The sequence below is a fragment of the Heterodontus francisci genome, chromosome 11 (genome assembly GCF_036365525.1).
Source record: "Heterodontus francisci isolate sHetFra1 chromosome 11, sHetFra1.hap1, whole genome shotgun sequence".
In the NCBI taxonomy this organism is placed as follows: domain Eukaryota; kingdom Metazoa; phylum Chordata; class Chondrichthyes; order Heterodontiformes; family Heterodontidae; genus Heterodontus; species Heterodontus francisci.
Window position 1 is genome coordinate 43,153,108 of NC_090381.1, and position 144,179 is coordinate 43,297,286.

A 144,179-nucleotide genomic window follows, 5' to 3' on the forward strand; every position below is an offset into this window, starting at 1 on the left:
TTGGCCAGGTATTCATTCTTGATTAAAAACAAGAAATGCTGGAATCACTCAGCAGGTGTGGCAGCATCTGTGAAAAGAGAAGCAGAGTTAACGTTTCGGGTCAGTGACCCTTCTTCGGAACTGACAAATATTAGAAAAGTCACAGGTTATAAGCAAGTGAGGTGGGGGTGGGGCAAGAGATAACAAAGGAGGTGTAGATTGGACCAGGCCACATAGCTGACCAAAAGGTCACGGAGCAAAGGCAAACAATATGTTAGTGGTGTGTTGAAAGACAAAGCATTAGTACAGATTAAGTGTTAATACACTGAATATTGAACAACAGCAAGTGCAAACCTGAAAAAAAACAGTGGGTAAGCAAACTGAACAAACTAAGATGAAATGAAATAAATGCAAAAAAAAAGATTGTAAAAAATGTAAAAAAGAATGCAAAAAAAAGAAGAAAAGATAACTAAAAATGAAAGTAAAATGGGGGGCTGTCATGCTCTGAAATTATTAAACTCAATGTTCAATCCGGCAGGCTGTAGTGTGCCTAATCGGTAGATGAGATGCTGTTCCTCGAGCTTGCGTTGATTTTATTTCAGATTTCCAGCATCCGCAGTATTTTGCTTTTATTCATTCTTGATTACTATCCATCAGTCAGTCTTTGCTGGAAGTGCATGGTTGGACTTCAGGTAGGCCCACACATAACCTGCCAGCACTCACAGACAAGCCTGACATATGGATTATAACCACTCTGGTTATTGTTGTCTGAGGAAGCACATCCCAGCAGGGAGACACCATTCAGGGGAAATGTGGTCATACTTCATGACTTATCCTTATAGAAAGGCTACCAAAACGGTTACTGATAGCTAGGCTGAATCAAGCAAAATATTTTTTGTGCCTCTATTATTATTTGAAGATGTGGCTGAACTCCTAGCTATCAAAGCCAGGACTTTAACTGTGTCCAAGAGAAGAGGGGAAAGAAATTACTGATGGCACAGAGCTAAATCAATCTCCAGCTGACCTTATCTCTCCCAATGTTTTACTGAGAAAGTTCACTGTGTATTGTGATACTGAGCCATGCAGGTAGGGAATACCCCAGATTAGATCCCTGGCATGGTGTGAGTCTGCTGATTTCAGCTGCCTGACCGTAGACATGCTAAAAATATCCTCAGCAACCTGGAGCTATGGATGGAAAATGTTCAGGTAAGTGTTCCGAGCCCTAAGTGTATTAACCAGTTTATTTTAATATTCAAGCAATCAATGTAAAGACATTAGTAGCTGATGGCAACTACCACTTTTCACAGTTTCACATTTTATCTTTGGAGTTTGTCTCGATTTATACTTGAGGGGGCAGGACTCCACATTCAGAACATTCACTATAAATTAAACCAAAAGATAGGATTTTTAACATTTCAACTGGATTAAATTCACAGTGTTTATAATCACAAACATGAGCTATATCATCCATTTATCATTTGATTTATTTGGCTCTCAGTAATAACTGTAACCATAGCATTTAAAGATTTATTATTTATGAATAAGAATGAAAGTTGAAAACTGCATGATTTCCAGACAAATTGAATTGGGACCATTTGCCAAGGGAAAAATGTAACTGAACCAGTTAGAAACATAATTTTCCTCTTGAGTAGAATATGAGCAAATGTATTGATCGTCAGTGTCTTAACAACGAAAATCATTGGTAGTTGAAGTGTATATGTAGTACTTATGGGCAACTATTTGTAAATGAAATAGACTTAATGTAACAAGTCTTAACATTGTTAACAAAGAGACAACAACAATTTACTGTGTACATTGCTTTACAGATCATATTTTGTCAGTGAAGCAGGTAACAAGGGACTCCTCAGTTGCCCCTTGTTGGAGTGATTTATTTTAGTTTTAAGAACTGTACAGGTTCTGCATTCAATATACAATAACAAGCCAGCAACCCAAAGGAAAACAAACCATTATCATCAATACAGACATGTCAAAAGAATTATTTTGTTGGCCCTTTTTATCTGTTGTTCTGTCTGTAATATTTTCAGGTACATTTAGGAAAGAATTAGAAACTTATCTCAAGGCAAGTGAATGCAAAGCAAAGTTTGCTTTCCCACATTACATAACCTGCTATTCTAACGAAAGTTTTAATCTATCAATTATTAATGGGTTAATGCCTCCATTAAATTAGCAAATGGAGGAATTTCACCCAGACATGCCATGCATTTATTTCAATATCACAGTGAAGTTTCAACCCTAGAGTTCACATAATAACCAGAGATTAACACTGATGTGAGAACCTTTAGCACTATTGTGGTCATTACTGCAGGCATTTGTTTTTGTGAAGTTGCATATACCCTATTACATAGAGATAATGGGTAAAGAGATGAAAATAGTCTGACAATTATGAAGTAGAGCCAGGAGAATAGAACTAAGAGACAAAAGAGACAGCCACGTACATAAGAAAGAGTGTAAAAACAAATAAAGTGGCATATTAAAAATGGACAATATTAACTGGGAAATAGTGAATGCATGAGAAAGAATGAGAAAAAGAATGAGACAATCTTGGAAAGAAAGTAAAATAAAGGAAAAATGGAACAGACATACAATAGAAAAGAAAGCAGATGAATGAATGAATAAGAGAATGCGTCAATTGAATAAAAGATAGGCAGGGACATATGGAGAGGGAGAAAGTGACAAGAATAATTGTACATTAAAGATCATTTGTAAGAAAGAGAGTGAGAGATAGAGAGACAGACACCCAGATGGAGATTCAACTGTTCCTTGGAAACAGGCCTCATTTTAGTATGAGATTAGTCAACAGCCCCAACAAACAAATTTCTCTGCAGCACCTGTGGAAGAGCCTGTTACTCCAGAATTGGCCTTTATAGCCACTCCAGGCGCTGCTTCACAAACCACTGACCACCTCCAGGCGCGTATCCATTGTCTCTCGAGATAAGGAGGCCCAAAAGAAAGAAGTCCAGGTTATTGTTTCATGGATGTTCGTGCATTCTTGCTGTTTTGAAATGTTTCAAATTTGATTTTTTACCATGTGACTTTTCTTCAAAGAGCTCCAATAAAATATGTATCCTGATGTTTTCTTCTATGCATTTGCTTTAATAAATCTGTAAATCTTTTTACAAATAGGTTGATGGATTCATTTAAACTAAGATACTGCAGAAAATATCAGGGTTCTTGACCAACTTTCATGAAAGTTGCATTATGGATACCATAGGAAGTGAAAGCACTGCAACACACAAAATACGGAGACCATTGTACAAACTAAGGATAGAGGTTCTATAGTCTACCTTTCTAATTTATCTAGCTTCTGTTCTTATAACTCACTCCATGGTGCCCATTATTTTATAGAGCACCAGGGAAATAAATTACATTTTGGTTCAGCAACTTTGAAACAAGAAAACTGAATCCATTTGTCATGCTAGACCCCCACGTGCCAAGAATGAGGCACATTAACTCTGTCATGAATATTGATTTTAAACTGTTACTGGAGTGAAGAAGACTTGTTAAACAGATCAGCCGTGGCTGGAAAAATACATTTGCATATTAACAGACAGTGTTTGAAAGGACAAAGCAGCCATTCCCTGACATTCAACCCACAATGGACTTTTGATCATTTGAAGGTGGGGAAGTTTGCATTCCAGGTTGACTGCTCAGATGGCCGAATACACTAATGGACATGGTCAAACCAGCTAGTCATATGATTAACCTGCTGGGCAACATAAGTTTTTTGAATTTGTGCAAACAGTTTGGGCAAAAAGCAGAATGTTCCTGGACTAAGAAGATCTCTCCTGGCTGGCTCGCCACAGCCTCTCCTGTCTGCTCCTATCTCTTTATCACAAGCCTCTGAATCCACTGAAGACACATGAACCCCAAGAGAGAAAAGTCTCCTACAGCGAACAAGAATACTGGGCCCCAACGAAAAGCAAGATCTATCTACAATCAAGGACTCTACAGTGAGCTCAAAGAACCGTAACAACAACTCTTCAGATAATACCTCAAACTTTTCCACTTTATTTTTCTTCTGCTCTTTTCTGTCTCTATTTGCATGTGTGTATCGCGTATGCATGCTAGTATGGGTGTGTTGTGTGTCCGTAGGCGTTAACCGAATTAGAGTTTAAGTTCAATAAATTTAAATTTTTCTTCTTTAAACCTGAGAAAGCCTGTTTGTACTGGTTTCTTTGCCTTATAATTGGAAAGCAGTGAACAAGAATTCACCAAGGGGAGCTAAAGAAAATGGTGTGTTTAAAATTAACCCCTGTTACAGTAAGACCAGGTGAAGGCTGAAAGGGAACCCTAGACACCTTTCTCACCTGGTTGTAACACCATTGTTTAACTCAGAATGGGAGAGCCAGACATGGCCTGGATCCTCAAATATCTAAAAGTTTCGTTGATCCATAAAGATATCCTGAAAAGGGTTTTTAACGCTCTGTATTCTTCAATCATTACTCTAAAAATCTAGATATTAATTTTCTATTTCATCCTGGTTGCTATTACTGTCAATTTAGCTTTCACCAGCTTGGAGATCACAATATTTCCCACAGGAACTTTGCTCCTTACAAAGCAGTGTTAATACACCATGGAGTTGCCATCAGAAGTTTCCATTTGGTCAGTCATTGTAGCGGACCACTAAAGATACCGGTGGTTTTGAATCTTCACATGAAAGGTCCTTGCCTGTGTCTTCTTCAATGCTATCAGATTGTTTTTGATTGATTGTTGTGCGTTGAGCTGTAGAGGCCTTTATGAAGCTGGTGTTGTGCTTCCTTTGACTGTTGCGACTATTCTTTATGGTCTTTGACAGACCTTTGGTGCTTAAATCAGCAGGTGAATTCCGACAGAGCAGAAGTGCTTTAAAACATCTGTAGAACTAGACAGATTAAAATGAATGATCAGAACATCAAAGTAAATCTTCAGTAGTTAGTGCTTTATTGGTGACAGAGACTATAAAAAAGAATCAAATTTCACAGTCATATAATGACCTGTGGTGCAAGCTAAAATGTTAGTAAACGCATATATCAAAACTTTAGCTCTTCCCATTATATCCTTGACATGAAAAACTGTGATTTCTAGGTTAATGTTAGTTTGATTTTTCATTCTTTTTGATTTATTTTTCTCCCCCATGGAGGTCTGCCCATAATTGAAAGTGTGGATGTGCAGTCTGCTCTCAGGCCAGTATAGCCTTTTGACCCAAGGCGACAAGGCCCGCAGTGCAGATAACTTTTGCCCAAACCACCATCCATTGTCTTGACTCTCAAATGGAGAAAGAGCGATAAAAACGTTACTGTGTCCTTTGAATAGAAATTGCACCAAACATCAAGTAAAGTAAATAGTCACCTAAATCTATGAATGTTAGCTTGACTAAGCAAAGAGTGTTCCTCATGCTGGAACAGATGCTACAGTAAAGATTCAATGTTCATGTAATTTGTGGAATGATAACATTCAGCAATAACATAAAATCCATGAAATTCAGTTCCATAGTGCCTCATTTTGTTTGGTGCTATGAGTTCCATTTGCCTCCAAAATGGCATCCGCAGCGTGTGTGCACTTTTCTGGTCGCACAGTATGCAACTTAGGTGAGGACATTAGCGTACACAAAGGGAGAGCTCGCTGGAAGTAGGCAGTGTAGCTAGATCATGACATCAATCAGCATCTAACGTTGATTTGGCACCAGCGTTGCCATTCTGCAGCTCAATGCTCCAGCTAACTCCATCTCATAAAAAAAGCACAGCTGAACATATGTTCAGCAGCAGGAAGGATTCCCCAACACCTCTGCCCATGCTATTTAAAAGGGTCATCAACTACTTTCCGGATTAGTTGCTGATTGATTTCTATGGCTGTTACTATGATCGTAGAAGTGTTTGGTGGTTTTTAGAGTTGTTTAAAGTTGCTGAAGTCTACAGAAGGTGGTGTGGCACATGCTGTAAGACTTTGTCCTAACTTCAAGGATTATGCACAAACCACTCCATACCAGATATGGCGCAATAGTTTGTATCCCCCTTGGACTACAGCATGACAGGGAGGGTGAGCATTGGCGACAAAGAGTAGGACAAGCTGTCAGAAGAGGCAGGAAGCGGAGGGGGGAGGCCATATCTAGCCGGGAGGCCATATCCACCCAGAGCGTTCAGGGAGCAATTCTTCTATCTGAACCTCAGTGAGGAACAGTCAAATATCTTCACCAGTAAGGATGTCCTCACTGAAATCAGCCACATGCTGCAGCCTAAACTGCAACCTCAGAGCAGGGCAAGGAAGGCATTATCGGCAGCTGTGAAGGTGACCTTGGCCATGAACTTTTACGCATCTGATTCCTTCCAGGCTGGGGCAGGCAATATTTGCAACATTTCCCAGTTCACCATCCAGTGTTGCATCAGGGATGTCATTGAAGCTCTGTAATCCAAGAGAGCTGAATACATTTCATTCTCTCATGCCAGAGGGAGGTAGACAAAGCAGCCATTCAGTTTCATAAAGATTACAGGTTTCCCCATGGTGCAGCGTGCCATTGACTGCCTGCACTTCGCTTTGCGGGTGTCGCATGCCAACTCTGAGAAGTGCCGCAACCAAAAGGGATTCCATTACCTTAATATCCAGCTGATGTGTGACCATATGCAATGTATCATATAGGTCAATGCCCGATATCCTGGCAGCATTCATGATGCCTTCATTCTGCAGCAATTTACTGTGCCATCTGCATTTGAGCTGCCACAACAAACCAGAGGATGGCAACTGCATGACAAGGGATATCTTTTGACAACGTGGCTTATGAATCTGGTGCACAACTCATGCACATTTGAATAGCCTGCATATAAGGAAAGCCATGCTGCCACACAAAATGTGATACAGCAGTCCACTGGGCACTTAATGCTCCCGCTGCCTGCACCAGTCTGGAGGAGCCTGCTGGACACAGCAGAGCGCATGCCAAGATTCACTGTGGTCAGCTGCATGCTGTATAACCTTGCCATCGTGAGGGTACAGCCCTTGCTACCAACTATAAGGCGACCAGCGGAGGAGGAGGAAGGAGAGGAGGAGGAGACGGGGGAAGGGAGGAAGCAACCAACACAGCCCCGTTTTGGATAGGCTCACCATGATCAGCTCATCATGGTACCAGTGAATGCAACCCCAATTCCCCATTCACCAACAGTCCCATACCCTACCTTCCCTCTGTCACTATCACAGCTTCCACTTGTCCATATTGCAAAAACAAAAGTAATATTGCATACAGACATCAACTAGTCACCCTCGTGCATTTCCTTAATCCCTGTCATCTATTTTCCTTTTTCTCTCCTAGTGCTCCGATGCAGTACAACCTCAGTGGCTTCAGCGTAGCTGGTGAAAGGCTGCTGACTTTCAGTAGGGGAGACCGCCCATGGACTCAAAGAACAACCTCAAGCAGCTCTGGCCCTAGAAGGCCTGGCTGTGGATTTCATCACCTTGGCATGGGCGGCAGTGTTTGGGCTGGCTGGCTGACAGAAAACAGCAAGGGCACTGGCACTGATAGGAGGACAAATGCTATCATCCTGAGAGAGGACAGCAGGCTACTGCTCCTTGATGCCACTGCCCCTCCCTCAGGATGGCACCTCAGCAATCCTAGCAATGTGTTGGAGGACAGATTGCTGGATTGTTGTGACAACCTGCAAGCCCCTTTGAACACTGGCATTGGCAACCATGATGGCAGCAGCCTGAGTTCGCTTGGCAACAAGCTGAGCTTCTACTGCAGCACCCAGACATTGGGTGGTTTCTGCTTGTGCTGCAATGGAAGCTGAGACATCGGTCATCACACACTGGATCAGGCTTGGGTCCACAAGTGTGCTAATGAAGTTGGCCACCAATTCCATGCTGGAAATGATGGGATCCAAGCTCTGTATAAAGACCTGTGCCATGTTGGAACTCGACTCCTCTATGCTCCTTGACATTGACTGCAGGCTTTCTGACAGATGTGCCTATGCACCAAGCATTTCGTTGTGCATATCCATCAACCATCTTCTATAGGCTACCCCATTGTAATCTTCACCTGAGTCCTCTGCAGCAGAAGTCATGCACAATCGCTCTTTCCGTCGAACTAGCACTTATGCTTCCCTTGTCCCTTGCCCTGGCTGTGGGCCAGTCAGGTTCAGTGTCTCAACACGTCCAGATCCTGCTTCTATGCTATCCTCTAAAGTACGCGCAGTGTCAGTATATGAGCTGGTGGCTGCACGTTTGAGAGTGAGTGATGGTGTTTCTTCTTCATCACTGTCTTCCTGCTCTTCCACCCCTTGCTGTTCCACCACTGCTTGAATAGATTGCAATTCTTGTGTATCTGAAAGGAGAAAGGCATAAGGGTAGGGTTGTGGTGAGACCAGGGAGAAAAAGCAAGAGGTGCATACTTACACCAGCTTCATCTTCTAATTCAGATGAGCTTGTTGGATAAGAGGGAAGTAGAATGTGAGAAAGAGGATTAGGTATGAGCATATCAACATCTTCGATGGTTTAAGTCCTGCCGCTGCCATGGCTTCAATCAAGGCTTCTCTAATGGTGGCACATCTCGTCCATCGGCCTGTTCCCCACCACTTAGGTGCTGTTGCCTGCAGTTCTGCGGCACTTTGTCCTGCATAAGAGAAGGAAGTGTGTTAGCGAGTGTGGTACAAACTGTTTGGGTGATGTGGCTGTCATGGTTGAATAGCTGGCAGTGAGTGCAAGCTGTGAGATGTGGATCTTTGGTTTGCAGCCATGCTAAGTGTGTGAGGGTCTGGTGCAACTGTGGATGTTAGGTGTGGGTCATGACTGAAGATGAATTCACTGACCTTGGCCAGTTGAGAGGCCATTGAACTTTATTGCGGCACTGCATCCAGGCCCCCAGGGCCAGACTCCTGGCACTGACCACCAGGGCTGTCTGCTCCTACTGCCTTCACAAAATTTGCCTGGAGACTTCCTGGTCTCCAGTAGATAGATGACATCACTCCTTCTCTTGACCTTGTGCACCAAGATCTCCAGTGCAGCAATGGAAAATCTTGCAGCCCACTCTCCTGCCATGTTGTGCCATTCTTTTGTCTTTCCCAGATCAAAATCACTTTTAGAATGACTTCCACCACCTCTTTTAAGAGGTGCAGGCTGGCTTTAAGTAATGCAGGCTAGCTTGAACTCGTGCCAGCTTCTGATGATCCTTGCCCCCTACTCAGGTGTACAACCACTCAACAGCATACTTAGCAGTGACTGCACACTGCAGTCATTTAAAATAGCAGGCAGCAGAAATTTGCATGCTGCCTGCAATGGTAGCAACAGGTGCAGGTTAATAGCTCATCGGTATCCCTGCACCCATTTTCAGAGACTGTTGAATTTCACAACCATTGCTTTTAATCTTTAAAGAAAAGATTAAAGTTCCCTGCAAGAATTTTTAATGACCAGGGGAAGCAGATCTGATGAAGAAAATTCACACTGGAAGAAGCCTAAAGTTAAATAATTTTTTTGAAGCCCTTATTCTGGGAGAATCGAAGGTCAGAGTTATGTGCTGCTCAATGCCGCTGTCAATAATGGAGATGTGTCTCTGAGTGACAGGAGATCCCAAGCTTGAGTGCTTGAGTGTTTTATTTGTTTACTTACTTACTGTCAAAACTCAAATCATTGAAGGGTGTTGAGTTGAAATGACAGTCAAGGCTGCCATTGAAATTAATGACCCACAAAAATTATTTGTCATCCACTCTAGAGATGAAGACTTGAAAAAAAATGCTGTTTTTGACATGATACTGTTGTTATGCTGATGCCAAAATATTAGTCAAGTATCGCATCAGGCTGAATTTTTCCAGCTCGCTGTTATCTCAGCGGCGCGGCACACGCTTGGGAAGTGCTCCATGGAGCTGCCGCGATCTTCAGCACGGCAGCCTGTTTACATGGCTGGGGTGGTCGGTACAGCCCCGTTGACTTAGAGGGGGCAGGCGCTCCATGCCGGCAATGGCGTCCGGTACCACTGCTTGGTCGCTGGCACCATTTTTAAAGGGCTGGAAGCCCTTCAGTGTAATTTGAATTTTTAAAGTTACAATAGTTTAAAAATTAAAGTGGGAAATTAATAAAAGTTTCAATCCCCTCTGCCAACCACCCCCCTATGAATAAACAATTTATTAATTGCCCTCTCCCCCCAAAAAAGCTAACTTTGTAATCCCAAAGTTTACCTTTACCTTCAACCCCTTCCCACCAACCGCAAAAGTTTTCTCTGCTTTCCCCCTGCCTGTCCTGAAAACGTACTGCTCCCCCCCTCCCAACCAGTGTTCCACCTCCGATCTCCGAATGTATTCCATTTAGCACAGTGGTGGTGCAACACAACATGTTGGAGGGTGTCCTTAGTGTGAATATGGGACTTTGGCTGGAATTTTACGACCCCCAGGAGCAGGCTTGAGGTGGGGGAGTCACAAAATTGAGTGGGAGGCAGGGTGTTGGGGGGGGTGGGGAGGTGGGGGTCGTTCCCATCACCTTCCACCCCCACTGCAATTTTACGAGGGGTGATGGCGATGAGAAACTGTCTGCCCACTCCAGGCCAATTAAGGCCCTTAAGTGGCCAATTAACTGACAGATAAGGGCCGTCGAGATGAGCTAAGTATTTATTCATTCATTTAAATAGATTAACATATTTTTATTATGTAGCCAGTGCTGAGTGATGGGCAGGCTGCCACGAGGCCTTGCTGCTGCTGGTTATATGGGGCGGGGCCCTCCCAGCATCGAGGCCCATGACGGGCCTCTCCCAAAGGTATTTTCTAGGCCTCCCGCCATGACCCCCGATGTCAGGGGCGCTGGTCGAATCCAGCCCATAAATCTTATTGAAGAGTTACTTATTCATCAGGCTTTAGACAAATGTCATCACTTAATAAAGGCTCAGTTGTGAGATAAAAATAATGTGAGGCTAACAGCACTCATTGCTATTAAAGAGTAAATCAGGTAGCAACTTCTGATGATTGCAGATGTACAGTTAAATCCGGAAATCGGTAAGTTGTTGTGCGAGCTGCTTTACTCCTCCAGAGGTTTTGCTGTAACGGTATTTTGCTGAGAGACTCAACATTGCGCAGATGCATCAGTCCATGACAGTATTGGTAGGAGTGACCACTGTACAGTCCTTGTGGAGACAAAAGCCAGAATTTTACATTGGGTGGGAGGCCCCGCCCATTGGCCAAAAATTTGGGGGCGAACCCGCCTCCACTGGGCATGGGAGTCATGCTATGGTCTGGGGCTAGGTCCCTAATTGACCTTGGGCGGGACTTCCGCCCCGCTGAGGCAGCAAGTCCCGCCTCCAACAGTTGTCAGCCGATCAGTGGGCCGGTAGCTCTCAGTCCCAGCAGCGCCACTGGGAGTGGTGGCCACTGCTAGGACTGCAGCCAGGGAGTGGAGCAAGAGGGATGCCAGCCCCGGAAAAAAGGTAAATTTGTGCGGCCTGGCCAGGGAAAATCAGCAGGGTCCCAGCAAGGCAAGGGGGGGTTGATTGGGAGGCGGGGGGGGGGGGGTGAATGTATTTCAGTGGGTGCAGTTGGGCCATGGGTGGGGGGGGGGGGGGAGGGCGGCGCCCTCCATAGGGCACAGGGTGTCCAATCAGGAAAGACCCATCAGCTCACAAGGAGGTGGCCAGGTTTTACTAGGCGGCCTCCTGGAGGGCCTGAGTCGCCCGCCCGTCACTGGCAATATACCAGCAGTGGTGAAAGGAGGCCCTTATCTGTCAGTTAATTGGCCACTTAAGGGCCTTAATTGGCCTGGGGCGGGCAGGCGGTTTCTCATCGCCACCACCCCTCGTATGATTGCACCAGGAGTGGAAGGTGACGGGAATCCCCATCCCCCCTCCCCCACACCCTGCCTCCCACTCAATTTTGTGACTCCCCCACCTCGAGCCCACTCTTGGGGGTCGTAAAACTCTGTCCAAAGTCCCATATTCACAGCGAGGACACCCTCCATCATGTTTTGTTGCACCACCACTGTGCTAAATGGAATACATTCAAACAGATCAATCAGCTCAAAATTAGAAATCCATGAGGCACTGTGGGCCATCAGCAGCAGCTTAATTGTATTCCACCACAATCTGTAACCTCATGGCTCAGCATATCCCTCACTCTACCATTATCATCAAACCAGCAGACCAATCTTGGATCAATGAGCTGTGTAAGAGCACATACTAGAAACAGCACCAGGCATATCTAAAAATGAGGTGCCAACATGGTGAAGCTACAACACAGGACTACAAGCATGCTAAGCAGTGGAAGCAAAATGCAAAAGACAGAGCAAAGTAATCAGACCAACAGGTTAGGCCAAGATTATGTAGTCCTGCCACATCCACAAATGGTGGTGGACAATTAAACAACTAACCGGAGGAGCAGGCTCCATGAACATCCCCATCCTTAATGGTGCCAGAGCCCAGCAAGTCAATGCAAAAGACAAAGCTGAAGAATTTGTAACTATCTTCAGCCAGAAATGTCAAGTGGATGATCCATCTCGGCCTCCTGCTGAGGTCTTCACCGACACAAATGCCAGTCTTCAATCAGTTTGATTCATTCCATGTGATATTGAAAAATGGCTGAGCGCACTGGATACAGCAAAGGCTGTTGACCTCAGTGAAATCCAGCTGTAGTGCTGAATGCTTGTGCTTCAGAATTAGCCCTATCTCCAGCCAAGATGGTCCAGTACAGCTATAACACTGGCATCTATGTGACAAAGTGGGAAATTATCAAGGTATGCCCCGTCCACAAAAAGCAGGTTAAATTCAATCTGACCAATTATCACACGATTAGTTTATTCTCAATCCAAATGAAGGGTATGTAGGTAGTTTGATCATAGAGTAGGTTAAAGGTTCGGCACAACATCGTGGGCCGAAGGGCCTGTACTGTGCTGTACTGTTCTATGTTCTATGTTCTATGTTCTAAACAAAGTGATGAAAGGTGTCACAATAGTGCTATCAAGCAGCACCTACACTGCAATAACCTGTTCACCAATGCTTAGTTTGGGTTTCGCCAAGACCACTCAGCTCTCGACCTCATTATAGCCTTAGTTCAAACATGGACAAAAGAGATGAATTCCAGAGGTGAGGTGAGAGTGACTGCCCTTGACATCAAGGCAGACTGAGTGTAGCATCAAGGAGTCCTAGAAAAATTGAAGTCAATGGAAATCGAGGAAAACTCTCCAATGGAGTCATATCTAACAGAAAGGAAGATGGCTCTAGCTTTTGGAGGCCACTCATCTCAGCCCCAGGAGATCACTGCAGGAGTTACTCAGGGCAGTGTCCTAGGGCCAAACATCTTTAACTGCTTCATTGATGACCTTCCCGCCAACATAAGGTCGGAAGCGGGGATGTTCGCTGATGATTGCACAATGTTAAGTGCCATACAAGTACCTAGCAATGATGATATCCAACAAGAGAGTGTCTAACCACCAACACCAAACCCCAACCCCCAACCCCCCCCACCCCTGGCCTTTGACATTCAATAACATTACCATCACTGAATCCCCCACAATTAACATTCTGGAGGTCACCATTAACAAGAAACTTAACTAGACCAGCCACATAAATACTGTGACTACATGAGCAGGGCAAAGGCTTGGTATTCTGCAGTGAGTAACCCACCTACTGATTCCCCAAAGCCTGTCCACCATATACAAGGCACAAATCAGGAGTGTGATGGGATGCTCTCCACTTGGACTAACTCCAACAGCACCCAAGAGGCTTAATACCATTCAGGACAAAGCAGTCCACTTGATCAACACCCCATCCAAAACACATTCACTCCCTCCACTCTACAGTATGCACTGTGGCAACTCATCAAGGCTTCTTTGACAGCACCTTGCAAATCTTCAACCTCTACATCATAGAAGAGCAAGGCAGCAGTTCCATGGGAACAGCACCACCTGCAAGTAACCCTCCAAGTCACACACCATTCTGACTTGGAAATATATTGCCATTCCTTCATCGTCGATGGGTCAAAATCCTGAACTCTCTCTCTAACAGCACTGTGGGATTAACTGCAAGCCACGGATTGCAGCAATTCAAGAAGGCGGCTCACCATCACCTTGTTAAGGGCAATTAGGGATGGGCAATAAATGCTGGCCTTGCCAGCTACGCCCACATCCTATGAAGGAATTAAAAAAAAGTTGTGGTACTTATATGTTACATACACACTAAACTCACCGGAAATTTTTAGGGTTTATCCATTCCCGTGTAAATAATTTTTTAATGGTGTGATAAGTCTTAATTACTTACCAAACAATCTCTATGGCACTGAAAATTAACTTTTACAAGTGTGGTGTCTCATTCCTTCAGATTTTAATGAACATTAGTGCTTTAATATTTAAAGAATTAAATCTTTTTAAATACTTTTTCTGACTTTTATTTTTCTCTTAATTCCATCTTTCTTTCCCTCCCTATATTTCAATTTCTGTACATGATTTGGCATCGAATTAACTATTCTAACTTATTCTGGTTCAGACTCTCACTGGCTCCTTAACAATTCTTCATTTTGATTAGTCAAGGAAATACACAATTGCTTTCCCTATTCACTCAGGTCCCAGTTCCACTGTACTGTACTGTGCTGTACTGAAATGGATATCTATTCAACACAAGTTCCAGTGCAAAATCCCTTAAAAAGTCTCTGGACAAATGTAAATATAATGGATGGTTGATGCTACTCATTCACTGCTGACTGCAAAATATGGCCCAATAAATAAACCTTATTTCCAAAAATTAATATTCCACTTAGATAGCTGCGGTGACAAATGAGACCTTCAAGATACACCTTACAGAATATCGAGTCTGATGAAGGCCTACCCTCTCTACCATTACAAAAAATGTTTACTAGTAATTATTTTATAACATATAGAAGACAAGATCTGTAAGATATGATTGCTTCGTACTCCAGCATGTTTGATAATACATTATGGTATTTCAGAATGAACATCTTCAGTGTGAGAGTTAGTCTTCCCTTTTTTATATTCAAGCTTCTGACAATGGCAAATTTGATATTTTATATTGGAGAGGAATTAGTTTAAAATTATAGATAGTACAGTCATTGGGTTCGGATTAATGCCTTAAGAAAGAAAGAACTTGGATATATGTAGCACCTTTCACAAATTCAGGATGTCCCTAACGGCTCAGGGCCAATGAAGTATTTTTGAATTATAGTCGCTGTTGTATTGTAGGAAATGAGGCACAGCAAGGTCTTACAAATAGAAATGAGAGAGATGACCTGAGAGGGCAGATGAAGCCTCAGTTTAATGTCCCATCTGAAGGACAGCACATCCAACAGTGCAGCTCTTCCTCTGTTTAGGATTTTCTTATGGTCAACACAAAGAATCCTTGGACTGGTGAAATTGACTTTTTTCATTTTTAGTGCCCAACATCAGCATCAAGTATTGCTGAATTGCAGAGTATTTCTTCCTGGCTGTGCTACAACAATGTACCTTAACTACACATTCAGAACAATACTCCTTACATGTCAATTGGGTTGAAAGTGCTCTATTACTTCAAGTGATAGTGAGTGAGAGTGGTATCATTCCCTCTAAGGAGCACAGATATACTCTGCCTTCATTAACATGACATCTTGTCACAGTATCAATAAAGTTACATTGTTTCTCTTATGGCAGGAACATGCAACCTTATAAATGTACATCCTCCTGCAGCCACATACATTGTTACTCAACCAGACACACCATCAATCATAGTCACATAATCACTCATTCACTGTGTAATTATCGCTCCTTTCCTGAAGGTAGTGACTCGTGTTACAGTATGATTCTTTCCATGCAGAGTTCTCGTACCTCTCTCAACTGACTATTCTTCATGCATGAATTGAAACAGTGTGTGTCAGCAGGCTATTTAATTGTGGGTTCCAAGATCCAGCCAAGCCTAATCCTGATCTTGTTCTGTATTCACAATACAACTGGAATCAATGGAAAGTGATTGGGAGAGGAAATCCAGCCTTCTGTAGTTAACTGCATATCTCATTTCTTTTCTTTACAGTCTCTCTTCCTGGTCCACTGAGTTCAAAAGAGTTTGTTAATGCCAAGGTGCTACATCCCTTCATGAATGACCATTCATGACGAATAAATTGTCTATTGTTGGGTCTCTTTCCATCACTTTCCAGCTCACATTTTAATTCTTATTTGACCCTGAGCTGAGCTTCCAGCCTTACATCCACTCCATTACTAAGACTGCCCAATTTTATCTCTGTGACATCACTTGTGTTCGCCCATGCCTCAGTTCATCTGCTGCTGAAACCCTCATCCTTGCCTTTGTTACCTCTAAACTTGATAATTTGCAATGCTTTCCCGGCCAACCTCTCATCTTGCACCCTCTGTTATTTTGAGCTCATCATGAGCTCTGTTGCCCATATCCTAAATCGTATCAAGTCCCATTCACCCTCACTCTTATGCTCAATAACCAACATTGGCTTCCAGTCTTGCAATGCTTCAATTTAAAAATCATCATCCTTGTTTTCAAATCCTTTCATGGCCATGCCCTCCCAATCTCTGTTACATCCTGTAACCCTACAACCCTCCAAGATCTCTGCGCTCCTCCAATTCTGTCCGCTTGCGCATCCCTGACTTTAATCGCTCCACCATTGTTGGCCTTCAGCTGTCAAGGCCCCGTACTCTGCAATTCCCTCCCTAAACCTCTCAACCTCTCCTCTTAAAACTTGCCTCTTTGACCAAGCTTTTAGTCACCTGTCCTAAGATCTCTTTATGTAGCTTGATGTCAAATTTTATTTGATAACACTCTTGTGATGCACCATGCCGCATTTTACGATGTTAATGGCACTGTATAAATCTGAGTTGTTGTTTCCAGCTGCATGGAATCACAACTCAGAGTGGAGATGCACCTAAAAGCTAACACTATTTTATTGAGAACTGGCTCACAATATTTTTAAGATTGCTTATGACCAAATCTTTACTGTGAGAAGTGGCTAAAGAATTCTAAAGCACAATATTCCGTAAATTTGCAAATTATGGTGTGAGACTGGACAGTAGCCAATATAACATCTTTGTTCACGAAGGGAGCAAAGGATAAACTAGTTAAGTATACATCAATTACTTTAATATAAGTTGCGGGAAAACTCATGAGAGCAAAGGTTCAACCTACAGTCAGAAGCAAAGCTTGGGGGCAACTAGATTGCTCACATCCAGGCCTCCAATCTCCACCCCCACCACCCAAGCCTGCAATTCACCTCCCAACCCCCACCTGTAATTCGCCCCCTACACCCGAGGTCTCCAGTGCCCCCCAAGGCGTCTGATATCCTCTCCACGGTCAACAGCCCACACATTGAACCGCTCCTTCCCCCACCAATTGACCCCTCTCCTCTCTCCATCAATCAAACGCCCCCACCGATTGCCCCCAGTTCCGGCCACCAATTGGCCTCCCACCTTCCTTCCCCAACTGAGCCCCTCCTCCGTCCATACTCTCCCTCTTGTCTCACCCTTGTCTCCTTCCCCTCCTTCCTCCCACCAATTGACCACCCTCTCCCTGACTGAACCTTGCTTGTTTGAACATCCCTCCTCTAATCGACCATTCCCCCCGCCACTTGACTGAACCCCCTCCTCCTGATTGACACCACCCTCTAGTCAGCCCCCACTCTTTCACTATCCAGGACTCTGATAAACCCCCCTCCTCCAACCGCCCCATCCCAGTGCGGACTTACCTGCTGCTGCATCCTTCACCAACCAGCTCCCCACTGACTGCGGCCCAGTCTATCCATCAGCCTGGCCTCTAGGCAGGGAACTGATCAGTGACATCAAAACTCCACAGCGAGCTGGGGAATCCTAAATTGTGGGTTCCCCACAACTATTCGACTGTCCCGTTCCCTGAGGCTTAGATAAGTTAAAATTACCCACTTAAACCCAGCTTTCTACCTCAGAGGTGAGAGTCTTTCTGAGCCAAACTTTTTTCCCAAAAATATACTTTATTCATAAAAATCTGTAAAAAAATACAGTGCAAAAACAATTCAAAACAGCACCAAGTTGATATTCCAAAAAGTGCAAAGGAAATCAGTTTTCTTCGATACAGGAGTGAGTTGCCTCACAACCCTTCCATTCCATTTTACATGCCATGTACATTTTACAGAAAACCCATATTTGGTGGATACTTCCCAAGGGGTTTCCCATGGGTCCAGCCCCTCAGTTCACTTTGGTCGGAGGACCTTACCCAGTGGTCTTTCCCCATTGAGCCTTTGCCGCGGCTGCCCCAAGCTTTAGTGCGTCCCTCAGCACGTAGTCCTGAACCTTGGAATGTGCCAGTCTGCAACCCTCAGTCGTGGACAATTCTTTGCGTTGGAAGACCAGCAAGTTTTGGGCAGACCAAAGAGCGTCTTTCACCGAATTGATGGTCCTCCAGCAGCAGTTGATGTTTGTCAGCGTCCCTGGGAACAGCCCGTACAGCACAGACTCCTGTGTTACAGAGCTGCTTGGGATGAACCTCAACAAAAACCACTGCATCTCTTTCCACACCTGCTTTGCAAAGACACATTCCAGAAGGAGGTGGGCAACTGTCTCTTCCCCACCACAGCCACCGCGAGGGCAGCATGTGGAAGGGGCGAGGCTCCGAGCGTGCAGGAAGGATCTGATGGAGAGGGCCCTTCTCACCACCAGCCAAGCTACGTCTTGGTGCTTGTTTGAAAGCTCTGGTGATGAAGCATTCTGCCAAATGACTTTGGCAGTCTGCTCAGGGAACCATCCGAACGGATCCACCATCTCCTTTTCCCGTAGGGCCTTGAGGACATTCCGTGCAGACCACTGCCTGATGGATTGGTGGTCAAAGGTGTTTTCCCGCAGAAACTTTCCCACGAAGGATCGTGGTACAGCATGGTCCAACTGGATGGAGCGTTACGCGGCATGTGACCAGACCCATTGTTCACAACACTGGGGACAGATAGAACCTCAGCACGTAGTGACACTTGGTGTTTGCGTACTGGGGATCTACGCACAGCTTGATGCAGCTGCACACGAAGGTGGTCATCAGGATGAGGGCGACGTTGGGTACATTTTTCCTGCCCTTATCCAGAAGTTTGAACATCGTGTCCCTCCGGACCCGGTCCATTTTTGATCTCCAGATAAAGCGAAAAATGGCTCGGGTGACCGCCACGGCACAGGAGTTGGGTATGGGCCAAACCTGCGCCACGTACAGCAACAGCGTGAGTGCCTCGCACCTGATGACCAGGTTCTTACCCACAATGGGGAGAGATCGTTGCTCCCACATGCTCAGTTTATGGTGTACCCTGGCTACTCGCTCCTTCCAGGTTTTGGCGCACGCCCAGCCCTTCCGAACCATATCCCTGGTGCCTTCAGGTAATCTGACCTGACGGTGAAGGGGACAAAGGGTCGGTTGGTCCAGTTCCCAAAGAACATGGCCTCACTCTTGCCATGGTTGTCTTTGGCTCCCGAGGCCAGTTCAAACTGGTCACAGATTCTCATCAGTCTGCGAACGGACAGCGGATCCGAGCAGAAGACGGCGACGTCATCCATGTACAGGGAGGTTTTAACCTGAGTGCCTCCACTGCCTAGGATTGTCACCCCTCCTATGCTCGCATCCTTCCTAATAGACTCAGCAAAGGGTTCAATACAGCAAACAAACAAGACAGGGGAGAGAGGACAGCCCTGTCTGACTCCAGATTGGATCGGGAAACTTTCTGATTCCCACCCATTGATTGAGACTGTGCTCCTGATGCTTGTGTAGAGCAGTTTGATCTAATTGCAGATTCCCACCTCAAACCCCATTTTGGAAAGCACGTCCATCATGTAGGTGTGCGATACCCTGTCAAAAGCCTTCTCCTGGTCCTGACTGATGAGGCAGGTGTCCACCCTCCTGTCACGTACATAGGCGATCGTATTCCTGAGTAGCGCGAGAGTATCAGAGATCTTCCTGGCGGGTACAGTACAGGTCCGGTCAGGGTGATTCACCAACTCCAGAGCAGACTTAACCCAACTGGCGATGACTTTGGACAGAATCTTGTAGTCAACATTAAGCAGTGAGATGGGCCGCCAATTTCTGATTTCTGCCCTCTTCCCCCTTCCATTTGTAGATGAGGGTGATGATGTCTTTCCTCATGGATTCTGACATGCTGCCGGCCAGAAGCATACTCTTGCATACTTCTAGCAGGTCTGGGCCGACCCAGTCCCACAGAGCCACATACAACTCAACCGGTAAGCCATCACTTCCAGGAGTTTTACTCGTCTCAAAGGACCTGACGGCGTTTGTCAGCTCATCCAGAGTTAGCAGTTGGTCCAGTCTCTCCCTCATGCTGTCATCTAAGACCTCTGTGATAGATGACAGGAAGGACTGGGAAGCTGTGCTGTCCATGGGCGTCAATTCGTACAGCCCAGCATAAAAGGATTTGCTGATCCTTAGTAGAGGCCTGCAACCCGACCTGAACCCAATGGGACCCGACGGCATGTGTCGGGTTCGGGTCGGTTCGGGCCCATCTTCAGGGACCGGCTTTTGGGCTTGGGTCAGAGCAGAATACCCAGGCTGGAGGAATGGGAATCATTTTTGTCAGATCAGATGGCCGTGAGACCACCATCGCAACCATTGCCTGTAGGTGCTGAGGTGTGGTATTCCATACTCCTGCAGAAACAGTAGTCGGTTTTCACCTTGGCGAAATAGTCCAAGGTTGAAACACATCGCGTAGTGGATTGAATGCTATGCATGTTAATTGAAGCAATCTTTCTACTCATTTTAAAATTAGTTGTTGCTTCCCCCACCAGTTGTATTTGCTAGTCCCAGTCCTTGGATATGTTCCTGCTTACCCAACATGTATGCAAGCTCTTACCACTGGTCTGGGTGGTGGTCTGTTCCTTTTTTGGAAGTTTTTTCTTTGTGGTTTTCCTTTGTACCACTTGTCACTGACCAGTCTGTCCATCTGCTGCCTCCTCCTCCATTGATTCTATCTGTAGAGGAGGGGTTTCCGGGCACAGGGTAGGTGTTGGGTCTCTGGTTGCAGCTGCCTCCTCTTTCTTCTCCTTCTCAGGTAGACCTTCCTCGCTGTGGAGAGGGTTGCTTGTCTCCTTCTCAGCACCAGACACATTCACCGTTCCTTCTCCCGGCCTTTCCTTGGACCTTGCCACTTGAGCATAACTGAGGCAGCATTTTGGGCAGGTTTTGTAGAGGTGGCCTGCCTCACCGCACAAGCTGCAACACTTACTCTGCTTACAGTCCTTGGTCTGATGGCCTTCCTTCTTGCAGTTCTTGCAGACAACTGTGCTGCAATTAGCTGCCATTTGACTAGATTTGCCACAGGTCCAACAAACTCTGGGCTGCCCTGCATAGACCAAGAAGCCTCGACTTCCCCCGATAGCAAAGCTGGAGGGAGGGTGGATGATGGCTCCATTGGCATCGACCTTCAAGGTCACCTTGACCTGCCGTTTGCTGGTCCAAATCCCAAATGGGTGCTTGACATCTGTGCTGCTGCCGGCCACCTTGACATACCTGGCGAGAAAGGTGAGTACATCCACCACAGGAACATGGGGGTTATAGAGGTGAATTTTCACCACCTGGTCACGTTGTGATGGCAGCGTGAAGAGCGGCTCCACTGTGAGGATGGGCAGCAGCACCTGGTTTCCCTTCTCCTTGAACACCTTTAGGAACTTGAAGCATCCCGCCACGTTTTTGAACGTCTCGTCGAAATATTCACTGCTGGGGAAGTCCTGCAGGCAGAAGATGTCTGCAGCTTGGAATCCACAGCAATCAATAAGGATTTGCTTAATGAAGAAGGTACGGTCAACCGCTGCACCTCCTTCCTTATCCTTCACTACCACTTGAACAGGGTTATTCATTCCCTGGCCTGAAGCTATAGAATTGGTTACCGCCATTTACTCAAGGGCGGCACAGTGGCTCAGTGGTTAGCACCGCAGCCTCACGGCTCCAGCGACCCGGGTTCAATTCTGGGTACTGCCTGTGTGGAGTTTGCAAGTTCTCCCTCTGTCTACGTGGGTTTCCTCTGGGTGCTCCGGTTTCCTCCCACATGCCAAAGACTTGCAGGTTGATAGGTAAATTGGCCATTAGCAATTGCCCCTAGTATAGGTAGGTGGTAGGGAAATATAGGGACAGGTGGGGATGTGGTAGGAATATGGAATTAGTGTAGGATTAGTATAAATGGGTGGTTGATGGTTGGCACAGACTCGGTGGGCCGAAGGGCCTGTTTCAGTGTTGTATCTTAAAAACTAATAATAAAAAAAAACTAAAAACTTCTTGGAACAGGATCAAAGGCCACTGATCATGGTTTCTTCCTCTGCCAGCTAAACAGCCAAACTGACTTGAAAGGCATAAATAGAATTCAGACTTATTTTATCTGATCATTTTTGCTTTCTTACTTGGTCACAATTGTTTCTATTTAGGTGCTGCTGGACACTGAGACAGAAAGGATTACTATGAAGCTTATCTTCTGTATGTATTCCAGTAAACAGAAATATATTTAATATATTCAGTTTATTTTCACAGAACAAAATAAACCTGTAACTTTAAGAATTAATAATGTAATTTTAATGTGGTAAAATATATGAATCATTTAGATTTGTTCAGAGCTCTATTTTAAATATCACTGTTTAACTTCCTTGCAATTTATATATTTATTCATATAAAATAAATGCTAAACAAGACAAGTGTATGAGATAGAGTTTTTTTTAGACAATAGCATTACTCACTGCTTCTGCTGAAACAAAAGGGGATAATTTATAAAGGCCCCTTTCCTCACATGGAGCCTCATTAGATGGGAGCAGAGGTCAGAGTTAGGGTTATAACTCTGCAGGACCAACTATATGACCCATGTCTAGCAGGAATTATAACAAAAATATCTACAGCACTTTTTTTTCAGGTATTTGGAGTCATGCCATGACTTTTGATAATTAATAACACACAGGTAAACAACACAATTATACAGGTCTTTCGCAGGCCACTGTACTTAATACAACTGCAAGAGAAACACCAGTAAAGAATAGACTTTTCTGTTTAAAACTGCTGATGTCTGATCATCTTATCTCCCTCGAGGTACATCACTCTTTTTTTGTTTATTACACAACGGAGTTTTATGTTGAACTAGGCAGATGATTTTCAGTTCGGGCACTTCACATGTAAACATACAAAAGTCAGAAGCAAAGCTTGGGGGCAACTGGATTGCACTCCAATATCTGAAAAGTAAGAAACTTTTCAATTTATAACTGTCAGGCAGTTTAACTACTTCTGGGTTCAATTATATCAGCACAATCTGGTCGCAGCAGTAGGGAACTGCTTTATGTGACATAAGAACTTATTCCGCAGGAATGAGAGGACAGAGAGGGCACTTTTAATTTGTTTAAGCTGGTGATAACGGAAGGCTAAAAGCCATTAAAAAAAAGTGGTCAGGAGCGCAACATTCTGATGGCATTTTGTAAGGGGCCTACCAATTTTAATATCAGGATATCGTCATCTTCCGTTGTTTCAACGATGGTCACTCCGATGATGGAGTCTCCCCTATAGGGGTAAGGACATGCAGCATATTAAAAATTTTTATTCGCTCATGGGATGTGGGCATCGTTGGCTAGGCCAGCATTTATTGCCCATCCCTAATTGCCCTTGAGAAGGTGGTGGTGAGCTGCCTTCTTGAACCACTGCAGTTCTTGGGGTATAGGTTAGGAAGGGAGTTCCAGGATTTTAACCCAGTGACAGTGCAGGAACAGTGATATTGTTCCAAGTCCGGATGGTGTGTGGCTTGGAGGGGAAATTGCAGGTATTGATGTTCCCGTGCATCTGCTGCCCTTGTCCTTCTAGGTGGTAGAGATCGCTGGTTTGGGAGGTGCTGTCGAAGGAGTCTTGGTGAGCTGCCACAGTGCATCTTGTAGATGGTACTGCTGCCACTGTGCGTCGGTGGTGAAGGGAGTGAATGTTGAAGGTTGTGGATGGGGTGCCAATCAAGTGGGCTGCTTTGTCCTGGATGGTGTTGAGCTTCTTGACTGCACTCATCCAGGCAAGTGTATTCCATCACACTCCTGACTTGTGCCTTATAGATGGTGAACAGGCTTTGGGGAGTCAGGAGGTGAGTTACTCACCGCAGAATTCCCAGTCTCTGACCTGCTCTTGTAGCCACAGTATTTATTGGCTGGTCCAGTTCAGTTTCTGGTCCATGGTAACCCTCCAGGATGCTAATAGTGGGGGATTCAGCGATGGTAATGCCATTGAACGTCAAGGGGAGATGGTTAGATTCTCTCTTGTTTGAGATGGTGTTATGAGCGACCACTCAAGACAAAGCCCCCAATCAAAATATATGATTCTAATTGTGGTGGGAGAAACACGCTGTTGATTCAGTCCCGCTCCTCCACAGATCACCTAACATATCACTTTAAACTTTCCAAAGTAAAGAAAATCAGTCAAATTGACCATCTATTAACCCCCGAATGAGGCGAACCAAACCATGTGTCTTTCGATCAACAAATTAACTGTTTAATTAGAAAAACTAAATTCATAAAAACTACTAAGATATAAATAACATTTAAAATTGAAAAATTAGTGGCCTTGCAGATTTACGCTCCTGCCGAAGTGGAATCTTCCAATGTGGAACAGTCCAAGGTTGCTTGAAGTCTTCACAGCCATCTGTTGGGGGAAAAGAAAATGTCCAACTTCCAAAACTGCAGCTCCTCTTTCGTCCAGTGACAACCTTAGCCGATCAACAACTCGCAAACACTTTGGCTTTGGAATTTTGAGGGGTGAAAAAGTGATCAGTCTAAAATTCACCTTCCTTCAGTTTAAATTATCAGAGAACTCTGTTAGGTTCATGCTGGTCCAGCATGTCTGTGTCTGTCAACTGTGCCTCAAAAGCCAGGTTTTCAGCTAGTTTCAAATGTCAATTGGCAACAATGTATATCTAACCTCAGTCTCTGAGTGGCTGTATCCTATGGCAACAAGAATGCATTCTTTGACATACAGTCCTTGGAGCTTGTTGCCTTAAAGCAGCACTGATCCTTTTCCAGCCTTAAAGGCACACTGCATACTTCCGGAAAAGAAAAAATCCAACAGGATCATAACATTACTGCCCCGGTGGAATGAAATGCCATTCCTGAAATGAGTTTCATTACAATGTGTAAAAATTACAAATTGAAAGAAAACGCTAACACATTTTCTCCCCCTCCATTTACAGGCATACGCTTTTCTTTAAAAATGGTAAAATTACAGCAATACGTTCCACCAGAACATTTTCGGCTTTAAAATTTTTGAAAGATTGCCTCAATTAACTCATTTTAAATTTCCAAGCACAGTCTTCCAGTTGTTTCATGTTTTCCTTCCAAGTGTCCCTATTCTCCATCACCTCAGCCAGGTGAACTGCACAGCTAGGAGTCTGACCACTACTGGGTTTACGATTCTCTGAGAGGTTTCTCGAGTACCCCTTAACCTATGTGGCATCACTTGATACTGGAAAATCCTGTTCGGTGTAACAGAAGCTGATTTGGTCTTACCCTGGGGTGTCAAAGAAATTTGACAGTATCCCTCCAACACATCTGTCTCTTTAAGACACATTGTTTTGCTCACTCTGTCCATACAGTCCTTTAAATAAGAATTTGGGTAGGAGTCTGCCTTCTTTACCACAGTGACTTTTCTAGAGTTCTATGCAAGTTTGAGCCATCCCACCAGGTTTAGACATCAAGACCATCTGCAAATTCCAGCTGTCCTGACTAGGTTCAACTAAGCTGACCTTCAGCATGCATTGTACCTCTGCTTCCACTTGGGCCTGTCTGTCTGGACCTAAGCAGCAAGGATGTTGTTTTAAAGAAATGGTCCCCCCATATCCTCATCATGTGTGGCTAAGGTTGTATATCCCGGCTTATCTCTACAAACTTTTTGAAACATTGTGAAAACCCTGGTTAGGACATCATGGTGTTTTGCCTCTAAATCAAAAATGGCAGCTGGAATACTGTTCTGTACAAACAGCAATGTTTCGTTGGATCACACAGGGCGGGCAATGGTTCAGCGCCATTAAAGTCCAAAAGGTATTGCAGCAGAAGGAGAGCATCCAACACCGCACTACTGGAAAACGAACACGCAAAAAAACAAGCAACAATTTCATCTCTTTTTAGGAAGTCGACAGACAATTCAGAAAATCATCAGTTACAATGGAACTTGTGGATGCTTTTGCCAGTGCCAGCATACCTTTGGAAAAACTTGATCATGCAAAGTTGCGGGTATTCATTCGATGTAGTGTGCAAAGTGGTGGTTGCTTGCCAAGTGCAAAGAAACTACGACAGGACTGCAAGATTTTTGCTGCTCAGTGTGAGGAGATGAAATCTCAGATTAAAGCAGAATCCCCCACCTTGCAATGCTAGCACGATGCTGTCTGACAATTCCAACAAACTCTGTGGACGCAGTGAGACCTGTGTTTAAACACAGACGGATGTCCACAGCACAGAGATGGGAAATGAAGAAAGCAACAGTTGCAAGTTGCTCCGTGCTCACATTCAACCACTGACTTCAGTGAGTAAAGAATGTGACCATTTATAGTCAGCTTTTTACGATAGTTTTTGAGTATACAATAAATGCCACATGAAACCAGAAGCCTCCTTTGTCTTTTTATTGTTTTAAATAGATCATTTTCATGGTTTGTTGTGACACCATGAAATTTAAGATTTAAATATGTGAAATTACGAAATTCACGATTCTTAAAATGCCCTAACCGTGAAATTTGTATTTTAGCTGTGAATTTGGTAAGGCCGTAAATATGGCATTTGAAGATGAATTCACTGACCTTGGCCATTCGTGTGAGGTCATTGAACTTCATATGGCACTGCATCTGGGTCTTCAAGCTAGATTCCTGACATTGACCGCCACAACTATCTATTCCTAGTGCCTCCACAAAGTTTGTTTGGAGGGCTTCTTGGCCCTCAGTGGACAGATCACATCTGCCCTCCTGTCCATCTCCTGCACAAAGTCATCCAATGCAGGTTTAGTGAACTTTGGATCATGCTCTCTGCCCTGTAGCACCATAATTTAGTTCCTCTTGCTTACACTCTCTTCTGCAAACAGTTCCAGCACCTGCTCAACCAGAATGCACCTCCTCTTTAAGAGGTTAGCATCGTGGAAACCTGGGCCCACTGCTGAAGAGTGAATCCACTCAACAGCATGTTTAGTGCTGGCTGCACGCAGCTATCATGAAAATCATCAGGCAATACCACGTTTGCATGCTGCCTGCTTCAGAAGGAATGGGCAGGTTTTAAATAGGCATTGCTATACCCATGCCTGTTTTCAGACCCTGTCCAATTTCATGGCCAACAGCTTAGAAAAACTCTGCTGATGCCAGAACACAACTCTACCTTGAACACTATTTGAGTGAGCTTTATCTTTGTCGCTCAGTGTAGATCACTGTTTTGCATACTGTATGTGACTCTGTTCTTGTTTCAAATAAATTATTCAACTGTTTCTAATTCTTTTGTGTCAGACTTTCCTAGATTTAGCTACAAGGAAGCATAAAAGTGTTCTGGGGTTATTTAAATACAGCAGTCTGCAATTACTGATTACAACAGACTCCTTGTTGTTAAAGTTCAAGCCACACCATTTACGGGGAACTTTACATGTTACTTTCAGATAGGTTTTGGACTTTAGTGAAAAGTGAAAAAGAAACAGCTTTTCCCTGTTCAGGCATTCCTAATACATCGGTGATGAAAAACCCATGGATAATTACTAGGGGGAGTGGAATAATTAAAAGTGTGTATTGAATTCCAGGTCAGGCCCAGAGTTAGTCAGCTAGAAGGAGCTTTCTGGTGTACAGTAAGTGTGCAACAGCCATGGCTGATATCTTTTAGTGAATCAGGAGTTAGAAAGTGGCCCAGGAACAAAAAAAAGAGCACAGGAAGTGGACAACTTTCAGAACAAACTCGTCCAAACAACAGATCTACCGCAACAGAGTTAGTTAAGTGGAGCAGTAAATGCGAAGGCTCCTGCTTAGCAGGGAGACTCTGACTGAAATGTGCACCTTGATCCAAAAAAACCTACAGCAACAATCAACCATCTGCACTGTGCTTTCAGTAGCAATGAAAGTAAACATATCGTTCATCTGTTATGCCACATTTTCATGAAGACCCCCACCTGTCAAGAATAAGGCATATTAATTTCGTCATATGAACATTAATTTTTAAACTGTGGCTGGAGTGAAGAGATGACTTGTTTAAAAAGATCACCAGCATTTGGCTGGAGAACATTTGCATTCTAGGAGACAGTGGGGCGGCACAGTGGTGCAGTGGTTAGCACCGCAGCCTCACAGCTCCAGCGACCTGGGTTCAATTCTGGGCACTGCCTGTGTGGAGTTTGCAAGTTCTCCCTGTGTCTGCGTGGGTTTCCTCCGGGTGCTCCGGTTTCCTCCCACAGCCAAAAGACTTGCAGGTTGATAGGTAAATTGGCCATTATAAATTGCCCCTAGTATAGGTAGGTGGTAGGGGAATATAGGGACAGGTGAGGATGTGGTAGGAATATGGGATTAGTGCAGGATTAGTATAAATGGGTGGTTAATGGTCGGCACAGACTCAGTGGGCCGAAGGGCCTGTTTCAGTGCTGTATCTCTAACTCTAAAAGTGCTTGGAGAGATAAAGCAACTGCTTTCTGGTTCAATTAACCTAAATGGAATTTGAACACAGACATTGAAGGTGTAAGAAAGCTCACATTCCAGTGTCTGCAAAGATGGAGAATCCACAAATTAACCACAGGAGTGGTTAAACCAGCTGGTCACATGACTAACCTGCTGGCCCAGGCTTTTTGAACTACACACAGGACAGTTTGAAAACAGACTGCAGATTACAGCTGAACCTGGAACAAGAAAGCCTCTCTCCTGGCTGGCTCTCCCTCGCTTTCTCACAAACCTCTGGACCTGGTGAAGTCGCTTAAACCTCAAGAGAGAAAAGACTCCTACATCGAAACAAGTTCAAGTGTGCACTGGGCCCCAATGAATGGCAAGACTTACCAGCAATCAAAGACTCCATGTCGAACTCAAAGGACTGTAATTACAACCCAGTTATTGCCTCAAACTTTTCCCCTTTATTCTTTCTACTTTTTCTGTCTCTATCTGCATGTGTGTTAATCGCATATACATGCTAGCGTGGTCGCGTCGCGTACTTGTAATCATTAACTGAATTAGAGTTTAAGGTTAATAAATTTCCACCTTTCTTGTTTAAATATAAGAAAACCTATTTGATTGATTTATTTGCCTTACAATTGGAAAGCAGTGAACAAGGATTCACTGAGGGGGAGCTAAAACACAGTGTTTTTAAAATTATACCCTGTTATGGTTAAACCAGGAAAAGACTGAAAGGGAACAGCTAGACCCCTTTCTTACCAGGTTGTAACAACATGGTCTTTCTAAGGAAATCAAGGGATAGTACAGAAATTGGCTGCTTTTCAATGTATCGTTCCATTAGGGATGAAACTGAAGTGATGTTTTGCTGCTGCACTTCATTGGTGAGTTTGTCCAAGCTACATGTGACTGTCTGCACATGGCTATTCATGCATTTACCTACAATCCTATGTCATACCTAAATGGGAAAGGCTATTCGTCCATGAATTTGTAAGTAGTATGCAACCCCAACCAGAACCTAATGCACAATTCCTAGAGAGCATACATGATGCTTTCATTTTGAGGCAGTCAAACAAGTGATTGTGTAAAGAGAAAGAAAGATGAGAAGCTGGGTCTCTTGGCCATAAGGGCTACATTGATAACTGTGAATTCCTTATATTTGAAAGCAGAACAGACACAGTAACAAATACAACACCACATGGACAAACTATGACCCTCACTCAACAGGCAATTGGAATGCTAAACTATAGCTTGGATGAACGAGAGGGGGAAAAGATGCTTGTGGCCTGCAACATGCCTTTAAGCAACACAATAACATAGAGTTACATATAGCATACAGAACCGAAACAGGCCATTTGGCCAAACCAGTTCATGGTGGTGTTTATGCTCCACTTAAGCCTCTTCCCATTCTTTCTCACAGTGGCGCAGTGGTTAGCACCGCAGCCTCACAGCTCCAGCGACCCGGGTTCAATTCTGGGTACTGTCTGTGTGGAGTTTGCAAGTTCTCCCTGTGTCTGCGTGGGTTTCCTTCGGGTGCTCTGGTTTCCTCCCACCGCCAAAGACTTGCAGGTGATAGGTAAATTGGCTGTTATAAATTGCCCCGAGTGTAGGTAGGTGGTAGGGCATATGGGATTACTGTGGGGTTAGTATAAATGGGTGGTTGTTGGTTGGCACAGACTCGGTGGGCCAAAGGGCCTGTTTCAGTGCTGTATCTCTAAATAAAAAATAAATAAAATAAAAAATAATTATCACCATAACTCTCTATTCCCTTCTCCCTCATATGGTTAGTTAACTTACTCTTAACTGCACCTGCACTATTTACCTCAACTATTTCCTCTGGTAGCAAGTTCCACATTCTCATTACTTTTTGGGTAAAGAAGTTTCTTCTGAATTGCCTATTGGATTTCTTGGTGACTCCCATACATTGGGGGGAACTGGGTAGCTCAGTTGGCTAGCATGTGGTTCCGAACAACAGTGTAAGTTCAATTCCCGTTCCAGCCTGAGGAAGGCAATGGGAAACTACCTTATACACCCTCTTCCCTAATCAGGCTCTTCCCGCCTGGTGGAGGGAAAAAAGAGCAGAAGACCTGCCCTTGAGCAGACCACCACCACAGCATGGCACCTTTTACTGATGGCCTCCAGTTTTGCTCTGTCCACAAAAGGAAACATTTTCTTTGTGTCTACTTTATCAAAACCTTTCATAATTTTAAAGACCTCTATTAGGTCACCAGTCAGCCTTTTCTTTCAAAGACATAAAAGGCCCAACCTAGAACGGCATTCATGCCAAATGCTTGCATTTTACAGGGACAGTCAGCATTTTGGGTCCAATGCCTACTTGTCTGGGTGGTTTTTTAGGTTAAAGTCACTGTGAATTCAAACTCTCTAATCTATTTAAAAGTTGTCCGATTAGTCAGTGGAGCTCCATTGTAATGTGCATACTCCACCAATGTTGCAGACTCCCATACATGGCAGAGCTGGAACCACTGGGTAAAGCTGAAAGAGTAAATTGTGACCAAATTCACCACAAGTTGAATTCAATCTATCAAACTGGAAAGTAATTTTAAAAAGTTGATGATTTTCAGAGTCAATGGATAAATGTTGTCTTTAAGGCTACTGCTGCAGTTTGCATCCAAATACAAAAAAAAAATAGTTTTTTGCTGGACTGTGGAAAAATGAATTGGAATGTGCACCTTAGAAGTAAAATGTTTAGAGACTTTCTAAGTATTATACACCAAATTTGACACGAGGTTAAAAAGCAAAATCTTAGGTCCTGAATTGTATCATGGGATACCAGTGTAGGTACACACATTTGTTTAGAAATTTCTTTCTTTTCTGCTAGTTCAGAGGAGGTCTGAAACAATACTATTTTAAACAGGTTAGTACCTTCTCAAAAATAGTAGTGAGGAATTTCAGACACACGTTTTGAGTTTTCGTACAGTGTAATTTCAGGGCCATGGTTCATAAGGATTATAATTGGACTGAGATGTACATTTATACTTTAACGTAATCACATTTCTCAAATATTTAGAATGCTTCATATACAATGACGATTTATGAAATAGAGTGACTGTTCTTATGCAGGGAAATGCAGCAGCCATTTTGCAAATAGCAAGTTCCCAACAATTTTTATGAATGGCTAGTTAATTTGTTTAATGGTATTGGTTGAGGGTGAAATGTTGGTCAGGAAAATAGTGTCATGAGATCTATGAAGTCTATCTAGAGCATTGAAACAGATCAATGAACATCTCATCAAAAGGATTACACCACTGAAAAATCTAGCACTCTTTTAGTACTGCACCAGATTGTTAGCCTGGTTATGGGCACAAATCCATTTAATTAGAATTCTGTAATTCCCAGGTTCATTTACACAAATGGGAAGGGATGAATTATATTGATGAAGAACCTAGCTGTAGTTCAGTGGGAATAGGATGACTAAAAGCTAAGAATGTGGAAACATTATAAATATGGATTATGTACCTTAACACCATCACTTGCTCATGGTATGTTTGAAGATGCAGGTTCTTGGTTACTTACCATATTATGAACAGTATTACCACAGAACCTGTCTCATTCCACCAATGAAAAAAGGGAGCTATACTCATACATGCCAACCATCAATATCTTGTGCAGACAGTGAATGTTTTGGACTAGTTGGCTGCTTATCAATGTTGTCTGCAAAGGATCAGTGCAGAATCAAGCTTCGATACTCCTTTGAAGTTGTGCATGAGCCACCATGGTTGACTCTTTCTTCCCTGCTCTCCCGAATCCTGCATACAGGCCATTGGCAGAAAGAGAGAAAGTGGGATGGGGGATTTGATTGGACTCTGACCATATTAGAAGCTTTTGTAAACTAAAATGATTCATTGCAACATGATTAAACCGATCAATGTGATATGATTAAAATGAAGAATTCACTCATGTGAATAAAATATTATCTGGAACAAATAGAAACTATTATATTGTTAGTAATAATTATGGCATGACTAAATTGATATTTCATAATTTTGAACTTTGGAGTGCGATAAAAAAAAAACAGGAATTCAAATGAAAGTCTACTTCATAAAAACTTCTGAGAGTCCAGCCAAAACCCTACCCAACCTTCCAGCTACAGACCTATATCTCTTCTTCCAGAATGTTAATTGTGTGATATGATAAGTCATGTATAGGGGGAAAAAAAATTCTCAGCACACCACAGGCCAATCTTGAAACATCAAGGGAAGTCTAAACCTGAGCTGATTTTTACTTGCAACTGTGTATGCAAAATGCAGCAAATTGCTATACATGGTTTGGGATATGCACTCAAGGTGCCGTAACCTACAGGGCTATGGACCAAGAGATGGAAAGTGGCAATAGACTGGATAGCTCTTTGTTGGCTAGCAATGGTCTCCTTCTGTGCCATAAATTTTCCATGCTTCTATGTTTCGAATTCCAATGGAAGGAGTTGGATGCTATAAAATTGTATTGAAGTTTATGCAGCTACTTTATTTTCATATTAAAATATTTGTAATTCTCCTTTCCACTTCATAGGCAGAATTGCAATAAGGTCCAAAATGCTACAAAAAGAAACAAAATGTCATGACCCTGGAACCCCTTATGAAAGAAATGGTATCTTTTTCTCTTCTACATTCCTGAATTAATTAAAATGAATGGACAAAAAAATGTGCTGGGTAGGGTGTGTACAATTTTCTGATTCGCGGGACTGCCAAAGTAGAACATTTTCTGTATTACTCATGCCTTCAATGCTTGGATCCACCCTCAGAAATTTGTCAGTCAACTGCTATTCCAAAACTTTCCTGTTTTTACCTCCAATACAAGTTACAGAATGATGGCTATACCTTTTAGTTTAAATCCATGTGATAGGAATTTGGAAACATAGAAGCAGGAATAGGCCATTCTGCCATTTAGTGAGATCATGGCTAATCTGTATCTTAAAACCATCCATCTGCCTTGACTCCATAACCTTATATACACTTATCTAGCAAAAATCGATCTATTTTAGAATAAAAATACAATTTGACTAACATCAATTGCTGCTTACAGAAGAGAGTTGCGAACTTTTACTACCCTTTGCATGAAGAATTGTTCCCTAACTTCGCTCCTGTATGGCCTGGCTCAGACTTTAAGTTTTTGTCCCCTTGTCCTAGACTCCCCCACCAGCGGAAAAAGTTTCTTGCTATCTACCCTATCATTTCCTTTCAAAATCCTGAAGACATCAATCAAATCATCCCTTAACCTCGCATATTCCAGGGCATACATGCCAAGTTTATGTAATCTCTTCTCATAATCTAACCCTTGGAGCACTGGTAACATTCCAGTGAATCTACATTCCACTCCTTCCAAGACCAATCTATCCTTTCCAAGGTGCAGTGGCCAGAATCGTACACAGTACTCTAGAATTGTTTTAACCAGAGCTTTGTGTGCTGTAGCAAAACTTCCTTTTAAATTCTAGCCCTCTAGTTGTAAAGGCTAACATTAGTCTTTTTGTTTTCTTTTGGTACTATTATATTTTAGTGTAATTACTTGCTTTTAAATGTCATAGGCTTACAATCAACACTGTTTTTGTGATTTTGGATTTTAAGCTGTCGGTCAGTTTTTGCTAGTTTTCCAAGCTAGCATATAAATATATATATGACCAGATGACCATACAAATTAAGAGCAGGAGTAGGCCATTCAGCCCATTGAGCCTGCTCCACCATTTAATAAGAGCATGGCTGATCTGTTTCTGTCTCGATTTCCACACTCCCATCTACCCCCGATAATCTTTGATTCCCTTACATGACAAGAATCTATCTACCTGCGCCTTAAAAATATTCAACAACCCTGGCTCCACCACCTTCTGAGGCAGAGAGTTCCAAAGTCACAAAACCCTCTGAGCGAAAAAATTTCTCCTCATCTCTGTCCTAAAAGGGCGACCCCTAATTTTCAAATAGTACCCCCTAGTTCTGGACTCACCCACAAGAGAAAATATTCCCTCCACATCCACCTTGTCAAGACCATTCAGAATCTTATATACTCCAATCAAAGTCTTCGCTCACTCTTCTAAATTCCAGTGAAAACAAGCCCAGTCTGTTCAACCTTTCCCCATAAGACAATGTGCCCAAATTTGGTGCACGTGGTAATTCAGTGCAGAGGGGGAAAGCAGGGCACCTTTTCTGATCATTTTCAACATCCAGCAGTTGATGAGTCTTCTTCCTCTGACTCCAAGGTAGGTGAGTGCAACTTTCTATTACTTCAGCTTCAATTATTAACTAGTTGACTCAAAAATGATTGTACAGAGATGGCAGTCTGTGGCATGTGGGCATCTGTGTTGCATAAATAGGTGGTTGTTGGTCAGCACAGACTCAGTGGGCTGAAGGGCCTGTTTCAGTGCTGTATCTCAAAATAAAATAAATTGCTGAGCTGGAGACTGAGTTGCAGACATTGTGGAGTATCAGGAAGGGGGAGAGTTATCTGGACACTTTGTTCCAGGAGGCAGTCACACCCTTAGAGTAGGGAGAACATTAGAGATGGCCAATGGTCAGGGACAGGACAGTGTGGCTGCAAGTGAGGCAAGTAGGGGGAATCAACATGTAGTGATGGAGGAGCCTCAGCCCCTGACTTTGTCCAACAGGTATGAGCTCCTTGCTACCTGTGTGGATGAAATGAAGGACTGCAAGGTGGATGAGCAGACTGACAATGGTGAAAGATGCCATTCCAGTGGGGGGAGTGAAGAGAAATGTGGTAGTGATCGGAGACAGTCAGGGGGATAGATACTGTTCTCTGTAACCATGATTGGACCTCCGACGGCTATGTTGCCTGCCTGGTGCCAGGGTTAAGGACATCTCCTTGTGGCAACAATGGAACCAAAATCAAGTGGCTCAATTGCCCATGAGAATCAAGAAACTTTTTCTGTAAGCAGCAATAAGACATCATTGCAGTACAAAAGTACAAAGGACAAATTAGTAAGGGGTAATTTTGACTTTTACGAAGTCTATAGAGGTCATTGAAAATTAAACGTAGGAGAGATATAAAATGGTCTGCTGATTCTCTCATAAAGCTTTGTCCTTCAATCTGATCTTTTATCGTCCTGCAGCATTATTTTAAGCAATCTTTGCATGATTGATGTGAGATTAACAGGTGCATGATAAACATAAAGCCAAATACCAAAGAAGCTGGAAATCTAAAATAAAAACAGACAATGACAGCAGGTCAGGGAAAACAAAGAAGTTTTGAGTGTGCAAACTCTTTTTCAGAACAGGAAGACGAAAAACATTTTAAAAAGGAACAGGACAATGGAACAGGAGAGGAAAAACACACATGCAGACAAATAATTCGAATGACCTGTAAACTGCTTGAATAGAAAATAGGAGGAGATGGTTAAATGGCAGAAGTGCTCTTCGCATGAGAAAATTGGAGGAATAATGAGAGAAATCAAAGAAATGAAATTATTAGATAAGACTTAGAGTGGGCCCAATTTTAATACTGTGCAAGTGAATGTGTCTTGAGTGAGGCAAAATCTCACCGCGTGTGTGAATCGCTAAGAGAATGGGAATAGGTGGATGAAGGGATTGCATAAAAACCTGGCAAACTGGGGCAATTTTCAGTGACCTAGGAGAAAAAAGCAGGCCAACACAAAGGGTGCAGCCTCCCCTCCAACAGTGTTCTGACTAGGGGTTCCTCCACTTCACCTCAAGCAGCAATCCGGTCCTTTTCCCATTCCATACCTGGAAATGTTGGGCACTCCCATTACACAGACTTGGCCCTGAACTCCTTTTTAAAAGACAAGAGTTATATTTGCTATTTCCAAATATTTTGGGATCTGGTCTAAGTTTGGTGAGCTGTGAAAATTTACGAAAATGTATTCGCAATCACTTCTTATAAACACCTGGGTGAAAATGATCAAGGTTGTGTGCCTTATTGACTTTCAGGGCTGGATTTTTCCAGCTCACTGCAGAGCAGCTGTGATATTCAGCACTGCGGTTCATTTACATGGCTGGAGCGGGTGCTACATCTCCAGCAACTGCGTCCAGTGCCACTGCACAGTCACTGCGCCATTTTTAAAGGACTTCAAGCCCTTACGTTGAATTTGACTTTTTAAAGTGAGAGGCATTATAAATTTAAAGTAAAAACTTTAATGAAAGTTTTAAGCCCCTCTCCCGCCCCTCCAATGACTAAACAATTTATTACTTGCCTTCTCACCCCGGAAAAATACTTACCTTGCAATCCTGACCTTCTCCCGCAAAGTTTATTAACTTTCACCCTCAACCCCTTCCCACCATCCCTTCCACCAATCGCGATACTCTCCCCTGCTCCCTCCCCACCCCCACCCACCGAACGGAGATGTGAAGGCGCGGGAGTCCCAGCAACCGACCGAAATATGGCAGCAGGATGGCTGACGGGAGCAGGTAGGTCATTAATTCATTAATTTACATTAATTTAAATATTTAAATCCTGCACATGTCACCGAGCAGCCGGGCAGCTGCCATGAGGCCTCGCCACTGCCAGTAATATGGGGTGGGGCCTTCCCGGCATCGAGGCCTGTGGCGGGCCTTTCCTGGAGCCATTTTCCGGGCCCCCCCCCGCTATGACCCCCGACGTCGTGAGGCCAGTAAAATTCGCTCCTCAGTGTGTGTAATCAACTTAATGCTTGCTATTTTATGACTACAAATTTAAGTCTGACTCAGACCACAAAGTTGTTCCCACCTCCAGCATTTCTCCCAAATGGCCAGTAACTAATGTTGTCCAGCGCAACCTCTCAATTTTACTGGTCCGAGTCTTTCCTTTCATCCCGTCTTTCATTCTAACATATCTGAAGAAGAGACTATTGTTCTACTTTTGATAATAGAGTCATAGAGTCATAGAGTCATAGAGTTATACGGCACAGAAACAGGCCCTTCAGCCCATCGTGTCTGTGCCAGCCATGAAGCACCTAACTATTCTAGTCCCATTTTCCAGCACTTGGCCCGTAGCCTTCTATGCTATGGCGTTTCAAATGCTCTAAATACTTCTTAAATGTTGTGAGGGTTCTTGCCTCTACCACCACTTCAGGCAGTGTATTCCAGATTCCAACTACCCTCTGGGTGAAATTTTTTTATCCTCAAATCCTCTCTAAACCTCCTGCACCTTACCTTAAATCTATGCCCCCTGGTTATTGCCCCCTCTGCTAAGGGAAAAAAATCTCTTCCTATCTAACCTATCAGTGCCCCTCATAATTTTGTAAACCTCAATCATATCCCCCCTCATCCTTCTCTGTTCCAAGGAAAACAACCCGAGCCTTTTCAGTCTCTCTTCATAGCTGAAATGCTCCAGCCCAGGCAACATCCTGGTGAATCTCCTCTGCACCCTCTCCAGTGCAATCACATCCTTCCTATAGTGTGGTGCCCAGAACTGTACACAGTACTCCAGTTGTGGCCTAACTAGCGTTTTATACAGCTCCATCATAACCTCCCTGCTCTTATATTCTATGCTTCGGCTAATAAAGGCAAGTATCCCATATGCTTTCCTAACCACCTTATCTACCTGTGCTGCTGCCTTCAGTGATCTATGGACAAGTACACCAAGGTCCCTCTGACCTTCTGTACTTCCTAGGGTCCTACCATCCATTGTATATTCCCTTGCCTTATTAGTCCTATTAAAATGCATCACCTCACACTTCTCAGGATTAAATTCCATTTGCCACAGCTCTGCCCATCTTATCAACCCACCTATATCATCCTGTAATCTAAGGCTTTCCTCCTCACTATTTACGACACCACCAATTTTCGTGTCACCTGCGAACTTACTTATCATGCCTCCTATATTCACGTCTAAATCATTAATGTACACTACAAACAGTAAGGGTCCCAGCACCGATCCCTGTGGTACACCACTGGTCACAGGCTTCCACTCACAAAAACAACCTTTGACCATTAACCTCTGTTTCCTGCCGCCAAGCCAATTTTGGATCCAATTTGCCAAATTGCCCTGGATCCCATGGGCTCTTACCTTCTTAACCAATCTCCCATGCGGGACCTTATCAAAAACCTTACTGAAGTCCATGTAGACTACATCTATTACCCTCATCTTCACATTTAGTCACCTCCTCGAAAACAAAGATAATGATGAACTAAATAACACCCCAACTAGCGAGTAGGAAGAAATGGTTTTTAAGAATGGAAGGAAGCGATGAAAGTAGAAAAAGGATTTTATTTTTAAGCTTCCTTCTTGCTCAGCTTTGCTTGAGCATTAATAACTCATCCAACAATAGTCAAAATCGAGGAGGGAACTGTGGGCCAGAAGAAAGCTTTCAGTGACAATATTATGTTGCTTTTGCTTTACACTGGGAGCTATCCAAGGAGAGGAGGAGATACAGTAAATAATATAAATGGGAGCAGAAAGTTACAAAGGGACATTGATCGATTAAATCAGTGGGCAAAACTGGCAGATGGATTTCAATGTGGGGAAGTCTGAGGTCATCCACCTTGGATCTAGGAAAGAAAAATCAGAGTATTTTCTAAATGGTGACAAGCTAGCAACTGTGGAGGAGCAGAGAGATTTAGATTTACAGAAATCACTGAAAGCTAGTGGACTGATATAAAGAAAAATTAAAAAGTCTAATGGAATTCTGGCCTTTATTTCAAGAGTGCTTGCATACAAAGTGGTGGCAGTTATGTTACAGTTATATAAAACTCTTGGTTAGACACCATTTAGAATACTGCATCCAGTTCTGGGAATCACACCTCAATAAGGTATATTGGCCTTGGAGGTGGGGAGTACAGATTGACCGGAATGATACCTGGGCTAAAAGGGTTAAATTATGAGGACAGGTTCTATAGACTAGGCTTGTAGTCCCTTGAGCATAGAAGATTAAAGAGTGATCTAATTCAGGTGCTTAAGATGATTATAAGAGTTGGGATAGAGAGAAACTAGTTACTCTGGTAGGAAAATCCAGAACAAGTAAGATTAAAGTTAAAACTAGGCTGTTCGGGGTGATGTCAGGAAACGTTTCTTCACACAAAGGGTAGTGCAAATTGGAACTCTCTCCCCAAAAAGTCTGTCGAGGCTAGGTCAATTCAAAATTTCAAAGTTGAGATTGATAGGTTTATACTAGGAAAGGTTATTAATGATTACCAAACCAAAGTGGGTCAATGGAGTTAAGATACAGATCAGCCAGATTCTAGTTGAATGGCAGTATAGGCTTGATGGGCTGAATGGTATACTTCTGTTCCTATATTCCTATTACCAGTATAGTTGACGTTACCGGCACTAAAAGTGTAAGTGATGGAGAGAGCACACAGGGCTCAGTATGTACTTTTTTCAACTTGGGCACTTTCCAATGAGCATCACTGCCAATTTCAGATCTCCATCTGCAATTCTCTTTGGAGACACTCTATAAATATGCCAGCAACTGACCTCAGAAGGCTGGCTCCTTGGTGTGAAATCAAGAATCCAAGTCCTTCCATATAGAAAATATTAATACTTTTATTTTTAACATTACATAAATTTACCCGAGGAATAACTTGATATGGTTGGTGCAGTACTGGGTTAATTGGCACTGCACTTTTTAATTGGCACTGTTTTGTTTTATCCATGGTGACAAAGATTTATATTTTATATTAAGCTGCCCTCTTGACTCTCTTGCATGCTTAAATCTCTGGAGTAAGAAAGTATCTTAATAGCTCCAAAGATCTTTAGCAGAGGAAAAGTTCAGCATCAAATATAAGTAAAGCACTGAAATTATCAGTTCCATTCTAAGCTGTAAATGCTTACAGTCATTAGCGCAGCACTGGTAATTAAAAGGAGATTTGGGAGAAAAAAACTATTCTACCTGGAACTTCTGTAGTTGAGGTTACGGGGAGCAGTCTCAAGATGTTGGCTCTCTGCTTTTGCACTGCTAACACTAAATCCCTTATCCTGACAGTATTACAAAGTATGCAACAACTAAAATTGCATTAATATAGCACCTTTAATGTTGTAAAGCATTCCAAGGTTCTTCACAAGAGTATTATCAAACAAAATTTGACACCGAGCCACATAATATATCAGGGCAGATGACCAAAAGCTTGGTCAAAGAGGTAGGTTTTAAGAAGCATCTTAAAGGAGGAAAGAGAGGTAGAGCGGAGGAGAGGTTGAGGAAGGTAATTCCAGATCTTAGGGCTTAGGCAGTTGAAGCATGTCCATCAATGATGGAGTGATTAAAAATGGGAATGTGCAAGAGGCCAGAATTGGAGGAGCAACACCTCAGAAGTCTGTAGGGTTGAATGAGATTACAGAGATAGGGAGATGAAAGCCATGGGAGCATTTGACAATAAGGATGAGGATTTTAATATCTGGAGCTAATGAAGGCCAGTGAGCATAGCAGTGATGGGTGAATGGTACTTGGTATGCATTAAGATACAGGCAGCAGAGTTTCGGAAGATTTTAAGTTTATAGAGGGTGAAAAATGGGAGTGCTTTGGAATAGTCAAGTTTAGAGGTAAGAAAGACATGGATGTATTAAAAGGTTGGGTTCTGGTTTGCCAATCAGGAGTTGCAGATCTTCATTTACAGTCGGAGTTAGGCATCTGTAGATTCTACACCTTTTCAACTGCAATTTGAATCCACTCCCCACAACAAAGAATGATATTACAAGTATTTACAGTAGTGTATTTTAAGTGTAGGACCACTCTTTTATGGGTGTATGATTTTGGCATCAGGTTGAGGAATCCAATTTTGGCTAATTGAACGCAGGAAGCTGATGTACTTGTGACTTCTCCCTTGACCTGAATTACAAAAGTGCCGACTGTAAAAGCATCTTGAAGTGCACCTTACCTGTTTGTTTAGAAATACATAGATAATGGGGTTGTAGACAGTGCTGCTCTTTGCAAGGACCGAAGGGATAATGCTGGCAGTTGGCGTGACTATGCCAGGACGTCCAAAAGTAGCCACGAGTGCTACAATTCCATAAGGTAACCAGCAGAGCAGGAAGCAAATCACCATGAAAGTCACCATGAGCAGCACCTTGTGCTCCCTTGCACGTCCCATGGAATTGTTTACCCTCACCTATTAAGACAAAATGCAGGGGAAAGACAGTTAGCTGAAGAACATAAATAATTCAGGTGCATTACTAAATTCATATAACATTCAGTCAGAATTTGCCATAAGCCTGTCAATGATTTGTACATCCTTGAAGAATAATGAATAATTGATCGCACCAGCAAAGGTTTGGAAAAGATGTTTTTATATTTTAATATCCTATCAAACCAAATCACCTTTTTTATGGGGAATGGATTCAATTTACTGTTAAAAAGGAGTAGAATCTGAAGATGACTAACTTTGACAGCAACTAAAACTCTTGATTAACAAACCAGAATCAAGCCTTTTAATACATGTTACATGCTCATACATAGAAGAGATCGCGTCAGGGTAGAATTTTTGCAACAGTTCCCCAACTGCCTGCAGTAATCTCACCAAACGATTGGTGGGAAGCCAGGAGAAATTATGTAAGCAGCGAAGAATCATCACAGAATTTCCTGGCAGAGGTCTCAGTGATTTTGGGAGAATGGATGGGGACAAGAGAAACAAAGTTTGAATATGATGAAGGGGACTGAGAGTGCAGCACAGTGTGGGTTTGGATGTATTACTAATCTATCTGTGCAGAGGCTGGTGGGGAGGTCCTGCAGGTTGAATGGTACTTTAGGGAGTAATCGCAATGATGTTAACGAAGGACCTCGATGTGCCAGAGGCGCCTGATGTTGCAACTTGGACTGCTGTCATGCACATGGTTGTAACTAAAGTATACAGATATGGATATAAACCTCCTTAAGTCCTCTGATGGTTCAGTTGGTAAAGGGAATGAGTAACTGATTATTACAGAACAGAATGCTCAATTCTATGTCTTTGCTATCTTAGCTGATCTCAGCATGAGTGTTACAGTTAGCATTACTGCTGAAAGGACTGGAAAATCAGCCCAGGTTCCTAATCCTGGTTGTAATGAGTTCTTTATGTTGTCTGGTGCAACATAAATAAGATGCATAGAGTCCAGTTTGCTGAAGATCTCAAACAGATTTAAACTATTATACAGTACAGAGCTAACTATTTACCGAACCGTACTCTGGGTATTACAGTTGCAGAGTGACTCTGGCTTGTAGTCATATGACTGTGTCCTGGTATTTAGTTCATTAGCATACTAAGATCTTAAAGGGACATCACTCTTAAAGGAAATCATACAACATCCCCTTTCTTTACAAAGATGAGTCTTGTATGCTACAATTAAAAAAAACATAACATTAGATAACATCAAAATTAGTTATACGGGATACAGATAATAAAATTTATAAGTATAGAAGCTGAAGAGTCCATATATCATCTTGGTAATTTGACAACTCTTCCAGATCTGGTTATAGTATAACCTTCTGGGAATGTGGATTTCACCCTTGGCTGTTTTGGGTTTGTAGGCATGTTGTCAATATGTTGGTTGTTGTCCTGTTGTTCTGTGACACCCTCATCATTGGAGTGTATTCTTTCAAGTCCACTGTGCGCAATTGGAGTATTGCACACATCTCTTAGTTGGCTTCGGTTCTTTCTCAACACCGCTCCGCTAGATGTTGTAATCTCGTAGGACCGAGGCTCACTGCACAGTTTGGATACCTCTGTGAGTAACCATGTTCTCATTGTGGGGTGTATGACCCTGACGTTTTGTCCTATGTGTATCTGAGGTAGTTCCGCTCCTGCATGACAGTCATGCACCATCTTCATTCTCCCCTGTTTTTCAAGCAGTGTCTTCTGCATCATGGAGAATTTTGACAGATGATGGCTTGGCAGAATAGTCCATGCTTGTCTGCCAAACATGATGCCTGCTGGTGACGGTAAGCCCAAATCCATAAGTGTAGCTCTGAGCATGGAAACACAAAAATCTTGTTTCGTTCCCCTACACTTCAGGGTAGAGGCCTGTTACCCGACCCGAACCCGACGGGACCCGACGGCATGTGTCGGGTTTGGGTCGGAATGGGCCCATCTTCAGTTACGGCTTTTGGGCTCGGGTCGGGTTAGGCTGACACACAAGGTAAGTGCTCTGCTGGTAAGTATTGAAATTAAAAAACTTACCTGAGCTGGGAGTCTGGGATGAAACTGAGTCTGCACACTGAGCGAGTGCCATCACTATGACATCATCACACATGCGCTTCAGTTTCTTGCAGATTCAGTGTCAGGAAGGTAAATAAATGGTTGGTGGGGTCGGGTCGAGTCGGGGTGGGTTCGGGTCGGGCCAGGCTTGGGACAAATTCAGAGGAACTCGGGCCAGGCTGTGTCGGGCTCGGGTCCACTGTGGTTCGGCTGGGTTTGGGTCGGGTTCTTTTTTCCCGACCTGAGCAGGCCTCCACTTCAGGATAAGTACTTTGACTGTGCGAACCATTCACTCAACAAGACCATTCGATCTAGGGTAATGTGGTGAGGATGTCATATGCTTACACCCCATTTGGTGCACATATGCCTGAAAGGTTTTCCCGTATACTGTGGTCCATTATCAGAAATGATTTCTTCAGGTGCACCAGCATGACTGAATATGGCACTCAATGTGTCTGTGACAACTGCGTTTGAAGTGCCTTTTACCAGTCTGACAATTGGAAATTTGGAGAAATAATCAGTGACTAAGATAGTCATCTCCATTACGGTAAATAGATCAGTGGTGATTTTGGACCAAGGGACTGACAGAATCTCGTAAGGGTGTAGAGGTTCTTTGCGTTGTTGTGGCTGGTGGCTCTGGTATGCCTCGCACAGCCTCGCTAACCTTTCGATGGCAGTGTTGATCCCTGGCCAATAAACAGTGTCTTGTGCCAGTTGTCTTCTTCACTCTATGCCCATATGACCTTGGTGAAGTTGTGACAAGATGTCCTGTTGTAGAGATTTGGGCACAATCACTTGTTTTCCCTTGAAGGTGTTGCTTCTCGAGATACCGAGTTCATCTCTGTAAGACCAAAAGCATTTGAGGGTTTCTGGCACCTCTTTTATCATGTCAGGCCATCCTTCTATGATGACTCTCCACAGTGCCTTCATTTGTGGGTTATTAGCTGTTTCTGATTGTAGTTGGTCACATTTGTGCTGACCAAAATGCAATAAGTCGATTTTAAGCACATTTTCCACCTTGGTGTCCATGCTGTCTGCTTGTAGATCCAGTGGAATGTCTTCATTCATGCTCGGGTTTGCCAATCAGCTCAGTGAATCTGAGGTGACCATTTTGGTGCCTGGTTTGTAGCGGACATCAATGTCGTACCCTGTACTTTCACCAAGAGCCACTGTAGTCGAGGTGCTGTGCTTGTCAATGGTTTGCGCCAGATCATCTCCAGTGGTTTGTGGTCAGTTTCCATCATGAACTGCTTACTGAACAGGTAGGTGTGGAATCTTCTGATCCCAAACACCAGAGCAAGTGTTTCATGCTCTATGTTTGAGTAATTGGACTGTGCTGAGGATAAACATTTGGACCTGAATGCAATTGGTTTGCCATCCTGTAGGATGCATGTTCCAAGCCCTTTCTGTAGTACTGCTGGGTTCAGGTTTCTGCTGACAATGCTTGTTTGAGAGACTCATACATATGCTGATGATCCTCTTGCCATCTCAGTAATGATGCTTTGTCAGAAATATTTTGAATGTATGGTGCTAAGTAGTTGAAATATCCAAGACATCTCTGGAGATCTTCTTTGCCTGGGTCAGGACGGATTCCGCAACTGGAATAGATGGAGCCAAAGAAATTTATCTGACTTACATTCACCTGGCACTTCTTGCTGTTAAAAACGAGCCCTTCGTGAGGAGCTACTGCCATCAGTGAATGAACATTACGATTATCTTCTTCTTTGGTTTTGCCCATTACCGCAATGTCATTGGGAATACATATGCAGCCAGGCATGTTTTCTATAATTCTGTCCCTATGCTGCTGAAACAGATCTTGACTGACAGATAAGTCGAAGGGAAGTCTCTGGAAGCAATATCTTCCAAATGGTGTCCTGAAGGTCGTGATATCTTGAGATTCCTTAGCTAGGTGTACTGACCAATTATCCATGTTCAGTATCCAACTTGGAGAAGAATTTGGCTACTGTCAACATGGGATTCAATTCCTCTCATGTTGGAATCTTGTGGCGGTATCTCTTTAGGGAGAGGTTTAGATGCTTCGGATCTAGACATACCCTGATGACTCGATCCTTTTTCAGTATGCACGCAATTGAGCTGCACCAATCCGTGTTATGATGTGCACGACGTATGATGCCATTGCATTGCATGTCATCTAACTCACGCTTAAGCTTTTTTTGTATGCGCAGGCTGCACTTTCTGGGAGAGATGATTAGAACCATACAACCAGAGAAAAATTACAGCACAGAAGGAGGCCATTCAGCCCGTCATGTCCATGCCAGTCGAAAAAACTGGCCTCCCAATCTAATCCCACTTTCAAGCACCTGATCCATAGCCTTGCAGGTTACAGCACCTCAGGTGCATGTCCATGTACCTGTTAAAAGAATTGAGGGTTTCTGCATCCACCACCATTCCTAGCAGTGAATTCCAGACACCTGCCACCCTCTGGGTGAAACGGTTTCTCTTCATGTCCCCTCTAATCCTTCTACCAATCACCTTAAATCTGTGTCCCCTAATAATTGACTTCTCCGCTAGGGGAAACAGGTCTTTCCTGTCTATTCTATCTAGGCCCCTCAGATTGACAGAATTGCATCCTCTCTAAGGTGCAGTCTGGCATCATGCTTGAAATCTCCTATGGCGTCGAATCTGTCTGGTTACATTTGTTGTAGGTTGTGGACTGACTCAATGCAGGTACCCTTGGTCTCTTCTACTATAATGGGTACCTTGGTGACCTCATGGATGGTCACCATGTTGAGGTCCTTGCATGCTGGTAGTCCTGCCACTGCTGGTCCGCTCGTGTCTACCAGGTAGAATATTTATGGTTTCCATGCTGACTTGCCATAGCTACATTGCATTGTTAGTATGCCACTGCAAGGGATGGATGACCCATTGTATGCAGATAAATTTGCACTTGTCAGTTGTATCATTGATTTTCAACAACACCAGCACATATCCTTCAGGGTTCAGACTGGTAGGATATTTGCACTAGCTCTAGTGTCAATCTTAACCCTGAGTGTATGTTTTACAGCTTTCTTTGGGCACATGATGTTAATGGTGGCAAAAGCTTTCAGTTGTTTGACTTCATCACCATGATGTGTCAGGTTCACAATGTGAAACATCTGATCGTCTTTTGGCTGAGAATTGCTTCTTTCTGGGTCTTGTCTCAGGTCTGTTTCACTGTGTACTTCATGTATCAGCTTGCGTTTACGCAGGTCTCTGGAGTTCTCCTTGCTGCTGTTGCCCTGTTGCTGCACCTGTCTTCTGTTTGCTTGTGTCCTTCTGTGACTTCTGGCTGCGGCTTTGGAGCCAGACTTCTTGCATAGGTGGGCCCAGTATCCTTATGCCTTGCACAGGTCTTAAAATGCAGGAGAGTTTTGTGATGAGTACGACAAACCACACTTATCACACAGCTTGCTTGATCTTTTGACCTGGTAATCATGCTGATACGGTTAGCTTCACCTATTGCTTGCAGATGCTGCTGTCCAGTTCCAATGGCTTCATATTTCCTTCCACCTTCCAGCAGTGGGTCAATGCAGTGAAGCATCAGTTCAATTACTTCTAAGAAAATAGCTATTTTTAAAGTTTATTTTCAGTTGCATCGTTTCTGTGTTCAGAAGTCAAGTTGCTCCATAACCACATATCCATGGGCAAAGCAATCATGCAAGGAATCTGAAATCTGTGGCTCGTACATATTTAATCAAATGAATACCTTTCTTTCAATCTTGAAGCGGCCCTGCACTCTGTAATATTTCTGTTACTATAGGCAAACAAAGCTCAAACTCTGTGTAAATATGAATTCATTAGTGCATCCAACTATTGCAGAGCACTCACACAAATCTTTGTGTTCCATTTATAATATCTTGAATGATACTACAATGGTGGCTGCCAGTCCCACTACTATGGAAATTTAACCCATTTATAAGCCAGAATGATTTGTACAGCAACTTTAAAAGCTTTAAAACAACTACACAAGATGCCCAAAGAGTCAATTTGCCTACAGACCATCATCATTGTAAAAAAAACTCCCCCTCCTCAATACATATTTTGTTTAAGCATTTGAACATAAAACAGAATGTAAAAAAAGCCACAACTAAGCATTAAAAACAGTGTGGTAGATTTCAAGTTTGTCACTTTAGTGTAAGCTGACATTGCAGATTAACCACCCATTAAATAAACTGCCTGATATTCATTTCCATTGAGTTCAACGGAAATAAAAATCAGGCTGTTTCTATAATGGGCAGTCGATCTGCAACGCCAACGTTACGCAAATGTACCAGTGAAAATCCACCACATGTTAATAAATTAAAAACACTATATACCTATTCTAAAACTTGTGAAAACTACTTTTTAAAGGTTATTTGCAATAATGCCATTTTTCTTCAGAACTGAAGTTAATGTCATAACTGTGAACAGAGATCCCAAATGTGTAAGCTGTATTCGGTTGTTATACTAATAGATATTGGTTCTGAGCATTAACAATGTTATGATTATGAAATGTTAACTCTGTTTTTCTCTTCACAGATGCTGCCAGACCTGTTTAGCATTTTAATGTGCCTTCCCCAGCATTAGTTCAGATGGTTTAGTCTCCAACTGTCACTCTGTATATTTTGCAGTACAGGAGAGGTCACCTGACCTCTTACACAATCTTGTCTGCAGTAAATGTGTGTCCATTTTTTGGAGTTTAGTTTATGATTGTTCCAGTTCACTTTAGTTCATAACTGTTCCTTGCGTGAGTGTGACACCTCCCCATAAAAAAGAAAAAAAGTAAATTCCTTGGCATTTCATTTTTTTGTTTTTTAGAAATAAAGGAAAGACCACATGATGGCACATATCTACACGCATTCATCACATGCATTCCTCAGGTTTACTGTCATTAGTCTTGCACAGTTTCCTGGTGGCACAGTATTTAAGTTCTGGACAATGTGTCTGCAATGATGTAGTAATTATGGGTGATTTTAATCTACATATAAACTGAAAATATCAGATTGGCAAAAGTAGCCTGAATGAGGAGTTCATAGAATGCTTTTGAGATAGTTTCTTAGAGCAGCACATTCTGGAACCAACCAGAGAGCAATTTATATTAGACTTGGTATTGTGTAATGTGAAAGGATTAATTAATGACCTCAGAGTAAAGGCAGCTCTCGGTAGCAGCCACCACAATATGATTGAATTTTACATCCCATTTGAAAGAGAGAAGAGTGAGTTTAAGACTAGTATTTTGAAACTTAAATAAGGGCAACTATGTGGGCATGAAAGCTGAGCTAGCTGAAGTGAACTGGGTTACTGGGCTAGGAGATAGATCAATAGAAAAGCAGTGGCAGACATTCAAGGGGATATTTTATAATACTCAGGATAAGTATATTACTACTATAAAGAAAAATTCTAAGTAAAGGACCCACCATCCATGGTTAACTAAAAAAGTTAAAGAAAGCATCAAAGTTAAGGAAAAGGTTAATCAGGAGAAAGAAATTAGAATATGAGAGGAAGCTAGCTAGAAATGTAAAAAACGGATAGCAAGAGTTTCTACAGGTATTTAAAAAGGAAAAGAATAAGTAAAGTGGTTGGTCCTCTGGAGAGTGAGAATGGGGAGATAATAGTAGATAATAAGGAAATGGCGGATGCAATGAACAAATATTTTGCTTCTGTCTTTACTATAGAGGACACAAAAACATTCCAGTAATAGCTGTAAATCAGGAGGTGGAAGAAAGAGAGAAACGTGCTGAAATTACAATCACCAGGGAAGTGGTACTGACTAAACTGATGGAGCTTCGAGCTGACAAGTCCCTGGGTCCTGATAGGCTTCATCCTAGGGTCTTAAGAGAGGTGGCTAATGAGGTAGTAGATGCATTGGTTTTAGTTTTTCAAAATTCACTAGATTCTGGAAAGTGTCCATCAGACTGGAAAATATCAAATATAACCCCTCTATTTAAGAAGGTGGGGAGGCAGAAAACGGGTAACTATAGGTCAGTTAGCTTGACGTCTGCCGTGGGGGAGGTGTTAAGAATCGATCATTAAGAAGGCTATAGTTGGGCACTTAGAAAATCTCAAGGTAATCAGGAATAGTCAGCATGGCTTTGTGAAAGGGAGCTCATGTTTAACCAATTTATTGGAGTTCTTTGAAGGAGTAACATGTGCCATGGATAAAGGGGAGCCCGTTTATGTACTGTACTTGGATTTCCAGAAGGCATTTGACAAGGTGCCACATAAAAAGGTTATTGTGCAAAATAGGAACTCATGGTGTAGTGGGTAACATATTAGCATGGATAGAAGATTGGCTGGCTGGCAGAAAACAGAGAGTATGCATAAATGGGTCCTTTTCTGATTGGCAGGATGTGACGAGTGGAGTCCCGCAGGGGTCTGGGCTGGGCTTTCAACTTTTTACAATTTATATCAATGACTTAGATGAGGGGAGCAATGGCATGATAGCTAAATTTGCAGATGACACAAAGATAGGTAGTATGTTGTGAAGAGGACATAAGGAGCTTGCAGACGGATATAGATAGGTTGAGTGAGTGTGCAAAAATCTGACAGATGGAGTTTAATGTGGGAAAATGTGAAGTTGTTCACTTTGGCAAGAAGAATAAAAAAGCAGAGTATTAATTAAATGCAGAACCAACTTAGAACCCCAAGGTGCAGAGTGATCTAGATGTTCCAGTGCATGAGTCACAAAAAGTTAGTATGCAGGTACAGAAAGTAATAAAGAAGGCTAATGGAATGCTATCCTTTATTATGAGAGGAATTGAAAATAAAAGTAAGGATGTTATGCCAGTTATACAGGGCATTGGTGAGACTACATCTCAAATACTGTGTGCAGTTTTGGTCTCCTTATTTAAAGAAGGATGTGAATGCGTTGGAGGCGGTTCAGAGGAGGCTTACTAGATTGATACCTGGAATGAGCAGGTTGTCTTATGAGGAACGGTTGGACAGACTGGGCTTATTTTCACTGGAGTTGAGAAGAGTGAGGGGAGACTTGATTGAAGTATATAAGATCCTGAACAGTCTTGACAAGGTGGATGTGGAAAGGATGTTTCCTCTTGTGGGGGAGTCCAGAACTAAGGGGCAGTGTTTTAAAATTAGGGATTGCCCTTTTAGAAAGAGATGAGGAGAATTTTTTTCTCTCAGAGGGTTGTGCGACTCTGCCTCAGAAGGTGGTGAAGGCAGGGTCATTGAATAACTTTAAGGTGGGGGTAGATAGATTCTTGTTAGGCAAGGGAATCAAAGGTTATCAGGGGTAGATGGGAATGTGAATTTGAGATACAAACAGATCAGCCATGATCTTATTGAATGGTGGAGCAGGCTATAGAGGCCAAATGGCCTACTTCTGCTCATAATTCGTATATTCGTATGTAATGATATTGTTTTCCCCAGCTGTGTGTATGATTTTCAAGTTAAACGGCTGCAGGAGTAAGTTCCATCTGAACAGCCTAGCATTGTTAACTTTGAATTTCTCTAAGAAGGCTAGTGGGTTGTCATCAGTCTGTATCAGGATTTCCCTGTGTCTGTTATTAACATAAACTTCGAAATGTTGAAGAGAGAAACCCCAATGCTTCCTTTCCCATGGTGGGATATTTACATCGGTGTTTCTTTATTCTTTGAAAAATAACCCATTGGCCTCTCGAGGCCTGAGTCATCTTCTTGGAGTAAGACCGCTCCTGCTCCTACATTGCCTGCGTCGATAATCACCTTAAAGGGTGTGTTAAAATTTGGGGCTACCAATACAAGTTAGTTTGTTAAAATTGCTGTCAACTTTTCAAAAGCCATCTGGCACTGTTCTAACCAAACTTTCTTAGCACCTTTCTTTCATTGGTGTTACGAGTGCTTCCATTTTTTTGGTACATTTTGAAGATTTGTGTTTCAAAACTGAAAAGTTTCCATAGATGCTGGAACATTGTTTTTTCTCTAAGGGAGGTCACCAAAAGGCTTTTGGACTGAGCTTGAAAACAAACTATTACTGGAAGGCACCTGTTTGCAGATAATTACCCAGCAGGGGTTGTTTTTGACCTAGGGATAGATGTTTGCAGAGAACTGACAGGTCAAGATATATAGGGGTCAGAAAGCTTGTCTCTTGTGATATTGTTTATACTTTCACTTTGGACAGTAAGTTGGGATATGCACAATGGTTTTAAAAAGACAGCTGGAGAAAACTTGCCAAGAAGAACAAACCACCCCAATTCAGTCTGTTCCAACAGTTTGGAAAAAGCCTGCCAGTTTTCCATCTCTAGAGGAACTGAAAAGCAGGTGCAAGAAGCTGACTGAAACTGTGGCTGCATTCCTCCTGTAAGGCCTGTGTCTGAAGCCTCTGTTGCTAAATTTCCTGGAAGCCTACCCAAACTGATCTTCACATCGTCTGAAAAGAACTGTTCTAGGAATATCCCAGTGACAGCCACTTATATGCATTTGGGACATGTTACGATCAGGTGAGGCAGGGGTCTAGGGCTCCCTTCTCAGCCTTTTCCTGGTTTGGCCATAACAGGGTTTAATTTTTAAAACACCATTTTTAGCTTCCCCTCAGTGAGTTGTTGCTCACTGCTCTCTAATTGTGATTGCAAAGAAATCAACCAGACAGGTTTTCTCAGATTTAAACAAGAAAGTTGTAAGTTTATTAACCTTAAAACTACTTAAAACTACTAAAAATATGTGACACGACCACACTAGTATGCATACGTGATAAACACACATGCAGCTAAAGGCAGAGGAGGGGAAAGAAGGGGAAAGGTTTGAAGTAGTAGCTGGAGTTCAGTTACTGGCTTTGGATTGGATGTAAAGTCTTTGATTGAAGCTAAGTCTTGCAGTTCTCATTGGGGCCCAGTGCACACTTTCAAACTTGTTTTTCTGGTCTTCTTTCTTGAGGCTTGATTTACTTCCGTGGGTCCCTGGAACTTTGTGTGAGAGAGAGAGAGAGAGAGAGAGAGGTATTCTCTTCTTGAAGTTCACTTGCAGTCTCTTCCCAAAACTGTTCTGTGAGCACAATTCAATTAACTCCAGGTTGGCCAGCAGGTTAGTCATGTGACTAGCTCCTTGTTTAGAGCAGCCTTGGCTGCATGATTTGTGGATTCCTTCAAGCTGATCAGACACTCTCAGTGGGGTTTGGAATGCTGGCTCAATGACTCTCAATATCTCGTGATCATCACTATTAGCAAAAATCCATCTGGCTAATTGAATCAGGCAATACTCCCATTGTCTTCTTCATGTAACTGTCTTTTAGAATGCAAATGTGCAGCCATGTTTTCAGCCACTGTTGTGGTCTTTTAAACAAGTTATTTCAAGTCCAGTAATAGTTCAAAAAAAGCGTTCCATATGATGAAATTAATATGTCTTATTTTGGCAGGTGTGGTTTCCATCACAGATGCCAAACCAAAACAAAGGACATCTTCCCTTATCTTTGCTTTCTTCTTCAAGAATTAACAAGTATTTAACCCAAGTTTTTTTTGTCTGTTTTTCCTGTAATAGAGTTCTAAAACGCAAATCCCTTTGTTCTTCCGGTTAATTGTGTGTGTGTGTGTGTGAGGGGCTAAGGTAAAAAGGGAACTTTAGTATTTCAATCTGTGTGTTTATGCTTTACTTCATTCCTGGTAAAGACTTGTTTTATAATAAACTGATAATTTTGTTGTTTATTAAAGAAACCTGGTTGGTGTGTTTTATTCTGGGATAAAAATAGAGTCTATGATTGACCGTATCGGTAAATGGGAAAAAAAAATTAAATATATGTTATGACCTGCGGAGAAGTGGAACTAGAATAAATAGTGCACTTCTCCCGCCTCAGTCATAACATAGGTCAGTTAAGGGTGCAGCTCAGGTACTGAAGTTGGGAACAATTTTTTTGTAGAAACCACACATCCCCAGTGTCATGCAGGGCCCCACCTGCCAAGAATGAGGCATATTAATTTTGCCACATGAACATTGATTTTAAACTGTTACTGGAGTAAAGAAAGAACTTGTTTTTTTTAAAAAAACACCGGACCCTTGACTGGAAAGACATTTGCATATTTACAGACAGGGCTTAAAAGGGGAAAAAATACCATTCCCTTACACATTCAATCCACAATGGACTTTTGATTACCAGACAGTGAAGGCGGAGCAGCTAGCATTCCAGGTTGACTGCTAAGATGGCCGAATACACAAACGGACATGGTCACAACAGCTAGTCACATGACTAACCTGCTGGGCCACCTGAGTTTTTTGAATTTGAACTTGTCACAGAGTTTTGAACTGGCAGAAAGCTGTTTGCTCCTGGGCTGAGAAGACCTCTCTTCTGCCTGCTCCCATCTCTTTCTCACAGAACTGAAAACCACTGAAGACATATTAACACCAAGAGAGAAAAATCTCCTACAGTGAACAAGGTTTAAGAAGAATACTGGGTCCAACGAAAAGCAAGATCAACCTACAAAAGTACTCTATCGTGAGCTTGAAGAACTGTAACAACCCTTCAGATATTGCCTCAAACCTTTCCACTATTTTTCTTCTCTTTTCTGTCTCTATTTGCATGTGCATAATCACGTATGCATGCTAGCGTGGGGCATGGCGCGTATCCGTAGGCATTAAACGGATTTGAGCTTTTAGTTTAAGTTTAATAAATTTCACTTTTCTTCTTTAAACCTAAGAAAGCCAGATTGTGCTCATTTCTTTGCCTTATAATTAGAAAGCAGTGAACAAGGATTCACCAAGGGGAAGCTCAAAACATGTTGTGTTAAAAATCAAATCCTATTACAGTAAGATCAGGTCAAGGTTGAGAGGGACCCCTAGACACCTGATCATAACACAAGGAATCACATTATCTCTCCCTTGGTCTTGGGAATGGGGAAATTTATCAGGGCTTGAACTCTTGCTGCCCTTGGCAACACCAGACTGTGATCTACAATGTGACCTAAATAGGTCACTTTGGCCTTGGCGAACTCACTTTTAGCTAGACCCTTAAACAGTGCTCATAAATGCTTCAGGTGGTATTTCCAGGTGTCTCTACAGACCAACAGGTCATCCAGGTAGATGACACAGTTGTTTAAACCAGCCAGCACCTGGTTCATCAATCTATGAAATGTTGCTGGGGTGTTTTCTAAACCGAATGGCATGACTTTATACTGGAATAAGCCATTGCGTATTACAAAAGCTGAGATTTGTTTGCCTTGGGTGGTCATGTGAACTTGTCAGTATCCTTTTAATAAATCAATTTTGCTAATGTAGGCAGAGTAGTATGGTAGAGTAGCAATGTAGCATGGACTGCAGCGGTTCAAGAAGGCAGCTCACCACCACCTTCTCAAGGGCAATTAGGGATGGGCAATAAATGCTGGCCTGGCCAGTGACGCCCACATCCCATGAATGAATAAAAAAAAGGTTACCTACTTGTTCAATGCAGTCTTCAATGCGGGCAATTGGGTATGAGTCTGTTTGTGTTACTGCATTAACTTTTTGTTACTGGATTAACTTTTTAATCCATCAGATTGGGTACTAATACGATGGGTGAACTCCAGCTGCTTTGACTGGTTCAATTAGATTATCCAGCATGTATTGAATTTCTTCATGGACTTGAGCCAATTTATCAGGGCTCAGTCTATATGGGTGTTGTTTTATTGGTGGGGTCTCTGCAACATCTCCATTATGAATGGTTAAAAAGGTACAACCCAGTCTGTTCCTACAAACTTCCTCAAATTCTCTTAGCTGTGTTTATTTATTTATTTCATTTAGAGATACAGCACTGAAACAGGCCCTTCAGCCCACTGAGTCTGTGCCAACCAACAACCACCTATTTATACTAACCCTACAGTAATCCTATATTCCCTACCACCTACCTATACTAGGGGCAATTTACAATGCCCAATTTATTTATCACTTGCAAGTCTTTGGCAGCAGGAGGAAACCAAACTCCGCACAGGCAGTACCCAGAATTGAACCCGGGTCCCTGGAGCTGTGAGGCTGCGGTGCTAACCACTGTGCCACTGTGCCACCCTTGCTAGGTCATTTTTCTGTTTGTCAGACAAATAGTTAAATGTTGTATCTAATTTCCCTAAGATTTCTGTGGGGGTTCAATTTGAGAATTTTGTGGATTCCCTTCTTCCCCTAGGTTGTCTTCACTACTGTTCCCACTGCCTGACATACACTCCCTGGTTTGTCTGGTTTCCGATTGTGGTATTTTTTCAACATATTTATGTGGCACAGTCTTTGCTTCTTGCTCTGTTCTAGGCATGAATCAGGTAATTTACTTCAGTGGCCTTTGTCTCCACTCTGTATGGGCCACTAAAGCTCGCTTTCAGGGGGTTCACCCTGTAACGGTAATAGTACCAGGACCTGGTCCCCTGCTTTAAATCCTCGTGCTTCAGCCTTTTTACCTGCCTGCCTTTTCATGCTTTTCTGAAAGGCTTTAAGGTGCTCTTTCGCTATTGCACAGGCTTTACAAAGTCGCTCGCGAAAAGCTGCAATGTAATTTCCTAATGAGTTTCCTCCCTTTGATCTGGGAATTTTCCCTTAATCAGTTTAAGGGTGCCTCATACTTCATGCCCATAGATCAATTCAAACAGACTGAAGCCTGTTGATTCACTTGGTGAATCTCTGGTGGTGAACAGCAGGAAAGCTAACCCTTTATCCCAGTTGTGGGGGTACTCCAGCAATAGGCTCTGATCATGGTTTTTAGGGTTTGGTGGTATCTTTCCAGAGCCCCTTATGATTTTGGGTGATATGCTGAAGAGCTTAGCAGTTTGATGCTGAGGCTATGTATGAAATTAGATCTTTGATCTATTTGGATCTCTTTGGGCAGTCTGTAGCAGGTGAAACACTGTGTCAGCCCCTCGACCATGACCTTGACTGTAATTTTTTCTCAAGTGAATGGCTTCTGGGAATTGGGTGGCCATATTCATGATTGTTAGGAGTTACTGGAAACCTGTCCTAGTTTTGGGTAAAGGTCCCAGCCAATCTAGCAGAACTCCTCTGAAGGGTTCTTTGAAAGTAGGGATGGGTATTAGTGGAGCAGGTTTGATTGTAAGTTGTGGTTTCTCAACAACCTGGCAGGTATGGCAAAGTATAACCACATCTTCATGGAGATGAGGCCAATAAAAGTGCCAGCTGATCTGGGCCTGGGTCTTTCGGATACACATGAACCCAGCCATTGGAATTTCAATCCTCAAGACTTTGGGAACTACAATTTGTTGAACCACTGTCCACTCTTCCTCTGCAGGTCACTGCAGAAGTCTCCATTTCCTCATTACTACCCCATTTTTAAATAGCATTCGGGCAATTTTTCTGCCTCTGCCTCAGAGAAGACAGGATGCCCTATTGTTCTTAACTCAGGGTCTACTTGCTGGGCTTCAATCAGGGAGGACTTACTGCATACCTCCTTCTTTTCCCCTATATCTCTGAAATGTTTCAGCCAGCCAGACCTCAGGGTCATCTGGTTGAATTACTGGCTCAGCTCTCTCTGGTGGAACTTCCTTAGCCATGGACCTGGTTACTACAGTCAGGGAATATTCCAGGGACTTGCTCCTGTATCTGTTCCATCTCCTTGACTTCATTTGGCTGGTCACAGACTACCGGGGCTGCTACCAGCCCTCCCCAGACAAATCATTGCCTAGCAGCAAATCTATTCCAGTCACAGGCAGACTAGGAACAATCCTTACGGCAACTGGTCCAGAGACCAGGGGCTACATTTTCTTCTCCCACCGTTGGGATCGATGAAAAAAGTGGCAGCTTGCATGTGTAGGCCATGCACCGCCATGCCACCGCAATCTTCCTTGTGGCGGCCCAGGATAATGAGCCGGCTGGGCCGCCCCAACCCCCCACCAATCACGTGGAAGAGGTGGCTCTCCAACACTGGCAATAGCACCAGCTGCCTGTGTGTTGGCACTGATGCCATTTTTAAAGAGCAGCCAGCCCTGCTGGGTCATTAACATTTTTAAAGAGCTACCCCCCAAAGTACCACCGATAAATCTATCACCCCTACTTCCCCAATTCCAATTAAGTTCAACATTTGCCCTCTCCACTCCCAAAACATTTAACTTCAAGACTTGACCTCTCCCTGCATAACCCTGCCCGCCCCAAACCAATCAAAGTCCAGAGATCTCCCCTTCCCAACCTCCCCTACCTAGTAATTTGCATTAAAGCCCGTTCCCCCCCAACTGCACTGGAAATAAGCTCTCCCCTTCCCCATCACGGTGGCGCCTGCTTTCCCTGGATGGGAAAGTGAAGGCGTGTGAGCGCCCGCCGCCGCTCAGAAGATCGCAGCCCAAAGGTAAGATCACTGTTGATTTTATTTAAATGTATTCATTGCATTAATTTAAATATGTTAATCTGGGTCCCGTTGCCCAGTGGCAGGGGTTGGGGGGGAGCCGTCATGGAGCCTCGTTGCCGCTGGCAAGATCGGACCCAGCACACCCAGTGTCGGGATCCGTGGTGAGCCACTGATCTTCTGGCATCCCCGCCATGGAGCCCGATGCCAGGAGCTCAGTAAAATCCCAGCCTAGATCATACTACAAGTGGACCCAATATAGGGGTATGGACATGTACCCTCCTTCAATGATTTTTAAAAGAATCTTTGCCTTTAGTGAGTTTTCTGGTGGAAAGGTTATGCCTTTATCCAGCATTAAGGATTGAGCGGCCCCTGTATCTCTGAGCAGGACAATTGCCTTGCTTGCCTCATTAGAGGGGTGCGGGGATACCTTTCCATTTAATACAAAATCCTGTTAGCCCTCAGGAATTTTTCCTGTTTCAGCCACACCTATTGCGATATTCTTTGACAGGCTATCACCATGGTTAGGGCCACAGGCTATTTTGCCGTGCTACCTGCTAAGGCACCCTTTCCTGGGCTGGCCTTGTAAGCCCTGAAAAAACCCACTGGCTTCCCCTTAAACTTCCAGCAGTTGGCTTCCACATGCCCTGCTTTACCGCAATGGGAGCACAAGGGTTTGTGGAAAACATTCCTACCCTCTGTACTTTCTTTACTGACTTGTGGAGACCATGTGTTCTCACTCTTATTTTCCCTTTCATTAACACCCCATCTTCTGTCATGATCCTACTTTCTATCCTTTCCAGACCTCTGGGGATTACTATGGAAAGATTTTCGTTAATAAAAGGATTTATGTGTGAGCTCATAGTCATCTGCCATTATAGCAGCTTCCCTCACTCTTGTGACCCTTTTCCCTCAATGTGGTTCTTTATATTAATGGGAATGCTATTTTTAAATTCTTCTAATAGAATCACCTCTCGCAAATTCTCATATGAGGGGTCTAACTTGAGAGATGTTATCCAGCAATCGAAAACCATGTGTTTAACTCTTTCAAATTCGATAAAGGTTTGGGAAGGTCTTTTCCTAGCATTTCTAAATTTTTGCCGATATGCCTCAGAGACTAACTCGTAGGCATTTAAGATAGCCATTTTAGTCTCTTCATAATCAAAAGAACTTTCCTCCAACAACATGGAATAGGCTAAAATGAGCTCTCCCCACTATCTCATCTTGTAAAAGGAGGGTCCAATATTCTTTTGCTCCATGACCTTCTGGTCTGTTATTCTCTGTGACCTTGACCTATCTACACCTTCTCCTTTGTTATCTCTTGCCCCACCCCCACTTTACTTGCTTAAAACCTTCCACATTTCTAATATCTGCTAGTTCTGAAGAAAGGTCACTGACCTGAAACGTTAATTCTGCTTCTCTCTCCACAGATGCTGTCAGACCTGCTGAGTATTTCCAGCATTTCTTGTTTTTATTTCAGATTTCCAGCATCCGCAGTATTTTGCTTTTATTCTTTTAGCCATGTTAACCTGATAGCAATTTTCTCAAAGGAGATGAATTACGATTCAATCTCTTCCTCGTTAAATATCAGCTCTAATTGTGAATGTCTCATAACATCAAAGCTTTGCTCTGAACTGGGTCAATATTTGAATTGCTGGTGACATCCCCACCTTGCTCCTTCAGCTTGTCTAACTCAAACTGTCTCAACTCTCTTTGCATTTCTCGTTCTGCTGCCTTTCTCTTTGCATTTGTCTTTCTTCTTTCTCTTTCCCTCTCTATTTCTCTCTCCCTTTTCTCTCTATCCCTCAGCATTTGCATCTCTCTTTCCTCTTTTTCCTTTTGAAACTCCAATTCCAATTTTTGCATTTACAATTGAAGTCTAGCTAGGGGTACTTTTTCAGACTTAGGTTCCATGTCTGTTTCTTTGGGTTCTGGCCAATTTTAAAATGATGAACTAGATTCTGAAGGATCTCAGGTTTTCTTGCTTTCTGCCTGAAAACAACCCCCAACTGGGTAGCTACAGCTTTTAAGTCTTCAATACTTAATAGATTTAAGGCATCCCATGATAACTCTCCCTGTTCTACAAATGTATTGGTGTCAAATGCAGCCATGTCTTTCAGTGTTTTGCACCATAGAGAAAAGTACAAAAAAAGTGCTTATTTAATTTTTTTTAAACAATTTTCCTCCCATTTCCAAATCACTCATTCAATCTTCATGTTTCAAAATCCCAGACTCACAAGCCCCCAACCTGTTACAGAAAGTGGGGAGATGGTGTGGATGACTCCCACTTTTCCCCTCTCAACTGACCGTACAGTGTTTGTAAAAATATCACTTTAGTCCCTGAGTGTTTTAGAGGAAAATAAACAAATGACAGGTTTTCTCTTAGGATTAAAAGAAAGATAAATCATTTATTAAACAATATCTGAAAATATTCACAACCTCACCCACTCACACATGCACACACACATGAAGAGATAGAGATTAGAGGACAACATGCATTTAAGTTTGATTGCTGTAAAAAGAGTTCACTTTGAAATCTTCTTGGTTTTCCAGGAGGAATTTTTAACAGCGGTGAAGGCCTGGTGTTCATTTTCTTGGCCCACTGAAGTATTGCAGATGCCTCTGATTAGGACTCAGTCAAAGGTGGTGGTAAGAGTCCTGTTACAATTTCTCAGGTGGGGAGTTTTCAGAGTCACCTAGCTGTCTGTGCCTCTGTGGTTTAATATATTACAGGCAGGGTCTTCTTCTTGGCTGGAATGGATTTCTCAGCTTCCTGACTGGTTGGCTTTCTATCTTTTTTCAGAAAAAAACTTATCAGGCTTGGTTTTAGTCAGGTGACCATTAGTTGCTCTCCTCTGGTATGTTCATACAATGCTTCTGAACGTATGGCCCTTGTTACACAGTGGGGTTTAAATGTGGCTTACCTTGGCAAAATGGTGTCATGTCCTTACTATTATCTTGGTTTTGAATCCAGAGTCTCACTGTCTGCGAAGGCCTTTGTCAACCCAATTCTTGAAGACAGAAGCTAGCATTGAATGCACTGTTTAGCATTTTAATGTGCCTTCCCCAGGACTAGTCCAGTCGTGACGATGAGTTTAGTCTCCAACTGTCACTATGTATATTTTCAGTACAGGAGAGGCCACCTGACCTCTTGCTCCATCTTGCCTGCAGCAAAAGGGTGTCCATTTTTTGGAGTTTAGTTCATCAGTTCACAATTTCTCACCGTTCCTTGCATGAGTCTGACAATTGCAAGTTTCTACAAATTGTGCCCATTTGCAGACCTTCAAGGATACTCTTCAAATTAAGGTTTATTTAGGCACAATGAAACAAATAGGCACATTTTAAAATCTATCATTTTTTTAAATTTCCTAAGAAACTTACTGCTATACATCAATATAACTAGCAAATGGTTCTCTATAGCTTTTTAAAGTCCTTTTCAGTTATTTAAAGTCAGATTACTCACAAGTGGTGCTCGAGGCATAATTCAGATGGACTAATCAAATTGTGTTACCATTCTTCAATATATCAGGGAATCATTTTTAAAGAAAGATTTTGAATAAAATCACATTTTGTAATGCTGCCCTGTTGCATTGGTTCATGGCAGACTATGCATTTGGTGATACACTTCTTAAAACTATCACAATTTTGGGTGCAATTTGCACTTGGAGAGTTGATTGTACCCATAGATTAAACTGTACCCCCCTTGCCTCTACACTATAACATCACTTGAACAGCAAAATGACCTATATTTTATGCCTGGTGTTATGAAAGTGCTTCTATATTTTTTGTTCAGTATATGTTTTTGAAGGCTTATATCTAAATTGTGCAGATGGATTCATTGGAAGGCTGAAAATTTCATAGAAGCTGGACTTTGCTTTGTTGTTGACAGTTCATTGAAAGGACACTGAGATGTTGTTTAAAAACAGCCTTGCTGGAAGTCATGTTCTTTAAGCAATAAACAACAGAAACTTTGGTGACCTGGGGAAGATGTTTACAGAGAAGTGACAGGTCATGATTTATAGGGGTCAGGAGGCTTGACTCTTGAGGCATTGTTTTTGTTTGCATTTTGGTCAGTGTGTTGGAGTGTGAACTGTTTTGAAAACAGTTGGAGAAAACCAGCCAAGAGAGCAGCCACCATCAGCTCACCCTCTTCCATCTCTTTGAGAAATTCCTGAGAATCAAGTGTAGGAAACACAGCAACTAATGCTGCATTTCTTTTGAAAGACCTGCCAGAAACCCCTGATGCTGCATTTCTCCTGGAAAGACTGCCAAACTGATCCTCAACGTTGCCTGTAAAGAACTGCTCTAGAAAGATCTCAGTGACAGCCGTCTATGCATTTTTAAAAATTTGTTCATGGTATGTGGGTGTTGCTGGATAGGACAACATTTATTTCCCATCCCTAATTGCCCTTGCAAAGGTAGTGGTGAGCTTCCTTCTTGAACTGCTGCAGTCCATGTGGGGTAGGTACACCCATAATGCTGTTAGGAAGGGACTTCTAGGATTTTGACCCAGTGACAGTGAAGGAATAGCTCCAAGTCAGGATGGTGTGTGGCTTGGAGGGGAACTTGCAGGTGGTAATGTTCCCATGTATCTGCTGCCCTTGTCCTTCTATGTGGTGGTGGTCACGAGTTTGGAAGGTGCTATCTAAGGAGTTTTGGTGCGTTGCTGCAGTACATCTTGTAGATGGTACACACTGCTGACATTGTGCATCAGTGGTAGAGGGAGTGAATGTTTGTGAATGGGGTGCTAATCAAGTGGGCTGCTTTGTCCTGGATGGCGTTGAACTTCTTGAGTGTTGTTGGAGCTGCATCCATCCTGGCAAGTGGAGCGTAATCCATCACACTCCTGACTCGTGCCTTGTCGATGGTGAACAGGCTTTGGGGAGTCAGGAGGTGACTTACTCACAGCAGGATTCCTAACCTCTGATCTGCTCTTGTAGCCACGGTATTTATATGGCTTCTCCAGTTCAGTTTCTGGTCAATGGACAACACCTTCCGTCACTTTACTGATGATTGAGAGTAGACTGATGGGGCGGTAATTGGCCAGTAATTGGGAAGTCATACCAAGAAAGGACAACTGACATCTTTCTATATCTTTTTTTCCTTCAAGAATTAGCAAGTATTTGGCCAAAGTATTCTTTTTTGTCTTTTTTTTTGTAATAGACCTCTGCAGATAGAAGTTCTGTATTTTTTTCAGTGTGTGTGTGTGAGTTTGTGTGTGGGGAATTTAAAAAGGGAACTTTCACATTTCAATCTGTGTGTTAATGATTTGCTTTACTTTGTTACTGGTTAAGTCTCCTTTTATAATAAACTGATAATTTTGTTGTTTATAAAGAAGCCTGGTTGGTGTATTTTCCGGGGTAAAGAGTGGAGTATATGGTTGACCACATCGGTAACTGGTAAACATTTAAAAAAAAATATGTTGTGACCTGTGGAGAAGTGGAACTAGAAAAGACAGTGCAATCCTCCCGCCTCAGTCGTAACACTGGAAATAGAGTAGCTTTCCTGTGTATTCCTTCTGATCTGAACATTACCTTTGATGTTTATACGTTACAGCTGTGACTAAAAATAAAGTATTTAATTGGCTGCAAAGTGCTTTGGGATGTCCCGAGGTTGTGAAAAGCACTATATAAATACAAGTTATTCCTTTTTCTTTCTTTTAGGCTGAGAAAGAACTTCCATGACTCTAGCCTTAAAAATTAGAATCAAATTTATGCAGCGAATTTAGCTTTTGCAAGATATATCTCAACTGCCATATTTGAACAATGCAGAAATATGACTTGAACTCATTTGCCTATACTATTTGAATATTATTTCGTTGGATCTAGAGAATTCAAGAGAATATACTTCTAGCTTTGAGAGAATAACTTAAAATATCCACTTGTGTAAATGTGACATTTCCAGTCATCCCAGAGAATGGGGATTCCCTTATATCGCAGGTTTCTCCAATAAAAAGCTAGCATGAAATGGTGGATTTGGAGACTGGCTGCCAAATATTGAAGAGTGCTCAATACTCCAAAGCTGATAATCTCTACTGAGATCAGCACAAGAATATATATCAAATACAAGAGGATCAAACTGAGTAAGAGAAGAAGATAGGCTAACAAGATAGATGCTAAGGTAGAAAACTAGTAAAAACATGTGACTTCAGTTCCGCATTACACAGTTGACTTTTAATGCCTTCATCAGTCCAGGGGGTGAGCAATAAATACTGCTTTACTAGTGTTGTCCACATCCCAAGAACAATTAACAGAGTAAGCATAAAACCAACACTGAAACAAAAATCGATATCTATCCAGATTGCTGCAGGTTTCATTAAACCAATAGACACTATTGGTTTTACCTGGTGATTGCTTTTCTGAGATTAGTGTACTTACATTCTTTTCATCTTACAATGATGATACAAATTGATCAAATAATTCGAGCAGCAGATGAAAATTCTTTCTTTCACACAATGAACTAGATTTGAAGTGGAGTAACTATTGTTCCATTGGAAAGTAAAACTAGAATATTACATCAAAGCAAGTCAAGCTAATTGGACCTTATCTAATTTCAATTAGATATTGGGAAGAATTTCCTCATTGCAAAGTTGTTACAATATTGGAATAATGTGTCAGTAAAGGCCTAAGAATAGTCTGGAAAAGTTAGCTACTATAAAAATGAATGCTTTTTAAAAATTCATTGATGGGATGTGGGCTTCTCAGGCCAGGCCAGCATTTATTGCCCATCCCTAATTGCCCTTGAACTGAGTGGCTTGCTAGGCCATTTCAAGTGCATGTAAGAGTCAACCACATTGCTGTGGATCTGGAGTCACATGCAGTTTAGACCAGGTAAGGACAGCAGATTTCCTTCCCTAAAGGACATTAGTGAACCAGATGGGTTTTTACAACAATTGACAATGGTTTCATGGCCATCATTAGACTACTGTTAAATTTCAGATTTAATTGAATTTAAATTCCACTTTCTGTTGTGGTGGGATTTGAACCGACATCTCCAGAGCAATACCTCAGCCTCTAGGTTATTAGTCCAGTGACAATACCACTACACCACCAACTCCCCTGATAAGCTAAATGGACTTTTCTTGTCCTTGGCTTATGTTCTTATGCTCTGACTGAACATTTAAGACATTTAGTTTATTTCAGTGCTTTTGAAGAAGCAGCTATCCATGAATAAAATAACAAAGTACTTGAGCAGTTATGTAACTGTGTGATTCCCTACACTGTGACTGTATCCAGCCATTCAGCACGATATACTTTGACCATTTTGAAGTAAAACATGTTAAGATACAATCGCCTTGGTTCTAAATTTGTCCAATTTTTCTGAGAAGACAGTTAGATTACTGTCAACAATGGAACCACTGTATGCAGACAGTTTAAAAATGTCAGGGGTCAATTTCCAAAGGGGTTCTCCTGCTCATCTGCTGTAATTTCAGTGGATGAGCTGTGGAAACCCTGGAAGAATGGAGTAAATAAGTTTGGGCAAGATTAAGGGTTAAATTGTGTGGTGAGGCCTACCCCCTCTTCACCACCTGACCAGCATTTCCCTCCCTCTCCCACCAGGACCTTTGTTGACTGCTGCATGCAAATAGCAATGATGGTGCATGAGCTTGGGTCCAGGTGCACTATCTTTTCTTTTCCATCCCTGTTACTGCTACTTCCTGGCTTTGCCATCTGCAGGATAATGGTAGGCCCCAGGAAGTAGAGGTGGAAGCCCAGAGTCCCCCAGTGGAGAGAGGGGGCTTGTAGCAGCCTACTCTCCCTCCAGTTGGTCACAGAGACTTAGGAGGGAATTTTAACCCCCAAGAATAGCTGGGTTGGGAAAGGGGGTGGGGAGTGAATATTTTTGATTTTTCATCCAGGACCACAACCAGACTCCAACATGGCAACTTCTGGGTTTAACAAAGGTGTGTTTGGATGCTGGTGAAAAATACCCTAACGTCGGCAATTTCCCAATTGGTTGTAGGTGTGTACCTATTGGCACAATTAACGTCCTGAGGAGACATTAATGCAATATCTTTAAATTGATTTTAACTTGGCTCCAAATTTTACTTGAGCAGGCTGGGTCTCCTGGACTCATAAAACTGATCAGTGAAACAGAGTCCCGATTGAACACCATTTCAGGTGGGTATTTAAACTTGTCATTGCCTCATCTGAATAAAAACTCACTTATTGCTGCTGGTGTCTCAGTTCCTTCTGACAAATGTTTGGTTGAGAGTTCTTGTGTGGATACAGCTTTTTTTTTACAACCTTTGAGGGTTTCAAATTGACAAAGATAGGAGGCATATTGGATCAGAAGATGCAAGCTCATCAGAAGGTGTAGTGACAACATGATTGGTGGGAGCAGCATATGCACAGGAGGAAGGTGCCCAGGAGAGGGGCCAAGGTTTGCAGGAGGCACTACCCATGTCACAGGGTTTACAGACTGAGGCTGAGCATCCTTGACCTCTCAGAAGAGTCGTGCTTCCACAGGCTGAGGGTGTCATGTTGCAGCATCCTACATGAAGACGTGCTCCCTGCTGGAGCTGTTCACCATGTATCATCAGTAGCTGTGAAAGTGAGCACTGCCCTCAACCTTTCCCAGTTGGTTGCACATAAATGCCTGAGGCATGTCACTGACAGCTTGTTCCGTAGCGAAGGCAAGAGCCAGAGTAAACATACACTCGGATTCGCTTCCCTGGCTAGATTCCCACAAGTACAGGGTGCCATTGACTGTGTGGCAATTCGAGAACCACCACAGCAACCAGATGTTATTATGGACTTTTGGCCATCAATGCACAGTGTTAATGAATTTTATCAGCTCTCTAGGGATGGGCAAGGTGGCGGGGGGCCTCTAAAATTGCGAGGGAAGGTGATGGGTGGCATGCCCATCACCTTCCCAAAGCCTTTCAACATTGTCAGGGGTGGGGAAGGCCAAGGACAGCCTTCCTGCCCAGAGGCTAATTGAGGCCCTTAAGGGCCACTTCCTGCCACTACGGGCATTTTACCAGCAGCGTGTGGGCCCTGCACCTCGTAGAGTGTTTGCCTAGTAACACTAGATGGCCTCCGTGTGAGCTGGTGGGGAACGCCCTCCTGCTTGGGCAATCTGTGGCCCACAGAGTGCCCCCGGCAGTAAAGGCCAGTCCTGTACCAACACTAACCCACTGTCCTCAACAACCTACACCTCCCCCATCCCTCCATCCCTTGCTGTGGCCTGCCAGACAAGCCGCCCCACTTATCTCTTCTCTGGGGGTCTGTGGCTGCTCCTGGTGGCTCTACTGGGGCTGCTGAGCTGCTGGCTCATTGATTGGCTGGCAGCTCTTGGACATGGGTTCCCCATCCTTAAAGGGATGGGGACCCTGTAATGAGTTCTTTATGTTGGCTGATGCAACATAAATGAGATGGATGGTGTCCAGTTGGTTGAAGATCTCAAGCAGGCTTATTACAGCGAAACTATTGTACAGCACAGAGCAAACCATTTACAGAACCTTACTCTGGGCGTTACAGTTGCAGAGTGACTTTGGTTTCGAGTCACATGACTACATTGTGGTACTTAGCTCATTAGCATACTAAGATCTCATCATTGGAGTGTGTTCTTTCAAGTCTGCTGTGTGCAATTGGAGTACTGCACACTTCTCTTAGTTGGCTTTGGTTCTTTCTCAACACTGCTCCATTAGATTTTGTAATCTCATAGGACCTGGGCTCACTGCACACTTTGGATACCTCTGCGGGTAACCATGCTCTCGTTGTGGGGTGTATGACCCTAATGTTTTGTCCTACGTGTAGCTGAGGTCATTCTGCCCCTGTGTGTCAGTCACGTACCACCTTCATTCTCCCTTGTTTTTCGAGCAGTGTCTCCTGCATCTCGGAGAATTTAGACAGATGATGGTTTGGCAGAGTCATTCTCACTTGTCTGCCAAACATGATCTCTGCTGGTGACGGTAAGCTCATATCCATAAGTGTAGCTCTGAGGTATAACATGGCAACATGAAAATCTTGTTTTGTTGTCCTACACTTCAGGATAAGTGTTTTGACTGTGCGAACCATTCACTCGACAACACTATTATATCTAGGGTAATGTGGTGAGGACTTCACAAAGTTTACACGCCATTTGGTGCACATATTCTTGAAAGGTTTGCCTGTATACTGTGGCCCATTGTTAGAAATGATTTGTTCAGGTGCAACGAACAGACTGAATATGGCACTCAATGTATCTACGATGACTGCACTTGAAATGTCTTTTACCTGTCTGACAATTGGAAATTTTGAGAAATAATCAGTGACTTAGATAAGGTTGTCTCCATGAACAGAAAATAGGTCACTGGCGATGTTCCACCAAGGGTCTAACAGAATCGCATGACGGTGTAGAGGTTCTTCAAGATACTGTGGCTGGTGTCTCTGGCATGCCTCGCACATCCTCACAAATCTTACGATGTCACTGTTGATCCTTGGCCAACAAACAGTGACTTATATCAGTTGTCTTGTTCACTCTATGCCCCTTTGGCCATGGTGAAGTTGTGACAAGATGTCCTGTCACAGAGCTTTGGGCACAATCATTTGTTTTCCCTTGAAGGTGACACCTCTCGCGATACCAAGTTCATCTCTGTAAGGCCAATAGCATCTGAGAGTTTCTGGCACCTCATATATCATGTCAGGCCAACCTCCTATGATGACTCTCCACAGTGTCTTCAGTTGCGGGTCATTAGCTGTTTCTGATTGTAGTTGGTCACATTTGTGCTGACCAAAATGCAATAAATCGATCTGAACACATCTTCCACCTCAATGTCCATACTGTCTACTTGTATATCCAGTGGAACTTCTTCATTCTTGCTTGGGTTTGGCAATCTGCTCAGTGTACCCGACCATTTCAGTACCCGGGTTCTGGCAGACGTCGAAGTCGTACTCAGCATGGGTAGACAGCATGGACATTGAGGTGGAAGATGTGCTCGATCAATTTATTGCATTTTGGTCGGCACAAATGTGACCAACTACAATCAGAAACAGCCAATGACCCACAACTGAAGGCCCTGTGCAGAGTCATCATAGAAGGTTAGCCTGACACTACCTACCTGGGAACAGGCTATTTTAGATCTAGTAATGTGTAATGTGGTAGGATTAATAAGACATATCGTAGATATCATAGTTAAGGATCCTCTAGGGGGTAGCCATCACAACATGGTAGAATTTCAAAATCAGTTTGAGGGCGAGCAACTTGGGTCTCAAACCAGTGTCATCAACTGAAACAGGGTAATTATGGAGGTATGAAGAAAGAGTTGTCTAAAGCGGGGTGGGAAAATAGACTAAGGGGAAGGTTAGTGGATGAGCAGTGGCAGACATTTAAGCAGATATTTCATAACACTCAGCAAAAATTTATCCCGGTCAAGAAGAAGGACACGATGAGAAGGATGAACCACCCATGGTTAACAAAGGCAGTCGAGGAGAGTATCCAATCAAAAATTAAGGCATACAAAGTGGCTAAAACTAATGGTAGGCCAGAGGATTGGAAATTTTTTGGGAAACAGCAGCAGATGACTAAAAATCCAATAAAGAGGGAGAAAATTGATTATGAAAGTAAATTAGCAAGAAATATAGAAACAAACAGCAAGAGCTTCTATGGGTATATAAAAAGAAAGAGAGTCACTAAAGTGAGCCTGGGACCCTTGGCGATGCGATTGAAGAATTGATAACGGGGAAATGGCAGATCATTTAAACTAATATTTTGCATCGGTCTTCATGGTAGAGGACACTATAAACACCCAACAGATATCAGATTAGCAAGGAGCTAATGGAAGGAAAGATCTTGTAACAGTCTCTATCACGAGAGACAAAGTATTTGATAAACTAATGGGACTAAATGCAGACAAGTTGCCAGGATCTGATGGCCTACATCGAAGGGTTTTAAAGGAAGTGTCTGCAGGGATAGTGGAGGTATTGGTCGAAATATTCCAGAACTCACTGGATTCCAGGAGGATCCCAGGGGATTGGAAAACCGCTAATGTGATGCCCCTGTTCAAGAAGGGAGGGAGACAAATCGTAGGAAACTATAGGCCAGTCAGCCTAACATCAGTCATTGGGAAAATGCTAGAGTCCATTATTAAGGAAGAAATTGCAGGACATTTAGAAAAGCTTAACACAATAAAACAGAGTCAACATGGTTTTGTGAAAGGGAAATTATGTTTGACAAATTTGCTAGAGTTCTTTGAGGATATAACAAGCAGAGTGGATAAAGGGGAACCGATAGATGTAATGTATTTAGATTTCCAGAAGGCATTTGATAAGGTGCCACATAAAAGATTATTGCACAAGATAGGGGCTCACGGTATTGGACGTAATGTATTAGCATGGATTGAGGATTGATTAACTCACAGAAGACAGAGAGTCGGGTTTAATGGATCTTTTTCAGGTTGGAAAGATGTAACTAGTGGAGTGCCACAAGGATCAGTCCTAGGGCCTCAATTATTTACTATCTATATTAATGACTTGGAGGAGGAGGCAGAGTGTAATTTATCCAAATTTGCTGACGATACAAAAATAGGTGGAAGGGCATGTTGTGATAAGGATATAAGGAATCTGCAAGGGGATATAGATAGGTTGAGTGAATGGGCAAAAACTTGGCAGATGGAGTTTAATGTAGGAAAGTGTGAGGTCATGCACTTTGGTAAGAAGAATCAAAAGGTAGACTTATATTTAAATGGAGAGAGACTCCAAAAAAGTGCAGCACAGAGGGATTTGGGTGTTCTTGTGCATGAAACACAAAAAGTTAGCATGCAGGTGCAGCAAGTAAGTAAGAAGGCAAATGGAATTTTGGCCTTTATTGCTAGGCGGTTGGAGTTTAAAAATAGGGAAGTCTTGTTACAACTGTACAGGTTGTTGGTGAGGCCGCACCTGGAATACTGTGTACAGTTTTGGTCCCCGTATTTAAGAAAGGATATACTGGCATTGGAGGCAGTTCAAAAGAGATTCACTAGGCTGATTCCTGGGATGAAGGGGTTGCCTTATCAGGAACGGCTAAACAAGTTAGGCCTTTATTCATTAGAGTTTAGAAAATTGAGGGGTGAGCTTATTGAAACGTACAAGATTCTGAGGGGGCTTGACAGCGTAAATGTTAAGAAGATGTTTCCACCAGTGGGGGAATCTCAAACTAGGGGACATAGTTACAGAATAAGGGGACACTCATTTAAAACTGAGAAGCGAAGGAACTTCTTTTCTCAGAGGGTAGTGAATGTTTGGAATTCTCTACCCTACAGAGTTGTGGAGGCTAGTTCACTGAAAGTATTTAAAGAGGAGGTGGATAGATTTTTGAAATACCAGGGAGTTGAGGGCTATGAGTAGCTGGCACGAAAGAGAGGTTGAGGTCTGGAGCAGATCAGTCATGATCTTATTGAATGGCGGAGCAGGCTTGAGGGGCCAAATGGCCTACTCCTGCTCCTATTTCTTATGTTCTTATGTTGACATGGTAAATGAGGTGCCAGAAAACCTCAGGTGCTTTTGGCCTTACAGGGATGAACTCGGTATCTCGAGAGGCATCACCTAAGAGTCGCTGTAGTCGAGGTGGTGTGCTTGTCAATGGTTTGTGCCAGATCATCTCCAGTTGTTTCTGGTCAATTTCATCATGAGATGCTTACTGAACAGGTAGGTGTGGAACCTTGTGATCCCAGACACCAGCTCTATGAATTGGATTGTACTGGGGTTAAGCATTTGCACCCAAATGCACTTGATTTGCCATCCTGCAGGATGCATGTTTCTAACCCTTTCAGTGAGGCATCGACTTCCAGGATTGTCTTCTTCCTTGGATCGTAGTACTACTGCAGGGTACAGATTTCTGCTGACAATGCTTGTTTGAGAGACTCAAACATCTACTGATGGTCTTCCTGCCATACAAATGGTGTGTCTTTCTTTAAGAGCTCTCTCAGTGATGGTGCTTTGTCAGAGAAGTTTTGAATATATAGCACCAAGAAATTGAAAAATCCAAGGTATCACTGTAGATCTTTGTCTTGTAGAGTAGGCATATGCCTTACATCTTCGATTTTGCCTGGGCCAGGACGGATTCCGCAACTGGAATAGATGGAGCCAAAGAAATTGATCTGACTTACGTTCACCCGACACTCCTTGCTGTTAATAACGAGCCCTTCACGATGAGCTACTGCCATCAGTGAATGGAGATTTTGATCATGTTCTTCTTTGGTTTTGCCCATTACCGCAATGCATATACAGCCAGGCACGTTTTCTATAATTCTGTCCATATGCTGCTGAAACTGATCGTGACTGACAGATAAGCCAAAGGTTAGTCTCTGGAAGCAATATCTTCCAAATGGTGTCCTGAAGGTGGTGACTTCTTGAGATTCTTCAGCTAGGTGTACCGACCAATATCCACGTTTGGCATCCAACTTGGAGAAGAATTTGGCTACTGTGAACTTGGGATTCAATTCCTCTAATGTTGGAATCTAGTGGGGGCATCTCTTTAGGGAGAGGTTAGATGCCTCAGATTTAGACATACTCTGATTGCTTCATCCTTCTTCAGTATGCACCAGTCTGTATAATGATGCTCACGATGGATGATGCCATTGCATTCCAAGTCATCTAACTCACTCTTAAGCTTTTCTTATATGTGCACAATGCACTTTCTGGGAGGGTTGACTGCTGGAATTGCATCCTCTCTGAGGTGTAGTATGGCATTGCCTTTGAAATTTCCAATGGCGTTGAACCTGTCTGGGTACATTTGTTGTAGGTCATGGACTGACTCATTGCGGGTACTCTTGGTCTCTTCTGCTGTAATGGGTACCTTGGTGACCTCATGGATGGTGATGATGTTGACGTCCTTACCCGCTGGTAGTCCTGCCACTGCTGGTCCACTCGTGTCTACCAGGTAGAATATTTGTGCTTTCCATGCCAACTTGCCACAGCTGGATTACATCGTTAGTGTGCCATTGCAAGGAATGGGTGACCTGTTGTTTGCAGATAGCTTTGCAGTTGTCAGTTGTATCATTGATTTCCATGACTCTGGTACACATCCTTCAGGATTCGGACTGGTAGGATACTTGCACTGGTGCCCGTGTTAATAGTAACCCTGAGTGTATGTTTCCCAGCTTTCTTTGGGTACATGATGTTAATAGTGGCGAAAGCTTCCAGTTATTTGACTTCATCAACATGATGTGTCAGGTTCACAAAGTGAAATATCTTCTCATCTTTTGACTGAGAATTGCTTCTCTCTGAGTCTTGTCTCAGGTCCGTTTTGCTGTGGACTTCATGTATCGGTTTGCATTTATGCAGGTCACTTGAGCTCTCCTTGCTGTTGTTGCCCTGTTGCTGTACCTGTCTTCTGTTTGCTTGTGTCCTATTATGATTTATGGCTGCATCTTTGGAGCCAGATTTCTTGCATGGGTGGCCCAGTGTCCTTTTGCACTGCATGCCTTGCGCAGCTCTTGAAATTCAGGACAATTTAGCGGTGAGTGGGACAAACCACACTTACCACACAGCTTGTTTGCTCTTTTTGACTTGGCTTTTGTACCGATACTATTGGCTGCACCTAGTGCTTGCAGATGCTGTTGTCCAGCTACAATGGCTTCATATTTCCTGCCACCTTCCAGCAGTGCAGTAATGCAGTGACCTTTCTTTTTCCCCAAGAGGGCTTTCTAAAATGCTTCAATGGGTGTTGAGACAATGACCAGCTCCATTAGTCGCTCTGGCAGCTCAGTTTGTGGAAAGTTACATTCATTGCCCTTACCACGGCATCTACTGACATACTGGTCTATTGATGCCAGTGGCTGTTGCCTGTAGAACATCAATTCCAGGCGGTGAATTCAAAAATTCAATCGTAATTAGAGCTGCTCTTCGAGCACTTTCCATATCTTTGCAGGATATTTCTGTTCCTTTTCAGATAAGCTAGAGGTATTGATTCTGTGCAATCCCTCATTTCTACCTACTATTAATATTTTCACAGCCTGTTTTTCTCATTCGGCAATCACTTAGTTGGTGAAGCATAACTGCATTCTTTGTTTGAAAAGTTTGAATTCAGATAGGCTATCAATGGCCTTCAAGCTCATGCTGGGAAATTTGGTACCCATCTTTCTGCTGTTCTTTTGCATAATACTTGCTTTAAGATTTGTCCTATGACTCTGCATTGTTTCCCTTTTAAGAAACTCTCTGTTATTCAGACTAGCTGCTTGGATTGAGAGGAGCAGGTGTTTTATAGTGTTCTGTGTTTATCTTGCTTGCAGCACTAGCTGTAGCACTTAAGCCTGTCTGTTCACACAGCTGTTCATAAGGCAGTTCAATTGTTTTTTTTTAGATTTTTTTGCGGCACTTAAGCTGACCTATTTACACAGCTGTTCATTAGGCAGTTCAATAGCTTTTTTAAAGTGTCTGTTTATATTCTTCATGCTCAAGTGGTTTAATGATATTTTTATAGCTGTGGCTGCTTGAAAGCTCTTCTTCAGGTTTGAGTGATTTAATGAGTTTTTTAAACTTTGGCTGTGTGGATGAAGGCTCTGCAGTGATCAGGGTTTTCCTGCGCTTTCTGCTATTGGATGGTTTCTGTAAAGGCACCGACCTCAATCAGCCTGGGAGAAGAATCGGGTATTCCCCTTTTTTAACGGAGTCTTTGGAATAAAACAATCTTTCAAGCACTTCAAAGTTGTTTTTTTAAAATAATGACTCACCCAATTTACTTATAGCCTGTTGTTCTCTGCTGTGTCTTCTACAGCTGGAGGTAAGTCCTTTCTTCTGTCCTCTTTTTGGGCCAGTATTTCTTTTGACTTTTCTCTCCAGTGGCTGTAGGAAAGGTCGTTATCAAAGCTGTTTTACCCATGGTCCTCAAGCTAGACTTTGTCTTCTCACCACAGCTGCCACCATATAACAAGTTCTTTATGTTGTCTGATGCAACATAAATGGGATGCATGGAGTCCAGCTGATTGAAGATCTCGAACAGGTTTATTACAGCTAAACTATTATACAGTACCGAGCAAACTATTTACAGAACTTTACTCTGGGTGTTGCAGTTGCAGAGTGACTCTGGCTTTGAGTTCATATGACTATGTCCTGGTACTTAGCTCATTAGCATGCTAAGATCTTAAAGGGACCTCATTTTTAAAGGCAATCATATAACAGACCCTGGCATTGGGAAGTTAATTGCCTGAGCACCATTAAATGTAGCCAGCGGTCCCCAAAATGGCTGAGGCGGGGTTCCACTCACCTTTCTAGTCCAGTGTCAGGTCCCCCGCCGGCTGCACAAAATTCAGCCCCTAATATGCAACCACAAGGAGAAGTTCATGCAGATGCGCCAGAATCCCTGGAAGCTGCCATGATGCATTCATACTGAGGAAAGAGCGGGGAAGTGAGAAATTTGGGGGAAGAGAGAGCAACTCTTGCTGATTTCCTCTCTCTCTCTGTAACCCAGGGATCACTGGGCAATGATCAGAAGCAGGAACTAAGACTTTTTTCTCCCCTGGGAGCAGACTTACCTGTGCTTCATAGGTGATGAACAATATTACCATCAAACTTGGCTCATGACCGTTGTAATTGATCCCCACCGATGAGACGGAGGAGTGTTTCATTAGAGCCACATGACCACCAATGGTGTTACCGAGCAAATTATTTGGAATGTTGAAGATGCCCTTCAGGTGCCGAGATCGGTCTGGAGCCACCATTCAGTGCTCATCAGCCAGTGTGTTGAAGTCAGCACAGAATTGTGCACTAGAGAAGATTGCAAATGAAGGAGGATGAAGGGGCTGATGTTCCCTCTCTCTATCCAAATTTCTCCAAGGAGTTCTTCTGCTGGAGAACAACCCCACCCTGCCTCAGTGTAAATTCCAGGTGGCTGTGAAGAGACGTGAAGCCCGGAAGTCAAAATTAATTGGTATAACCGAGTTGTAATTGCAGATTCCAAACCGCTCAGTTATCCTCTCCGGTTTTTCCTATTCAATTCCACCCCACACAACCACCCACCACCACCACCCCCACCCCCCACCACACCCCGGCTCAGGAGCTCCTTTCAGATTAATATCAAAGCCTTACTTGCTAAAGACCTTCAGGCAGCTTCTGCCCCTTTGAGCTCCCTCGCTATGAATTCTGCAGTGGCGTTCCCACAGGAGCACTACTGGAATTCTCTGCCTTTGTGCTGGCAAGAGTCCTCTTCAAGGTCGGAATCACACTGGGAGACTGCCATACATAAACAATGAGCCCTGACCCAGGACAATGAGTGTGGGCTGGGTGGGTACGGAAGAATTGGGGGGGTGGTGGGGGGGGGGGGGGGGGGTGGCTTTGTAGTCTTACCCTCGCAGAGCTCCAAGCCTAAGAGAGAATATAATTCTCTAAACTAGATATGTGTGTATAGGATTAAATGCAGTGTATGTTGAGGAGGATTATGCATTGACAGACAAGTCCTGAATTTCAATCGGATGCTCGTAATCTCCTGCTCTAACTTTAGTAGGAGAAATTTCTCCAAGGAGTTCTTCTGCTGGAGAACACCCCCACACTGCCTCAGTGAAAATTCTAGGTGGCTGTGTTTAATATTCATTAATATCTTAGCGTTTAAAAATAGCAAACAGGTATACTCATCCGACTCTTAGTACTGCTAAAACAGGGCATTATTTTGTCTCAAAAAAATTATAAGCACCTATGCTAACTACATCCTAGTTCAATGTTCACTACATCTCCGTTAATAGCAAGAGCAACAGTACTTTACCACTAGATTAAAGAAACAAAACCAACACTTAATGTATTCCTTGTCTCTAGTGGCAAGTGTATCCATTCATTTTTATTACAGTGTTGCCTCCAGAGGTATCAGAAGCTGATAAGAGATGTAATTTTGTTACTGACCATCTATGCCTTTGAAAACAAGCCCAATCTGTTACAAAGAAAATCCAAAGCTATCTGCAAATAACAAAGCAGCAAGTGGCTCTTCTTTAAAACATTTCAGCCTGGATTTTGCAGTGGTAATGACTGTGAAACGGTCAGATTCGCCATCATTACATCACTGAAACTGACAGCTAAATCCAGACTCTGCACATGTGGAAATCTAGAAGTTGCTGTCAGTGAGTCTAGGCTTCTCCAGAGGGTGCAATGTTAAGACATGTTCCCTTCGCTCTTCAGATTGCTATCAATGGAAATCAATTTCCACTCTTTCACTTAGCAGTTAGTCTCACTGTAAAAACCCTCAAAAATGTGACACCTTGTTGAAGAAGTTAACTGGGTTTTTAACAGCACATTAACTTCATAATTACTACTAAACACTCTCACTTGCCCTGAAAAGCCAATTTTATATTTGTGGAATGTCAAATTTCTCCACTATGACAAAAAAATTTACATTTTTAAAAAGATTTTTTTCCCCTTTTTTAGCGTCTATCTGAATCCATTGATCATCATTTATTTTGCTAACAGAAAAACTAAATTTAATGTGAAGGCTAGCAAATGTTTTTTAGCTTCCTGGTTTGTTTTGTGTATGAATACTTCAATGTGATTGGCTGCTTACCAGCTTGCTGACATCACTGCTGCTGCATGTCAAGACATCTCTTTGACTTGGAGCCAGATTTAAACTGCTGTTGGGAAAGGAGGAAACCATACCACAGACATTGCTAGATCTTTGCGGGCAGCTTACTTCAAAGTCAGCAGCAAGCGCCCTTGCTTTGCTGCTGACTGCAAAATCCAGGCCATTGAATACCATCTATCGGTTAGTCATAGAGCATCTCAAACAGAAAATGGGAACAGTTTGCCTAAAATAAAAACAGAAAGTGCTGGAAATACTCAGTAGGTCTGGCAGCATCTGTGGAAAGAGAAGCAGAGTTAGCGTTTCAGGTCTGTGAGCTTTCATCAGAACTCAATTTGTCTAACTGCTCTCCTGATCATCAATGGGCTGAGTGGACTGCCTGGTTTTCACTGTCAGAGGCTTGATAGTGGTTATGTAATATAACTGTAGGCGGCACAAGGCTATTCCAAGCATTGAATTCTGTCCCTCCCACTGACTTCAATTATGTCATACATTCCGACTGAAGGAAAGTTCATAATACTTTCTCAATCTTTACATAAGTATATTAAATTAGAAAAATATTCCTTAATTTTTTTACGAAAATGTTAAATTTCCCATCCAAACAGAAATCTGCCATTTTATGTCCCCTTCACTCCAGACTGTTCCATTCACAGCAATGAGGGCTGATCGTGTTGCAGAGCAGCTCCATTCATTTTATAACAAGACCACATGTACCACATATTGCATGCACTTGCACAACACTTTATTCTATCAAAACAGCGTTTTGCACATGAATAATTTTTTGGGCACAGTCCCTGTTCTTGCACAGCTAAACAGGTCGCACCATTTGGAACAGCCTATGAGTTGATTCTGAGCTGCTTGACCCTGGGGAAACATACTGTTGGCTGGATATATTGCTATGCTTTCCTGGTAGTGTGAAACTTTCTTGCTCTGGGTTTTGAAATGTATATCACTGAGTTTTCATATCCCCTTGTGTATTGAATATCAAGTCAATAACAGAGCAATAGCAAATTCTTGGGATAATGTTTCCACTTCTCAAGTTGCTCGCCCATCACGTTCCACACATTGGGGCATCATTTTGATTTTGGGCAGTAGTGTAAAATGGGCGATAGCAACTGGTAGCCTGTTTTACATTTCTCACAATTGTTTTTTTCTATTAGATACAAGATAGGCTGCCAATTCACTTTACACTTTCACACAATGTCAAAATTAATTCCCACACGCCTACACAGAATATACTCACACTATCACCCGATTCGCACTATCACTGAATGTCAAAATTAGCCCCATTCAATGTAATGGATGGAGAATCCAAAGGCAAAATCATAGAATGGGTGCAGCACAGAAGGAAACCATTCAGACCATTGTGGCCATACTAGCTCTCTGCTCCCTGCCTTTTCTCCATAGCCCTGCAATTTCTTTTCTCTTCAGATAATTATCCAATTCTCTTTTGAAATCCACAACTGAATTTGCCTCCACCACACACTCACCAGTGCATTCCAGATCCTAACCACTCGCTGTGTAAAAAAGATTTTCCTCATGTCACCATTGCTTATTTTGCCAGTTGTCTTAAATTGCTGTCCTCTGCTTCTCAACTCTTCAGTCAACATGAAGAGTTTCTCCCTATCTACTTTGTCCAAGTGGAACTTTTCCCTTGAACTTAATTCTGTTTTACGCAAACCAAATGGAAAACAATTTCTACCAAATTAATGGTGTTGTTCTATAGCTGTCAACAATGGAGCTCTGGAAAAAGCACCTTCTCATAATCCATTGCCTAATTGAGCATGCCCTCTACTTGAGGCCATTCTTAATGCTGGTACTGTAGTATCATGATGGGTCCTGGACAATAAAATACATGGTGTGACTTACCTTCTTCAGTGCCAATAGCATCTTTCCGTAACAGAATACTATCACCAGAAAGGGGATGACCAGACAGAAGATGAAGAGACACACAATATAAGACACATTGACAACATCTCTTGAATACCAGTTCACAGAACATGTGGTTCCTGGTCCCTCAGGTCCATAGCTACTCCATCCGAATAGAGGGGGCAAAGTCCACATCAATGAGTAGATCCAAGAAAATGAAATCCAAGCCAAGGCTTTGCTGTAGTCTGTCCTGTCAGCTTCGGTCAGTCCGGTGATTGTAATATAACGATCATATGAAAGTATAGCCAAAGATATTAGTGATACAGTACCTGTGAACAAAAACAAGCAAATTATTGAGTTTTTAGAAAAATATATAGAAATCTTGAAATTTTATAACAGATCCCATAAGATTTGACATTTTTGAAATCAGTAGTTTGCACCAAAACAAAAATCCCTGGTAAAGATTAATTTATTTTCACTTCAACTTAAGGATATTCAAACAGAATATTTGCAAAATTTTAAATCAGGTATGATTTTAGATATAATTGCTCTGTGTTCACATTTCAGTGATGGTAGACTGCATGTTCTCTTTTGAAAAATAAACTTTTATGTAAGCTTTTGTTGCTATTTTTTACATTTTACCATTTTTGAATTGCCTATCTTTAGTAATTCTTCCGTCACGTGAGTAGTCAACCTGACAACAAAGCAATCCCAATGTAAGCTAGTAATGCTAATGTGAACTAGTAATTCTAGTGTGAACTAGTAATGCTAACATAAGTTAGTAATACAAACGTGAACTAGGAATACTAACATGAACCGTTGTATGATTTCTGTCTCCACTGACTTTTCAATGAGTGCAGTCAAATGTAGGCAATTTGAATTTGAAGTGGCAAATTTTGATAGCCCCCAAATACAGGTGTGGGGGTCATGATTAACGAGTGTCCATTGCTTCTGAAGTAGGTGGCACACCAGGAATTGAATTCTCATTGGGCTGAGGAGGCAGAAACGGAGGCGGGCGCGCGGCAATTTTGTGCTACCAGCCAGCATGCTGGTCTGCCGACGTGTTCCCACCTCCAGCATATTTTTATGGAGGCTTCATCAGGGGTGGGGGTGGGGAGGCAGCTGGTGACCACTACCCGCCCACCAGACGGGTAGCCAATTAGGCCAATTAAATTGCCTATTGAGGGTACTCATCAGATGCCATCTGGAATTTTCCAGATGGCAGGCGGGCCTCCCACTGAGACTGCAAGGTGGAGGGGCTGTGATGCCTCACTTAATTCCCCCCACTCCACCCCACAGTTGAGATTGCCAGACGGCCACAGCAGCGGCTATAGAGCATCCTGCGGAAGGGAATCCCCCTCTATAATACTAGCCTGGCAGCTGTGATCACATTTTATTTTTAAATATTGAAAAGTTTTCAGAGGGCACCTCCATGCTGAGGCCCCTTCATGGTTGCCCATCTACTTCAGGAGCACCCACCTCTGACAGAGGGTTGCCGATCTTCTGGTGCTGGACGGCCTCCAATTGGCCCCCCAGACTTGGGGGCTCACCCACCATCCATAATTGGATGGGACTCCCAAAGGCGGTCACTTAATTGGCTGCCTCCTCCAAAATCTCCCTCTGGGTCCACCTCCAGCATTTGTGGGTTCCCAACCCACGTTACATCCTGACGGCACGATCAGGACCTGGGAAAGAAAATCCTGCCCCAACCTTGTGCTAAATTGCATGATTTCTGCGTGCAGCCCAGCACTGGGTGTGCTATTGAGTGACTGTGCGCCTCAGCAGGGAAGCAACCAGTATGAGAGACGAACACCACTTAAAGCTAGCTTGCAATTCTTAAAGCCAGCTGGCATCTCCTAATGGAGAGGTGCATTCTGGCTGGAGCAGGTCCTGGAACTGATTGTGGAAGAGATTCTGAGCATGAAGAAGAGTAAATCATGGTGCAACAGGGAAGAGAGCTCCAGGTTTCTCTGATTCTACAATGCACAGGTGCCAAGAGACCTTCCAGACAAACTCTCGGAAGGCAGTGACACAACATAGTTGTGGCAATCGCTGCCAGAGGTCAAGGCTTGAGGACCTGCCGCAAAAAATTCAATGACCTCACATGAGTGGTCAAGGTCAGTGAATGTATCTTAATGCCATATTTCATCAACTGCACCACAAGCCTCATGCACTGCACAATGCACCAACCCCCCCCCCCCCACCCCCATCACTCACTTACCAATAATCTCTATCAATCTGGACTCATACCTAACATTCACAGCTTCACCTCACCCTCACACACTTAGCACTGCTCAGTAAGCCTCACACCCACATCTCACAGTTGAAAAATTCTGACAGCTATTCAACCATAACAGTCCCATCACACAAAGAAAATACACCACTCTCACTGACACACCTCTCTCTCTTGCAGGACAAGGTGGCGCACAAATGAAGGCTGCAGCTGTTAACTGGCAGAGGACAGGCTGCAGCTGCATGTTCTTACCCCCATGGAGGAGATGGTACCTGCCATCTTTGCAGCAGTCATTTTGATGCCATGGCCAGCAGCAGGACTGAAACCATAGAAGACAGTGGTATCCTCATGCCTAATACCCCTTCCCACATCCCACTTCCCCCTTATCCCTCAATTTCTTCTGATTTAGGAGCTGAAGATAGTGTAAGCGTGCACCTCTTATTTCCCCTAACCCTCCATTCATCACAATCCTACCCTTCAGTCTTAGTCCTTTCAGATAACCAAGAACTGCAACCTGACCAGGCAATGGTGGAAGAACAAAAGCTGTAAGAGCAAGAAGAGAGTGTTGATGAAGAAACTCCATTGCTATCTCTCACACGCACAGCCTCCAGCTCAGAAACTGACACTGCGTGTCATTTAGAGGATAACATAAAGGTGGATTGTGCACATTGTGAGATACCGGGCATAAGTGGCCTGCTGCCAGGGGAGGGGGAAGGCATAGCGCATGTGCCAGCTGTATAGCATTGTTGTTGCTGGTAGAACAAGCAGGAACATGACCGTAACCTATAATTCCTCGTGGAAACAGCATGCTGAGAGGGACTCGTTTCTAATAACCAGAAGTGCAATATCAACGTGAAACAGATTAATTTCTTCGGGTCCATCTCCTCAGTTGTAGGTATCCATCCTGACTCTGCAATGTTGCCTCAGCTTATTCAACTTCTTATCTCCATATATTCTGACTTTCACTCACAAATCTTCGTCTCTTCCTGATCTCCCGAAGAAGAAAGTTCCATTTGTGCGGCATGAAGATCATCAGCATCTATTTTATGAACTCAAGGAATCACTGGCCGAGGGACTGTTGACACTCCAATTCTATGACCCAGCAGAGGAGGCCACGTTAGAAGTGGATGCATCTCAAAAATGCCTTGGAGCTTGCTTCCTTCAGAAAGGAAAGCCAATTGCTTTAGCACTCAAGGGACTTTTGAATACCCAAACAGATTATTCCAACATTGAGTTGGAAACTTTGGCCCTAGTATTTGGGATTTAGTGTTTCCAGTCATATCTGTTTGGGAAAAGACTCATTGTCTAAATGGATCACAAACCCTTGAGATATTCTGGCAGAAACTGTTGACAAGCGCAACACATCAACTGCAATAGCTGCTTATTAAAATTCAAGGCTACGACTGTATCATTTGCTACAAGCCAGGTATTACCATGATCACATCTGACACATTGAGTCAGTTACCCAACCCATCCAAAACCAGTGACATTTCATTGGATCTTCAGGTCGACCTCATTGACTCTGAAATCAAAGATCTATGACATGTTGACCTTATGAGTTTTGGCATGTTCAAATGTCAACAATTTAAACAGAAAATGTCTGACAATGCTATTTTGCAATAGGAAGACCCTGGTTGATGGCTGGCCAGAGTTTTTCCAGGATGTCTGTTACGACTGAGGCTGGAGGACTGTCTTTCTCTAGTTCCACTTCTCCACAGGTCACAACATATATTCAAATATTTTACCCAGTTACCGATACAGCCAATTATATACTTTATCTATTTTATTTTCAGAATAAAATCCACCTACCAGGTTTCTTGAATAAACAAAAAAATTATTAATTTATTATAAAGCAAGACTTATTCAATAAAGATGCAAAGCTTATTAACACACAGGTTGAAATATGAAAGTTCATTTCTAAATTAACCCAACACACATGCACACACATACAGGTTAAAGAAAAAATAAAGAAGTTTTCTCTGCAGAGATCTCTTTACAAAAAGGACAAAAAAATACTTTGGCCAAATACTGGTTAATTCTTGAAGAAAAAAGGATAAGATATGGGATGACCCAGCTGGTCCTTTACTCTGGCATCCAAATATGTGAAGCCAGCTGTCACTGGGATCTTTTTTGGAGCAGTTCTTTTCCGGCGACATTAAGGGTTAGTCTGGCAGGCTTTCCAGGAGCATCACTGCATTAGGGGTTTCAGCTATCACACTGGATCGTCAAGGTTTCTCAAAGAGGTGGAAAAAAGGATGAGCTGGTGGTTTCTTGCTTAGCAGGCTTACCCCACAACTGAGCCAAAACAATATCCGAAATGAAACCAACTCTTGACCAGCATAAATCTTGACATGTCACTTCTCTGCAAACAACTCCCATAGTCATCAAGGCTCCTGCTGTTTACTTAGCTTAAGACGTGTGACTTCCAGTCAGGGTTTGCATATAAACAAAGTCCCAAGTCCTTCCAGTGATTTAAAAAAAAAATAAAGTCCAGCATTTATGGAATCTCTTCAGTCTTTCAAATGAATCAATTTCGACAATTTTTAAACATGAGTCTTCAAAAAATATTTAAAAATGGAAGCACTTTCATAACACGCCCCAGAGGCTATTCGACAATTTTGACCATTCAAAGATGAACTTGGAATATCTCAAGGAGTCACCTTTAAAGGCAAACATGTACTTCTTCCAAAATATCTCGGCCAGGACACCTTGCAACAGTTGCATCAAGCACACATGGGTATAGACTGCACAAGACAGTTGGCCAGAGAAACAGTTTATTGGCCGGGGATACACCATGACATTGAAACAACCATGAAGATCTATGAGGCATGCCAAACTCACGTGTCCAGTCTTCAGAGAGAACCTCTGTTACCCCATGAAGTTCCTGGATGTCCATGGACCAGAATCGTAACTGATCTCTTCACTGTTCAAGGAGAGGGTTTCATAGTCGTGACAGACTATTTCTCCAAATTCCCCACCATTCGTCGGTTGCATGATACATCAAGCGTGATCACTGCAGACACTTTAAATTTGATCTTCAGTCTCTGACGATGGACCCCAGTACACAGGAAAACTATTTACGACCATGTGCAACAAATGGGAAGTTCGCCATACCACTTTGTCACATTATCCTTACTCTAACAGCATGGCTGAGCATATGGATCGCACTGTGAAATGCTTGATCAAGAAATGCTGAGAGATCAAACACGATTTACATATTGCTGTGTTACATCTTCAAGCGACACCACTTAGTGCACCAATCCGAGTTGCTATTTGGTAGGGCAGTGTGCACAAACCTACCCGGTCACCAGTTATCAACACTTCCAGAGGTGAGAGGAGAATTGCTCAACACACAAGAAAAAATGAAGTACTCTCATGACCATCATGCAGCAAAGAATTGCCCAGCCTCAGGTTTGGGTAAGAAGGTCCTATTCAACACCCGACTGAGGAACGTGGAATCCAGCGGAAGTTGTCAGCACTTGTCCAGAGCCACGGTCATACTAGGTCCAAACGTCCAATGGCATGACATTGCGAAAGAACCGCTGTCAAATGTGAGAAGTTCCAGACCAAGGAGCGTTGATCAATCCCATTGCCAACGGGACACATTTGAAGACAGCACCCAAACCCAACCTTCCCCCAACAGTCAAAACTGAGACTGCACAGCAACCACATATTGAACCTACAGTGACCAGGTCAGGGCATGTCATTAGACCTCCAATATGCTTTAGAGACTTGTAAATTTGTTGCTGTATATTTTGAACATTTAATACCTTTGTCACTTGCTGTATTGTAAATAGTTCGATTATTTTATGACACATTTTTAATTTAGGAAAAAGGAGGATGTTGTGGTATTACTTTAAGGAGCATATCTGAAACAACGGTCCGTCACCAGATACGATGTGATGTACAGATGCATGTGACCTCTAGGCAGTTGTTGAAAACAGCTAAAGAAACATGGCATGTACCCTACCTTCCCAGTATTGCTGTATATAAGTTAGTATCTTCAATAAAAAAACCTTTCTTTTGGATTCGCCGATCTTGTCTGTGTTTGCATCAAGAAAGAGGAAACGCAACAAATGAGCATAAAGGCATCTGGAAATAACGTTACACAGGGCTTTGTGCAGAGTTCGGAAGAGGTAGTCAACACCATTAGCACATTTGCGGAACAAACCATAATGCAGAGTGTGGTGGCCGATGTCTCAGCTTCCATTGCAGCACACATCCAGAAGCCACCCAAAGTCTGGGTTCTGCAGTGCAAGCTCAGACTGAAGTCATGTAAGGTCAGCTGGTTGCCATCATTACTGCGGATACCAATGTTCAAATGGGCGTGCAGGGTGTCACGGCAGCTCAGCAATCTGTCCAACAGATTACTAGGATTGCTGAGGTGTCACTCCATGGGAGTGGCTCCGTGGAACATGAACCTGCTGTCCTCTCTTATGATGTCACACTGTTAGTGCCCTTGTTGTTGCCTCTCAGTCAGCCAGCTGAGACTGCAACTGCCCATGTGAGATGGCACTGTCCAAAGCTGGACCTTCTAGGGCCAGAGCTGCTTGATGTGGTCCTGCTAGGCCATCTGTAGTCGCCTCTAGTGAAAGTCAGCAGTCTTCCACCAGCCATGTTGTAGCCACTGAGGTAGTACTGCATAGGAGCATTAGGACAGGCAAGGGAACATGGAAGACAGGCACGAAGGGAATGCAAAAGCATGATTAGTTGACATTTGTATGCGATACGGCATGGTTTGATTTATAAATTTAGTTTGGAATATTTATTTTTTGCAGGCTTTTATTTTTGCATTGTGGCCAATTTGACGCTATGACGGTCAGTGACAGAGTGAAGGGGTAGGTGTGGGAGCATTGGTGAATGTGGAACTGGGGTTGCGTTTACTGGTATCACAGTCAGATGAGTCATTGATGGATAGTCCTGCCAGAAAGGGGCTGTTTTGGTTGCGTCCTCCCTTACTCTTCCTCCTCCTGCTCTTCAACTACTCACTGTATGTCTGGTGGCAAGGGCTGTGCCCTCATAGTGGTGAGGGTGTGCAGTATGCAGAAGACCACCATGAATCTTGACGTACACTCTGCCGAGTACTGTTGGGGTCCTCCAGAGCGGTCCAGGCAGTGGAAGCATTGAATCAGCATACAAGTGGTCTCCTTTAACACATTTTATGTGGCAGCATGGCTTTCATTGTATACATGCTGTTCTGTTATTGCCTTCTTTTGCAATAAGGTACCAAACAATCTTGTGTTGAAAGGTAATCAATGAGTGGGTTCTTTATTATTAAGTAACAGGCTTACAAGAGAGCTCTGGAATACATCTGTGATTAGATGATTAACACAGCACCAACTGAGCTATCACGTGTTGGTTGATGTCACTTCCTGTGATGACGGGCTGAAATTTATACTTTCGGTGGCGACCAAAATCCACGGGCGGGCTGCACATTGCGGAGTCGCCGCGATATTAAGTGTGGCGGCTCACTTAAATAGCTGGGGTGGACCGACCCTCACGATGATGTGGAGGACGCGGGCTCTCCATCCCCAGCAATGGCGTCAGCTGCCTGTTCAAGTTAAATATTTAAAGAAACATTTAATAAAAAAATTAAATATATTTATTTTGCCCCTCTCCCACATCCTAATAACCATCAAATTAATTCCTTGTCCTCTCCCCCAAAACACTTACCTTGACAACCTGACCTTCCCTCCACCACAAGTGCATAAACTTTAACCTAAAACCCTTCCCACCATTCCCTACTTTGACCCCATTGCCACCCCCCCCCCACCCACACTGAGAAACGTACCTCCTTCCCCCCTCCCAACCAGTGTTCCTCCTTGTTTCCCTGGACAAGGATTCGAAGGCATGGGAGTGTCGGCCAGTGACACGAAGATCACACCAGGACAGACAGCGGGTGCCTAAGTGTAATTAATGCATTGATTTTAATTTATTTGAATATTTAAATTGTGGTCCCGTCACTGAGCGGGGTGGGGGGGGTCTGCCACAAAGCCTCGTCACCGCCGGCAATATCGAGACGTGCCCCGCCGGCGCCGAGGTCTGTGGTGGGCGTCATCCGGGCAATCTTCATGCCCTCCCCACCCATCCCCCGCCACGGATCCCAATGTTGAGGCTTCTATAAAATCCAGACTGATGTGTGAAGTACTCAGTTTGTTAAAGTGGTATCACAATATTCTCCTTTCCTTAAATGGAAATACACAAAAGATAAACTATGTACATGATGAAGAAAACATTTTGAACAATATTTACAAATGCACTGACTTTCAAGTCCTTCAGTCAAGTGTCTCTATAATGTATAGGTGGTCTACTGACTCAGCCTGATCCTGTCACTGTGTAGCTTGGTTGAGAACTAGACTTGTCAATATTTTTCACTTGACCTGCCTGTGCCTTCTGACAGTCACCTGGTGCTTGAGTGTTACATTTATCACTTTTCTTCTCTATGTTAAGTGAGTTGGAATGTGAATGTGCTCTCAAAGCAATAGGATTGTCAGGCATAATGTTGTTAGTTAGTTCCCTAAGCTGACATTGGTTTCTCCTTAGTACTGGGGTGGTAATTTCATACAATCTTGCAGATTTTGGATTCCTCCGCAGGAAATCACGTTCCCTCCTGTGGATGGATCACTCAAACATTTTGTCCAATCTGTAATGGTGGAAATTCCACACCTGCATGTTTGTCGTGCATAGCTTTCATCTTCTCTTGATTCGCTATTAGTTTGTCCTGTATTGATGAAGATTTTATGAAGTGATGACTTGGTAGAATTGTCTTAATTTGTCTTCCAAATATAATTTCCACAGGGGATGGTAATCCTGTGCTGATGGGTGTTGCCCTTAAGTGTAACATGGCTGCATGTTGATTTTGCTTTGTTTCTCGATACTTCACGATCAGTGATTTGACTGGGCATGCCATTCTTTCGGCTAGGCCATTCAACCTGAAGTCCGGGGACAGCGGTAGCGGACTGGAAGGAGTTGGGAGTGGAATCAGACCTATAAAAGAAAGAGTGGGGCTCGAGGCCCTTCACTAACCTAAAGTCCGGGATGGCAGCAGCAGCAGGCTCTCTGACTGTTTCTGCGCTCATTCTATTTGGATTTAGTGTAAAAAAAAAACGAACAGTGACATCACTGAAATCCTGTGCACTGATTGGTCGGTGGGCGGCAGCTGTTATAACTGTGATTGATTGGAGTTAAAAAAGGTTCCTTTTAAATTAAAGCCCGAGGATAGCTACCTGTAAATTTTTAGTATTTACTGGCTATACTAGTGCTGTTAACATGGAGTGAGGCTGTAAGTTAAGTGTCGGTATTTTCGTTGGCTGGGGACAGTGGCTGATTGTAAATAGCTGGTAAGATATTACACAAGCAAGTTTTTTTTTTCATTGTAAAAGTAAGTAATGGCGGGGCAGCTTGGCCAAGCGGAATGTACCTCCTGTGCAATGTGGGAAGTCGTGGACATGCCATGTGACCTTGGCAAACAGGTCTGCAGAAACTGTCTCCAGTTGCAGAAGTTTGAGCTTCGGGTTTCAGAGCTCGAGGGGTGGCTGGAGTTACTGCGGTGTATCCATGAGGTGGAGGACTACGTGGATGGCACATTTCAGGAGGTAGTCAAGCCGGTGGCTAGGCAAGCACAGTTGGGGGGTGACTGGGTGGCTGCCGGACAGACAAAGAAGTCAGGGTAGTTAATGCAGGAGTCCCCACAGGACATCCCACTTTCTAACTGGTATTCAGTTCTGAGTACCAATGAGAGAGAGAATTCCTCTGGAGAATGCACCGAGAGTCATGACCAGAATGTCATGGCTGACTCGGCTGTGCTGGGATGGAGTAAAATAGACAAGAGGGCAATAGTGGTTGGGGATTCTATGGTTAGAGGAACAGATAGGCGTTTCTGTGGTCACAGATGTGATTCAAGGATGGTATGTTGCCTCCCTGGTGCTAGGGTCTTGGATATCACTGAGCGGCTACAAAGTATTCTGGAGGGTGAGGGTGCACAGCTGGAGGATGTGGTCAATGTTGGTACCAATGACATAGATAGAAAGAGGGATGAGGTCCTGCAAAAAGAATTTACAGAGCTATGCAGCAGATTAAAAAGTAGGACCTCAAAGGTTGTAGTCTCTGGTTTCTTCCAGTGCCATGGACTACTGAGTATATGAATAGGAGGTGAGAGCAGATGAATGCATGGTTGGGGTGATGGTGCAGGAGGGAGGGCTTTGGCTCCTTCAATCACTGGGCCTGCTTCTGGTGAAGGTGGGATCTGTATAAGATGGACGGGTTGCACCTGAACCGGAATGGGACCAGCATCCTTGCTGGGAGGTTTGCTAGTGCTGTTGGCGGGGGCAGGGGGGGGAGGGGGTGGTTTTAACTAATTTGGCAGGGGGATGGGATACAGAGTGGAAGCACAGTAGGGGTGATGTACAATCAAATATAAATGTGAAGCTAAGTCAGTCTGGAGGACAGAGTAAATGTCGACCTGTTAAGGCTCAGGCAAACAATGCAAGGCTGGATCGTATCTATTTTAATGTAAGGAGTCTTACTAGTGAGGCAGATGAATTGAGGGCATTGATTAACACATGGGAATACGATATTATTGCTATCACTGAGACATGGTTGAGGGAACGGCAGGAGTTGCAGCTTAATATCCCAGGGTATAGAATCTTCAGATGTGATGGGGGGTGGTGAAAGAAGAGGTGGCATTGCACTGTTGATTAAGGAGTCAATTACTGCAGTAAGGAGGGATGATATCCTAGAAGGTTCCTCTAATGTGGCCATATGTAGAATTTAAAAACAAAAAGGGGGCAATCACTTGGCTGGGAGTGTACTACAGGCCTCAAAACAGTCAGGCAGTGGTAGAGGAGCAGATATGTAGGCAAATCTCAGAGAGCTGCAAAAATAATAGGGTAATAATAGTGGGGATTTCAACTTCCCCTATATTAGAGGGGATAGTCTTAGTGCAAAAAGCTTAAAGGGGGCAGAATTCTTCAAGTGCATTCAGGAGAGCTTTTTGAGCCAGCACGTCCAGAGTACTACAAGAGGAGGGGCGGTGCTGGACTTAATCCTAGGGGAATGAAGCCGAACAAGTGGTAGAAGTGTCAGTGGAGGAGCATTTCAGGGGTAGCGACCATAACTCTGTAAGATTTAAGGTTGTTATGGAAAAGGACATAGAGGGACTGGAAATAAGAGTACTGAATTGGGGAAAGGCCGATTTCAATATGATAAAACAGGTTCTGGCCAAAGTGAACTGGGAGCAGCTTAGATTAGATTTGAGATACAGCACTGAAACAGGCCCTTCGGCCCACCGAGTCTGTGCTGAACATCAATCACCCATTTATACTAATCCTACACTAATCCCATATTCCTACCAAACATCCCCACCTGTCCCTATATTTCCCTACCACCTACCTATACTAGTGACAATTTATATTGGCCAATTTACCTATCAACCTGCAAGTCTTTTGGCTTGTGGGAGGAAACCGGAGCACCCGGAGAAAACCCACGCAGACACAGGGAGAACTTGCAAACTCCACACAGGCAGTACCCGGAATCGAACCCGGGTCCCTAGAGCTGTGAGGCTGCGGTGCTAACCACTGCGCCACTGTGCCGCCCTCATTTAGGAAAGTCTACATCAGACCAGTGGGAGTCATTTAGAAGGGAAATTGTGAGGGTTCAGGTGCAGCATGTTCCTGTAAAGGTGAAGAGTGGGACCCACAGGTCAAGAGAACCCTGGATGTCAAGGGATATAGAGGATTGGATAAGGAAAAAAAAGGAGTATGGCAGATCCAGAGCGCTGAAAACAGCGGAGGTCCTACAGGAGTTTAGAAAGTGTAGGGGAGTACTTAAAAAAGTAATTAGGAGAGCGAAGAGGGGGCATGAAAAATCACTGGCAGACAAGATAAAGGAAAATCCCAAGGCATTTAATAAGTATGTTAGGGACAAGAGCTAACCAGGGAAAAAGTGGGGTCCATTAGGGATCATAGAGGCAATCTGTGTGTGGAGCTGGAGGACATAGGAGAGGTTTTTAATGATTATTTTTCATCTATGTTCACTATGGAGAGGGACAATGTAGGTGTAGAGATCAGGGAGGGGGATTGTGATATACTTGAACATATTAGCATTGAAAGGGAGGAAGTATTGCCTGTATAGCTGGCTTAAAGGTGGATAAATTGCCAGGCCCAGATAAGATGTATCCCAGGCTGCTACGTGAGGCAAGGGAGGAGATAGCAGGGGCTCTAAGACATATTTTCAGATCCTCTCTGGCCACAGGAGAGGTACCAGAGGATTGGAGGACATCGAATGTGGTACAATTATTCAAGAAAGGTAGCAGGGATAAACCAGGTAATTACAGGCTGGTGAGTCTAACATCAGTGGTAGGGAAATTATTGGAAAAAATTCTGAGAGACAGGATTAATCTCCACTTGGAGGGGCAGGGATTAATCAGGGATAGTCAGCATGGCTTTGTCAGGGGGAGATCGTGTCTAACAAATTTGATTGAATTTTTCGAGGCGGTAACGAGATGTGTAGATGAGGGTAAAGCGGTTGATGTAGACTACATGGACTTCAGTAAGGTTTTTGATAAGGTCTCACACGGGAGATTGGTTAAGAAAGTAAAAGCCCATGGGATCCAGGATAATTTGGCAAATTGGATTCAAAATTGGCTTAGTGGCAGGAGACAGAGGGTGATGGTAGAGGGCTGTTTCTGCGAGTGGAAGCCTGTGACCAGTGGTGTATCACAGGGATCGGTGCTGGGACCCTTACTGTTTGTAGTGTACATTAATGATTTAGACGTGAATATAAGAGGTATGATCAGCAAGTTCGCAGATGACACGAAAATTGGTGGTGTCGTAAATATTGAGGAGGAAAGCCTTAGACTACAGGATGATATAAATGGGCTGGTAAGATGGACAGAGCGGTGGCAAATGGAGTTTAATCCTGAGAAGTGTGAGGTGACGCACCTTGGGAGGTCTAACAAGGCCATGGAATATACAATGGATGGTAGGACCCTAGGGAGTACAGAAAGTCAGAGAGACCTTGGTGTGCTTGTCCATAGATCACTGAAGGCAGCAGCACAGGTCGATAAGGTGGTTAGGAAGGCATATGGGATACTTGCCTTTATTAGCTGAGGCATAGAATATAAGAGCAGGGAGGTTATATTGGAGCAGTATAAAACGCTGGTTCGGCCACAGCTGGAGTACTGTGTACAGTTCTGGTCACCACACTATAGGAAGGATGTGATTGCAATGGAGAGGGTGCAGAGGAGATTCACCAGGATGTTGCCTGGGCTGGAGCATTTCAGTTATGAGGACAGATTGGATAGGCTGGGGTCGTTTTCCTTGGAGCATAGTCGGCTGACGGAGACCTGATTGAGGTATACAGAATTATTAGGGGCATTGATAGGATAGCAGGGAAGAAATCTTTTCCCTTAGAGGAGAGGTCAATAACTAGGGGGCATAGATTTAAGTAAAGGGGCAGAAGGTTTAGAGGGGAGTTGAGGCGAAATCTTTTCACCCAGAGGGTGGTTGGAATCTGGAACACTGCCTGAAGAGGTGGTAGAGGCAGGAACACTCACGGCAAGAAGTATTTAGATGAACACTTGAAATGCCATAACATACAAGGCTACGGGCCAAGTGCAGGGAAATGGGATTAGTTAGGATGGGTGCTTGATGGTCGGCGCAAGCGCATTGGGCTGACGGGCCTATTTCTGTGCTGTAAAACTCTATGACCTGTGGTAATATGGTGAAGATATGACACGGTTCACTTCCTATTTCTTGCACATATCTTCAAACGGTGAGGTGGTGCATTGTGCTCCATTGTCTGATATTATCTCCTCCGGAGGGACAAATAAGCTGAATATTGTGCTGATAGTGTTAGCAACTAATTGGCTCAATGTCCCCCTCAAGTGCCAGATTATGGGGAACTTGGAGAAATAATCGGTTAGCAAAAGATAGTCATCACCTTTGATAGAGATCAGTAGCGACCGATGTCCAAGGATGCAATGGAACTTCTTGTGGGAGAAGTGGCTCTTTATGGTGGCTTGATTGATGCTTTTGGCATGCATCATATGACTGTACTTCTCGTTTGATGTCACTGTTAATTACTGGCCAGTAGATGGTTTCGCATGCAAGTCTTCTGGATTTCTCTCCACCCATATGGCCTAGATGCAACTGTGAAAGAATGTCAAGGTGAAGCCATTGTGGAGTTAACACCTGCCTTCCCTTGACGATCCCACCACTAGAAACCCCCTACACATCTTGGTATAGTGAAAGGATTTTAAGTTCTGCAGGAACTTCTTGTATTGGTCAGGCCATTCTTGAACAATGAGTTGCTGTAGCTCCATTAAGACTGGTCTCTAGAAGTTTCTTCCTGTAGTTCTCATGCTTCCTTTGTCTGAAACGCATCAAATCTATCTATATACATCTTGCAGTTCTATGTCGACTTCTTCAACCTGGATGTCTAATGGAATATCTTCACACTTTCTGGGATTGGGTAGTCTACTAAAGGTGTCTGAGGTCACCATAGGATTCCCAGGCTTATATCTGACCTCACAATCATATCCTTGTACTTTTATCAGTACTCATTGTTGATGAGGTGGTGCACTGGTGAGTGGTTTCTGCCATATTAAAACAAGTGGTTTATCATGCGTCTCAACTACAAAATGCTTCGCAAAAAGATATGAAACTTGGTGATTCTGAATACCAGAGCTGGTATTTCCCTTTCTAAGTTGGAATAATTTGCCTGTGTGGGCAACAAGCTCTGATCCAAAAGTTATTGGATGACCCTCTTGCAGTGAACATGTTCCCAAACCTTTCAACAACGTATCTACTTCAAGAATGGTATCCTTATTTGAGTCATAATACTTCAAACATGCCTCTGTCAACAGTGATTGCTACAGCAAATCAAATGCATGCTGTTCATCCTCATGCCACAGATAAAGAGTATCCTTTTTAAGGAGTTCTCGTAGAGATGAGGACTTCTCTGCAAAATTTGAAATGTAGGGAGCTAGGAAATTAAATAAACCGAGGCATCTCCATAAATCTTCCTTGTCTTGTGGACTTGGCATGGACTGGATATCCTCTACTTTGCCGGGATCCGGTTTTATACCTGAATCTGTGTAAATGGAACTGAAAAAATTGATGTGATTTGTGTTCACGGCACACTTTTTGCTGGTAAATACAAGGCCTTCCTTTCTGGCAGCTTGCATGAGGATGTGTGGATCCCTGTTATGCTTCTCTTTTGTGCTGCCCATCACTGCGATATTGTCAGCAATACAGACACATCCTGGAACACTCTCTGTGATATGATCCTGAATGTTGCTGAAATAAATCCTGGCTTACTGATAAGCCAAATGGTAGGCACAAAAAACAATATCTCCCAAACGGAGTCCTGAAAGTCATTAACTCTTGCAGATTTTCTGAGATGGACCAACCAGTATCCGCACTTTGCATCAAGCTTGGAAATGAAACTAGCCTTTTCAAACTTTGGATTAAGTTCCTCTAAGGTGGGGATTTTATGAAGACATTGTTTACTTCAGCCTTCTAGGGTCTAAGCACACCCTGATGTTGCCATATTTTTTTTATCACTGCTAGTATAGAACTCCACCAATCCATGTGCTGCTGAATGTGCCTGATAATTGCTTGCTTCTCCATAGTATTCAGCTCAGCTTTGAGTTTGTCCTCAAATTGGACACTATACTTCCTTGGTGGATCTATAGAAGGAATGGCATCATCTTTCAGATGTAAAGTGGCTACTTCTTTGAAACTTCCCACTGTATCCTAGAACTATCATCTTTGGCCTCCTTATCTCGAGAGAAAATAGGTAAGTGCCGGGAGGTGGTCAGTGGTGTGTGGAGCAGCGCCTGGAGTGGCTATAAAGGCCAATTCTAGAGGGACAGGCTCTTGCACAGGTGCAGCAGAAAAGTTTGTTTGTCGGGGCTGTTACACAGTTGGCTCTCCCTTTGCGCCTCTGTCTTTTTTCCTGCCAACTACTAAGTCTCTTCGACTCGCCAATCTTTAGCCCTGTCTTTATGGCTGCCCGCCAGCTCTGGCGAACGCTGGCAACTGACTCCCACCACTTGTGATCAATGTCACACGATTTCATGTCGCGTTTGCAGACGTCTTTATAGCGGAGACATGGACGGCCGGTGGGTCTGATACCAGTGGCGAGCTCGCTGTACAATGTGTCTTTGGGGATCCTGCCATCTTCCATGTGGCTCACATGGCCAAGCCATCTCAAGCGCCGCTGACTCAGTAGTGTGTACAAGCTGGGGATGTTGGCCGCCTCGAGGACTTCTGTGTTGGAGATACGGTCCTGCCACCTGATGCCAAGTATTCTCCGGAGGCAGCGAAGATGGAATGAATTGAGACGTCGCTCTTGGCTGACATACGTTGTCCAGGCCTCGCTGCCATAGAGCAAGGTACTGAGGACACAGGCTTAATACACTCGGACTTTAGTGTTCCGTGTCAGTGCGCCATTTTCCCACACTCTCTTGGCCAGTCTGGACATAGCAGTGGAAGCCTTTCCCATGCGCTTGTTGATTTCTGCATCGAGAGACAGGTTACTGGTGATAGTTGAGCCTAAGTAGGTGAACTCTTGAACCACTTCCAGAGCGTGGTCGCCAATATTGATGGATGGAGCATTTCTGACGTCCTGCCGCATGATGTTCGTTTTCTTGAGGCTGATGGTTAGGCCAAATTCATTGCAGGCAGCCGCAAACCTGTCGCTGAGACTCTGCAGGCACTCTTCAGTGTGAGATGTTAAAGCAGCATCGTCAGCAAAGAGGAGTTCCCTGATGAGGACTTTTCGTACTTTGGACTTCGCTCTTAGATGGGCAAGGTTGAACAACCTGCCCCCTGATCTTGTGTGGAGGAAAATTCCTTCTTCAGAGGACTTGAACGCATGTGAAAGCAGCGGGGAGAAGAAAATCCCAAAAAGTGTGGGTGCGAGAACACAGCACTGTTTCACGCCACTCAGGATAGGAAAGGGCTCTGATGAGGAGCCACCATGTTGAATTGTGCCTTTCATATTGTCATGGAATGAGGTGATGATACTTAGTAGCTTTGGTGGGCATCCAATCTTTTCTAGTGGTCTGAAGAGACCACGTCTGCTGACGAGGTCAAAGGCTTTGGTGAGATCAATGAAAGCAACGTAGAGGGGCATCTGTTGTTCATGGCATTTCTCCTGTAACTGACGAAGGGAGAACAGCATGTCAACGGTCGATCTCTCTGCATGAAAGCCACACTGTGCCTCAGGGTAGACGCGCTCGAACTATAGAACCATAGAAATGTTACAGCGCAAAAGGAGGCCATTCAGCCCATCGTGTCTATGCCAGTTGAAAAAGCTAGCCTCCCAATCTAATCCCACCTTCCAGCACCTGGTCCGTAGCCTTGCAGATTACAGAACTTCAGGTTCATGTCCAGGGACCTTTTAAATGAGTTGAGGGTCTCTGCCTCCACCATCGATCCAGGCAGTGAATTCCAAACACCCACCACCCTATGGGTGAAAAAGTTTTTCATGTCCCCTCTAATCCTTCTACCAATCACCTTAAATCTGTGCCACCTGGTAATTGACCTCTCCGCTAGAGGAAACAGGTCCTTCCTGTCTACTCTATCCAGGCCCCTCATAATTTTGTACACCTCAATTAAGTCACCTTTCACCCTCCTCTATTCTAAGGAAAACAATCCTAGCTGATCCAATCTTTCCTCATAGCTGTAACTTACACGCCCTGGCGACATTCGTGTAAATCTCCTCTGTACTCTCTCCAGAGCAATTATGTCCTTCCTGTAATGTGGTGACCAGAACTGTACTCAATACTCCAGCTGTGGCCTAACCAGCGTTTTATACAGTTCCAGCATTACGTCACTGCTTTTGTATTCTATACCTCGGCTAATAAAGGAAAGCATTCCAAATGCCTTCTTCACCACTCTATCTACCTGTCCTGCCACCTTTAGGTAATAAAAACAAGAAATGCTGGAATCACTCAGCAGGTCTGGCAGCATCTGTGGAAAGAGAAGCAGAGTTAACGTTTCGAGTCAGTGACCCTTCATCGGAACCAGCTTTGTCTGGGAAAATGATATCAATGGTAAATGTTTCCTGCTGAGTAACTGAGTCCATCTGGTGGGCAACTTTTACTGTGTGAAAAGGTTGCTCACCATCAGTGGTCTCTATGTTACACATGTCCATATCATTCTCGTGGACATGTCTGCATTTGGATTGGCCACTTCTGAATGTATCCCTGTTCCTCTCACAAGGTGGTCTTTGTTTTTTTTGTCAGGTTGTGACTTCTCGCCGGTTTTCCAGTACCAGACCTCTTGCACAGCCTTGCCCAGTGCCCTTTCTTGCCACACACCTTGCAGTTGTCCATGTATGTGGGACAGTTTCTTGTAGGTGTACCAGTCCGCACTTACCAGATATCTTGCCTTGCTGAGGTGATCTGGTTACCTCACCGATGGTCGTTGTTCCAAGTGCTCATATGCACTGCCTAATTGTGGCAATGGCCTCAAATTTCCTGCCCTCTCTCAGGAGATTTTCTATATCATACCCTTTTTCATTGTATAGTAGCTCTTTCTGAAAATCTTTTATTGGGGTAGATGCAATGAATAATTCCATGATCCTTTTGGATAACTGCACTTCCGAAAAAAAATCACAGACCTTTCCTTTTTCACAGCACCTGCTCATGAGTTAATCGATAGTCTCCTTTGATTGCTGCCTGTACGCCATTCGGTTAAGACGATGAATTCGAAAATTAATCTTGCTCTTTCAGATGGCCCTCCAGTGTAGTCCAGAGTCTCAGTGGTTCCCTCTGGTCTGCTTCAGATAATCCCGAGATGTTAATACAATGCAGCCCCTTGTTGCTGATCGTGATTTTAATTTTGATTGCTTGTTTGTCCAGCTCAGTGACAGCAAGATACAAGAAATACAATTCCATGTGTTGCCTGAAAAATTGGAATGCATGGAGAAGGTCTTGGGCTTTCCAATTCATTAATGGGTATTTGGCAGTCATAGTGCCAAATTTCCATCTTCGCTGCCTTCGGAGAATACTTGGCATCAGGTGGCAGGACTATATCTCCAACACAGAAGTCCTTGAAGCGGCCAACACCCCCAGTTTATACACACTACTGAGTCAGCGGCGCTTGAGATGGCTTGGCCATGTGAGCCGCATGGAAGATGGCAGGATCCCCAAAGACACATTGTACAGCGAGCTCGCCACTGGTATCAGACCCACCGGCCGTCCATGTCTCCGCTATAAAGACGACTGCAAACGCGACATGAAATCGTGTGACATTGATCACAAGTCGTGGGAGTCAGTTGCCAGCATTCGCCAGAGCTGGCGGGCAGCCATAAAGACAGGGCTAAATTGTGGCGAGTCGAAGAGACTTAGTAGTTGGCAGGAAAAAAGACAGAGGCGCAAGGGGAGAGCCAACTGTGCAACAGCCCCGACAAACAAATTTCTCTGCAGCACCTGTGGAAGAGCCTGTCACTCCAGAATTGGCCTTTATAGCCACTCCAGGCGCTGCTTCACAAACCACTGACCACCTCCAGGCGCGTATCCATTGTCTCTCGAGATAAGGAGGCCCAAAAGAGAAAGAAAAAAAGACTGATCTGCAAGAATCCTTGGCTGGAGCTTTCCGCTTTAATTGGCTCCCGCTTTTTTGCTTGAGGCTTTCCTTGAAGGGAAATTTTTTTTTGCAGGTCTGCTGTATGCACAGCGTCGGACTTCAGACACGCCCTGTGTTCAGTGCCTACAGCACGGACTTTCTGCCTGTGATTGTGAGAGGCCGCTCAGGAAGCAGTCATGACGGGAAAACACACAGCGCGCAATGGTGATGCAGCTCCGCTGCCCCGACGTGAACCAGCTCTGCTCGCCTTTCCCTAGCCCAATTCCTCCCGATTCTTGCTTTTTCTCACCAACAACCGTCGAAATAACAAACCCCGTTCGTGCACTTACTCACTCAAGCGCCAACTTCAGCGGATGGTCATTGAACCTGACAGTGTCGTGCCATTGCAGCTACCTCCAATGGACTTCACCGAGAGAAATCGCTGGTTCCTGATGAATGTTGCTGCTGAGGTGCTCTGCTGTACTACTACTTCGACGCATTCTACTATCTCCACACTGTGTTCTTCAACTACACCTTGATGCTCCCAGATATGGATGATGTGCCCAGAACTCAAAAAGCTTCAGAAACCACAAGCAGTCACCATATTTTGTTATTGCCTCCCTCAGCAATAAGGTACCAAAGAATCTTGAGTTGAAAGGTAGCCAAAGATTGGGATCTTTATTATCAAGGAACAGGTTTACAAGAGAGTTTCCTCTTAGGCAGTCCCTCGGGAATGAGGATGACTTTCTTCCACTCCAGGGTTGTGAGTCATTAGGTGACCGAATAGTCCAATTCTGGATCTGCACACTCTGCCACAGGTGGAGCAGGGGTGTTTGGTGAGGCGAGTGAATGGGATGCTTGAATTTCCAAATGCTCCTTTTGCTGTTTGCACTTGGTCACTGCCTGAGCATGTCGATGTTGTTCAAACTGGCTGGCACCTTCGTTGATGCTCCTCTATTTTGGGCCGTCTTGGGCACGAGATTCCCACGAATCAGTGGAGATGTCACAATTTTTCAGGGAGGCTTTAAGGACATCCTTGTAGCATTTCCTCTGCCCTCCTGGTAGCCTCTTGCCGTGACGGAGCTCGGAGTAGAAAACTTGTTTTGGGAGTCTTGTGTCAGGCATGTGGATGATGTGGCCCACCCAAACTAATTGACTAGCTATGAGCAGTGTCTTGATACTGGGCATGTTGGCCTGAGAGAGGACACTGATATTGGAGCACCTGTCCTGCCACTGAATTTGCAGGATCTTGTGGAGGCACTGCTGGTGATATCTCTCTAGGGCTTTGCGATGTCTGCTGTACAGTGTCAATGTTTCCGATACATACAGAAAGGCAAGTAACACTGCGGCCCTGTAGACCATGAGCTTGGTGCCAGGTTTGAGGTCTTTGTCATCAAACACACTTTTCCTCAGACGACCGAAGACTGCGCCGGCACACTGGAAGTGATGCTGAGTTTCATCATCGATACCTGCCTTTGCTGAGAGGAGGCTCCCAAGGTATGAGAAGTGATCCACATTGTCCAGCGATTTGCCATGGATCTTGATAGTCGAAGGGCAGTGTGCGCTGTAGGAGCAGGCTGGTAGAGGACCTTTGTCTTATAGATGTTTGCTTAAGGCCCATTCTTTCATACTTTTCAATGAATGTATCAAAGAAGAGAGCTCCATCATAGATGCGTGAACCAGCTGACGAACAAAACACCAACTCAGCTACCACGTGTTGGTTGATGTCACTTCCTGTGATGATGTGTGAAGTACACAGCCTGTTAAAGAGGTATCACAACACATGCTGCCTACGTGGGCATGGGTTACACACCAGAGTCATGAGCCATGTGTTCAGTAGCCACCCTCTGGTTTGCTTTGATGACTCAAATGCAGATGTCATAAGTGGCCTGTCATAGAATGAAGGCATCATGACTGATAGCAGGATACCTGACAGTGACCTTTATGATACACTGCGTATGGTCACTTATCAGCTGGACGTTGAGAAAGTGGAATCCCTTTTGGTTGTGGTACATCTCATTGTGGTACATGTGGTGCCCACAAAGCAACAAGCGTGCAGTAAATGGCATCTTGCATCACAAGAAAGCCTGTAATTCTCGTGAAACAGCACGCTTGCACTGCCTGATTCTCTCTGGAAAGCAAGAATGAAATATATTCAGCTTTCTTGGAATATAGAACCAGAGTGACTTCCCTTATAGAAGAGTAGATGGAAAATTGGCAGATGTTGGAAATATCGCCTGCTCCAGCCTGGAAGGAGCCAGATAAATAAAGGTTCATGGTGGCAGTCACCTTCACAGTCACTAACAATAGAGTCCTTGCTTTTTTCTGAGTTTGCAGATGTGGGTGCACCAGGTAGAAGATTTCAGTGGCGATACCCTTACTAAAGGCCTGCTCGGGTCTGCAAATGAAACCCGACCCCCGACCCGAGTCCTTTCATTTTTTCCCGCACTCAATCTGACCCAACCCAACCTGACCACCGGAATATAATCAACTTTATTGAAGAGGTTGTGCTCTACCTTGGGTGGAATCGCTCACTGCAGACTAGTGCGGAGTGTTTCCCTCCTTGACGTCCTGGCTGTCGCTGTGTCTGGCCCAGCCCGATGCGATCCGAGCCTGAATTCCGGACCCAGAAGAGCGACTCGACCCGACACGAACCCGAAACATGTCGTCAGGTCCCGTCGGATTCAGGTTGGGTAGCCATGCTCTAGTCCTTACTGTGTCTGTGTCTGAAACATTGGCTGGAATTTTATGCCACACCGACAAGCCAGATGGTGGCGGGGAAGTGGCATAAAATGGAGTGGGATGCACTGGCCACCCGCTCCCGCCTCCGCCACCACTTTACGCAGGGCGGCGGTGGCGAAAAATGGCCCGCCCACCTCAGGCCAATCAAGGCCTTTAAGTGGCCACTTAACTGCCACTTAAGGACCTTCGCTGGCCTCCACGTGGATTTTACGCGTGGCAAGTGAGGGTCTTGGAGCAAGGAGAAACCGCCTAATGAAAGCAGGCGGCTTCCGAGCATCCCAGGATGGCCTTCATGATTGGGCACCCTGTGCCCAATGGAGGGCTGTCCCAGCTACCCCAACCACCCCCAAGACCCAACATGTCCACCTTCCTCCCAATCGACCCCACTTGCCTCGCTGGGGCCCGACTGATTAACCCCGGCGAGGCAACCAAAAGTTACCTTCCCTTCTAGCTCCCAGGCATCTTGTCTTCATGCTGGGCTGCTGTCCCAGCAGTGGCCACCGCTCCCGGTGGCATGGCTGGGACTAAGAGCTGCGGGTCCGCTGATTGGCTGACAGCTCTAGTAGGTGGGATTTCCTTCCTCAAGTGGGTGGGAGTCCCGCCTCACATGAATTGAAGCCCGGGGTCCCGCAAAATACGCGTCGGATTCGCAGGCGAGGCGGAAGCAGGTTCGCCACTGACTTTTCAGTCGGTGGCTGGCTCCCGTCCGCCTAGGGTAAAATTCCAGCCATTGTTCTTCACTAAGATTCAAGTAAGAGAATTGCTCCCTGATCACCCTGGATAGATATGGCTTCCTGCTCAGAGGCCTTCTCCTCCTGTTCCAGTAGCTTGCCCTGCTCGGTATTGTTTCTGCTCATTCTCCCTGTCATGCTGTATTCCAAGGGGAATGCATACTACTCCACCAATGTCGGGGTATGTGTTTTATGCAAAATAACTGAAGTTCATTAGCATGTGCCACACCACTCCCTGTAGACTTTAGCAATTTTAAAGAACTCTGCAGACCACCAAATATTTCTACAATTGCAGCAAGAACCAGTAGAAAGCTAAATCTAACCTGTAAGTAGTTGATGATCCTCTTAAATAGAGCTGGTGGTGGTGGGGGAGTCCTTCCTGCTGCTGAACACATGTTCAGCTGTGCATATTCAAGAAATGACACTAGCTGGAGTGAGCTCCAGGATGGCAGTATGGTGTCAAATCCGCTTTACACACTATAGATGTCAAGATCTGCCCAATCTGCATACTTCCAGCAGCCTCTTGCTGCTTGTGCACTAACCCCCTCAACAAAATCTCATCCAACACAGTTCCCAACGAATGTCTACCTGTGCGCCTTGGTCACCATTTTAGAACCAAAGCAGCACTCTTGTGTTGAAAAACAAGGTGCGAAGGAGCTGCATTTTGTGGCTGAAGTTGTGTGAATGAAATCCCATCCTTTGGAAACCTGCCAGAACTCAGCATTTGTAAACTGTGGCACTTTGTCAGGAGAAATCTAAGTGGTAGGGCAAGGATGAGGTGACCTTCATGAAGCAATTGATCACCATTGTTACTGGTGTGTATGGGGGTCTACACAACTTTGCAAACATTGAGTAGTGGTTACTCTCACCTAATTCACCTGTAATGAAATTGGGGGAAGATAAGTGATGTGGAGGGTAAAGAAATAAGGAAATGGTTAAACATAGATTCATTATTAATTTAAGGCAGAGAAGCCAGACAAGAGGAGGTTCGACAAGTTTGGGTGTAGATTGAAGTCCTGGAAGTACTTGATGCTGGCTATGTGTGTGGAACATTTCCATTGGTCAACATCGAAATTCCTGTTGATGAGTGCAAAAATTAAACTTGTATACACAATACTATTTTTGTTTTGCATTTTGTCAATAATATGTGCTATTCCTGCATTGCACTCTTGTTAGGCTTCCTAACAAATCAGAGTACCAGAGTTGAGTAATAAAGAATAACAGCCAAATTTACTGTGGTTGGAAAAACTTTGCATTCATGCTGGCTTACAAAACACCATCTTGCAGACAGACTTCTGGTGATATTTAACAGAGCTAGGTGATTCGGTGCTTCCAGTGAGAAGTGATCCTTGCAGGATATCCATAAAAGAGAATATCACCGGTGCATGGCCCAGGATTTACTGCCTGTGAGTGCCAATAAACACTGCTATGCATCTCTCTATGATCACAATCAAACTGATTTGCTGACAACATTATACGCCATTCAGAGGCAGGGATCCCAGGAAATGATGCCGCAAGTAACTTATATCAGAATTTGCTGCCAGCTGCTACATGGAAACGAGTAGCTAATTAGCATAGCTCTTCTCCGATAGAAATCAATAGCGAGATTTAGGTTGACATTTTACTGATTCACTATGAATTTCATTGAAATCTTGTTCTTCAATTCATAGAAGTTTAAGTGTTTTGGCAGTCAGACATGTTCAGATTTTCCCCTGTATTCTAATATTAATATGTATTAAGCTTGTGCGCTGAGCATGGAGTAGAATTGGTAATAAGATATAGCGGAGGGTCACTCGCACACAGTTTGGGTGACAGCCTTGTGTATACAGGACCCTTAACGCCAATTTAAGTATTTATATTGGCTCAGTAGAAACTCAACAATCAAATTAAACCCGAACGAGACATTCTGTCCCTGTTTACTGCGACCCATTACGTTAGCAGTTTGAAACTATTGCTCCTAATCTCTACTCTGTTAAATTGGACCCGATTTTGCTGAAAAAATTGACAGTGTCTGAACGATGTTGCTGTTATTAATCAGCAAATCAGCCAGCAACTTGTGGCCAGAAAGAGATACCCCCTGAATTGCGAAATGTCTTAAATCGCTTGCCGAATTGCACCGCTCCACCGTGATGGAAAATGCCATCTCACACTTAACCTCCCAGTGAGTTTCATGAAGTTGCTGCACTTCCACATTAATTGTCCATAAAACTCATCACAGAAAGTTAAATTTACTTGTGGGGTCAGTAGCCCTTTAACGATGTGATAATTGTTAATGACTGCCAATCAACCTCTCTTGTCCTGAAAGTGAATAATTCTAAATGTGGCGTCCCATTCCTTGTTTTGGGAGATTTTGAAAACATCAAATTTTTAATTTTTGCAAGCAAAATACTGCGGATGCTGGAAATCTGAAATAAAACCAAGAAATGCTGGAAATACTCAGCAGGTCTGGCAGCATCTGTGGAGAGAGAAGCAGAGTTAACATTTCAGGTCAGTGAACCTTCTTCAGAACTGGCAAATATTAGAAATGTAAAAGGTTACAAGCAAGTAAAGCAGGGGTGGGGCAAGAGATAACAAAGGAGAAGGTGTCGATAGGACAAGGTCACAGAATAGCTGACCAGAAAGTCATAGAGCAACAATATGTTAATGGTGTGTTGAAAGACAAAGCATTAGTACAGAAAGGATGTTAATGGACTGAAAATTGAACAGCCGTAAGTACAAACATGAAAAAAAAACAGTGGGTAAGCAAACTGAACAAACTAAGATGAAATAAAATAAAATAAACACAAGAATATATATAAAAAAAGGAAAAAGAAAAAAAACTACAAATAAAAGTAAAATGGGGGGGGGGCTTATCATGCTATATTTTAATTTTTGCAATTGTCTTTCTTACCTTTCTGTTTCCTTTTATTCTCTCTCTTAATCAAATATTTCTTTCCTTTATTTCTCTTTCTGACCCTGACTTGATATTGAATTCATTCACTTGAATTCACCCTCCCTTTCAGCCCTTCCGCTACTTAATTCTCAATCCTTTAATCTAATTTTAGGAAGTGCCAGAGAAGTTTGAAAGTGTTCAGAAACAATTACTGAACTGGAAAATTTAACATACATTGAGCTTGAGGGCAAAACATTATTTAATGTTACACAATTTGTGGGATGTAAGTGATAGATTATTCTAATGACATACAAGGCAGTTCAACATTAAAAGCTCCCGGTTCTGAAACCTTTTTAATGTCACCTGATGTGAAATCTTCATCTTCCCAGATGCAATAACCAGTTAAATATTAGTGCAATCATAAGAGTGCCATTATTCACCCAATGTTTCTTGTAACTGTACTGACAGCATCTTCAGCTAAAAATTCTGAGTAGATGATCCTCCTCCTGAGGTCCCCATCATTAATGATACCATGTCAAGCCACTCTATGTAGCATTAAGAAGTGCACCACTAAACACAATAAAAGGTATGGGCTCTGATAATATCCCAGCTGTAGTGCAGAAAAGCTGAGCAACAGAGCTAGCCAACCCCATGCCAAGTTGTTCCAGTACAGCTTGACACTGGAATCTACCTGACAATATGGAAGATTGCCCAAGTATGTCCTCTCCACAAGTAAAAACCAAGCTGAATCCAATCTGACAATTATTGCTTTAACAGCCTCCTGTCAATCATTAGTAAAGTGATGGAAGGATTAATGAAGCCATCAAACAATATTTGCTCATCAATAACCTGCTCACTGATGCTCAGTTTTTATTCTGCCAGAACCACCCTGTTCCAGACTTCATTACAGCCTTATAGACACAATGACTGAATGGCAGTGAAAAGATCGGGTGCTCGTTGCAGATCCTGCCAGTTTTTGATTCCACTGAAATGAATCATTTGACAATGAATGGACAGTGCACTCCACCAGACTACCATTCAGGTGACAAGGTAGAAAATTAACCCCAGCCTCCTGAGTCCTTGCCTGCAACCCAAAGAACATATAAGATCCAATTAACCTTATCTTGCAAAAATCACTCATAAAAATGTTCTGAGGCTCTATTATGTCACAACAATTAAGCTTTATGATTGAAGGAGAGCAGCAAAAACTTATACAGCAGAATAATACAATGCATATCACACAATATTGCACTCCTATCCTTATAAGAGAGCATAGTAATTTGCCATGACCAATGTCATAGGAGATCTGCTAGTTTTTTTTTGAAATTACGTCTACCTTTCAGAAGTTAGGGCAGGGAGTCCCCGGGAGTGTCCCACTAGAGCTGAATTTTATTCGGCACCCTTTGAGCTCAGCAGTGTGCCTGCATTCAGCAGCCGCTGCTGAGCCCCCGTGATATTAAGCATGGGGGCTCATCAGCATCACTGCAATGAGCCGCACCGCCCCCCCCGCCCGCCCGCCACATATTACATGGGGAGAGGCGGGACATCCGGTGCAGTGAGGAACCCTTTGACAGCTGTGTAGCAACTGCTGGGGCCCTATTTTAAGTGCCCCAGCACCTGCCTCCTGAGAGTTGTCAAAGAAATACTTACCTCACTTTTGAAGAGTGGGGCTGCTGTCAATCTGGCAGCAAAGCAGAAAGTGCTGGAAAAACTCAACTGGTCAGTAGCATCTGTGGAGAGAGAAGCAGAGTTAACTTGACCAAGTTCACAGATCTGAAAGTTAACTCTGCTTCTCTCTCCACAGATGCTGCCTGGCCTGCTGAGTAACCCCAGCACTTTCTGCTTTGCTGCCACATACTTACCCTGCTGTGTCCCAGTGTCCTGTGGTGTTGCGATCTTCTTCTGTGTTACATTGCTTCTTGTAGGCATGCCACACCTGGGTGAATAATCTTAATTTTGCACTTTCCAGGACGTGAGACTTCAAAGAACCATAAAATTCATGAAGTCTCATGGCATCAGATCAAACACAGACAAGGAAACCTCCTGCTGATTACCACCTACTGCCCTCCCTCAGCTGATTAGTCAGTACTCCTCCATGTTGAACAGCACTTGGAGGAAGCACTGAGGAGAATGTACTCTGGGTGGGGGACTTCAATGTCCATCACCAAGAGTGGCTTGGTAGCACCACTACTGACTGAGCTGGCCGAGTCCGAAAGGACATAGCTGCTGGACTGGGTCTGCGGCAGGTGGTGAGGGAACCAACAAGAGGGGAAAACATACTTGACCTCGTTCTCACCAATCTGCCTGCCGCAGATGCTTCTGTCCATGACAGTATTAGTAGGAGTGACCACCGCACAGTCCTTGTGGAGACGAAGTTCCGCCTTCACATTGAGGATATCCTCCATCGTGTTGTGTGGCGCTGCTACCGTGCTAAATGGGATAGATTTCGAACAGATCTAGCAATGCAAAACTGGGCATCCATGAGGCACTGTGGGCCATCAGCAGCAGCAGAATTGTACTCAACCACAATCTGTACCCTCATGGCTCAGCATATCCCCCACTCTACCATTACCATCAAGCCAGGAGACCAACCCTAGTTTAATGAAGAGTGCAGGAGGGCATGCCAGGAGCAGCACCAGGCATACCTCAAAATGAGGTGTCAACCTGGTGAAGCTACAACACAGGACTGTCTGCATGCCAAACTGCGTTAGCAGCATGTGATAGACAGAGCTAAGCGATCCCATAACCAACGGATCAGATCTAAGCTCTGCAGTCCTGCCACACCCAGCCATGAATGGTGGTGGACAATTAAACAACTAACTGGAGGAGGTGGCTCCACAAATATCCCCATCCTCAATGATGGGGGAGCCCAGCATATTAGTGCAAAAGATAAGGCTGATGTATTTGCAACAATCTTCAGCCAGAAGTGCCGAGTTGATGATCCATCTCGGCCTCCTCCTGAAGTCTCCAGCATCACAGATGCCAGACTTCAGCCAATTCAATTCACTCCGCATGATATCAAGAAACGACTGAAGGCAGTGGATACTGCAAAAGCTACAGGACCTGACAATATTCCGGCAATAGTACTGAAGACCTGTGCTCCAGAACTTGCCACGCCCCTTGCCAAGCTGTTCCAGTACAGCTACAACACTGGCATCTACCCTGCAATGTGGAAAATTGCCCAGGTATGTCCTGTACACAAAAAGCAGGACAAGTGCAACCCAGCCAATTACCGCCCCATCAGCCTACTCTCGATCATCAGTAAAGTGATGGAAGGTGTCATCAACAGTGCTATCAAGCAGCACTTGCTTAGGTAATAACCTGCTCAGTGACACTCAGTTTGGGTTCCACCAGGGCCACTCAGCTCCTGACCTCATCACAGCCTTGGTTCAACATGGACAAAACAGCTGAACTCAAGAGGTGAAGTGAGAGTGCCTGCCCTTGACATCAAGGCAGCATTTGACCGAGTATGGCATCAAGGAGCCCGAGCAATACTAAGGGGGAAAACCCTCAGCTGGCTGGAGTCATACCTAGCGCAAAGGAAGATGGTTGTGGTTGTTGGAGGTCAATCATCTGAGCTCCAGGACATCACTGCAGGAGTTCCTCAGGGTAGTGTCCTAGGCCCAACCATCTTCAGCTGCTTCATCAATGACCTTCCTTCAATCATAAGGTCAGAAGTGGGGATGTTCACTGATGATTGCACAATGTTCAGCACCATTCGTGACTCCTCAGATACTGAAGTAGTCCGTGTAGAAATGCAGCAAGACCTGGACAATATCCAGGCTTGGGCTGATAAGTGGCAAGTAACATTCGCGCCACACAAGTGCCAGGCAATGACCATCTGCAACAAGAGAGAATCTAACCATCTTCCCTTGACATTCAATGGCATTACCATTGCCGAATCCCCCACTATCAACGTCCTAGGGGTTACCATTGACCAGAAACTGAACTGGAGTAGCCATATAAATACTGTGGCTCCAAGAGCAGGTCAGAGGCTAGGAATCCTGCGGCGAGTAACTCACCTCCTGACTCCCCAAAGCCTGTCCACCATCTACAAGGCACAAGTCAGGAGTGTGATGGAATACTCTCCACTTGCCTGGATGGGTGCAGCTCCAACAACGCTCCAGAAGCTCGACACCATCCAGGACAAAGCAGCCCGCTTGATTGGCACCCCATCTACAAACATTCACTCCCTCCACCACCGACGCACAGTGGCAGCAGTGTGTACCATCTACAAGATGCACTGCAACAATGCACCAAGGCTCCTTAGACAGCACCTTCTAAATCTGCAACCTCTACCAACTAGAAGGACAAGGGCAGCAAATGCATGGGAACACCACCATCTGCAATTTCCAGTCCAGGTCACACACCATCCTGACTTGGAGCTATATCGCCATTCTTTCACTGTCGCTGGGTCAAAATCCTGGAACTCCCTTCCTAACAGCACTGTGGGTGTACCTACCCCACATGGACTGCAGCGGTTCAAGAAGGCAGCGCACCACCACCTCTCAAGGGCAATTAGGGATGGGCAATAAATGCTGGCCTAACCAGCGGTGCCCACATCCCATGAATGAAGAAAAAAAAAGCCAAATACACAACAGAAATAAAACCATAATTGAAGAATATTTATATAATATGGGCTTCTAATATCTGATTGTGAAAAGCCGCAGACTAATATGTATTTGGAATCTGTATTCATTTCTCTGTTAAAAGTTATGTGAAAATACAAGTAACTGCAATTAAACAATCTTTGTTAAAAAACAGGAAAATATGTTCATATCTAGCTGTATCGCCAACTAGAAATATTACACCAATAAATATGATCAGCTGCTGCAGAAGCAAAGCTCGTGAACATGTGTCAATGTGTAATAGATGAAAATCCATGACAACAGCACAGATTTCCTCACTAGTCCTGCATTGATTTTCAAACATATGCAAGACAAACCTTGCAGCCAGAAGTTAGAGCATTTAAAGGACCACACCAAAAGCTGAGGATGGCTGAGGGGTGTTCTAGGGTGGCTCCACAGTGCAGCAAAGCCTCCCTGCTCACTCGCTTCCAGGCTGTGCGGGCAAGCCGGGCAGTCCTTTTCACCAGCGACGATAAGAAGCGGCCCTCCCACCCGAACAAGGCAGTCTGGCTGGAAATGGCAGAGGAGGTGAGTAGCCATGGGACCATCTGGCATCAAAGGGTCCAGTGCGAGAAGGGGATGAACGAGCACTCCCTCAGCCAGCCGGGGCCTCTAGGCTTCGTGCGCACAGGGTACGATCACTAAAGTCATCCACATCCAAAGGGCAATCAGATCAGCAGCCTTCCTCCAGTCAGGCTGTTAGTGCAGAGGTTACGAGAAGGGGCACTCGCAAGCTTTTGCATAGGATATACTGACACAAAGGGGAATGCATGGGTGTCACAGCAATGTAAATATGTCTTTCACTAAATGTTTCTCATCAACATGTGTGCCAGCAGATAGCGCCAATGTCACATCCCTTTGCACCATTGACCCTTCAGGAAAGCCAATGTATGCAACAACATCATTGCTGCGCCACCATTACTCATGAGCATCTCCACGGATGCAGTGACATGGACATTGGCTCAGTCAGCTGCTGCCTCTAACAGTTTACACAGGGATGCTGCAGATGTGGACTGATGCACAGCAGGTGAGCGAGGGTGATGTGTGGCTTGCAGAGCTCATGTCAGTTCCTATGGAGCAGAGAGCCTATGTCTGATAAGCCACTGCCGTACATCCCTAGGTCACTGCTAGCCCTGCTTGCAGAGCCTGGGTGCCATCTGCCCTCCCATTTGCCTTTCATGTTGTAGGTTCTCAGCATCCTCATAGTCCGAGGAGGAATCCTGCTGATGTCTCTCCTCGTCATGCCAGGCCTGGCCCCTATTGGGTGTGTAGTTGTGCAGAGCACAGCGAGTAGCAAAGAAAGGAGCTGGCCTTTTCAGCCCGTAGTACAGGGCATCACCCTATCTATACAAACATTGGAAGCGATCTTTCAGCAGGCCGATCTTCTGCTCAATGGTGGCTCTTGTAGTTCAGTGGCTGGCATTGTATCTCTCCTCTGCAGCAGTGGTGGGGTCTCTCACTGGTGTCGGGAGCCATGTCTGTGAGGGATAGCCCTTATCTCCAAAAAGCTACCACTCCATCTGAGCCAGTTCAGTGAACAGCAGTGGCAGCTGGGACTGCTGCAGGACCCAGGTGTCATGGCAGCTGCCTGAGAAGCGGGCACAGATTTGCCCGTATGCTGATCACATACCAGCTTCACCTAGATTGAGAGGATTCCTTTAATGGTAACGTCTGCAGGTGGTAGCCCAGTGGGAGGCCTGATGGCCACATGGGTGCAGTCTGTGAACCCAAAAACCTATGGTTCTCTAGCAATGGTGCTGAAACCGATGGCTGTCTTGGCCTGGCCGTGTGAGTCCGCCCTGGAGCAGACAAATGCACTGGCCCTCCAGTGCAGGGCATCAGTGACCTCCCTGATGCAGCTGTGCACTGCTGACTGTGTAACCCACAAAGGTCTCCAGTGGGCCCTGAAAAGCTGCATAGGCGTCAAGCTTGAGAACTGCTACCACTATGAGGATCGCAGGCATAGGATGTCCACTGAAGCCCATAGTTGCAGGTGGTCTTTGAGCAGGATACAGAGACGTGTCACCACCCTCTCTACATGCGCAATCACCTCTGAAACTGGTGCTCTGACATCCAATGGCATGTCATGTGGGGCCTGTAGATGCACAGCGACCATAATGGCGAGCTCCCCTTGGGGCTGCTGCTCCCACACCTGCCTGTTGATTTTGGCTCCGGCACATACAGATCCTCAGGAGCAGAGGATCACACAATGTAGGATGAGCCATACCCATTTCCATATGATAAATAAAGTTGAACCCTTCATGTATTCGAAGGTTCCTAACAGGGCAGGGATTGGTGTTGACGGGTACATTATGTGCTTTCATGAATCAACTATGTGGCATGGCATGGCATTGCCCATCTTGGCCAACACTCAGAGTGGCACAGCATGACCACATCAAGATCCTACCAGCTGAATCAATTGCCCCCACCACCCGTATAACCTTAACGCCTTTCTGGCACTCTCCCAACACACAGGGTGACTATTGCTCCTTCACAAACACAAAGTAACGCAGAGCGTACACTGTTTATGGAGGGAAGGTACACAATACCTCCCTTCAAGCCTGCAGAGCTTTCCCTCCAGTAATCCCAGCCCCCTTCCCTCCTCCCTTTAAGAATGCAGAGCTGAGACCCCTGTCATCTCCCCCCCACCCCCCGCCATCCTCCCTTCCAGTATGCAGAGTGAGACCCCTGAATATTCCCCCTCCCTCCTCCCTTCCAGTAAACAGACAGACCCATAAATATCCCCCCTCCCTTCCAGTATGCAGAGTGAGACCCCTGAATATTCCCCCTCCCTCCTCCCTTCCAGTAAACAGTGAGCCCCCTAAATATTCCCCCTCCCTCCTTCCTTCCAGAGTGCAGAGTGAGACCCCTGAATATTCCCCCTCCCTCCTCCCTTCCAGTTTGCAGAGTGAGACCCCTGAATATTCCCCCTCCCTTCTCCCTTCCAGTATGTAGAATGAGACCCCTGATAAAATTCAGCCCATATTTGTGGAGTTCCCATATACAGAAAAGCTTGGAAACTACAATTCTTAATAACAGTAGGTGCAGCACCCGGAAATAGTTGTTGCCTCTTTCTTACCATTTGAAAGTGTCGCCAGCTGCTAGAAATATCATTAGCATAATTCATAAAAGCCTTGCAGGTACTTTCAGAGCCTTTATGCTCATTACTTACTGTGAAAATGATATTACTTGCCAAAAGTGGTAAATAGCACCTTATTGCATAAAAATAATGAGTTGCTTCCAAAGCCCTTTTTTCATTTACTAAAGGGAACTTTAGTCTGTGTTTTCTTTTAATCGAACTCTATCTTTTTACCTGTATCCACACCAAACATTTAATTTCAGTGCCATGTGCCTTTAATTCAGAACTTATTTCAGTAAACATGACAGTGAGTATTAATTTGTACCAACTAACATTATGGTCAACAATATTTTTGGCAAGAATTTCTGAAATATGGAGAAAAAAAAACGGTCCTGGCATATTAAAGAACTCATATTAATAATAACAGACTGGAATGTTCAGTCCTCAAGTCTGTTTGCATTTGACTGTTTGCAGCACAATGTGGCAGGAAATCAGCCCAGGAAATTCAAACAATGCAGAGATTAGTACACTTGATATTTACATGATATTATAGGTCATTTATCTAAAAGGAAACATTTGGGGGATTCCAAAAGTGCTTTGAAACATTTTGACATGACAAGTATAAATTTACAAATTTCCTAGGTTTTTAAGAATTTATTTATAAATCTGTACAGACCTGTTCAAAACCATGGGATATTTTGTACAAGCCCGTACACATCTGCAGCCATATGCAGACAGATTTCATGTCACACCTATAGTAAGTGAGAACTCACCAGCAAAAGCTAAACATATACATTTGCTTGTGTAACTTGCCAAGAAATGTTATGCTTAGAACAGAATCTTGTATCTCAGCTTAAATAATTATTCAAGCTCCCAATTAATAAAAAATTTAATGCATTTCATAAATATGATACTTTACAAGATGCCATCAGTGTGCTAGAGGTGACTGGTGTGATGCATTTATAATATTCAATCTACTGAAGTTATTACTGTGAGTAATTATGGAGAATGTTATGGTTTATTCCGAATAATACATTTAAACATCAGAAATTCAGTACAAGAGGCAATAGGAAACAATTTAATGGCCTGGAATTTATATTTAGATCAAGAAAATGTTTACCTGAAATTACTTACTGTTGCAAGTTTTGGAAGAAACATCACCAGGCTCACTCTTACAATTCGTACAGCTCAATAAATATTGTTCAGAAAATGACCTTCTGCATAGGTGTGATATCAACTCAGGCTGGAGTTATACTGCACTGAGTGCAAACTCAAAAGGTGTGAGACTGACTCCTGCAGGAAGCCTCATGCTTCATGGGTTTTGTGTAGTTCGTACTCTCCTGCCACTACTATACTGATGTGCACCCGAAACTGTTTCATAGTGTCGGAAAAGTAATCGTATAACTGCCAGTTTAGGGATGAAGGTGCCAGCGGTTGCCTCGAAGCCAGAAGGCCGTGGGTTAAAGCACCAGTCCCAAAATTTAAGCACATAATCTCGGAGGAGCCTCCAGTGCAGCACTGAAGTAGTGGTGCACTGTCCAAGGTGCTGCCTTTCAGATGAGACATGAAATTTTGCAAAGTCCAGCTGCCCTCTTAAGTGGATATAAAAGATCCCAGAGCATTATTTAAGAGAGAGCAAGGGAGTTTTCCTTGCAACCTGGCCAGCATTTATCCATCAACCAACATCACTTTCTATTCATTAACTTCATTGCTTTAAGTGACATTGCTGTACACAAAATAGCTAGCTGCTGTCTTTCCTTCATTACAATAGTAACTACACTTCAAAAGTACTTCATTGTCTATAAAAAGCTTTGGGACGTCCTGAGGACGTGAGGATATAAATAATTCTATGTTCTTTATTATTTATCAAGACCACAGATTTATTGCTTTCGATAGCAAAAAAGGTTTTCTCCCCCTTTTTCAAGTCTATACTTGAGTTACTATTTAATCTGCTTAAACGAGAATGATTATTCCGGTCGAGCTCACCGAAGACGGCATTGGCGAATCCGTACCAGACACAGCCCACGTATCCGATGAGCCAGTGGCCCTGGGTGCTGGCGGCGAAGCTGAACGGGGTGCCCAGGGTGCAGACGAGCAGGTCGCTGAAGGAAATGTTGGCGAGCAGCAGGTTGACCGGCGAGCGCAGCGCTTTGTGGCGGTAGAAGAGAAGCAGCACAAGGAAATTGTTGGTAAAGCCCAGCAGCCCGATGGTGCCCAGGCACACGGCCGTTATCAGGTGGCCCGTGGGGCTGAGGGTGAAATATTCAGTCGCCTCCTGCTGATAACCATCGCCCATCCTCGCCGCCAGGTTAGGAGAAAGCATCACTCGTCCACTGCAGCAACACCAACTAAGTAGGGAAGAAAGTTTGAAAGCAGCATTACCAGCACCGCTCCAATAAGCACCGAGCTCTGCAGCCTTCAAATGTTCTCTGCTTTCATTAAAAGAGCAAGCGTGGGGTTCAGTGCTTTAAACACTACCGGAATGTCCTGTTCTGTAGGCTTGCTATGCGGCTGTTATTAATCTCCTCTGGTCTTGGAGTGCAGACGACGTGCGAATGATGGGAGTTATATTGCCCCCGCCCCGCAACTCACTAAAGGTGAGCAAACAGCAGGAAGCAGCGGCACATCACAATCTCAGTGACTCGGTGAATTTCTTATGAAATAGCCCGCAGTGGTTATCAGATACAGCGGTGTGGCTGTTGGTTTGAGTATGTACTCTCTTTAAACAGAGACCGTTCACTGACTCCTGAATCAATCCAGGTGGGCTGGCTGGCTAGGTGGGAAGCAGGCACGCTGTTCTTTCGGTGCCAGCACAAGCTGTTTGAAATTAGCGCTGAGACTGGCACAATGGAAACTATTTTCCACTTATCAACGGTCCACTCTCGGCAGCACCGGGAGTCCCCCTTTCAAATCTTTAAAATGCTTAACTTGGAACTAGTAACGTTTTTATTCGATAGATCACCTCCCATATCGGTTCAAATTAAGTTTAATGAGGGATTCACACGGCGGAACACGCTCTGAAGCTGTCGTATTATTTTGCTCTGTCAACTTTAACAGATTTGCAGTCTAACTGTTGAGAAAGTAATGAAGAATTCACTCGCAGCATTCAAAAAAACGCACACGCAACGATAGGTTCCTCTCCTCCCGCAGGAAGCAGAGTTCAGCTGTCTTTATTGAGGGTTTCAAGGGCAAAATGAATTCTCTCAGTTTGAGGGAGTGGAGAGGTGGGTGCCATATCCCTCTGTTGTCCAAAAACTGACAGATGAGCTGCGGGTTAACAAACTCTGTCTCTGAACATTTGTCACTTTCGCGACAGTTTCATTTGCCACATTCAAGACCATCTGGATGTGGCTAACCTCTGGCCGTCAAGGCATCCCATAGGGAAACTTAAAGACATGAACTGACATGGTGTCATAGAGTTATTCAGCACAGAAACAGGCCCTTCGGCCCACCGTGCTGGTCATCAAGCCTATCTATTCTAATCCCATTTTCCAGCACTTGGCCTGTAGCTTTATATGCTATGACGTTTCAAGTGCTCATCTAAATACTTCTTAAATGCTGTGAGGGTTCCTGCCTCTACCACTTCTTTAGGCAGTGTGTTTCAGATTCAAACCACCCTTTGGGTGAAATTTTTTTCTTCAAATCCCCTCTAAACCTCCTGCCCCTTACCTTAAATCTATGCCCAATCTTTATTGACAGCTCCGCTAAGGGAAAAAGTTTCTTACTATCTACCCTATCTATGCCCCTCATAATTTTGTATACCTCAACCAGGTCCCCCCTCAGCCTTCTCTGCTCCAAGGAAAACAACACTTGCCTATCTAGTCTCTCTTCATAGCTGAAATGCTCCAGCCCAGGCAACATCCTGGTGAATCTCCTCTGCACCCTCTCCAGTGCAATCACATCCTTCCTATAGTGTGGTGACCAGAACTGTACACAGTACTCCAGCTGTGGCCTAACTAGCATTTTATACAGTTCCATCATAACCTCCCTGCTCTTATATTCTATGCCTCAGCTAATAAAGACAAGTATCCCATATGCCTTCTTAACCACCTTATCTACCTGTGCTGCTGCCTTCAGTGATCTACGGACAAGTACACCAAGGTTCCTCTGACCCTCTGTACTTCGTAGGATCCTACCATCCATTGTATATTCTTGTGTCTTGTTAGTCCTCCTAAAATGCATCACCTCACACTTCTCAGGATTAAATTCCATTTGCCACTGCTCTGCCCATCTTACCAGCCCATCTATATCATCCTGTAATCTAAAGCTTTTCTCCTCACTATATACAAAACCACCAATTTTCATATCATCTGCGAACTTACTGATCATACCTCCTATATTCACGTCTAAATCATTAACATACACTACAAATAGCAAGGGTCTCAGCACCGATACCTGCGGTACTCCACTGGTCACTGGCTTCCAATTGCTAAAACAACCCTCGACCATCACTCTCTGCCTCCTGCCACTAAGCCAATTTTGGATCCAATTTGCCAAATTGCCCTGGATCCCATGGGCTCTTATCTTCTTAACCAATATCCCATGCAGGATCTTATCAAAAGCCTTACTGAAATCCATGTATACTACACGAACTGCTTTACCCTCATCTACACATCTAGTCACCTCCTCGAAAAATTCAATCAAGTTAGTTAGACATGATCTCCGCGTGACAAAGCTATGCTAACTATCCTTGATTAATCCCTGCCTCTCCAAGTGGAGATTCATCCTGTCCCTCAGAATTTTTTCCAATAGTTTCCCTACCACTGATGTTAGACTCACCGGCCTGTAATTACTTGGTTTATCCCTGCTACCCTTCTTGAATAATGGTACCACATTTGCTGTCCTCCAGTGCTCTGGTACCTCTACTGTGGCCAGGGAGGATTTGAAAATTTGTGTCAGAGCCCCTGCTATCTCCTCCCTTGCCTCACATAACAGCCTGGGATACATCTCATCTGGGCCTGGGGATTTTTCCACTTTTAAGCCCACTAATACTGCTAATATCTCCTGCCTTTCAATGCTAATATGTTCAAGTATACCACAATCCCCCTCCCTAATCTCTACACCTACATCGTCCTTTTCCATAGTGAACACAGATGAAAAGTAATCATTTAAAACCTTACCTACGACCTCCGGCTCCACACACAAATTGCAACTTTGGTCCCTAATGGGCCCTACTCTTTCCCTGGTTATCCTCTTGCCCTTAATATACTTATAAAACGCCTTGGGATTTTCTTTTATCTTGCCCACCAGTGTTTTTTCTGCCCCCTTTTCGCTCTCCTAATTACTTTTTTAAGTACCCCCCTTCACTTTCTATACTCCTCTAGGGCCTCCACTGTTTTCAGCACTCTGAAGCTGCCATAAACCTCCTTTTTTTCCCTTATCCAATCCTCTATATCCCTTGACATCGAAGGTTCCTGGACTTGTTGCTCCCACCCTTCACCTTTACAGGAACATGTTGGCCTGAACTCTCACTATTTCCTTTTCGAATGACTCCTACTGGTCTGATGTAGACTTTCCTACAAGTAGCTGCTCCCAGTCCACTTTGGCCAGATCCTGTTTTATCATATTGAAATCGGCCTTCCCCCAATTCAGTACCTTTATTTCCAGTCCATCTTTGTCCTAGTCCATAACTACCTTAAATCGTACAGTGTTACGGACACGATCCCTGAAATGCTCCCCCACTGACACTTCTACCATTTGTCTGGCTTCATTCCCTAGGATTAGGTCCAGTACCACCCCTTTTCTTGTTGGACTTTCTACGTTCTGGCTCAAAAAGCTCTCCTGTATGCACTTTAAGAATTCTGCCCGGGACATAATAAACAATAATATGGATTGTGTAATTCATTAGTCCAATATATAGATCAATGTAGAAGATATGCTTTGCTTGGTTACTATACAATTCTTTTATTCCTCCATGGGCCAGTATTTATTGCCCATCCCTAACTGCCCTTGACAAGATGGTGAGCCACCTTCTTGAACTGCTGCAGTCTGTGTCATGTATATACATCCACAGCACTGTTAGGTAAGGAGTTATAGGATTTTGACCTAGCAATGATGAAGGAACTGTGCTATATTTCTAAATCCAGATGTTGTGTGACTTGGAGGAGAACCTGCTGACAGCGCTGTTCCCATGAGCCTGCTGTCCTTGTTCTTCTAACAGGTAGAAGTCACAGGTTTGGAAGGCGCTGCAGTCCATCTTTTCTATGGTACACACTACAGCCACTATGTGTCAATGGTGGCTGGAGTGAATGTTTAAGGTGGTGAATGGGGTACCGATCAAGCAGGCTGCTTTGTCCTGGATGATGTCGAGCCTCTTGAGTCTTGTTGGAGCTGCACTCATTCAGACAAGTAGAGAATATTCCATCACACTTCTGACTTGTGCCTTGTAGATGGTAGAAAGGCTTTGGGGTTTGGGGTTGTGAGTTACTTGCTGTAGAATTCCCAGCCTCTGACCTGCTCTTGTAGCCACAGTATTTATATGGCAATTTCAGTTAAATTTCTGGTCAATGCTAACAACCCCCCCCCCCCCCCACCACCCCCCCAGGATACTGATGGTGGGGGATTCAGTGATAGTATTGCCATTGAATGTTAAGAGAAGGTGGTTAAAGTCTCTCTTGTTGGAGATGGTCATTATCTGGCACTAGTGTGGCACGAATGTTACTTGCCACTTATCAGCTGAATGTTGTTCAGGTCTTTCTGCAAGCAGGAATGGACCGCATCAGTACCTGAGGAGTTGTGAATTTACTGAACACTGTGCAGTCATCAGTGAACATCCCCACTTCGGACCTTATGTTGGAGGGAAGGTCATTGATGAAGCAGTTGAAGATGGTTGGGCACAGGACACTATTCTGAGGAACTCCTGCTGTGATATCCTGGGACTGAGATGATTGGCCTCCAACAACCACAGCCATCTTCCTTCGTGCTAGGTATGACTCCAACCAGTGAAGAGTTTTCCCCTTGATTCCCATTGATTTCATTTTTACTGGGGTTCTTTGATGCCACACTGAGTCAAATGCTGCCTTGAGATCAATGGCAGTCACTCTCACCTCACTTCTGGAATACAGCTTTTTTTGTAGAATCCTAGAATGGTTACAGCACAGAAGGACCAGGCTGTAATGAGGGCTGGAACTGAATGATCCTGATGGAACCCAAACTGAGAATCAGTTAGCAGGTTATTGGTGAGTAAATGCCAATTGATAACACTGTTGTCACTTCCTCACTTTGCTGATGATTGAGAATAGACTGATGGGGCGGTAAATGGTCGGATTAGGTTTGTCCTGCTGTTTGTGGACAGGATATACCTGGCAACTCTCCACTTTTTCGGTTAGACACCAGTACTGTAACTGCACTAGAATGGCTTGGCTAGGGGCATGGGTCCGTCTGGAGCACAAGTCTTAAGCACTATAGCTGGAATGTTGTTGAAGTCCATAGTCTTTGCTGTATCCAGTGCCTTAAGCCGTTTTTTGATATCATGTGGAGTGAATTGAATTGGTTGAAGACTGGCATCTATGATGGGAACATCAGCAGGAGGTCGAGTTGCATCATCCACTCAGCACTTCTGGCTGAAGATGCTTGCAAATGCTTCAGCTTTGTCTTTTGAACTCAAATGTTGGCCTCTGCCATCATTGAAGATGTGAATGTTCATGGAGCTTCCTCCTCCCATTAGTTGTTTAATTGTCCACCACCATTCACGACTGGATGTGGCAGGACTGCAGAGCTTTGATCTGATCTGTTGGTTGTGGGATCAAATAGGTCTCTCTGTAGCATTCTGTTTTTGTCATTTAGCATGCATGTAGTCCTATGTTGTAGCTTCACCAGGTTGGCACCTCATTTTAGGGGTGCTTGCTGCTGCTCCTGGCATGTTCTCCTGCACTCATCATTAAACCAGTATTGGTTCCCTGGCTTGATGTAAATGGTAGGGTGAGGGATATGCCAGACCATGAGATTACAGATTACGGTAGAATACAATTCTGCTGCTGTTGATGGCACACAGCACTTCATAGATGTCTCGTTTTGAGCTGCCAGATCTGTTCAGAATCTATCCCATTTAGCATGGTGGTAGTGCCATACAACACAATGGAGGGTATCCTCAGTGTGAATTCAGGACTTCCTCTCCACAAGGACTATGCTGTGGCCATTCTTACTAATACTGTCATGGACAGATGCATCTGTGACAGGCAGATGGGTGAGGATAAAGTCAATGTTTTTCCCCTATTGAGAATACAGTAAATGCAATTTGAAACCAGAAACCTCCTTATCTTTTTTTTTGTTTCAAATAGATCATTTTTATGGTTAGTTGTGACACGTGAAATTCACGATTCTTAAAATGCTGAGATTGTGAAATTTGTAAAATTTGGCTATGAATTTGTTAGGGCCCTAATAATGAGATTTACCTTAATAACAATCTAATAATACTTTTAGGAGCAGCGCTCTTCTTGGATAAAGAGCATTACCTTTCAATTTCTGATTGCATACTTTTTAAATATAAAACCTATCAGGATATATCAGAGGGAATAAAATCCACATTGCTGGAGTTCATGGCAAAATCATAATCACAACGAAATTTTCTGGGCTATGTAAACAAGTATAGACATTAAATATGGAATGCCTCAGGCTGCCAATAATACAAGAAAGAGCTTTACTAGTGAGGCTGACCTTATATACCCAATGGCAAAATTAAGAGCGAGTTATTTGGTGAGCTTCACTTGGGTCACCGTATACAGCGAAACCCGCATAAATGGACATTTCTAAAAACAGACGCCTGAAAAATGAACACTTCATGACAGTCCAACTAGCTTAGAGTGCACTAGATGTAAGTCTATTAAGAAGGCTGTACTGTGTTTCCTTCTCCAAGCACATTAAAACATACAGGGTTCAAACTTTCCAAAAATTACATTATCCATAATTGACATTCATTGTATGAAAGGTCATTGACCTGAAACATTAAATCATCCGGACTTTGAACATTTTTGGCAGTCAGGGTCATTTTCGTCTGACAGTCCCATTTGCAGCAGCAGCCTCTGCCTGCGGGGGAGCTCAGACTTGTCGATTTGCAATTTAAGGTGGTAGATTTAATTTTTTTGTCAAGGCGCTCTGACCTCGCACTCTGCATATGCCTCCTGTTATCTGACAAGCTGTACAGTGGGAATCCTGTAGGACGCCCATGAAATCTCATTTACACCACAAAATTGCTGCGAATTGGTTGCTGTCCCGCACTGAAGCGCCGGGAAAAGCGCGAAGAGGCAGGAACATGTCGGGTAGCCGGCGCGACCTCTTTTTCCATGATTTTCTCAGACCCTGAACGTGCCTCTGAGTCCCTCGGATTTTCTCTCCACAGATGCTGCCAGACCTGCCGAGTATTTTCATCATTTTCTGTTTTTATTTCGGATTTCCAGTATTTGCAGCATTTTGCTTTTGACATTTATTGTACTTAATTTTTAAGTTTTTGATTCTTTTGGAACAAGAACCAATTTCAAAACAATGATAATATTGTATTAATAAGTTTACTTTTTAGTTTTCTATATTAGAATTGTGGATATGATTGTTTTTATTTCTTGGCCAGAGATTACTGTTACAACCAGGTGAGAAAGATGGCTAGGGGTATTTTACTGTCTTCATCTGGCCTTATTGTAAGAGGGCTTAATTTTAAACACACTATGTTTTGGACTCTCCCTTTGTGAATCCTTGTTCACAGCTTTCCAATCTCAGGCAAAGAAATGAGCACACCATGTTTTCTTTAGGTTTAAAGAAGAAAAGAGAAATTTATTAAACCTTAAACTTGAACTCTAACTCGGTTAACGCCTACGGATATACGCCGCACCCACGCAAGCATGCACACGTGATACGCACATGCAAATAGAGACAAAAAAGAGAAGACAAATAAAATGGATAGATTTGAGGCAATCTCTGAAGATGGTGTTTTTTTACTGTGCTTTGAGCTGGCTGTAGGGTCATTGATTGTAGGCAGTCTTGCTTTTTGTTGGGGCCCAGTATTCTTCTTAAACCTTGTTCACTGTGGGAGACATTTCTCTCTTGGGGTTCATCTGTCTTCAATGGTTTCCGAAGCTGGTGGGAGCGAGATGAGAGCAGACAGGAGAGAGGTCTTTTCCAGTCCAGGAACAAACAGCTTTCTGATTTCAAATTCCTTGTTGGAAGTTCAAATTCAAAAAGCTCCTACAGTCAGTCAGTCATGTGACCAAACTGGCCCAATCATGTCTGTTTGTGTATTTGGCCATCTTAGTAGTTAACCTGGAATACTTCAACATCTGGTAATCAAAAGTCCATTGTGATTAAATTGGAGTAGGGAATAGCTCCTTTGTCCTTTGATATGCTAATATCTCTCTCCAGCCAAAGTCTCCAATTGTTTTTTAAAGTAAGCTCTTTCTTCACTATCAGCAGTTTAAAATCATTGTTCATGTGGCGAAATTAATTTTCCTCATCCTTGGTAGATGGGGGTTTGCCTGATATTACATGTTTGCATATTTTTACTTTACTGAGTTTCCAGCCCTTGCGAACATATTAGAGGCAAAATTTGGTAACGCCAAAAATGGTTATGGGAATCATGATGTGAGATTAAGCAATGTAAGTTGCTTCTGACGCAGGCAGCGTGCCAACTTCGTGCTGCCTGCTAATTAACATGATTGTTGCGTGGAGCCAGTGCTGACTACACTGTTGAGTGGCTGCAGGCCTCAGCAGGGGGCCCAAAATCATGAGGATAGCACCAGTTAAAGCTAGCTTGCACTACTTAAAGCCAGCCCGCACCTCTTAAAGGGGAGGTGCATTGTGGCTGGAGCAGATGTTGGAACACATTCTATAACTGATTTTGACTTGGGAAGCACTCAATAATGACACAACATGGGAGAATGCGGTATCCAAGATTTTCCGATGTTGCACTGGAGGCCTTGGTTGAGGAGGTGCAGAAGAGGAGAGATGTCATCTATGCATAGGGAGCCAGGATGCCCTCCAGCCAAACTCTCAGAAGTCACTGGGACCAGATAGCTGTGGTAGTCAATGCCAGGAACAAAGCTCAGAAGACCTGAATGCAATGCCGCAAGAAGTTCTATGACCTCACACAAGTGGTCAAGGCCAGTGATTCAATTGCCATATCCTACCAACTGCTCAATGCAACACCTCCATCTGTTACCCACCAACTATCTCTATCAATCATGACTCCTCCTTATATTCACAGCTGCACCTCACTCTCACACATTTAACACTGCAGCAAGCAGCACACCACGATTCAACCATGACAGCCACATCATCCAAACAGACTACACCTCATTGATTGACACACTTCACTCTCTCTTACAGGAAAAGGTAGACAAAACAGAAGGCAGCAGCTGCTAATCTGTGTGGTACAGACTTTGCCTCACGTCCTCACTCCCATGGAGAAGATGGTGCTCGTCGTCATTGGAGTGGCCATCGCTGAGGCAATGCCAGTAGCACGGCTGAAATTATAGGAGATGACTATTTTTATACCTAATTCTCCTTCTCGCATTCAACTTCCCTCTCATCGTACAATCTCTTCTGAGTTACAAGCTGCAGATAGTGTATGCATACACCCTGGCTTTTCCCTCCTTTCCACTAACTACAACCCTACCATTGTTCCCTGCTCCTTTCAGATACCCAAGAACTACAACCTGGCCAGGCAGTGGTGGAAGAGCAAGAAGACAGTGACAATGATAGTCACTTAATCTCACACTCACAGCCACCAGCTCAGGTACTGATATTGTGAGTAATTTGTACTTGAGAGGATAGCTTAGGGGTGGGATATGCACATGGTGAGACACTGGGCACAAGTGGCCTTTAGCTGGGGAAGGGGGCAAGTGTTGTGCAGGTGCCAGCTCACAAGAAGGTAAGGCCGCATGTGAGTTCTGCTGCAGAGGACTAAGATGAAGACTTCGATGAGGGAGGCTACAGAAAGAGGGTGATAGGTATGCACAGTGAAATACTTGGAGCAGGAAGGATCCGGCACAAACTTTGCACAGGGCTCTGTGCAGAGCTTGGAGTCCATCCTTTCCAGCATGATAGTGGTGACCAACACCTGTAACACCTTTGCAGACACAATCATTATACAGCAACTGATGGCTGATGCCTCAGCTTCCATTGCAGCACAAGCAGAAACCACCCAATGTCTGAGTGCTGCAATAGAAGCTGAGACTTCTGTCATGCAAGGTAAGCATGTTGTCATGCAAGATCAGACTGCTCTCATGCAAGCTCAGTTTGCTGCCATGCAAACTCAAGACTGCTGCCATAATGTCTGTGGATTACAATGTGAAAAGGGGCTTGCAAGTTCTCACAGCAGTTCAGCATGAAGGTTTCCAAGGCTTCGCCAATGACTCCCTGGAGCATCAATCTGCTGTCCTGTCTCAGGATGACAGCATTCATCCTCCCACCACTGCCACTCCACCAGTGCCTTTGTCATTGCCTGCCAACCAGCCAGTCCAGGCTACTGCCGCCCATACGGAGATGGTGCAGTCCACAGCCATTCTAGGGCCAGAAGCAAAATACTGCGGATGCTGGAAATCTGAAAAAGAAACAGAGAATGCTGGAAATACTCAGCAGGTCAGGCAGCATCTGTGGAGAGAAAAGCAGAGCTAACTTTTCAGTTCCATGACCTTTGAAGATTTATTTTCCAGCTATGGGAGAGTCCACTCCAACATCTAGATCACCCAGCTGCTCTTCAAAACCCCTCACAACAGCCTCACTTTAGCCTTATAAGTCCCATTTGCAAGAACCTTTTCAGTACAAATCCATCTATGTGACAAGGCTGGCTGTCCCTTATCTGGTACCTCAGAATAAACACCAAATATTCTCAAACTCCTTTTTTTTGCCTCTCTTATTAGTTTATCCTCAAGTTTATTGGCAGCCACAAAAGCTTGATGATTATGAGGACTTCTGCGGCTAGTTCTATTGCGCGACTGCTCTTCAGCCTTCACGTCATTGTGCAATATGGCCTCTACTGACACATTAATGCCTTTTAGGACAATAATATGAGATCTCCCTCTTGCACTATCAGAGGCTCTTTCTCCAGTACGCAACTGTTTCCTGATGCAAGAGTCATTTCCTGACCCACTATCAGAAGTTGCACAGGGCATTCTTACTCTCTACTCTTTTATCCCATTCTGCCTGTTCATGGACCTTGCTTCTTGGCTATCATCCTGAACATTCAACCAATATTTAAATTTGCCAGTAGATTTTCCTGCACATCCCACAATTGTCGCATCCCTCTACTCACTGGACCCTTCTGGAAATAAGCGTTACCCAAGTACCTACGTGGGGCAATTGGTCTTTGGATGTGATAGCTCTGTGCTGTATGTCTTGGTTGCTCACATTACCGCTATCCAGCCCTTGATTCACCATATTCCCTTCTTCAAGACCTTCATCATCACAAAACACATGAGCATTTGAGGTACAAGGTAAAGCCTGGCTACCCGACCAGAACCAACCAAACCCAACTACATGTGTCGGGTTTGGGTTGGGTCAATATTCTGTATCCAGCATTCGGGCTCGGGTCGGGTCAGGTTTAGGTTGGTGGTGGTCGGGTTTTGTTTTGTATTGTTTTCTTTTTAATCTACATTTTGATGCGATTTTTTTTCTGTGCTGATAACATGTTTGATATTTTCGGGTTGGGTTGGGCATGAAAAAAAATTGAAGGACTCGGGCCCGGGTTGGGTTCGGGTTGACTGTGGTCGGGTCGGGTTTTAATTTTATACCCGAGCCAGGCTTTAGTACAAGGTAATAAAAGCAAAATACTGCAGATGCTGGAAATCTGAAATAAAAACAAGAAAGTGCTGGAAATACTCAGCAGGTCTGGCAGCATCTGTGGAGCGAGAAGCAGAGTTAATGTTTCCGGTCAGTGACCCTTCTTCAGAACTGGCAAATATTAGAAATGTAAAAAGTTTCAAGCAAGGAAAGTGGGGGTGGGACAAGAGATAACAAAGGAGAAGGTATAGGTAGGACAAGGTCACAGAATAGCTGACCAGAAGGTCATGGAGCAAAGGCAAACGATATGTTAATGGTGTGTTGAAAGACAAAGCATTAGTACAGATAGGGTGTTAACGGACTGAAAACTGAACAGCCGCAAGTACAAAACAGCGGGTAAGCAAACTTAACAAACTAAGATGAAATAAAATAAAATAAACACCAAAAAAAAGAAAAAATAACTAAAAATAAAAGTAAAATGAGGGGCCCGTCATGCTCTGAAATTATTGAACTCAATGTTCAGTCCTGCAGGCTGTAGTGTGCCTAATCGGTAAATGAGATGCTGTTCCTGGAGCTTGCGTTGATGTTCACTGGAACACTGCAGCAATTCCAGGACAGAGATGTGAGCATGAGAGCAGGGGGGAAGTGGTGAAATGGCAAACAACCGGAAGCTCGGGGTCATGCTTTCGGACTGAGCGAGGGGTTCCGCAAAGCGGTCACCCAGTCCGCGTTTGGACTCCCCACTGTAGAGGAGACCACATTGTGAGCAGCGAATACAGTATACTACATTGAAAGAAGTACAAGTAAATCGCTGCTTCACCTGAAAGGAGTGTTTGGGGCCTGAGATAGTGAGGAGAGAGGAGGTAAATGGGCAGGTATTACACCTCCTGCAATTGCAGGGGAAGGTGCCGTGGGAAGGGGACGAGATGGTGGAGGTAATGGAGGAGTGCACCAGGGTGTTGCAGAGGGAATGATCCCTTCAGAATGCTGACAGGGGAAGGGAGGGGAAGATGCGTTTGGTAGTGGCATCACGCTGGAGGTGCCGGAAATGGCGGAGGGTGATCCTTTGGATATGGAGGCTGATGGGGTGGAAAGTGAGGATAAGGGGAACCCTGTCACGGTTCTGGGAGGGAGGGGAAGGGGTGAGGGTAGAGGTGTGGAAAATGGGCCGGACATGGTTGAGGGCCCTGTCAACCACAGTGGGGGGGGTGGGGGGGGAGGGGGGTGGGAATCCTCAGTTGAGGAAAAAGGACGGCATATCAGAAGCGCTGTCATGGAAGCTAGCATCATCAGACCAGATGCGTCGGAGACGGAGAAACTGGGAGAATGGAATGGAGTCCTTACAGGAGGCAGGGTGTGAAGAAGTGTAGTCGAGGTAGCTGTGGGAGTCGGTGGGCTTATCATGGATATTAGTAGAGAGCCTATCTCCACAGATGACGACAGAGAAGTCGAGGAAGGGACAAGGTGCCTTGTTTCTATCCATCAGCCACTCAGATTCTGAGATTTTGCAGTCAATCCCGATTAATTGTCAGGAATGAACCCAAAAAGTCCGGCCTCCATGTTTGATAACTACTGTCTTACCATCATATACTATTACCTTTCCTGGGCCTTTGTATTCCTTCTGACCCTCTCTTTTATAATACACCAAATCTTCTGAGTTAAATTCCACTTCAGATGGCCTTATTTGATGCCTCACAGCTCTTTGAATTTTCTCGAGACACCAGCCTTGATGAAAACCCATCTCCCTGCATTCAAATTTGCAGAAAAAAATGGAACTACTTGTAATATCTTCTAGAGCAGGAGGACTGTTGCACAGCACAGAAGGCAATTTGGGATTTCACCCATAGATTAATTGACAGAGACTATATCCTCTGAAGCAAATTCTTTGCATGAACCACCCATGCCAAGGTGGTTGTCAACTTGCACTCTGGTGTGTCAGCTAAGATTTGATGCTGCATTCCATCGATCACCAAGTGAGCCCTTTCACAGAGCTCATTGCTGGAAGGACTTTCAGCAATGGTATTCATGACCATAATGTTCAGGTATCCACATAGTCTCTCTGAGCTCATTATTGGCAAATTCCCTTCCATTATCAATCAGAAACTTAGCTGGTACCCAAGTCCAGTCCCTATCCATTTCTCCATGCTTTAATCTATATCATCCTTTTGTCCTTGCTATGTGTTATTGTAGGAAGACTAAATTTGGTTGCCAGGTCTATAAAATGTAAAATGAAAATATTTCTGTCTTTGTCCCATTCCATTAAATCCATGGAAACTATCTTATTAAAGTCATGTGCCAATGAAAGGCTGACAATAGGTCTTGATGGCGTTCTCCAATACTTTTTACAAATTTCACCCTTTTCACTAATCTGTTCCATTATCCTTGTATACTCTTCATCAATCACACCTGCATCCTTTAGCGGGGATTTTAATCTTTGACAAGAAGGGTGAGCAAATTGTTTGTGTAACTTTAAGACAATTTGCTGTTTTTTGTCTCTGATTCTTATCGCCTGATGCCAGTAATACTTCTCTAACACTCTGACTAAAATATCAAATTTTGTTAAGGGGATACAATAATGCCCTGACTGGGTAAACTGCAAATCCACTGACTTTCCAAAAAACAATTGCCTTAACATGCCTTAACAGTAAAGGTAACTCACTAGAGATTACATCAGAACTGATAAAGTGGCTTACTCCAGCTATTTTATATGGAATTATAATTCTCTTTGGTGACTTCAATGTGCTGTCATCGCCAAACATAAAACAAGTAGTACTTTTATATTCCTTAACCTTGTGTCGATTCTCACTACTGCGTGAATCTAGATAACATTTTAATCAATCTGCTCCACCTACTGTCGACTTGCAAGCACGACTAACACAGTTATCACCAGACTAAAACTCCTTGTGAGTAGTACAATTCGTTCAGATACATCGTTATCTTCCTCTTCTGCCACAGAATTCTCTGTGTATTGCGTTATTTCGAGGACCCTGCCTCTCCACTTTGGGCAGTTCATTACATAATGATACTTCAAGTCACACCTGAAGCACGTATTAACTGTTCCTTGGGAATTCCTGGGATTAATTCACCTATTATTGCTTCCAATTCTGTCTTTTCCTATAATAGCCAGACCTGCTAAAGGTGCGTTCATCCTCATTCCTCCTGTCTTTAACTTTTCCATTGTACTGGTGCCTGCGCTCAGTATCTGGACCATTTCAAAATTTGGCAATTATTGAGTCCTCTATTCTTCATGTCACCACAGAATTCCCCATTTGTTCTACCAAGGCTGCAGGAAATGACTGTTTCCCTAGAATCTTTTTAGGCAGCAGACATCTGATCCAACAGGGAGTCTTTTTCTGAGAACTGAACCCCAGTCAGAACCAGGAGCAGTCCATATCTGACACCCTAGCACAATCTATCAATTTAAATTCTACCATTGAACCAGGGATCTCCAAATTGAATTTCCTCAATCTTCTATACAGTCTGTTCAAGTCCATGATATATTCCTCCATTGAATAACCAACTGTTTTCTGAAATCTTTCAAAATCTGACCATGCCTCATAAGCATTTAATTGATCATTTTTCTTGTAAATCTCATCCAAGGTGTCTAACAGAAGATCCAAACCTTCATAAGTATCCAACTGATGAACATCCATCTCACAAAACACTTTACTTCTGATCTTACTTTTGGCAGGAAATGACGACAGCAAGGCCATACCTTGTTTCCTCTTTGGTAGGGATGTAACCCATGTCTACATATCCAATTCATTCTTCCACTGGTCAGACTTTGAAAACCTCAGAGGGTAATCATACCCTGCCAATTTACACTTGCCTTCTGCCATTTTCCACAATACCCACTGGGTTTTTAGTTTTCTATGTGGAAAAAAAAGAATTTTCCAACCTTCACCTTTAGGCAATCATCTTTTGTTACCATTTTATACTCCAGAAAGCTTGGTGAAGGATTATGCTGGAGCCAATCTTTACTCAGTCTTGCATTTATTTTACAAAGTAAAAAGATTACAAACATGCAGCTCCTAACTCAAAACGTCACCCAGTTGTAGTAAGTGTCTCCTTATATATACTCAAGTAAGACCCTAATTAACACCCTCCACCTGCATATAATTAAATACAATTAACAAGTAATGCTGATTTGACAGCAGCTTTGCCATTTTGGAGGTCAACATTCCAGCCAACGCACTCTTCTCTTAATCACGCATGCTAAGCATACGTTTGGCAGCAGGGAGGACCTACCCCACAGTGAAATTTAAAGGGATCATTAACTACTTTCAGGCTAGTTTCTGATTAATTTCAGCTTGTTGTTGCTATTATTGTACAAGTGCTTGGTGCTTTCTAGAGTTCTTTAAAGTTACTAAATTCTACAAGGGAGTGTTACGGCAGGTGTTGGTCCAGAATTCAAGGATTCTGCACAAATCACTTTCTCCCACCCACAGGTGCTGTAGTATGCATTCCCCTTGGAATACAGTACTATAGGGAGAAGGAGCAGAGGGCACGCAGAGCAGAGCAAGCTGCCAGGAGAGACAGGAGGAGGAGGAGTAGAAGGGCTCTTCGCAGGAAGCCATATTCACCGAGGGTGTTCAGGAAGCAATTTTCCTACCTGAACCTTGGCAAGGAGCAATGTGTCAGATGTCCACCTGTCACTAAGCAGCATCAGAGTAGGACTGTGAAAGTGACCCATGACTATGAACTTTCATGCACTGGGCTCCTTCCAAGCTGGAGCAGGCAATATTTGCAATATCTCCCAGATTTTCATCCATTGTTGCATAACGGAGGTCACCAATGCTCTCTATTCAAAGAGAGATGAATACATTTTATTTTCTCTTGCCAGAGAGCAGCAGGTGATGTGAGAACGAGCTTTGCAAGGATCCCTATGGCCCAGGGCTCCATTAACTGTACATACATAGCCTTGCAGGTGCTGTATGTCAACTCTTGAGATATACCACAACCGAATTAGATTCCACTCCCTCAACATCAACGTTGCAGGGTATAACATATTTAGAAAAGATAAAGAAGGAAAAAGGGAAGGTGGAGTTGCTGTACTTAGTAGGAATAACAATGACAGTAGAAAAAAGAGATGCAGCTATCAGCAAGACAAAAATAGAATCTGAATGGATAGAGATAACAGATAATAAAAGATCAATCAATTAGGTGTAATCTACAGACCACCTAATAGTGGAAGGGAGGTTGAGAATGAAATATGCAGTCAATTTAAGGAGTTGAGTAAAAAAATCATTGGATAATAATCATGGGGGATTTCAACTACCCTGATATTAATTGGACAGAAGAGGTAGGTTAAGGAAACAAGGGAATGGAGTTCCTACAATGTGTACATGACTCCTTTCTAATCCAATAAGTGACAGTCAGGATAATACAACAGGTAATGCTAGAGAGATGGCATAAATAATTATTTCACTTTGGTGTTTACCAGGGAGGTAGAACAGGTCAACATGACATTGAATGATGAGATGAGCAATGAGATAATTGCATTTAACTTAAAAAAAGGGGATATGTGGAATAAACTAATCAAACTCAAAGAGGATAAAGTCCCTGCCCAAAATGGATTGCATCCAGGTATTTTAGAAGAATCTAGGGACGAGGTAGCAGAGGCATTACTATACATATTTAAAAATTTGGTGCAGTGGTTAGCACTGCAGCCTCACAGCTCTAGCAACCCGGGTTCAATTCTGGCTACAGCCTGTGCGGAGTTTGTAAGTTCTCCCTGTGACCGCGTGGGTTTTCGCCAGGTGCTCTGGTTTCCTCCCACAGCCAAAGACTTGCAGGTTGATAGGTAAATTGGCCATTATAAATTGCCCCGAGTATAGGTAGGTGGTAGGGGCAGTGAGGGAAGGTGGGGATGTGGTAGGAATATGGGATTAATGTAGGATTAGTATAAATGGGTGGTTGATGGTCGGCACAGACTTGGTGGGCCAAAGGGCCTGTTTCAGTGCTGTATCTCTAAATAATAAAATAAAAAAATAAGTGTAGTGCCATAAGACTGACGGATAGCGTATATGATTCAGATTTCCAGCGTCCACAATATTTTGCTCTTGCTTCTCTATTTAACTGGGTAAATTCTAAACTTGCCATTCAGAGGTTTGTGTCTGGAATCACATGCCTTGTGCAAACAGTATACACCGCCAACTTTGAACCAGCAGCAATGCTTTACTATTTACTTCGGTAGTGCAGTTGTTAACTCTTCTCTTCTGGACATATCCCAAAATTATTTCTCCCCTCAAAGTCAATGGCCCATGACTTACTGTCAAAATAACAGCTACAGCAACTTCAGATAAGGTCAGATGTGTGATTAAACATGTAAATCCAGAAGTTGCTGTCCGAGATTTGCCACTTTGCCACTCGCCTCGCGAAAGCAGCATCTCACTGCATGGCTCACCATTGAAATGCATTGAATGGTGTGAACTTGCTGTACTTGTGTGATAGGTACAAACTAAACTCATCACAGAAAGTTAGAGCTGATATGAAGTGATGCAAGGAGTCTGTTTTGAAGCCGTTTAAGGTTGGTATGTATTTAGTGAAGTAGTTGTCAGAGGTTCTTTCAACAATATGTTAATTACTGCACGTGAACCTCACTGGTGCTGAAAATTAACTAATATAGTGTGGAGTCTCTGCTTTAGGTTTTAATTGCTGTTGGATACTTAAAAATATTTAAAATTAAAAGCTTTTTTAAACTTTTCCTTTCTGTCTCTTTTCTCTCTCTTTCTTAATCCATTCTTTCTTTCCCTTTCATTATTGCTCTTGCTGTACCTTATTTGACATTAAACTCATCCATTTTAACTTATACTTCCTTCGCAGTCTTTGTGCTGTTAATTTCACATTCCTCCAATCTGATTGGTTTAGAAGATGGGAAGATACACAGTTGCTTGTCCTGTTTACTCAGGTCCCAGCTTCCCTGTTTTCCTTGCTACAATGTAATCAGCTCGCACTTCCAGCACAAAATATCAAGATTAAACATACAAGGGCAAGTCAACGAACGGGAGATGCTGTTAGATGCAGTCCGACTGCAAATTATGGCTCAATATCATGCTGATGCTTGCAAATGAGTGTTACAACAGTTGTGGAGTCCCACGTGTGTCAAACAAATGAGGCAGATAAAGATTAATCTTATACCAGCGCTGTATAATTGGTCCTATTGCCGATTGTAATGTATTCTGTTTCTGCTTAGTTCCTGCCTATGAATGTTATTTTAGAACTGCAGTTGCTTTGATAAAGAGATTCTATGCTCAGTGAAGCCAATGTGGGAGATGACTAACCACTGATCTGTTTAATGGATTATTATGGGAGATACTGCAAGGTTCCTTTCGTTTCCTAAACAGTAAAACGCTTCGAAGATTTGCCTGAGTGCTTGACAAGATTCAGAAAACTGACAGGACTTAACATTCAGTAAGTCATGTTTACAAACGGCTTCAAATGTTTTCCAAGTGGCAAAATGTAGATGGAAACACTTAATTAAACTTGGTCAGCATATTTTATGAAGATTATTGCAGTTTTGTGAGGGAGAAAGAGCTCAGTTTTTGCTGATAACTTTCACAATTCCTGAGTTAGTACTGCCGCTTTTCATCTACCATCCTCCCGCCCTTAATTCATAATGCTATTTTTCACCCTCTCAGCCTTACTCCGTTCCCATTGGCGGTCTCCTCCCTCCTACTCCTTCAACCCCGCTCCTCGTTACTACCTCCTGTTGCTTTAATGGATGAAACATCATTCTGTGTGCTATTAAAAACAACCTTCTTGATTATTTGAGTAGTAACAAAGTCAGTAAGTGAATCAATCACTTTACTTTTTTAACCTCAGTATAAAAAGCAATTTACAAGTGGTGTATGATTAACAGATTATTATTGGTGAGGATGATTGTCTTCCCTGAGTCCAAAGATTGTTGATGAGGCTGATTTGGGATCTACAGACTTCATGGCACGTAGGACATTTGTTGTCATGTGGGATGCCTGGTCGTGTATTATGAGTTCGGGTCATGGCTTGTTCTTTCTGCTGCTCTCGATTTTCCTCTTCATTTTCTCATCATTGGGTGTCAAAATACTAGGATCGTTCCCCCAAACTCTGCCTCCATCTGGTTCAGTCCAGGGCAATGGTTTCCTCGGAGCTGATGTCTATGTTGCATTTCTTCATGTTCAACAGATAGGGCACTTGACTGTAGGCTTACATTTCCTCTTGTATCTGTCAAACAAAGGAAGAGTGGATATTTTTGCACACTATTCTTATTCTGGGTTTGGACTGAGAGCTCTGAGTCATGTAAGTCTGGTGAGAAGGAGTTTTAAGGGTTAATTTCTATCCAAAGTCTATTTTTTTCTTCAATTTAGCAGTTAACTAAAATTAATCCATGAGTAAAGAGAAGTTATAGAACATAGAACATAGAACATACAGCACAGAACAGGCCCTTCGGCCCACAATGTTGTGCCGATCCTTTGTCCTCTGTCAAGGACAATTTAATCTATACCCCATCATTCTCCTTTATCCATATACCTATCCAAAAGCCTTTTGAAAGTCCCTAAAGTTTCTGACTCAACAACTTCCCCGGGCAAGGCATTCCATGCCTCGACCACTCTCTGGGTAAAGAACCTTCCCCTGACATCCCCCTTATATCTCCCACCCTTCACCTTAAATTTATGACCCCTTGTAACGCTTTGCTCCACCCGGGGAAAAAGTTTCTGACTGTCTACCCTATCTATTCCCCTGATCATCTTATAAACCTCTATCATGTCACCCCTCATCCTTCTCCTTTCTAATGAGAAGAGGCCTAGAATGTTCAGCCTTTCCTCGTAAGACTTATTCTCCATTCCAGGCAACATCCTGGTAAATCTCCTCTGCACCCTCTCCAAGGCTTCCACATCCTTCCTAAAATGAGGCGACCAGAACTGCACACAGTACTCCAAATGAGGCCTTACCAAGGTCCTGTACAGCTGCATCATCACCTCACGGCTCTTAAATTCAATCCCTCTGCTAATGAACGCTAACACCCCATATGCCTTCTTCACAGCCCTATCCACTTGAGTTGCAACTTTCAATGATCTATGCACATAGACCCCAAGGTCTCTCTGCTCCTCCACATGCCCAAGAACCCTACCGTTAACCCAGTATTTTGCATTCCTGTTTGTCCTTCCAAAATGGACGACCTCACACTTTTCAGGGTTAAACTCCATCTGCCACTTTTCAGCCCAGCACTGCAACCTATCCAAGTCCCTTTGCAGACGACAATAGCCCTCCTCGGTATCCACAACTCCACCAACCTTTGTATCATCTGCAAATTTACTGACCCACCCTTCGACTTGCTCATCCAAGTCGTTAATAAAAATCACAAACAGGAGAGGACCCAGAACTGATCCCTGCGGCACGCCACTGGTAACTGGGCTCCAGGCTGAGTATTTACCATCTAAGACCACTCTCTGCCTTCTATCAGTTAGCCAATTCTTAATCCAACTGGCCACATTCCCCACTATCCCATGCCTCCTGACTTTCTCCATAAGTCTACCATGGGGGACCTTATCAAATGCCTTACTAAAATCCATGTACACCACATCCACTGGTTTACCCTCATCCACTTGCTTGGTCACCTGCTCAAAGAATTATGTTTTATTCCAGCCTTAAAACTGGTATACAAGCTCTCTGGGAGCAGCTGCACCTAGTTACTTCGGAGCAGCTTAAACTGTTTTTCAGAAGCTTGCATTAGTTGCATTTCAGAAACTATAAAGCAGGGCTTCTTCAGTGCTGTTTTGTCTGCACTGAGAGCTGCTTTGAGTGTAAAGTGGGAGTTTGATGAGTTGAGTGAGTTCGGTGAGGGAGGTGCTCCTTTCTTTCTTTCTTTTCCTACCTTTCTTCAGCCTCCAGTAGCTGGATCTTTCTTTGGTGCAGGGGAAGAGCTGATTGGTGAGTAACTGGTAAGTTATTCTACTTATTCTAATTGTAATAAATAGTTTTTAAAATTACGGTATGGCAAAGCAGCTTGGTCAAGTGGAATGTACGTTTTGCAGAAAGTGGGAAGTCATGGATGTACCACATGTCCCAGATGAGCACATCTGCTGGAAGTGTCACCGGCTGCAGAAGCCTGAGCTCTGGGCTTCGGAACTCGAGCGGCGCCTGGAGTCACTGTTCTGTGTCCGCAAGGTGGAGGACTACATGGATAGCATGTTTATGGAGGTGGTCACACTACAGTTTCGGAGCATGCAGGCAGAGAAGGAATGGATGACCGCCAGGCAGTCTAAGAGAACCAGGCAGGCAGTGCAGGAGTCCCCATAGTCTATCCTGCTTGCTAATCAGTTTTCTATTTTGGATACTGGTGAGGGCGATGGTTCCTCAGGAGAGTGCAGCCAGAGCAAAGTCCATGGCATCACAGGTGGCTCAGCTGCACAGGAGGGGAGGAAGAAGATTGGGTGGCACAGCGGTTAGCACTGCAGCCTCACAGCTCCAGTGACCCGGGTTCGGTTCTGGGTACTGCCTGTACGGAGTTTGCAAGTTCTCTCTGTGACCATGTGGGTTTCTGCCAGGTGCTCTGGTTTCCTCCCACAGCCAAAGACTTGCAGGTTGATAGGTAAATTGGCCATTGTAAATTGCCCCTAGTGTAGGTAGGTGGTAGAATTGAGGGAAGGTGGAGATGTGGTAGGGAATATGGGATTAATGTAGGATTAGTATAAATGGGTGGTTGATGGTTGGCACAGACTTGGTGGGCTGAAGGGCCTGTTTCAGTGCTGTATCTCTCTATGACTCTAAGAATTCAAGAGCAATAGTGATAGGGGATGTGATAGGCATTTCTGCAGCAATAAACGTGACTCCAGGATGGTGTGTTGCCTCCCTGGTGCCACGGTCAAGGATGTCATGGAGCGGCTGCAGGATACCCTTCTGGGGGAGGGTGAACAGCCAGAGATCATGGTCCACATTGGTACCAATAACATAGATAAGCAGAGGGATGAGGTCCTGATAGCAGATTTTAGGGAGTTAGGAAGGAAATTAAAAAGCAGGACCTCAAGAGCAGTAATCTCAGGATTGCTCCCAGTGCCATGTGCTAGTGAGCATAGGAATAGGAGGATTGATCGATAGAACACGTGGCTGGAGAATTGGTGTAGGAGGGAGGACATCAGATTTCTGAGCCATTGGGACCAGTTCTGGGACAGGTGCGATCAGTACAAGATGGATGGGCAACACCTTAACAGGACTGGAACTAATATCCTCGCAGGGAGATTTGCTAGTGCTGTTGGGGAGGGTTTAAACCAGCTTGTCAGGAAGATGAGAACCTGAGGGGTAGCTCCAATTGGAAGGAAGGAAGGCTGGCAAAAGGAGGTGGGAAGTTAGCAAGTGACATTAGAAGGCAGGCGAAACAAAGGCGAGCATCAACTCGGCTTAGAATGCAGAATAATGTCAAGAAGACAAGGTTGAGGGCACTCTACCTGAATGCACAAAGCATTCACAACAAGGTAGATGATTTAAAGGCACAAATAGAGGTAAATGGATACGATCTAATCGCCATTATGGAAATGTGGTTACAGGGTGACCAAGCCTGGGAACTGAATATTCAAGGATATTCGACATTTAGGAAGGACCGGCAAAAAGGAAAAGGAAGTGGTGTTGCACTGATAATAAGGGATGGGATCAGTACATTAGTAAGGGAAGACCTCAGATCAGAAGAAGAAAATGTGGAGCTAAGACACAGCAAGGGATAGCAAACATTGGTAGGAGCTATTTATAGGCCAGCAAACAGTAGTGGTAGTGTGGGGCATGGTATTAACCAGGAGATTAGAAAAACATGTAGCATGAGTAATACAGTAATCATGGGTGATTGCAATCTGCATATAGACTGGGTAAACCTAATAAGCACTAATGCTATGGAGGACGGGTTTCTAGAGTGTGTTAGGGATGGTTTTCTAGAGCAGTATGTTGAGGAACCGACTGGATAACAGGCTATTTTAGATCTAGTATTATGTAATGAGAAAGGGTTATTTAATAATCTTGTTGTAAAAGAACCTTTAGGGATGAGTGACTATAATATGGTAGAATTTTACATTATGTTTGAAAGTGAGGTAGTTCAATCTGAAGCCAGGGTGTTAAATTGGACCAAAGGAAATTATGAAGCTATGAGGGCAAATTGGCTGAGGTGCATTGGGAAAATACATTAAAAGGTATGACAGTACATAGGCAATGGATAGTCTTTAATGAATTATTACATAGTTTACAGCAGTTCAAGGCACAAAAACCCCAAAAGAAAAGGCAGACAACTGTGGCTAGCAAAGGAAGTTAAGGATTGTATAAGATTGAAAGAAAAGAGCTATAAAGTTGCCAGAAATAGTAGTTATCCTGAGGATTGGGAGCATTTTAGAATACAGCAGAGGAGGACCAAGAAACAGATAAAGAAAGGAAGAATGGAATATGAATATAAACTGGCAAAAAACATAAAAACGGACTGTAAAATCTTCCAAAGATATGTAAAAATGAAACATTTGGCTAAGACAAACGCAGGTCCATTACAGGCAGAGTCAGGAGAATTTATAATGGGGAATAGAGAAATGGCAGAGGAGCTAAATGATTACTTTGTGTCTGTCTTCTCTGAGGAAGATAAAAGAAATTTCCCAGAATTAGAGATCCAAGGGACTAGGGAGAATGAGGAATTGAAGGACATTAGTATTAGTACTAATAAGAAGGTTGTATTGGAGAAATTAATGGGGCTAAAAGTTGCTAAGTCCCTGGGACCTGATATTCTACATCCCAGAGTGTTGAAAAAGGTATCTAGAAAGTGGATGCATTGGTGATCATCTTCCAAAATTCTATAGATTCTGGAATGGTTCCTGCAGATTGGAAGGCAGCCAATGTCACCCCACTATTTAAGAAGGGAGAGAGAGAGAAAACAGGGAACTACAGACCTGTTAGCCTCACATCAGTGGTAGGGAAAATGCTAGAATCTATTCTAAAGGATTTGATAAATGGACACCTGGTTAATAATGATCTGATTGGGCATAGTTAACATGGATTTATGAATGGGAAATCATGTTTGACGAACCTATTGGAGTTTTTTGAGGATGTTACTAACAGAGTTGATAAAGGGGAATTGGTGGACATAGTATATTTGGATTTTCAGAAAGCTTTTGATAAAGTCTCACACAGGAGGTAGTTAGCAAAATTAAAACATATAGGATAGGAGGTAATATACTGGCGTGGATTAAGGATTGGTTAAACAGGCAGAAAACAGAGAGTAGAAATAAATGGGTCATTCCTGCGTTGGCAGGCTGTGACTAATGGGGTACTGCAAGGATCAGTACTTGGGCCCCAACTGTTCACAATATATATCAATGATTTGGATGTGGGGACCAAATGCAATATTTCCCAGTTTGCGGGTGACACAAAACTAGGTGGGAATGTGTGTTGTGAGGATGATGCAAAGGGGATTTGGACAGGCTAAGTGAATGGGCAAGAACATGGCAGATGGAATATAATGTGGAAAAATGTGAGGTTATCCACTTTGTAGGAGGAATAGATGTGCAGAGTATTTCTTAAATGGTAAGAGATTAGAAACTGTAGATGTACAAGGAACCTGGGTGTCCTCGTCAATAAGTTACTGAAAGCTAACATGCAGGTGCAGCAAGCAATTAGGAACACTAATGGCATGTTAGCATTTATTGCAAGCACATTTGAGTACAGGAGTAGCGAAGTCTTGCTTCAATTGTATAGAACCTTGGTTAGACTGCACTTGGAGTACTGTGTGCAGTTTTGGTCCCCTTTCCATGGAAAGGATATTATTGCCATAGAGGGAGTGCAATGAAGGTTCACCAGACTTGTTCCCGGGATGGTGGAACTGTCCTATGACGAGAGATTGGGGAAACTGGACCTGTATTCTCTAGAGTTTCGAAGAATGAGAGCTGATCTCATTGATCCCTACAAAATACTTAAAGGGATAGACAGGGTAAGATGTTTCCCCTGGTTGGGGAGTATAGAACCAGAGGACACAATTTCAAAATGAGGGGGAAGCCACTTAGGACAGAGATGAGGAGAAATTTCTTTACTCAGATGTGGTGAATCTTTGGAATTCTCTATCCCAGAGGGCTGTGGAAGTTCATTCATTGAATATGTTTGAAGCAGAGATTGACAGATTTCTAAATACCAATGACATAAGAGGATAAGGGAATAGTGTGGGAAAAAGGCATTGAAGTGGATGATCAGCCATGATTGTATTGAATGGTGGAGCAGGCTCAATGGGTTGAATAGCCTACTCCTGCTCTTATGTTCCTATGTTCCAAACTGGAACTGACATTGCCTTATATGGTAATCATCGCTTAATTCTGAGTTTTCAGTACGTGCTTAACCATAGCATTACATTTTTCTATGATGTAAGTACATCAATCGCCATCAACATTGTCAGCAAATCGCATAAGTTACAGTGTCCTTATTGTTGTTATTGCTTGGATTAGTCTATTGGCAAGAGTTCAAGTTTCTCCAAGGCCGAATCTTGAACACACTAACTATTGCTATGTTGATCTCTCTCTAGGACTGATTGTTGTTCGGTTACAATAACTATCCCTTATGTATCAACAGTGAGTAAAAATGTTCCTGAAAATTGAGAGATTGGCATTTGGCATTCCCAACTTCACAAAACTGTTGAAAGAATTGTGATTCAGCGTCCAGAACAGCAGGAAGCCAGATCAGGAATGGTGCTGAGGAACAGAATGGGGTAGCACTTGTATTTGCTACCCCAGGAATTTGAAAAGTGTGCACATGTATATTCTGCGTATGCCTGGCTGCACACCTGCTTATGGGAAATAAAAATAAACAATGCTGGAAGTACTCAGCAGCTCTGGCAGCATCTGTGGGGAGAGAAATAGAGTTAATGTTTCAGCTCTGTGACCTGTCATCAGTACCCGATTTATGTGAGTTCCCTTTATGAATTGTTGCTGTTCATGCAAGTTGGTCGCAAAACCTTTCAGACAAAGGTATCATCATTCATACTGTTGAAAATAAGTGCTGTTTTATATAGGTTTTATCATTGAACAATGACATTAGCGGGTGAACTTTGAATTTGGCAGTCATGAAAAGTGGGCAAATGCAAATCAACAGTCCATTTTACACTCCGCCCAATTTTTTTTTGGAAAAGAAAATCCAGCACAGTGTAAGCCTGGCTTGCGTTTCACTATTACTTGCTTTGCACTATTGGTAAGGATGAAGTTGGCTTCCATTAAGTCTTGCATTTATTTGAAAAACAGCAGAAGGCCAATACCCAGGCAGGCAGTAATCGGAGTATTTAGACCAGATTTATATGTATAACAGCAACCCATTAAAATAACTTTGTAAGGAAATTTCACTTCTCACAAATTTTAGACTGAAAAAGGGTTTGCTTTTAAATGTGAAAAATGATTTGATGTAAATAAAAGATGTATTGGATAAATACAATGCAAAGTGCCTGAGTTCATTGTGTTTGCATCTTAGTGATTTATCACTCTTCAATGTGGATAAAACTGTACAAATAGTTTCCTTGTCTGTGCAGTGTTATTGTGGTGTATGGTCTGCTGGCTGCTACTTTGTTTTTATTTTAAATTCTGTAAGAAGAAGCACTTTGCTGCAACCATCCTTTAATTCCTGCAGTAGCGCTCAGAAATCCCAGGTGTACTTGTGCAAACTCCCAGAGGCAATCTGCTATGTAGGCAGAGATCAACATGTTTAAATGATCTGGACCAAAGTTCCTCTGCACATCATTCCTGTGCCAGAAGCTTCCATTTCAAAACCTTTACCCATTGAATTTTAGCAAAGAAAAATTTAAGGAAGCTTTTGTTTTCTCTACGTGCATATTTAGCAGTATCTGCCCCCTTCAGAAGGACATAAAAGATCCCATGCCACTATTCTGAAGAAGAGCAGGGGATTTCTCCTGTCGTTCTGGCCAATACTCAATCAATATCACTAAAAGCAGATTTTCTGGTTATTATCAAAATGCTGTTTGTGGGAGCTTGATGGGCTGGATTTTGTGCCCACGGTGCAGCTCCTGGTGTTGGGCCGAAATGGTGTGGGGAATCCTGCTTCAACCAGCTGGAGCTCCCTCGGAGTGATTCTACAGCGCCGGGCCAATTAACAGCCTGGCGCCTGGATTCCTGTCCCTTTAAAGATGGGGATTCCGCCTCCCAGAACTGTTATCCAATCACAGGGCTGGCAGCTTAGCAGTGTCGGCAGTGCCACTGGTAGCGGTGGCCACTTCCAGTACTGTTGGTACTGCAGAGGCCTTGAACCCAGGCCCAGTGCTGGAGCCGGATCCAAGGTAAGTGAGGCAGAGTTGCTTGGGCCAGTCCAGCAGGCCCAGGCGAGGGTGTGGGGGAGGGTGGGCATTAAATACTGAGGGAGAAGGGTTCAAGGAGTTGCAGGTTCAATCAGTGAGGACCCTCCCTGGGCCATAGATTCCCCATGGAGGAGGCCACCTCTCCCCCCTGCTAGCCCACAGGGAGGTTGCCTCGATTTACTGGGAGACCTCCCCATTGGGCAGAGACCACCCCGCCACTGGTTAAATCCCAGCGGTGGCAGGAAGAATCCCTTAAGTGGCCATTAATGTTGTGCCATTGCATTAAATGCTGCAGTATTGCTTGAAGGGGCGTATCTGAAACCGCTTCCATCATCCAAACAAGATGTGGCAAGCAGCTAAATTAACAACAATGTAAAGCACTTTCCCAGCATTGCTGTGTAAGGTAGTACCTTCAATAACAGAACCTACCTTTTCAGATTCAGTGATCTTGTTTGTGAGATTGCTGTGTCCATGTTACAACACAAAAATGTAACATGGTGACAGCTGGTGGTTATTGAAGATACTTCAAGTTTCTACAGATCCTGGAAGGCTGAGCCTATTCCCTTGCTACAGAAGTTCCAGAGTCAAGTTTTATAAGCTTGGCAAGCTGCGATCTTTGCGGCAATGTGGAAATCTGTGTACTTTAAGGGAACGTGAGTCTGAATTAAGCTGCGAGTACGGTTTGCACCAGAAGCAATCGGATAAAAGCTGACTCTGAGAGGTGTGCGCTGGACAGGAGCAACATTTTCACTGATGTGCCACCAGATCAGGAATTCGGGGTGGGGGGGTGCGGGGATTGACCTCTTGCAACATGTCAGGCAGGATCCTTCGTGCACAGCAAACCCCAGGCATTGAGAAGGCCAGAAGACCTTCCTAGCCATTTTCCTTCTTCTCCTGAAGGTCTCGGACAAGCCATAAAAAAGATCTGCCTCTCCATTTCTGACCTCTGCATTGATCAGGAGAGCTTAAAAGAAGAAAAATAATCACCTACTTGCTCTTCCCATTGTCATTACAGAGTCATTTCGCAACAAAATCGCTCTTCGTCAGCGTGGCTTATGGATAGTGTGCAGTCCAGGAAACAGACAATATTGTCTTCCTCACGCTGAAATTGTCCTTCTTGGGCGAAGCCTAAATTCACAACGCAGCCCAAGAGATAGGTCCATTTTTTTTCACACTCGGAAATTGCCCATCATAGGCAGGGTCTCGAGGCAATGCGTCATTGCCGTTCCTGGGCAGGACCTCAAGAGAGC

The 144,179-nt window shown here is 43.7% G+C and overlaps 1 protein-coding gene across 2 annotated transcripts; it reads right to left on the reverse strand.

Annotated features, from left to right (window-relative positions):
• Nucleotides 1–3,091: 3,091 nt before the first annotated feature.
• LOC137375223 (opsin-3-like) lies at nucleotides 3,092–115,476 on the reverse strand. 2 transcript variants are annotated; one of them, XM_068042056.1, is made up of 5 exons: nucleotides 115,422–115,476; nucleotides 114,930–115,291; nucleotides 79,080–79,408; nucleotides 41,255–41,485; nucleotides 3,092–4,861 (listed from the first exon to the last, which is right to left on the reverse strand). In XM_068042056.1, the coding sequence occupies exons 2-5, from the start codon at nucleotides 115,264–115,266 to the stop codon at nucleotides 4,604–4,606; spliced, it is 1,155 nt and encodes a 384-aa protein (XP_067898157.1). In that variant the 5' UTR covers nucleotides 115,267–115,291; nucleotides 115,422–115,476; the 3' UTR covers nucleotides 3,092–4,603. The 2 variants fall into 2 exon arrangements, with proteins under 2 accessions (XP_067898157.1, XP_067898158.1); XM_068042057.1 differs by lacking the exon at nucleotides 3,092–4,861 and adding an exon at nucleotides 38,845–38,932 and having other exon boundaries at nucleotides 114,930–115,460.
• Between the last annotated feature and the right edge of the window lie 28,703 nt (nucleotides 115,477–144,179).

What these genes read in the sequence shown, in the direction of transcription:
- LOC137375223 (XM_068042056.1), bottom strand. Translation starts at nt 115,266, where the DNA reads ATGCTTTCTCCTAACCTGGCGGCGAGGATGGGCGATGGTTATCAGCAG. An exon ending in ATTCGCCAATGCCGTCTTCG is followed by an intron (nt 79,409 to 114,929) that starts GTGAGCTCGACC and finishes TTTTGTTCACAG; the next exon opens with GTACTGTATCACTAATATCT. An exon ending in TGCTATTGGCACTGAAGAAG is followed by an intron (nt 41,486 to 79,079) that starts GTAAGTCACACC and finishes TTGTCTTAATAG; the next exon opens with GTGAGGGTAAACAATTCCAT.